Source organism: Mauremys reevesii, unplaced genomic scaffold, assembly GCF_016161935.1.
Source record: "Mauremys reevesii isolate NIE-2019 unplaced genomic scaffold, ASM1616193v1 Contig8, whole genome shotgun sequence".
Lineage (NCBI taxonomy): Eukaryota > Metazoa > Chordata > Testudines > Geoemydidae > Mauremys > Mauremys reevesii.
Window position 1 is genome coordinate 366,031 of NW_024100895.1, and position 138,692 is coordinate 504,722.

General features: G+C 59.4%; 4 protein-coding genes across 4 annotated transcripts; all 4 read left to right on the forward strand.

Annotated features, from left to right (window-relative positions):
* Window positions 1-843: 843 nt before the first annotated feature.
* Window positions 844-6,296, forward strand: LOC120394832 (HLA class II histocompatibility antigen, DM beta chain-like). The gene is made up of 6 exons (XM_039518992.1): window positions 844-1,391; window positions 2,396-2,677; window positions 3,000-3,284; window positions 3,849-3,965; window positions 5,241-5,276; window positions 5,369-6,296. Exons 1-6 carry the CDS (start codon window positions 1,340-1,342, stop codon window positions 5,377-5,379), a joined length of 783 nt encoding a protein of 260 aa, XP_039374926.1. The 5' UTR covers window positions 844-1,339; the 3' UTR covers window positions 5,380-6,296.
* A 10,749-nt stretch (window positions 6,297-17,045) lies between these two features.
* On the forward strand, window positions 17,046-24,687 carry LOC120394805 (major histocompatibility complex class I-related gene protein-like). The gene is made up of 8 exons (XM_039518953.1): window positions 17,046-17,112; window positions 18,910-19,170; window positions 19,906-20,181; window positions 20,350-20,622; window positions 21,442-21,696; window positions 23,708-23,824; window positions 24,230-24,262; window positions 24,635-24,687. The coding sequence occupies exons 1-8, from the start codon at window positions 17,046-17,048 to the stop codon at window positions 24,685-24,687; spliced, it is 1,335 nt and encodes a 444-aa protein (XP_039374887.1).
* A 6,775-nt stretch (window positions 24,688-31,462) lies between these two features.
* LOC120394806 (class I histocompatibility antigen, F10 alpha chain-like) lies at window positions 31,463-40,959 on the forward strand. The gene is made up of 6 exons (XM_039518954.1): window positions 31,463-31,595; window positions 34,926-35,186; window positions 36,255-36,530; window positions 37,527-37,802; window positions 38,268-38,384; window positions 40,919-40,959. Exons 1-6 carry the CDS (start codon window positions 31,463-31,465, stop codon window positions 40,957-40,959), a joined length of 1,104 nt encoding a protein of 367 aa, XP_039374888.1.
* Window positions 40,960-51,108: 10,149 nt separating this feature from the next.
* Window positions 51,109-106,068, forward strand: LOC120394807 (class I histocompatibility antigen, F10 alpha chain-like). Its single transcript, XM_039518955.1, has 8 exons — window positions 51,109-51,349; window positions 52,231-52,491; window positions 102,739-103,014; window positions 103,831-104,109; window positions 104,266-104,347; window positions 104,584-104,700; window positions 105,016-105,036; window positions 105,770-106,068. The coding sequence occupies exons 1-8, from the start codon at window positions 51,292-51,294 to the stop codon at window positions 105,867-105,869; spliced, it is 1,194 nt and encodes a 397-aa protein (XP_039374889.1). The 5' UTR covers window positions 51,109-51,291; the 3' UTR covers window positions 105,870-106,068.
* The last annotated feature ends 32,624 nt before the right edge of the window (window positions 106,069-138,692 follow it).

Sequence of the window (138,692 nt, forward strand, 5' to 3'; positions counted from 1 at the left end):
GCCCGGGCCTTATACGCAGAACACCAGGGGCTGTGGCACAGCTGGGCCCTGGAGTATTTATAGTGCGCGGGGGGGGGAGGGGGGGGCTCAGAAAGAGAAAGGCTGCGAACCCCTGAAATAGGGGAAGCTGGGCCCAGAATAGGGGAAGCAGCAGGACGGGGGATTCAGACACCCCCGGGCCAGCCCCGCCCACGGGGGAAGTGAAATCCCCAGGCTGGGAGACGTGGGGCCCATCCCCTGCTCTGGCCCGGGCAGCCGCCCCCAGCCGCCCCTCTGCCGGGATCCTCCCCAGCCCCGTCCTCCCCCAGCTGCCCCTCTCCAGGATCCCCTTCCCAGTCCCCCCTTAGAGCCCCCCCCCGCCGGGATTCCCTCCCCCCGGCTGTCCCCTCTGCTGGAATCTGCCCCTCCCCACCCCCGGCCCCTCCCACCAGCCGCCCCTCTGCCGGGATCCCCTCCCCAGCCCCTCCTCAGGGCCCCCCCTCTGCCGGGATCCGCACCCCCCATCACTCGTCCCTTTCCCCTGCAGCAAACCCCCCCGCTGCGCTCCGGGCCCCGTGGCTGCTCCGTGCCTCAGTTTCCCCACCTGTAACGGGGGCGGGGGGAGGGGTGTCACAGATCCCCTGATGCCGCGGGAGGTCCGGGGAGACAAACCCACCGCGGGCCGCCCCGAGGCTGGCCCGGCCCCCAGGCGCGGCGGGACATCTCCCGGTCGGGCTCCCGGCCCGGCCGCCTCCACCCAGCGACTGGTGATGCCGGCAGCGGAGCCGGCTGCCATTGGCCAGGGCCGGACCGGGGCGGGTCAGGACAGCGGGACCTGCCTGCGGGGTCCGGAGCCGGGATCCAGAGAGACCCCCGCAGAGCCCAGGGATCCAGGGAGAGATCTGCCCCCCCAGACCCAGGGATCCAGGGAGAGATCTGCCCCCCCAGACCCAGGGATCCAGGGAGAGATCTGCCCCCCCCAGACCCAGGGGTCCCAGGAGAGATCTGCCCCCCCCGCTCCAGGGGTCCCAGGAGAGATCTGCAACAGAGCCCCGGATCCCCACAAGCCCCGGATCCAGTGGGATCACCCCAAAGCAGCTGGGATCCAGCAGCAGAGAAGTCCGACTCCAGGATCCAGAGAGATCTGCTCCCGGCGCCCCTGGGATCCAGTGATCTCCCCCCGCAGAGCCGGGAGAAGGGCGTGTGGGATCCCGAGGGATCCCCCAGCCAGAGATCCCAGGGTGCGCCCGCAGCAGAGCCAGGGAGCTGGAAACTCGCTTCAAGGAGCAGAGACCCGAGAGCCCCGCGCCGAGCCGGGGACCCCAACAGACCTGCCCTGGCCTGGGACCGAGGGGCCGCCATGACGCTGGTGCTGTGGCTGCTGTCCATGGCTCTGGGCCACCACGGAGCAGGTGAGGGCACCCGTCGGTGCCACAGGCCTGGGGGGAGCTTGGGGTCCCTGCCCCCTAGAATCCTCTCCGGGGATCCCCGCTTCAGGGACCAGCCTAGCCAGCGTCCGACCACCTATTCCCCAGAGCTGTGCCCCGGGATCAGGACCCTTGCTGGAGATGTCAGGATAGGGCTTAAACCCCATGTCTAACCTTAGGGGACAGTGCCTGTGTGTGGATGGGGGTCTAACCCCAGTCTGTACCCCTGGGGACTGTCTGTCTGTCTGTGTGTGTGTGGGGGGGTCTAACCCCAGTCTGTACTCCTAGGGACTGTGTCTGTGTGTGTGGGGGGGGTCTAACCCCAGTCTGTACCCCTAGGGGCTGTGTCTATGTGGGGGGAGTATAACCCCAGTCTGTACCCCTGGGGACTGTCTGTCTGTGTGTGGATGGGGGTATAACCCCAGTCTGTACCCCTAGGGGCTGTGTCTGTGTGTGGATGGGGGTATAACCCCAGTCTGTACCCCTGGGGACTGTGTCTGTGTGTGTGTGGGGTTAACCCCAGTCTGTACCCCTGGGGACTGTCTGTCTGTGTGTGGATGGGGGTATAACCCCAGTCTGTACCCCTAGGGGCTGTGTCTGTGTGTGGATGGGGGTATAACCCCAGTCTGTACCCCAGGGGCTGTGTCTGTGTGTGGATGGGGGTATAACCCCAGTCTGTACCCCTGGGGGCAGTGTGTGTCTGTAGGGGGTGGTTAAGCCCTGTTGTTCCCAGTGCATACACCCCACAGTAGGGCACTACAGCCACACAGCAACCATCTGAATGGGGTTTAAACCCCCCATCCCCTGGTCTACACCCTGGGGACACGGCCTAGTGTGGAAACAGTCCCCCTCTGTCCCCATCACCTCCCTGATCCCCATGACCCCAATGTCCTGCCCTCCTTGCCCCGTCCCTCCCCCACCCCACCCCCATTGGGCCGCCCAGTCCAGCCCCTGCCCCGAACCCGCTCCTGAAGGCGCCGTCCCCGCAGGCGGGTTCCTGATGCACCTGGCCAGCGAGTGCCCCCTGGCAGCCAACGGCTCCGTGCTCCGGTTCGACTTCGCCTTCGTCTTCAACAAGAACCCGCTGGTGTGTTACAACGAGCAGGACCGGCTCTTCGAGGCCTGCGACATGGGCCTGCTCAGAGACATGGCCGTGCACTTGGCCGCCGCCATGAACACGGACCCCGGCTTGCACCAGCGCGTGGCAGGGGGGCGCCAGGCCTGCCAGAGCCAGAGCCAGCACCTCTGGAGCCGCACGGGGCAAAGGAGGAGTGAGTGGGGGGCGCAGGGCACCGAGCCGGGGTGGGGGAGGGGCTGTGGGGCACTGAGCGGGGTAGGGAGGCTGCGGGCCCCTGGCACCGAGGCGGGGTGGGGGCCAGTGCTGAGCCGGGTGGGGAGGGGCTGTGGGGCACTGAGTGGGGTGGGGGAGGGGCTGCGGGGCCCCCTGGCGCCGAGGCGGGTGGGGGAGGGGCTGGGGGCCCCTGGCACAGAGGTGGGGGATACTGGGCTGGGGGCCCGTGGGTCTGACCTCGGTGTGTGGTGGGGGCGGTGGGGGTACCAGGAGCTGGTCCATACAGTGACCCCCCCCAACAGCGCCCCCTAGTGTCCGCATCGTCTCCACGGCCCTGTCAAACCCCGCGGGATCCGTGCGCCTCACCTGCCACGTCTGGGGCTTCTACCCGGCGGAGGTGGGGGTCACCTGGCTGCGGAACGGGAGCCCCGTGGAGCCCAGCGAGGACGGCCTGAGCCCGGCGCTGGCCAACGGCGACTGGACCTACCAGACCCACGTCAGCCTGCTCACCACCCCCAAGCCCGGGGACACCTACACCTGCCACGTGCAGCACGTCAGCCTGGCAGAGCCCCACCAGGAGGAGTGGGGTGAGCCCGGGCAGGGCGGGGTACGGGCTTGGGGGGCAGGGGCGGGGGGGGAAGAGAGTGCTGGGTGGTTGGGGTTGATGGGGGGCAGCAGGAGAGGGGTTCAGGGCAGGGGAATGGGGTGCTGGGGGAAGTAGGAGTGGGGTGCAGGGCAGGGGAATGGGGTGCTGGGGGCAGTAGGAGTGGGGTGCAGGGCAGGGGAATGGGGTGCTGGGGGCAGGGCATGGAGAGGGGTGCAGGGCAGGGGAATGGGGTGCTGGGGGCAGTAGGAGTGGGGTGCAGGGCAGGGGAATGGGGTGCTGGGGGCAGTAGGAGTGGGGTGCAGGGCAGGGAATGGGGTGCTGGGGGCAGTAGGAGTGGGGTGCAGGGCAGGGGAATGGGGTGCTGGGGGCAGTAGGAGTGGGGTGCAGGGCAGCGGAATGGGGCAGGGAGCGGGGAAAGAGACACAGGGTGAAGGGGATCTGGGGGTTGGGGGATCTGGGAAGGACTCTGGCTGGGGGTGCAGGGGTGCTGTGGGGGGCTCCCCAGTCTACCCCCCATTAACCCCTCCCCCGCTGTCCCGCCCAGGGCCCGGCCTGTCGCCGGGGCTGACGGTCAAGGTCAGCGTGGCTGTCGTGGTGCTGATCCTCGGCCTCATCTTCCTGGGCACCGGCCTGGTGTTCTGGTGGAGGGCGCCCGCCCCGGGTAAGGAGTGGGGGGCTGGGGCATGTGTCCCCCTCGCCTGGGGTCCTGAGCCCCCAACCCAATTCCCAACGGGGGGGGGTGTCCCCGGGGTCCCTGCAAGAGATGGGAACAATGTGAGTGAGGGGCACTTCCCGGGGGCTGGGGATTGATTTTGTGTGTGTGTGTGTGTGTGTGTGTGTGTGTGTGTGTCCCGCTGCCCCTTGCTGGTGAGTGTGTGTGTCCCACTGCCCCCTGCTGGGTGTGTGTGTGTGTGTGTCCCGCTGCCCCTTGCTGGTGAGTGTGTGTGTCCCACTGCCCCCTGCTGGTGTGTGTGTGTGTGTCCCACTGCCCCCTGCTGGGTGTGTGTGTGTGTGTGTGTCCCGCTGCCCCCTGCTGGTGTGTGTGTGTGTCCCACTGCCCCCTGCTGGGTGTGTGTGTGTATGTGTGTGTGTGTCCCACTGCCCCCTGCTGGGGTGTGTGTGTGTGTGTGTCCCGCTGCCCCCTGCTGCTGAGTGTGTGTGTGTGTCCTGCTGCCCCCTGCTGGGGTGTGTGTGTGTCCCGTTGCCCCCTGCTGCTGAGTGTGTGTGTGTGTCCCGCTGCCCCCTGCTGGGTGTGTGTGTGTGTGTGTGTCCCGCTGCCCCTTGCTCTGTGTGTGTGTGTGTGTCCTGCTGCCCCCTGCTGGGTGTGTGTGTGGGTGTGTGTCCTGCTGCCGCCTGCTCTGTGTGTGTGTGTGTGTGTGTGTGTGGGTGTGTCCCACTGCCCCCTGCTGGTGTGTGTGTGTGTGTGTGTCCCACTGCCCCCTGCTGGTGAGTGTGTGTGTGTGTCCGTCCCGCTGCCCCCTGCTGGTGAGTCTGTGTGTGTGTGTTGTGTGTGTCCCACTGCCCCCTGCTGGGTGTGTGTGTGTGTGTTGTGTGTGTCCCACTGCCCCCTGCTGGGTGTGTGTGTGTGTCCCGCTGCCCCCTGCTGGTGTGTGTGTGTGTGTGTTGTGTGTGTCCCACTGCCCCCTGCTGTGTGTGTGTGTGTGTGTCCCACTGCCCCCTGCTGGGGGGGGTGTGTGTGTCCCACTGCCCCCTGCTGGTGTGTGTGTGTGTGTCCCACTGCCCCCTGCTGGGGGGTGTGTGTGTGTCCCGCTGCCCCCTGCTGCTGAGTGTGTGTGTGTGTGTCCTGCTGCCTCCTGCTGGGTGTGTGTGTGTGTGTGTGTGTGTGTGTGTGTGTCCGTCCCGCTGGCGGGGGCGGAGCATGTGCGGGAGGGGGCAGGATCACCTCAGACTAACTCTGTTTCCTTCCCCCTTCCAGGTTATTCTCCCCTCGCAGGGCACAACTACGCTGGAGGTAACTATGCGGCCCCCCCCGTCTCCGTCTGCCCCCCCCCCCCGCCTGTCCCGGTTCATTCACGCCTCTCTCGCGCTGTGTTTACCCTGCAGGCAGCACCTAACGCCCGTGGGCACCCAGACCCCTGGCTCCAGTCCCCCCGCCCCAGTGGAGGATCCCGGCTCGTCCTGTCTGTCGCCCCCTAGGTTAGCCACCCCTCCCCACGGAGTTGGGATCCGTGGGACCGAGATGGGACATGTCTCCGTGCCAGCCGGGCACCGCAGCGAGGACGGCTCAGACCAGATCCCCCATGGAGCCTGTACGGACCAGCACCTCCTGCACCCCTCCCCCCACTGTGGCTGTATATACTGGGGCCTATACATGGCTATAGAGCCCTCCCCTTCCCAACTCCAAGCGCCTGAGGCAAGTAGGATAAAATAACGAGATAATGACCTGATTGCTGGCCTCAAGCCCCAGATTAGAGCCAGCTACCCTATATAGACCAGCAGGCCAATACAGAGATATAATGACCTGAATACAGATCCCCTACACACCCCCATCCTCAACTTCTCCCCAACTCAGCGCCCCAGAGCCCATACAGACCACACTTGTATAGTGGGGCTATAGATGGAGATAGGGACCAGCCCCTGCCACACCTCCAGACAGAGCCCCTGAGCCCACAAGGACTGCCCCCCATGCACCCCGCTGTGTATAGCAGGGCCCATAAAGGGCTAGAGGAACCCCAGTAATAGACCCCATCCCCACAGACTTGGAGCCCTCTGCCCTGTACAGCTCAGCGGGGCAATACAGGAATATAATGACCTGATCAGACCCCTAGCCTCTCCCCAGCCCCACAGATCCCTCAGCACTGGGGGATGCACCCAATTCTCCACCCCCATGGTACAATTCCAGCCCCGGTACAATTCCACTTCCCCCACCAGGGGTCACCCTAGACCAGGGTTCCCTCCAGGGTCATCATAAGATTCCCCATCACTCACCCAGTCACCCCTCAAGCGTGGCAGCCAGCCCCCCGCCCCCCCCCCTCCCAGGCAGGCACGGCACCCTCACACCCCCGCCTGGCACTATTCACACTGGGGTGGGGCGGGGGCAGGGCTCTAGGGAGCGGGTTCCCGATTCGGGTGCTGACTGCGTGCGGTGTGTACGGAGAGGGTGGCTGTTGTAATCTCCCCCTCCCCCCATTAAAGATCCTCTCTGGTGCAGCAGGGAATGCTCTGTGGATGGTGCCCATGGACTCACCCATGGGGGGAAGGGAGGGGGCATGGGATTTGGACAGAGGGATAGGAATGTAGCACTGGTTCCTCCCCCCACCCAGATATCAAACCCAGGAGTCCTGGCTCTCAGCCCCCTCCCCTGCTCTAACCCACTAGCCCCCATTGCCCTCCCAGAACTGGGGTAGAAACCAATGTTCCCTCTAATTTTTGACAGGCAAATTTCTTCTGTGCAAATTTTTGTGCTTCTATGCACAGTGTTTTCCTGTGTGCGTGGGGTTTAGGATCTGTGTGCACATGCACACACACGCACAGCTTAGAGGGAAGAGTGGATAGAACCCAGGAGTCCTGGCTCCCAGCTCCCCGCGCTCTAACCACCAGCCCCCACTCCCCTCCCAGAGCTGGGAGAGAACCCAGGAGTCCTGGCTCCCAGCCCCCCACTCTAACCAGCCCCCCACTGCCCTTCCAGAGCTGGGAGAGAACCCAGGAGTCCTGGCTCCCAGCCCCCCACTCTAACCAGCCCCCACTCCCTTCCCAGAGCCGTTTCCCTCTCCAGGGTCTCGTACGGCTCGTGTGTTTGCAGCCCATCCTGGCCCTGGCCCGGCTCCTGGTGGCTGGGACACACAGAGGCTGCTGGGCCAGTCCAGGGGTGGGTCTGTTAGTGCCCAGGGTGGTGACTCTGCTGGTTCGATCCTGCTCCGGGCCGGTGACCCACCTGGTGCCGTGACCAGGGCTGTCGGCGTTTCCCCTCGGAGGGGGCCCTGCAGCGAGTTCACTGCGATAAGGCAGGACGCCACGGAGCGCTAATGCCCAGCAGCTTTATCTGACACAACCTGGGCGACCCCCCCCCCCACAGGAGGGGCTTTGTCCAGGGACACCTTCCCTCCGCGCAGGTGTGATTACAGGAGTGGGACTCCTGCACCCTGACTGCACCCCGTCCTGCCAACACAGGCATCCTCCAGAAACAACAATCCCCAGCGCTGCCCCCAGAGATTGCCGCACACGCCGCAAAAGAGGGCAGGCTCGGCACCCAGTCAAACAAGTGGGGAAACTGAGGCACAGGGAGGAGATGCGAGTGGCCCAACTTGACCCAGCTGGCCGAGCTGGGAATAGCATCCGGGTCTCCTGAGTGCCAGCCCAGTGCACCACCCGCTGCCACTGACACTGGGACTTACCCGGTGCCAGCCGGGGCAGGGCGCGGGCAGAGAGCCCATTGAGCGTCACACTAGGCATCCCCATGCTCCAGGGTGACTGACTGATGGGGGGGTGCCCCCTGGGGATGGGTCAGCCCATAACTGCCCTGGCCAGGGCTACTGGGGCACGGCCTGTCTGTTCTGTGTCCATCCAGTGCCTGACACGCTGGAGGCCTGAGCTGCTGGGGCTGCCGGGCACTACTGTAATACACCTAATATATAATGTACAGCACCTGGCACACTCGGGGCCTGGGCTGTGGCTCCCAGGCACTACCATAATACACCTAATATATAACGTACAGCACCTGACACACTTGGGGCCTGGGCTGTGGCTGGAGCTCCTCTGTGCTCCCATAATACCATTATTTAGTAACAGTGCCTCTGCCGCTCGTGCGGCCGGTGCTGGCTGCTGCGGCGCCCAGAGACTGGGCTAGATGGGCCCCTTGGGCCAAGGCCCTCCCTTGGGGCCTGTAGTCCCTGACTGTTTAGGCTCTCCCCGTCTCAGGTGACGCCGGTGGGAAGAGGGCAGCGCTCTGACCCTCCTCCACAAGGAGCTCCGGCCAGCAGAGGCGTCTGCCCCACAGGGTAGCCTCCGCCAGCAGAGCACAGGGGCCCTGTCCCCCACTGTCATAAACATACAGCCCAGGGTAGCATCAAATCCCTCCTTTGCCCGTAAGGGGTTAAGCAGCTCAGGTAACCTGGCTGGTACCTGAGCAAAGGGACCAACAAGGGGAGAAGATACTTGCAACTCTGGGGTGGGGTGGGGGGGGGGGCGGGGGGGGGGAGAGAGAGACCACGCAGGTAACCCAGCTCCTGCTGAAATGATACAGCTACAATTACAGCTACTGTAAGTAACAGCAAGGCAATGCGTTAGATTATCTTGTGCTTTAGCTTGTGAATTTTCCCTGTGCTAAGAGGTAGTTTTAACCCTGTTTTTGTAACTGTGAAGCTGAGTCCAGAGGGGGAATTCTCTGGGTTCTGAATCTTATTACCTTGTAAAGTTACCTTCCGTCCTGATTGTACAGAGGCGCTTCTTTTACGTTTTTCTTTATAATAAAGTTCTTCTTTTAAGACCCGGGTTGATCTTAGTGTCCTAAAAACCCAAGGGTCTGGTCTGCGCTCGTTTGGTTAACCTGTTTGGTTGGTATAGTATTCTCAAGCCTCCCAGGAAAGGGGGTGAAGGGCTTGGGGGGATATTTTGGGGAAATAGAAACTCCACGTGGTCCTTTTCCTGAATCTTTCTCTAACTCACTTGGTGGTGGTCCAAGGACAAGGTGGAATTTGTGCCTTGGGGAAGTTTTTAACCTAAGGTGGTAGAATATAAGCTTAGGGGTTTTTTCATGGGGGTCCCCACGCCTGTACCCCAGAGTTCAGAGTGGGGAGGGAACCCTGTCCCCCACACTGCCCTGGGACACACACAGCTCCAGGGGGGGGGGCAGAATCCTGTCACCCCCCTGTCTGTGCCTGGCCTGACGAGCGCAGGGCTCAGACCCACGCTGGGCGAGGGACAGGCCAGAGCAGGGCCCCTCTCTCTGCCTACGGACAAAGCCCCGTGTCCAGCGACAGGCTGCAGCATCGGTACCAGCAGCAGCTGCCTGCTCAGCGACAGATCCCCTGGGACCCGGCTCCTGACACCATCAGCAGAGTCGTGACATTCACAGCCCTGAGAGATACCGGGCGGATCCCACCTGCCCAGCGCCCGGCTGTCGCAGGGGCCTTGGTCCCTTCTGATCTCTGCCTGGCACATTTAGTCTCCTGAGGACTGAAAGGCTTCGGGCTACCCCACGCTACTGGGCTCGCAGCAGGGTAACTGGTGCAACGTGGTGGCCTGCGATTGCCAGGAGTCAGAGATGAGCTAAAGGTCCCTTCTGGCCTTAAAGGCGATGGATCGAAGAGACGCCTCCCTCCCGGCCCTCAGACAGCCGCGCTCCACGGGAACCATGCAGCTGTCGCCCAGCAGGGGGAGTCCTGGACCCTTCCCATGGGCTGGACACGGACTGTGGAACTCCCCGCCACATGAAATGAGAATGAGCACTAACCTCACTGCATTCACACCCCTCCACCTCGCTTGGCTTCTCCAGGGACAGCCCCTTCCTTTCACACTTGTACGGCTGTCCAGACCAAAAGAAGCTTCTTATGCTCCTGGGAGGTGCCCGGATACCACGGAGATGGACACAGAAGAATCTAGCAGGGCCGCCCAGAGGATTCAGGGGGCCTGGGGCAAAGCAAAACAAGGCGTGCCTGCGGATGCTCCACTGAAGCCGCGGCACCAGCGGACCCTCCGCAGGCACGTCTGCAGGAGGTCCACCGGAGCTGCCTGCCGCCCTCCCGCGGGACGCTGCTCCAAGCGCGCAGCGCTGGGGTCTGGAGCCAGCCCTGCCCCCAAATACCATGTGACACCAACAATTTCCAGTGCGGCTGCTGTTTTGTGGGAACTCTGGCTGTGACCCTCCCAAGCCCAGCTCAGCCCTCGGGACGGCCCCCAGCTAGTGCCCAGCCCCCGCTGCCCCTTGGGGGAAGCCGTACTGCAAACAGGGGGCGCGCTGGGAGCCCCCACCCGGGTCGAGCCACACTGAGGCGCAGCGTGTGAAATGGGCTTGTGCCGCAGGCCGGGGGCTGTGCTGATGCCAGAGGGTTTGCAGGCAGCCGGGCCCCCCCCGAGGGGACGTGCTGACCGTGAGCAGCACCCGCAGGCTGTGAGTTCGAGTCTCTCCCAGCAGCTCGGAGACCGTCAGCTGTGCCCGTCGCTCATGGCCTGCTGTGGCTTTGGGGCGTTTTGTTCTCAGCCGCTCAACGCTTGGGGTTTCCGAGCTGGTACCGCAGCGAGCGCTGGGGTCACAGCCAGACGTGGACTAGTCTGAGAGCTGCTACGGTGCATCAGAGCCGGGGCAGAGTTAAGGGGGCAGGTCTGGGGGTGTTTGGTCCTGGGCTGCCCCAGATAGAGACACTCTCAGGAGATGCTAATTGTAACGATCCCATTGCTCTAACGCGGGAGCACACAGGGAGACTGGGGTGAGGAATTGGGGCGCAGCAACGGGGTCCGGTGTAGAGTCTGTGGTGCAAATCCGGGGACATTTGGCCCAGGGGTTCCCAAGATGCAGCCCCCGCCCCCAAAATAGCTGCTTCCATCCCTTTCAATTCCTCATCACTTCTTCGGCACAGAGCTCGGGGGGATCGAAGGCTCCGACCTGCCTGAGCTGTCGCTCCGGTAGAGGTGAGGCTGGGCCGGTTCCCAGGGACCAGCAGCTCCCCCAGCCCCGCAGCCCAGGCTCACCTGCCGCTCCAGCATCCCCGTCCCCACCCGCGCCAGGCTCCGCGTGGGCTCCAGACACTCGTTCTGCGGGGAACACTGGGCGAAGTGGCCCTAGTGCAGGCTGGGGTCCCACCGCTGCTCCTGGGCCCAGGCCAGCTGCATGTCCCCACCCATGGGAGCTGCGCTGTGTGGAAGCGGATGAAGCCCCCCGCATCGTAGGCAAACTGGAACTTTGCCCCCACGGGGTGTCCCCGTCCAGAGCGCAGCCCATGAGAACCTGCATCATGTGGGGCTCTGGGGGGAAAGAGGAACAGAACTAAATCATCAGCCACAAGCGCTCAGATCACGAGGCAGCCGGGCCCCGCAAACCCACGGGAAGGGCTTATAGCAATCGCTCCGTCTGGGGTATGGTTATTACCACGTTTGGGGTTTGCATCTTCTGGGGACACAGTTTTTGGTCATGTCTCCTCTGCCCGCGAGACCCAGAAACTCATATTTGATGCTTCCATAGTCCCGGGACTCCAGGAGCTGGGACTTGGAGAGAGACACGAGCCATGGAGCTAAAGCCAGGCAGTGCTGAGACTCTGGAGGGGGGGGGTGCCAGGCCTTGGCAGACCCAGGCCCCGCGCCAGCAAAGCCCAGACGCGCGGCTCTAACTTTAATCAGCTTCACAGAGGTCAAGGCCGGAAGGGACGGGTCTGTCGGCTGGTCTGAGCTCCTGCAGAGCCCGGGGCAGGGAACCGCACCCACTCATTTCTGCATCCACCAGCACTGCTGGTTCGGCTGCGGTGTCTCTGGTGTGACGGGCTGTCCCCTCGCCACCCAGCCAACACAGCAGCATGTGAATCCTCGGCCTGAGCGGGACCCGTCCCCTGCCCCAGACACCCCCCGTGCGGCCCTAGGGAGCGACCCCCAGAGCAGGTTGTGGTCCCTGGGTTTGGGGAGGGAGACCCAGAGACCCTCCTTGCGGGGTCACCTGAGACCACCCTCACCCCCCCCGCCACACACAGGGCCGGCCCAAGCCCCCGGTCCCCTCTCACAGTCACCTTTGCTCCCTTCTCCCCATGCATGGGGCTGGTCCGATCCCCTGCTGCCCGCCTGTTCGTGGGGCTGGTCCTCCAACCCCTCCGCTGCCTGCCCACGATCCCCCTTCCTCCCTGGGACCCCCTCTGCGCATGAGCCCCCCGCCGCAAGCCCACACACAGGCCACCCAAGACCCTCCCATCACCCCTGCCTGCGGGGCGGGCTGGCCCGAGCCGCTCTCCCTCGCCCTCCCTCCAGCGCAGGGCTGGGTGCCACTCCTGCCCCCCATCCGTTCCTTCGTGCCCCGCTACGGGTCCCACCCCACTTTTTTTGTTTTGGCAGAAGTGGGCATCTGTCCCGTTCGCTCTGCTAACTGACGATCAGTCGGCAGGCGCAAGCGGGACAGACACCCACTTCTGTCAGAGACGTGTGACGGCCGGGACAGGGCTAAAAACGGGACTGTCCCAGCCAAACTGGGACATATGGTCATCGTGACCAGGTGTGACTCCCCCTTCCCCCCACCCGGGGGGTTCCCAGGTTCCGGAGCCCCAGACCGAGTCTCTGGGGGCCCTGCCCAATGGACGACAGCTCTGGCTAACCCCGAGCCCAGCCCCGACCGGCCTGGCGTCGGGTGGGCACACAGGGACCAGCCCCACGGCTGGGCACTAGGGAGGCGGCTGCCTGGGGTGGGGGTGTGACCTGAACCTCTTCCTGGGGCGTCACCAGGCCAGCACGCGGCACCTCCCTGGCCCCAGGGCCACCCCCAAACCGCATGTCAGGGTCCTTCTCCGAGCATCTCTGGCGCTAGGGCTTGTCACAGCCCCCCCTGCCCCATGCCCTCCAGGAACCAGCCACAGCATGACAGGTGGGGCCTCCTTCAGTCCCCGGAGCCAGCCAGGCCGCCCATCCCTCCTGCCCCAGCCCAGGCCAGCCCCCATCCCTCCTGCCCCTGCCCCAGCCCAACCCCCGTCCCTCCTGCCCCGCCCCCAGGCCAGCCCCCATCCTCCTGCCCCGCCCCCAGGCCCAGGGGCGGCTCCAGGCCCCAGCACGCCAAGCGCGTGCTTGGGGCAGCACGCCGCGGGGGGCGCTCTGCCGGTCGCCGGGAGGGCGGCAGGCGGCTTCGATGGAGCATTCGCAGGCGTGCCTGTGGGAGGTCCACCGGAGCCGCGGGACCGGCGACCGGCAGAGCCCGCCCTGCGGCGTGCCGCCGTGCTTGGGGCGGTGAAATGGCTAGAGCCGCCCCTGCCCAGGCCAGACCCCATCCCTCCTGCCCTGCCCCCATCCCAGACCCCATCCCTCCTGCCCTGCCCCCAGCCCAGACCCCATCCCTCCTGCCCTGCCCCCAGCCCAAACCCCATCCGTCCTGCCCCAGGCCAGCCCCGTCACTCGTGGCCTGGCCCCATCCCAGCCCCCATCCCTCCTGCCCTGCCCCCACCCCAGACCCCATCCGTCCTGCCCCAGGCCAGCCCCCGTCACTCCTGTCCTGCCCCCATCCCAGCCCCCATCCCTCCTGCCCTGCCCCAAGCCCAGACCCCATCCGTCCTGCCTGCTCAGGGATGGACCCAGGCCCCTGGCAGAGTCCAGGAAGAGCCCTGTGTCTGGGCAGCTTTTAACCACATCCCCCGGCAGGTTCCTCGCAGTGACACGGGTCACGCACCCCGATGGGACACGAGTTCGAGGCAGCAGCTCCCCAGGTCTGTCCTCCCCCTGCCGGTCCCCTGCCCGAGAGCTCCCAGTCCCTGGGCCCCCGCCAGCCAGTCTCCGCACCTCCTCACGACTGCTCCACCACATCCTGCACCCCAGGGCTGCCCCGAGCGGGGTCCCTGCAGCCCATCACCCCCAGCCCCCTTCGCCTGCCAGCCCTGCCCCTGCCGAGCGCCCCAGACCCACCCTCTGCCCTGGGTGCAGCCTGCCCCGGCTCCGCTGGATGCCCCCTTAGCTAGGGGCTGCTGGTGGGTCCCAGCCAGTCCCGACCCCCCAGCTCTCTGAGCTCCGTCTCCAAACCAGCTCCCCCAACCCCAGCACTGCACCTGCAGGTCCATCAACTCCAGCTGTGGCTCTCTGCGCCTCCCTCTTCTCAACTCCTGCCTGGCTCTTCAGAGACCCCAGTGCCCGCTGCCAAGCTCCAGGGCAGGGATCGGCAACCTCTGGCATGTGGCCCATCAGGGTGAGCCCCTTGGCAGGCTGGGCCGGTTTGTTTACCTGCCACATCCGCAGGTTCAGCCGATCGTGGCTCCCACTGGCCACGGTTCACTGCTCCAGGCCAATGGGGGCTGCAGGAAGTGGCACGGGCCGAGGGATGTACTGCCCGTCACTTCCCACAGCCCCCATTGGCCTGGAGCAGCGAACCACGGCCGGTGGGAGCCGCGATCGGCGGAACCTGCGGACGCGGCAGGTAAACGCCCCGGCCCGGCCCCGGCGAGCCGTGTGCCAAAGGTTGCTGATCCCTGCTCCAGTGGGAGGCAGCTAATTACTGTGAGTCACAGAGGAGCTGCCCCTGTTCCCTCTTCAACAGGCCAGTCACCCCTGGCAGCTCTTCAAAACCAGGTCGGCAGCCATGTGCCTACGTCACGCGGCTGGAGCTGGGGGGGGGTGACGTGAGCTCGGTTCTCCGGAGCAGGGGATTGTTCCTGACCGACTTTTCTCACACTCCCAAGTCAACCGTCAAACTGAGACAGAAACCGAGCCGGGGAAGTGGTGGTCTGGAAGGTGACAGCTTGCCCGGGTCATCAGTTCAGCTGTGTGAATAAAGGAGTTCCTGCTTCTCTGAAACTTTAAAAAAAAAGGTGTCTAGGGTTGAACCAAAACTGAAATTTTTTCAGTGAGTCAAAGACGAGGAAAAAAATTAATTCCAAGTGACACAAAGGTTTTATTCAGTCCCAAACTGAATATTTTGTTTAGACTCTGAGCTTTTAAAAAAGTCTTTCAAGTTTTTGGGACATTTCAAACCAAAAAGTAATTTGGAAACAACCCCATCCCCTCCCCCACCCCGCCAATGTTGCATTTCTGGAGGGAGCATTTGGCCAAATCGACACAAATTCACCAAATGTTTGTGTAGCCAACGCTGCATTTTTTGCTAAAAAAAATGCTGGATGACAAATTCTTGCCCCGCTCTGGGTAGAAGGTACCGGGGGGGGGGCACAGCGGGAAGTGGGGGGCAGCCCCAGCCTTTGCAAGCCAACGGCCACCTCAGAGTTTCATCGCGATGGGAAAGTCACTGGGTGCCAGGGTGGGTCTGTGGGTCGCAGCTGCCGCCCGCAGCACAGGGGCTGCTGGGGGCAGGCAGCTCAGAGGTGGCTCCGTGACCCCGGGCCCTGCTCGGAGCCCCCGGCCAGGTGCAGGGCAGAGGCCCTGTGGGCGCCCGTGTGGCTGGCGTGGGGGGAACCCTGGTGGTTTTCTCAGCCCCTCTGTTCCAACAGCAGCCTCTGCCCCACACGGGGAGTCCAGCCAATCAGAGACCAGGGCTCTGGCACCCGAGGGGGATGGAGGCCACGGATTGGATGGAGGCCTGATTGCGATCAAGAGACAAGCAGGTGTTGGACCCCTCAGCGAGGCAGGAAGCTGGGGGCGGCGGGGGGCAGGGCTGCTGCTGCTGCTGCTAGGAGCGTGAGCTTCAGTGTATGGGAATGTATCCCACGGGCCCATCTACCCTGGTATCCTGCCCCATCCCCAACCCATGGGCCCATCTATCCTGGTATCCTGCCCTGTTCCCACTGCCCTGGATTGAACCCACGGGCCCATCTACCCTGGTATCCTGCCCCATCTCCACTGCCCTGGATCGAACCCACGGGCCCATCTACCCCGGTATCCCGCCCCCTCCCACTGTCCCAGATCGAACCCACGGACCCATCTACCCCGGTATCCTGCCCCATCCCCGCTGCCCCGGATCGAACCCACGGGCCCATCTACCCTGGTATCCCGCCCCATCCCCACTGCCCTGGATCGAACCCATGGGCATCCCACCCCATCCCCGCTGCCCCGGATTGAACCCATGGGCCCATCTACCCCGGTGTCCCTCCCCACCCTCACTGCCCCGGATCGAACCCACGGGCCCATCTACCTGTGTGGGAAGGGGAATTGGGGGACCCTGCCTGGGGGGAATGGGGCACACAGAACCCCTGGTGTTGGGGGGAAATGGGACCCTCATATAGGGGGAATGGGGCACACACAACCCCTGATGGGGGGTAATGGGGGACTCAGAATCCCTGGTGGGGAATAATGGGGGGACCATGATCTGGGGGAATGGGGCACACAGAACCCCTGGTGGGGAGGAGAATGGGGGACACAGAACCCTTGGTGGAGGGGAAGGGGGGACGTGGGAGGGGAATGGGGGGGCCCTGCCCAGGCGAATGAGAACTGAGGGGAGTGGGGATGCCAGGAGCCCCTGGGGAGGTGGGGGGGGGAGGGAGGCCGTGCGCCCCCGAGTTGGCTGTTGGGGGGTGAATCATCCCCCCCCCCCGCCGGCGCCGGGTCGCCCCGCGCATCCCTGCAGCAGGCGGTTCCGCCGGCCACCCCCAGGTCCGCGGCTCCGCCCAGAGATCCCGCCCGGCGGCTCCATTGGCCGGGTCCGGCCCCACCTGTGACCGGGGCGGGGTGGACTCCCCGCTGGGCTCGTGTTCTGCCCTGCCGGCGTGGGAGACCCGGCCCGGAGCCATGGCGCTGCCCCTCGCCCTGGGGCTCTGCTGGGGGCGCTGGCGGCAGCAGTGGGGGTGAGTGGGGCTGGGGCAGGGGAAGCGGGGGTGAGTGGGGCTGGGGGCAGGGGAAGCGGGGGTGAGTGGGGCTGGAGGCAGCGGGGGCAGGAGTGAGGCGGGGGTGAATGGGGCTGGCGGGAGGGGCGCTGTGGGGAGCGGGAGATTGGGAGCAAAGCGGGGTTGGGAAAGCGGGGGCAGGAGTGAGGCGGGGTGGGGAGGACGCTGGAGCGAAGGGCGCTGGGGAACGAGCAGACCCAGGACGATCCGCTGGAAACCGGGAGAGAAACACCCAGCGGGGCCGGGCCGGGGCTCGGTGCGGGGATGCTGCGCTCGGAGGGAGCAGCGCGGCTGGCCAGGACGCTGGGGTCCCTCCCCGCAGGGCGCGGCCCGGGTGCTGGCCCATGGCGGGGGAACGGGCCCGGGGGGTCCGGGCTCTGCAGGGAGCAGCCGGGAGCCGCAGCGGGGCTGGCGAGTTGGGGGTGCGTGGGTGGGGTGGGAGCCGGGCCTGGGGGTGTCTAGCTGGGGTGGGGCAGGGCGGCTCTACAAATCACGCTGCCCCAAGCAGCGCGGAGCGCTGCGCCGCCCTTCCCCGGTCCCGCGGCGGGTCCCCTCTTCCCGCGGCTCCGGTTGAGCTCCTGCCGCAGGCATGCCGGCGGGAGCTCAACCGGAGCCAAATGCCGCCCCCCCGGGAAACGGCCGCCCCAAGCGCCTGCTTGGCGCGCTGGGGTCTAGAGCCGCCCCTGGGTGGGGGGGGAGCTGGACTGGCTGGGGTAGGGAGAAGCCGGGAGGCGCATGGCGGGGGTGGGGGGGAGCCGGGAGGCACGTGGCTGGGGTGGAGGGAGCCGGGGACAGGACTGGATGGGATCCCCCAGCCTCCCGCAGCCCCTAGCTAAGGGGGCGTCCAGCGGAGCCGGGGCAGGCTGCACCCAGGGCAGGGGGTAGGTCTGGGGCGCTCGGCAGGGGCGGGGCTGGCGGGCGAAGGGGGCTGGGGGTGACGGGCTGCAGGGGCCGCTCGGGGCAGCCCTGGGGTGCGGGTTGTGCTGGGGGCGCAGCCGTGAGACGCTGTGGAGCCGGGCAGGCAGGATGAGGCCCTGGCATGGGGGCCCAGGACCGGGAGCTCTCGGCCGGGGACTGGCAGAGGGAGGACGGACCTGGGGAGCGGGGGGCACTGTGACAAGCCCTAGCGCCAGAGGCGCTCGGAGAAGGACCCCGATGTGTGGTTTGGGGGTGGCCCTGAGGTGCCGTGTGCTGGCCTGGTGATGCCCCGGGAAGAGGTGGCCGAGCTGTGAACCGCAGGATAACGCCGCTCGTGTCACAGAGTTGGGACAAGGGTTAATCCTTCCATCTTCAGACAGGAACTCCTGCCCCGACCCCCAACACCTTTCGCACATAGAGAAAATCACCCGGTGCCCCCGCAATTGGAGCCTGTAGCACCCGGCATCCACAGAGGGGGCAGAGTTAAGGGCGTTGGCACCAGCCTGGCCCTGTAACCACCAAACTGTCCCTCATCCACTTCAGCCCCTGTTGGCTGCCTCGGCTGTGTTCTCTGGCCCACCGGAGGTGGGTTTGTGCCACTCTGCAGAGGGTGTCTTTGACCCCCCACGTGCTGTAGGGCACCTCTGGTCTCCCAACTCCCCCTCAGCCCAGGGGCTTTCTCTCTCCCGCGGGCTCGGCTCCTCTGACTCCAATGTTCCCCTGCCCTGGGGGTCCAGACTGAGTGGGCACATGGGGCACTGGCAGTGACAGCCCCTCCCTGGCAGCTCCCCAGGTTCTGCACAATCTCCGCTCCCATTTCAAACTACAATACAACTCCTGGCCCTTCCAGTGGCCATGAAAACCTCCCAGCTGTGACCCTGACAGGAGGGTTCTCACTGGCTACAGCCTGCCTGAGACAACAGCCCTGCGAGGGCTGAGCTGCCCCATTCATCTCAATGGACGTGTTAACTCTGAACCCTAATGATGGTGATGGTACACATTGACCTTGCTCAGTATGTCACCACTGAACATTTTAGCAGAAGCCTCTGGTTTCTCTGGCATTGTGGGTGAGGCTTGGGGACAGCCCTGCCCCACTGCTCTGACCCCCATGGCTGCTGCATCCCCTTTTCCACTGACTCTCTGCAAGGGTTATCGCTAGGGCTAGCAAAGGGGGGTTAAGAATAGGGGTGTGACTGGGGGTGAGGGCTCAGCCCGACCCACGGGGACAGACCCCCCTCCCCGGAGTACAGGGATAAGAGGGTGTTTATCTTGTCTTTCCCGCTGGCCCAGAGCCCCACAGCCTGGACATCCTGATCACCGGGCTGAACGAGCCGGGCGGGACTCACGGGTTCTTCATGCTGGCCAAGCTGGACGGGCTGGAGCTCGCCTCCTACAGCAGCGCCAGCCGCGAGGTGAAACCCCTCCGGGCGTGGGCAGCGCAGGCCGTTGGCGCGAGCTATTTAAGGAAGAAGACCCAGGAGTTCAGGCTGTACGAGGCCATCTCCCGAGTGGTGACCCATCGGTGGATGGTGCAGCACAACCAGACCGGCGGTGAGTGCTGGCCCCGCGCCGAGCTCCCAACCCCCACGGCGAGCTCCCAGCATCCGCAACCTCACCGCCGGCAGCCCCAGGGCGCGGGAACCTGCGTGAGATTTCCAGCCCTGATTGGCTGCCCTTCCCCACTGCCCCGCCCCCAGGGGAAGAGCAGCCAATCAGGGCAGCTGCAGGAGCGTGGCCGAGTTCTTGCTCCCTAGAGTCAGGTCTTGGTGGCCACAAGCTGGCTGGGAACCAGGCCCCGGGGGAGCGGGGGGGTCCGTGTGGTGACTTATCCCGCTCAGTAAGTACCTGCCTGGGTGGGGATTTCTGAGCGCAGACGGCGCTTTAATCCCAGAAGTTGCTGTGCGAGAGCCGAGGGCTGGCGGCTGCAGCGAGACAAACTCAAAGGGGCTAATTTTACCCGGGAGTAACTCCCACTGGGGTCAGCTCAGCCAGGGTCACGGGGGGTTCTCCGTGCAGGCCGGATGCCCCGTTCTGGAGTTAGATCAGGAGCGATGGGCTCTCTGCGGGAATGCCGGGGTGCGCCCAACGCCCTGTGTGAGCTGGGCCCAGTCACGCTGGAGCTGTGGGCCTCAGTTTCCCCATCTGTGCCCCAGGGACAGTGGCCCAGCCCTGTGGCAAAGGGTGATGGGATACGTGCATTAGGGCTGGAGAGGAGCTCGGGCACTGTAGTGATTGGGACGGGCAGACAATATCCTGCACCATTTTTCTGCCCTGTCTCTCCCCCAGGGATCCACACCCTGCAGCTGCACGTGAACTGTGTGCTGGACGGGGACACCCCCGTGCGAGGGCAGTTTCACTTTGCTTTCGACGGGCAGGATTTCCTCATCCTGGAGAGAAACCAATCCGCGTGGGTGCCGCTGGCGCCGGGAGCCTCCAACGAGACGCACTTCTGGGACGCTGGCCACACCTGGACCCTGTTTGCAAGGGAGTTCCTGCAGGAGGAGTGTGTGGACACCCTGAGGAGCCTGCTGCGGGGCGGGAGGGAGGCTCTGGGACGGCAGGGTGAGTCCGAGCAGCTGGTGGCAAGGTCCGGAGGGAGCCTTCGGCTGGTAGCGGGTCTCAGAGCTCCCCTCTCTCGTTCTGTGACCACTAGTCCTCAGGGCTTTGCCAACCGCCCCGCACTGGCTCAGGGCTGACTGCACCCCGCTGACGTGTTCCCCTCCCCTCCAGTCCCCCCAGGCATGTCGGTGACCTACAGAGACGCCCCCCACGGCTCCGCCACCCTCTCCTGCCACGCCAGGGGCTTTTACCCGCGTCCCATCCGCGTCTCCTGGGTGCGGGACGGGGCGGAGATCCTGCCGCCCACGAACGCCAGCGGGATCCTGCCCCACGCCGACGGCACCTACCAGATCCGGCAGTCCCTGGAGATCCCCCCGCGGTGGGGTCACAGCTACGCCTGCCGGGTGGCGCACAGCAGCCTGGGGGAGCCGGCACCCACCACGGGTAAGGGGGGCGAATGGTGGAACCCGGGGGAGGGGGCAGGGATGTCCCCTGTGGGGCAGTGCCCCCCAGGAGCGGGCGCTCGGCAGCGCTGTCTGTGTGTCCCGGTCTGCACCCAGCAGCGCCGTGCACCGTGTGAGTTGTGCCCTTCGAAAAGCAGCCCCGGGAGCCCCTAGCGTGGATGTCCTGAGACGGGGCTCCCACCGCCGCCCCCCCTTGGGGGATAGCCGAGGGCTAAGCCGTCCGGGAAGCCCCTCGCTCCCGCGGGGCGTCTCAGAGCCAGGCCAGGCCGAAGGTGCCTCTTCTCCTGGGGCGATCGGTCCCCTGGGGCAGTAACACGGTGAAGATCCCTGACCGACGCGCTGATGGAGTCGATGCTTGTACCACGTGTAACTCGCAGTAACGCTGCTGTCCGGGCAGTGCCCGGGGCGGTGTGAGCCGCTGTGAGGTTCCCTTTCTCTGCTTCCCCTCCACAGGGCTGGCAGCGCAGCTCATGGTGCTACAACTGTGGGGGGGTCACGGCCCGAGCGCCGGTTCTGGGGGCAGCCGGGCCGCGAGGGCCCCGGGGGAGTGGGGCAGCCCGGGACTGCAGGGCTGAATCTCGCTCGGGGTCTGGGAGCGGAGCTGCGTCCGTTCCCCCCTTTGCAGGCTGGTCGGCTCAACGAGGAGGCAGCCAGACATCAGTGTAAATACGTCCCTGTCCTGTAACCACGGAAACGGGGGGGCTGGAGGCTGCGCTTCCCCCTCGATCCAGACCCAACAGCGAGAACTTAACGGTCAGAGCAGAACAAACGTCGGGTGTCTCCTTTTCTCTCCCCACAGCCCTGCCCGAGGTCTCGGTTTCCCGCAGAGACGCCCCCGACGGCTCCGCCACCCTCTCCTGCCGCGCCAGGGGCTTTGACCCGCGGCCCGTCCACGTCTCCTGGGTGCGCGATGGGAAGGAGACCCCGGCGCCCCCCATCGGCGACACGTCCCAGCTCCAGAGATCCGTGGGGATCCCGCAGCAGGGCGGGGCCGGGCACAGCTACTCCTGCCGCGTGCAGCACCGCAGCCTGCAGGAGGCGCTGGCGACTCCGGGTAATGGGCTCTCTCGGGGCAGGGGGAGGGATGGGACCCCCCTCTGGCACCGTCCCTGAGCGGGTCTCCAGCGTGAGCCATTGCTGAGCACGTCCGGCTGCATCTCCTGCCCGGGGCGGGGACCGGATTGATGCCCACGGACGTGGCAGCAGGAGCCAGGTGACCCCACGGCCCCCACACTGTGCCCACCCCCATAGCCCCATTGTAGGCGTCTGACAGCTGGGCCTCTCGGGGTCTCGGACACCAGCCGGGTTTGCTCCCAGCTGAGGGAATAAGACACGTCCCCCCCACCTGAAAGGGGCCTGCCCCAGACCGCACCAGTCTGTGCCCCCGCGACCAGCCTGCAGCAAGCAGGGTCCAGCGCTCTCCGGCTCGGCGCCTCGGGCTGCGGGGGCTGGGATGGCTCGTTCCCAATGAACAGGAGCCTTTCACCCCAAGCTCTCCGAGCTCAGCCCCACTGGCAGGGCTTGGTGGGTACCTGTCCCACGTTACCCCCGGGGGGAGGATTTTGCCTCCGGCCTGGTCAACACTGGAGCTTGGCGTTACGTGGTTAGCCAGGCAGGAGGGAAGCTGCAGGAGGCTCTGCCGGGTGCTGGCTGGGTCCCGCTGCCCACGGCCGGCACAGCTGGGGCTCCAGGGCTCGGTGCTGTAGGATTTACGGGCCCAGCTCCCATTGGCTTCGATACCGTTACCAGTCCGGGCTCAGCCCCTTCACCCCACGGACACTTCGCTGCCTGGACCCACCGGCCAGGAGCTGCCAGGCGTGAGGAGGAGCCGGAGCCCCGCGGTGTCTGTCAGGGGCACGTACGACCCCCCTTCTCCGCCCATGCTGTGTTTGGGGCCCGATCCCCGTGTCCATTCCTGAGCTGGGGCAGGGCTCTGCAGCGCGGGGCCGGCTCTGTCCATCTCCATCGACCAGGGGCCGATTTTCTGCGTCGCTGTTTGATGAGGCATGTTTAAGGTTCCTGGTGGTTTGAGGGAATCTCTCTCGTATTCCACACGTGGCATAGAAAGGGTCTGTCTCAATCTCTCCTCTGTCCCCACGGCTGCTCCTCTCTGGGGTCGGACGAGAGCCGAGCGGGAAACTTCTCCCAGGCTGGGAAAAGCTCTGAGATTTCCAAACACGCTCCCATCCCGCCGCAGGGTGAAAAGCTGGAATCTCAAACTTCCACAAACTGAAAATCCGAAGGCTGTTTCTCTTCGCGTCAATGAAAACACTGACTTGAGACATGGGAAATGTTTGGTTTCAGTTCGACCTTTATTTCCTGTAAATTAACTGACTTTTCTCACTGAAAAGTCGCTTTGCGCTGAGAAGGGATTTCACGCCGAACACGCTGACACAGGACGTTCTGACCATTTCACAGCTTTTCCCAAAGGGGATATTGGTTAAAACTGACCCATTGCCCGGCCTCGTTTCACAGAGGTGACGCTGTAGGATGAAACGGTCTGAGCGGTTCCCATCGGCGCCCTTCAGCGGCAGGAAAAGGAACCCGTCCCATGGCCGAGGGGCTCTCCCGGTGTCCCTGTAACACACACGACAGGAGCAGCAGGGTCTGGGTCCAATCCAGCCCTCAGGAACTGTCCCGGGTTCCCAGCTGGGCTCTCCCCAGCCTGTCCCCAGTGACCCCGATGCTGGGCTGACCCCCAAGCTCCCTGGGGCAGCCCCACGGCCCAGCTCGCCCCGACGGGGCCTGTGAGTTCAGCCCCCGGCTCCCGTGGTCGCTGTGTGTGGGGGGCCGGCTGAAATCGGACTCTGCAGGGAGGTTCCCTGCTTTAGGGACAAGCTGGGGCTAACGGCCCATCCTGGCTCTCGCGGTGCCAGTCAGGGCCCTGCCAGCCCCGGGTGGGGATCCCAGGCCAAGCCGGCTGGACCCAGCATGACCCGGACCCTGGCCGGGGCAGGGGGTAACTCGGCCCCCATGGGCAGCGACACCGAACGGGGAGGGCCCTGAGTCAGACGCCCGGTAAATCCCCCATTCGCCCCAGTGACCCTCTCTCCTCATCCCCGCAGCGCCCGGGGAGATGGGGGGCCCAGCCCCCGGGATCCTGGCTGCCCTCGGCCTCGCTGCGCTGACTGGGGCCGGCGCCGCGCTGGCTGGAGTCGTGGTGTGGAGGAGAAAGCGCTCGGGTAAAGGGAGTGACTGGGGGGGGATCCCCGTCAGGTGGGGGTGGGGGCTGGGGGGGGGGTGGGGCACGGAGAGGGCGACAGTCTCCTCTGGGAGGGTGGGGCGGTGCTGGGGCGCGGGGCCGTGGGGTGGGGTGGGGTAGGTAGCCCCATGGCACGGGGCAATGGGATGGGGTGGGGCGGGTTCCTGCCTTGGCAGGGACGGGTGAGGAGCTGGGCTGGGGTAGGTGGGGTCAGGATCACTGGGGTGGGGGTGTCTTTAGCTGGCTGGGGGGTGCAGATGGGGTCACTAGGAAGGGGTTCAGGTAGGGCAGGGATTGCTGGAGGGATGGGGGCCCCCCAACCAGTTCAGTCCCCCCCCCCCCAGTGCCTGGTAGTGACATGCTCACGCTCTCTGCATCATTTCAGACTCTGGCAGAAGCAGCTTCGCCCCGACTGCCGGTGAGTGACCCTGGGGACACAGGGTCAGACCCTCCCACCTCAGGACTGCCCGCCCCAGTGCATTGTGGGTACCAGGGTGGTGGGGTTCGCTGGCTGGGCCCTGCCCCCGGGCTGCTGATCCAGGTCACCCACCCCAGGCAGCCGCCTCCATAGTGCCCACCGGGGGGGGGGGGGGGCGTCGCTCTGTGCCCCCCCGATGCCAGGCCTGGGGCTGGGCTCGGGGTTAGCCAGAGCTGCCGTCCATTGGGCAGGGCCCCCAGAGAGTCGGTCTGGGGCTCTGGGACCTGGGAAACCCCGAGGGTGGGGGGAGGAGAAGGGGGGGTCACACCGTGAAATCGGGAACACGGAATAAACCTTCCTCTGTCTCCCCAGGAGAGGATCCCGGCCTGGACCCTGCCAGCCAGCATCAGACCCCGCCTGTGTGATGGGCCGGGCGCCTGGTGACCCACCACCCACAGCCCCTGCCGGCCCGGACCCCACTGGCCAGTGTCAGACCTCGCCTGTGTGATGGGCCGGGCACCCAGTGACCCACCACCCACAGCCCCTGCCGGCCCGGACCCCACTGGCCAGCGTCAGACCCCGCCTGTGTGATGGGCCGGGCACCCGGTGACCCACCACCCACAGCCCCTGCCAGCCCGGCCCCCGCTTGTGTGATGGGCCGGGCGCCTGGTGACCCCCCCCCCACCCACAGCCCCTGCCGGCCCGGACCCGCTGGCCAGCCAGGACCCCGCTGGTGTGATGGGCCAGGTGCCCGGTGACCCCCCCACCCACAGTCCCTGCCAGCCAGGACCCGCTGGCCAGCGTCAGACCCTGCCGGTGTGACGGGCCGGGCGCCTGGTGACCCCCCCACCCACAGCCCCTGCCGGCCAGGACCCCACTGGCCCGTGTCGGACCCCGCCTGTGTGATGGGCCGGGCACCTGGTGACCCCCCACCCACAGCCCCTGCTGGTTCGGACCCGCTGGCCAGCGTCGGACAATGCCGCTGTGAGACGCTGGGTGCTGCTCAGCCGGGCTGGAGATGAGGCACCAGGTTTTACCAGTGAGGGGAATGAACCCTGGGAGCTATTTCCCAGGGGTCCTGGTGGATTCTCCACTCTGGCATGTTTAACTCACAGTTGGCTGGTTTTCTCCAGGATCTGCTCTGGGACTATGGGGGCAGGTCTCCGGCCCCTGCCCTGCAGGGGATCAGACCCGCTGATCACAGTGATCCCTTTGGCATTGGGATCTGTGACTCTCTGAACCCCCAGCCCCTGACTGCCAGGAGTCACCCGCAGCAGAGACCCCATGCGTGGCACCGTGTGCACGGCTCCTCCCCAGACACAGCAGCCGGGAGCCGCGGGGCAGCTGGAGCAAAGCCCAGGGACGGTGGCAGAGCCGGGCGGGGAACAGGCTGCGAGTGCACCGGGCGTCCTGGCCGGGGCAGGTCTGCAGGGAACTCAGGGAGCAGCAGAGACCCGGAGCCGGGGGCCCCAGGAGAGAGACTCCCCGAGCCGGGCCCAGAAACCCACAGACACCGATTGGCTGGACTGGAGTGGCCGCCCCCGGCACGCAGCTGACGGGCCCGGAGTCTCCACTGGGCCACCCCAGGGCCCCAAACCGGAGCCGCTATCGGTCCCCTGGAGCTGCAGCTGCCTCTGGGCTGGGGGGATCTGCCCTCCCCCCTTTGCCGCCGGCCCCAGTAAATACCCCTCCCCCGAGCCACGTCTCTGAGTGTTACTGGGACCCCCGGGGCTGGTTGTGGTGCTGCGGGCGCTGCTGGCACCCCAGGGCTCGGGGGGCTCGGGCACTGAGCAGCCTCGGTCATTACAGCAGGTCTCTGCTCTGCTGTCCCAGCCCACGGGGCTCTGGGAGTCACGGTAAAGCTGCAGTTAACGCCCGGAAGCAGTGTGGGAAATACGTAGTTACCCCTGCCCCAGTGCTGCCCCCCCCCCCCCGTGGGGAAGGAGGAGGCTGCAGGAGTTCTGACCAAGGGGCTTAGCTACCCACCAGGGCTCCCTGCCCCCTCCATCCCTGCTGCCCCAGAGCTAACCCCCTGCACCCCACTCCCCTCCCAGAGCTGACTCCCAGCCCCTCCTGCTCTAACCCACCAGCCCCCACTCCCCTCCCAGACTGGGAGAGAACCCAGGAGTCCTGGCTCCCAGCCCCCCTTCACTAACCCACCAGCCCCCACTCCCCTCCCCCAGAGCTGGGGGCAGGGGTGTCTGCTGGTCTGGATGGGTCTGTGGGTCTGATGCAGGCGGGATGGGGCTGATGAGGGCGGGGGAATACTGGGCTGGCTGGACCCCTTGGGATCTGCCTGCGATGGCCCCTGGCCCTGGCGGAGCTGGCTGCCTCGCAGGCACGCGGGCCCCATCCTGACCCCTCTCACCCCGGTTACAAATTGCTCTCAGCCCTCCGGCCCAGCAGCGATCTCCACTCCCGTGGTGCCCGGTCACAGGAGCTGGGCGGGTGAGGGCGCCGATCTCCTGGGTGTTTAACCCTGCACCTGCCATGGGCGAATTTCACCCCGGGCACGGGGTTGGGGTCTATGGCCTGGTTCAGAGCCCTGGGTACATGCTGGGTCCTGGTGGCCCTCCAGCTGCCCCCTGCCCTGAGCCCCCCAGCTGCCCCCATTACCTGCTGGCACATAGTGGGTGATGGGGGCAGCATCTCTGCTCTGCTGGCAGCTCACGTCAGTTCCCTGCGTTCTCCAATACCCCCCACCCCCGCCAAGGCTCAGCCACAGCGCAGGGGGCACAGGGCTGCAGGGGGCAGGAGGTGCCTGGGGTGAGTGACAGGGTGTGGGGGAGATGCAAGGGGCAGCCTGGCATGGGGGGGTCCCTGAGCCTGAATGACTCTCCTTCCACCCCAGCCCCCTGTGAGCCCCCATCCTTCCCTGGAATCTGAGGGACCCCCCCCCATGCTGAGCCAGAGCCCTGCACCCCAGGGAGACACGTCCTGTGTGCCATGGGGGGTGTTGGGGTTCCCCAGAGCAGAGCAGTGTGGGGCTGGGGTATTGCACTGGGGGAGCCCAGCCCTGAATCCCCCCATCCCTCCTCTCCCTGAGCCGATCCCTTCTGCCCCCCCAGCAGTGGCTGCACCCTGACTCCAGCAGCTCGGGTTCCAGCCAGGGCACCCGGCCTGGCCAGCAGTGGCCCCGGCTAGCAACCAGCCTGGGTGCAATCGGCTGGGGGGGGCAGGGAGTGACCCGGGGGTTGGGGGACCTCCTGGGACCTGCCAGGGTAGTGTGGGAAACTGCTCCCTGTGGGAATGTGCTGCGCAGGGTGTGCTGAGCATGCTCAGTAACCTCTGCTGAAGCCACTGCCCTTCTCCCTGCCCTCACTTGAGCAGTTTCTGGCATGACACCTGCCACTGATAACACCCTCATTACACCTGCGCTTCCCCCTGCCGTGGACAGTTAGTGGCCTTTTCCCGCCAGCTCCGAGAACCTGCCCACTGGGGCCTGGATGGCAGGGGCTGGGGCCGGGCGTCTTGCCAGGAAAAGACCCGGGATTTGCTGCACTACGAGAAAACCTCCAAGCAGGCGACAGGCCGGGGGCTGTGGCTGACCAATCACACGAGTGCTGAGTGTTGTGTTAGGTGGGACCCTGCTCTGTCTGTCTCCCCGGCCTCTGGACATCGCTCCCTAGGCCCCCCGGGATGTGTCTGGGGCAGGGCCTGGTCTGGTTTCTGCAAAAACCCCCAAAGAGCTGCTGGTGCATTGGCTCAGCTGTGCGGGGGCAGCTCACAACGAGGCGGGGTGGATTTGTGAGAGACCCTGCAGCTCAGCTGGCAGCTCCGGGCTGGAGGCAGCGCGCACACGTACTGTCCTGCCAGTCGAAGTTACAGTGACCAGGCCAGAGGCCGGACCAATCTAGTGCCCAGCTGGGCTGATTGTGGGTAGGGAGGAGCTGGGTCCCGTCGGTCGAGAGACGATGCTCCGGGGAAGTCTTGGCAGGACGAACCCAACGTTTCATGGCAAGGCCCCCTGGTTATACAATGATTTTCCAACGAGTTCTGCACCGTGGTGCTGTAAGTAACTCTCCTTTGACGAGTGCTTGTTTTCTTAAATGTTTTTTTTTAATTTTTTTATTTTGTTATTAAGTTTTTATCGGGAGTTACCCCAGGCTGGCTTTGATTATAGCTGTTTGTCCCCAGTGATAGGTGCCTGTTTTATTTTTAGAGTTGTGAATTTGCTTTTTTTTTTTGACATTTTAATAGCGGTGTGTTGTAATTTTTTGGTGCCTTTGCGTTTGTTTGGGGTTTGTTTAGAACGTGTGGTTTGGTGATGGCCTTTACGCTTATTTTTTAATACACATATTTTATTTACCCACAACATAGAATTAATTTACACAGAGCATTTTGAACAGGAACATCAAGTTGCAACGCAAGAGAAAAACAATCAGCCCAGACACAGATTCTGGCTGATGCGTTTCTACCAATGGCCCATTCAGCCCATTCCTCTCTGCTATTCAAAAAGGGTGGCTGGCAGGATATGGTTAAATCCTACACCAATACATTTAATACATGCTGCATTATGATTTTTTATTGTAAATTATACAAACATAAAATCCTAAGACTACATGTCCCCATTTTGATCCCTCAAGAACAATTCTCGAGTGGGTCATATTTTATACAACTGTTTCCTAGCAATATACTGAGAGGCCATTTGAGCTTGTGGTTGTAATTTAACAAACGTTCCTTTTGTCCAACACCACATACGACATATTCCTAGCAAGCAAACACAGGACTCTATTAACACAACTAGTAATGGGTGAAACCTAACAGGCAATCTGCTCTTAGAGGTCGGGGACCAGCCTGTAAAAAGGTCGTACCCGTGATAGGCTGTCGTGTTTTAAACCTAGCAATTTTTAGCACGTCTCCATTTGCACATCATGTTTGAATGAGGCTTTTTTATATTTTTTGGTGTTTGTTGTAAAAACGGAGTCACCTTGGGTTTTGACAATAAGTGATTAGTTAGATTGTGCCAATCCAGGCCAAGAGTAACAGAGAAATTAACCGGAGTAGCGGTTACAATGCTCTGTGCTTTTTAAAATTTTTGGTAAATAGTACGTGTGATTGCTAGTATATAACACATTGGCATTGCATCTACATTCACCCACTGGGGGGCGGCTGATACTGGCATTATCCCAGGATGCAACACGTACACATTGTCCGTTGTACAAAACACGCGTTGCATTTTTTAATTTGTATTCTTGCTCCATGGTTTTGGGTAGGGACAAGCACACCCATTTCTGAGGGCTCCACTCCGTACACCCTCGGGTGTCCAATAATTTCTCCTCTTTTCCAGCCCACTGGCCCATAACCTGGGGTAGCCAAAAAGATGGTCAATTTTGGGAGTGGGCTCAATTTTAATAGTTTTGTTTTTATACTGTGGGTGAGCAATTTTAACAATAATTTTACCTAATAACAAATTAGTCTTAATCATGCTGGGAACATATTGCATTCGTTTATGTTTGTAGGTATTGAACAAGGACCTTTTTTGTCATTTTAAATGATGCGTTAATACCTGAACATTCCCAGATATCACCCAAACCATTTCGTGTTCCGGTGATGCTAAACTAAGAATTTGCAGCTCAGTACAGCCTGTGGCTAAGGCCGTTTTATTTTTTAACTTTATTTGTGGTTTATACAGGTGGTGTTGAGCTGCCACCACATATTTTATGTTGCTTTTAGGTTTTTAGACTGATTTGTACCCAGTTTATAGTAGTATCTGCCTGCTTGTGAATGAGACTATTTTGCAGTTGTGACAAGGAACTTCACTTATTTTTATTTACCTTTAGGTTTATAGTATTTATCATTTTTGTTTTAAAACCATTTTTTAATATGGTGTTTACTACAGTTTGTTTTGCTCGGCCATTGGGGTGTTGATGTGTTTTTATTTAGGCGGTTATAATAGGAAGGGAGTTGGATGAACATTTAGGTTCCAATTTAGACACATTTTGCTGAGTTTAATTTATACCAATTTTTATTTGTGCTAATAGTGGATTTAACAAAACTTCTACTGGATCTTTTTAGCTTTACCTTTTTGTGGAGGGTCAGAATTTGAGCCTTTTGGTTTCAGGTAGTTTGTTTGCTGACCAGGTCTGTCCTTTATGTGCGGCTCCTTTGTGCTGCCATTTATGGGCAGTTTTGTTTTGTTTTTTATCAGGTAATTTGCATTGACACAGACGCTTTTGGATCCAAAGCCATCAGCAGCTCAGAGACTCTGTCTTAAAAGGGCCACAATCAACTTCCACCCGAGTTCTGATCCCTTTTCACTTTCAACTCCTGCTTTTAAAACACAGCGAGATCTGAAAAAGAAAACCCAGCCTAGTGCAGCTCCTTCTGGAGCCCTAATAGGATTTTAATTAAGTAGCTGTTGTGTTTGCATTTCTTTTACCCCCTCTCAAATATACACTGCACATGTCCTGGGAAAATGCACCTTCCTTCCATAGTTTAACTTTTATAACATTATTTTAGCCATATTAATTTTTACATAAGGTGTAACGGGTTATTTTGTGCCTACAGAGGTTTTATGTACCCGTATTAAAGTGACAGTTTGATTACACAGAGCGTCTTAAGGCTCAGTGCTTTTAACATTGGTTCTTTGTTCACCTCACTCCTTGTGTTGCTCCAGAGGGGCACTGTGTTTTTTAATGATTTTATTTTTTTAATTACAGCGCGGATGAGATAATGCTGGGTGCCCCCTCAGCGCCTGACCCCCCCCCCCGTCCCATCTCCAGTCAGGGCCGGGCCTGCCACTGCAGAGGGAGGAGATAAAACACAAACAAACCCCACAACACATTATTGTGTTGCAGGGGGGATCCCTTCCTGACCCCTGCCCGTGGCTGGCTGAGGCCCTGAAGCATGAGCGTTGGGAGCATGAGCTGTAACCGGGACACGAGCCCCAGAGCCTGGACCCACCACCCCCATCGCCCGCCAGCCAGTCCCGCGGCCCAGTCGCTCGGGCAACGGAGGGATGGTTCGTGCCCCCCCAGCTCCTATGGGGGCTGCTCCAGCCTCGCCCCTCGGAGGGTCCGAAACCTCCTTCTCCTTCCCAGCCGGGAGTCGCTCCTGGCCCCTTTGTGCCCCTGCCCCGTGGTACCCGCAGCCCTGCCCCAGAGCGGGCCCAGCCCCCCGGGCTCCGCCAGGCCCTGCAGCCCCCGCCCCCCTCAGCCCTTCGCACCCCCGGGCCCAGGCCAGTCTGCCCGGATACCGATGACGAGCAGCCTCGGGCTGCGTCCTGATTGGACGGGCCCGGGCAGCAGTGACTCTGCAGAACGTGAAAGTGAAAGTGCCGGGACAGCGCTGGTGACAGCGCTCGTGCGAGTTAGTGCGAGGGACACAGCAGGTGTGTGCCAGGCTGCCCGGCTCCCCTGTCCCCGCTGGGCCGAGCCTCCCGCGTGCGGGGTGACCCCACGTCCGGATATTCGGGGCTTTGTCTCATAGCGGCGCCTGTTGCCCCCCCCGCCCGGCCCCATGGCCTGGGGGCTGCTCCTGGCGCTCTGCGGGGCGCTCCTGGCTCCAGCCGCGGCGGGCGGTGAGTACGGGGGGGCTGGGGGACCCCAGCTGGGGGTGTCACCGGAACAGGCCGGGCAGCCCCCTCTGGCACGCGTGGGGGGTGCAAACTGGGGGGCACAAGAGGTTCTTGGGGGCGTGAGCAAAGTGGGATCCCGGGGTCCCGCAGGACCCGCTGCCGTGATAGCGGCGCAGGATAAACAGAGCGGGGATTGCGGGGCGGAGAGGGATTAGATCACTAGTCCTCCCGCCCCACCCCGGCCAGCAGCCGCCACTCTCCTGCTGCCCAGCTCTGAAGGCAGCGCCCCCGCCAGCAGCAGCACCCATAGACGGGTTAATGCCGATTACCAGTAACGCGGAGGTGGGTGGGGGGGTTGACACATTCCATGAATGATGGACGGGGGCAGGTGACTGGAGCAGTTTACACCCAGGGCTTGAACGGCTGTAACCAGGGCGGGAGGAAGGAGGGGCGACACATTCCATGAATGATGGGGGTGACTGGAGCAGTTTACACCCAGGGCTTGAAGGGCTGTAACCAGGGCGGGGCGAGGGGGGGCAGCCGCTGCCCAGAGCACAAAGCTGCAGGGGTGGAACTATGACAAAAACCCGGGTGGGGTCACAAAGATGCTTGCTGGCCCCGGCACTACCACGGCTGGTTACCAGCTGGGCACGGGGGGGGGCACCCCATGGGGCGGCCGTACAGGAGCACAGAGGGGGCGCGAGCTCCTTGGGTTGTTCTGCATTTGTGCAGCACCCGCGCAGCCGGGTCCTGGCCACGATGGAGGCTCTTAGGCGCAGCCCTTGTCCAGATAGTGAATGTCCCTTCTGGCCTTGAAATCTACGACCCTCCAGCCCCTCGGCTCCGTCTCCTCCATGGGCCTGAGCCGCGTCCCCCCATCCTGCTTTGGGGGTTCTGTCACAGAGTCCCCGGGCAATGCCCTGGAGCTGCTCCCCACCGAGCCAGGCAGGACTCTGGGGAGCCTCCTCTCCCTCGGAGCAGCCTGTCTGCAGGGCAAGAAGCTCCCACGGCTTCACCTCCTGGGTCTCTCCTGGGAGCATTCAGCATCCTCTGCCCTCCGTGCGCTTCCCCCAGCGAGTCTGCCCAGGCGGGGTCCTGGGGGGCCACAGGGTCCTGCCCCCCCCACTGCGCAGTCAGATGTGACTCTCAGCCAGCCAGGGACACAGAGGTTTATTCGATGACAGGAACAGGGTCTAAAACAGAGCTTGTAGGTACAGAGAACGGGACCCCTCGGCCGGGTCCATTCTGGGGGGCAGTGAGCCAGACCCCCACGTCTGCCCTCACTCCCCGTCCCCAGCCAGCCCCAGACTGAAACCTCCTCCAGCCCCTCCTCTCTGGGTTTTGTCTCTTTCCCGGGCCAGGAGGTCACCTGACCTCTTTATCTCCAACACCTTTAGCTATCTCCTTGTAGGAGGGAAGGCCTCGGCCATTAGTTACCAGGAGACAGAGTGTCGGCCATTTATGTGCACTGGCCCTTTGCTCTGCAACAATCTCACCCCCTGATCCCACCACCTAGAGACTTAAGAAATGCAAAGGGGAAACTGAGGCACACCTATGGTATTCAGAGGAAACATTAAGAACAGTCCCACTTCGTCACAGGCTCTGCCAGAAATCCCCAACACGCCAGCCCAAGAACCACCCCTCCCCACCCCTAGGGGTGAGGTCAAACCAGGGTGACTGACACAGGGAGAGGGGCCGGCCCGCACTACGGGAGCAGAGGGGGACCGGCCCAGTGACCCTCTCGGACAGTGGTGTCGTGGTAAATACAGCAGTGGGTCACCTAACCTCAGCCAAACTCCATGTCACCAATGAGAAGGGGGTGAGTTCTTCTAAATCTGGTACCCTGGCACCAGCACCGCTGTGCAGTAGCCCAGCTGGGGGGCTCAGGTAAGGTGGAAACAAAAGAAGCAACATAGTTTCGAGGAGCAAAGGAGAGTCCTGCCCTCTCCTGCAGCCTGTCTGCACCAGCCATCTCACCGCCGCAGGCCATGCTGCGTGGCAGACACCCTAGTCAGGGAAACTTGGGGGCCGCTTTCCCTGCAGGGTGGGGAGTTCTCAGGGGGCCAGTCAAGCAGTTTAGTTCCTAGGAGGGGTGTGTGAACCCCACCAGCCATGGCATGTAACTGTTGATTGGGGGGGGGGCACAATTTAAAGGCTATGCAGTGGGGTTCAGGGCCGGGCATATAAACCCTGGCAGAAATCTGGGGGACATGTGATCCTGTGCCTCCTCAAATGTGTCGCCTCTGCTCTCCCACATATACCCACACGCCCCAGGTCCTTTGTTTTCAGATTTTATTTTGTTTACATTTTCCTGGGAATTTATCAGCGCTAATTACAAAACTTGTAAAAAGTGGGTGAAAACCAGCACTAGATATTAACTGTCCCGTTTTCTGGGGCAGTCTCTGGGTTAATACTGGGGGACGGGAGGGCAGAAAAAAAGCAACAAAGAGGGAAAAGTCTGAGTATTGAAAGTGAAAGCAGTTTAATGTGGTTTATTTCAGCAACTGCAGTGTGTGTGTGTGTGTGTGTGTGTGTGTGACACTTCCTCTCCATTGCCTTACCTTAGCAAGCAGCCTCATGCTAACACTTTAGACTCATTTATTATTCACACAAACACATGGACCGGCTGTCACGGGTTGGATTTTCTTACCACAATCAGTATTTCCCTGTGCCTGAGTGAGCCAAAATTGGCGTGAAAAATCAGTCAACACCAAATAACGGCTTCTGTCAAACCTGGGAATTATTCAGTAAAAAGTCAGTTAAAACTGAAAACAAAGTGTCTTACACCCCCCACATGCATACACCCCCGGCACACACATGCAGACCACACACATGCAAACACAGGAGCTATCCTCTGACCAATGTCTGCTGCATTAGGCTTTTGGGCTTACACCCCTTCCCCCAAGCAAGCTGCCGGCTTTCAGAGGCGCAGGCTGAGAGATCATCCTTCCTGCTTCCCCATCAGCTCTGCGCGGTGTGAGTTACTGACAGATCCCAGCTCGTCCCTCGCCCAGGATGGGGCTGAGGGCAGGGGGACGTGGCTGGGGGTGGGAGGTCTCTGCTGGACCCCACTGGGTGACCATCTCATCCTCTGAGCAAGGGAGGAAGCTGCTGATAAACTCAACCTCGCTCCTGTTGCTTTAGGGCACCACAGCCTGTCCGTGCTAGTCACAGCCGTCATCAACGAAGACGGGACCCATCACTTCATCATGATCGCCCGGCTGGATGATGTTCAGTTCGCGAACTACAGCAGTGACACGCGAGAGGTCAGAGCCACCCACGAGTGGGTGGCACAGACCCTGGGCGCTGAGTTTCTCCAGGAAAAGACCCAGGAGTTCCGGAGGCTTGAAGAGACCTTCAAAGGAGATATCAGGAGTTGGATGCAGCTGCACAACCAGACGGGTGGTGAGTGCTGAGAGTTGTTGTTATTCATGGACACGCGAGAGCTGCTTGCTCAGAATCACTCCCCCTGGGGATCGGGGCCTCGCTGTGCCGGGTGCTACCCAAAACATTTCCCAGCTCTCAGTGCCCTGGTGTCACTGTCCGGCCAGGCCCCTCTCTGACCCTGTCACAGACAGTGCCCACGCATGGCCCCGTGCGGTCCGTGGGGGGGGCCCCTTTCAGTGCGACAGCCCTTCCCGGGGGGGCACTCTCTCTCGGGGTCAGGCCCCTCCACCTCCTGGAGCCGCACCTCTCCGAGCCTCAGCACGACTGTCTCTGCTGTGGGCCCCTCAGGGAGTCCCCTCGCTCTGGGCCCCCCAGGGCCTCCTAACCCCCGAAGGGGACAATCCCCCCCCCATGCCCTGTTCTCTAGCCCAGAGTGACTCTCCCCCAGCGTAACACAGGAGGTTTATTGAGGGTTGAACCCAGCACAGGAAACTCTCCAGGCCTCAGGCCTGACCTCCCTCAGCCCAGCACATCCCAGTCCCCCTGCAGCCAGGGGGGCTCTGCCTGCTCCCCCTCTCCAGCCCAGAGCCCCCCTGCTTCCCAGCTGGGCCTCCGATACCCCGGCCCCAACCCCGCCTCTGTCCATTGGCTTCTCTCCAGGGAAACAGGGTCGTAAACAGGAAGGCCTGGGTCTCCTCTCCTCTCAACCCCCCCTCTGGCCCTTCTGGCTGGTCAAGTCACCGGGGTCCTCTCCCCGCAGCCCATTGTCCCCACTGGCCAGAACCGGCTGTGACTCCTGAGCTGGGTCTCCGGGTCACCAGGTCACCGGTCGCTGGGGTCTCCATCCTACAGGCTCTCGGCCGGGGTCCCGAGTCCCTCTCCCGTCCTGTGTCCCAACAAACTCCCTCTCCCCTCCCCTCGTTACACCAGTAACACCCGGGGACACTGAGTCCCACCCCCCTGCATGCAACCCACTGGGAAACACAGAAAACAAGAAAATCCCCCACTTCGTCACAAATCCCACCCCCCCACAGACACATTTCTGAGCTCTCAGTGCATGGTCTGAACTTTCTCCCTCCCTCACAGGGATTCACACCGAGCAGCTTCACAAGGCCTGTGTTCTGAGCAACCACATCCGTGTGGCCCCAATTTATCAGTTCGCCTATGATGGGAGGGACTTTATCAGCTTTGATACCCAGACGGGGACGTGGGTCGCAGCCGTGCAGCTGGCCTTCGCCCAGAAGCAGCGCTGGGAGATGGGGAAGACCCGCACTCAGTATGTCCAGTGGCACCTGCAGCACGAGTGCCTGGACCTCCTGCAGCGCCTGTTACAGGCCGGGAGGGCGGTGGTGGAGCAGCAGGGTGAGTGAGCAGTGGGGAACTATCATGGGGAGTGGGTGATGGAACACCATGACTCCAGTGGGAGTGGGGCATGTCCAGAAGTGGCAGTGTGGCTTAGCAGACAGTACACTAGGCTGCAACTCAGGACAGTTGGGTTCAATTCCCAGCGTTGTCACTGGCCTGCTAGATGACCATGGGCCAGTCACCACCCTCCTGTGCCTCAGTTTTCCCATCTGTACAATGGGGACAATGACACCAACCTTCTTTGTAAAGCATTTTGAGATCGACCTATCATAAGAGCTATGGGTTGTTAGCATAGATGGGTTACTAGCTGGTTCTGGCTGCCTGGGTGTCTCCATTCTGTGGGTCATTTCCCACTGGCTTTCAGCTCCCTCCCTCAGGCTTCTCTTTTCAGGCTGAAACATTCCAGCTCTGGGCTGTGGGTTGATTAATTTTGGTATGTTTGTGAGTGTGAAAGAGGTGGGGCGGGAGAGGGGGGGATGCATGTTGTCTCTATACAAAGAAAAACTTGTTTTGAGGTTTTGTGCCCAGCACTGGCACCTCCGCAGTCGAGGGCAGAGACATGGACAAGGACAGGGACTCGGGGCCATGTTACAAAGGGATTTAAGAGCCAGAAGATGCAGATGGGGCCAGCCGGGATTTCTGAACGGAGGCTCTTGGCTCCCCATGAAATCACTGGGGTGAGGCACCGAGGGGCGTTTGGAAATCTGGCCCTTAGCCCCTAAATCTCACATGTGTGTTTGGGTGGCCCAGTGACAACCTGCTGGGACGTAGCCGTGTTATAGCGCGGGATCGCGCGCAGCAAAGGAGACCAGGCCTGTGCTGGTAACTACCCAGGTCAGCTACCACCAGTGTGCGCAGTTTGAGTGAGTCTGCACAGGGGATTTATACCAGATTAACTAGCTCCATTTACAAATCAGTGTAAATGGGTGCTGACCAGGTCTCACACATGGTTCCACTTCTGGCCTGTGGCTCACATGTTGTGTCTCTCTCCAGTGCCCCCCGTGCTCTCGGTTTCCCGCAGAGACAACCCTGACGGCTTTGCCACCCTCTCCTGCCGCGCCCGGGGTTTTTACCCACGTCCCATCCACGTCTCCTGGGTGCAGGATGGAGAAGTCATCCTGGCGGAGACGGACTCCAGCGGGATCCTGCCCAACGCCGACGGCACCTACTACACGCAGTCGTCCCTAGAGATCTCCCTGCAGCAGGACGGGCACCGCTACGCCTGCCGGGTGGAGCACAGCAGCCTGGGGGAGCCCACGCTCGTCTGGGGTAAGAGGGGTGAATGGCAGGACCCAGGGGTTGGGGGCACGGCCCCATGGGAATTACACAGATGGGGTGAGGCTGGGCCACAGGAAGGTCAATATCCCTGCCCATCGTTAGTGTGAACTCATCTAGCTCTGGGTATTCGTGTGACCCACAGAAATGGCTGATCCCTCAGAGAATCTGATTTTCTGGCCGTGGTGGCATCCAGTGACAGTGAGTTCCACAGGCTGATGTCGTTACGAGGGAAGGGCCTGGCTGCTGTGTGGCGTGTGTGTCTGCCAGTGCCCGGCAGAGCACCCGCCCTCTGGCCCCATCCCCGTCCCCCTCCCGGCTCAGCCTTTCCCCTCCCCTGGGGCCAGGTCTCTGCAGACGCCCTCGGGGAGACGTTCAAGGCAAAGGCCTGTGGCTGCCCCAGGAGGATGCCCCAGCGGCTGCTCCCCTCGGTGACCTGGGCCCTTCTCCACCCCACAGCCCCTGGGAAGAAGGGCCCCCTGCCCCCCTGGGTCCTGGCCGCCATCGTCCTGGCCGTGCTGGTTCTGGCTGGAGCCGTAGGGGCCGGCGTCATCCTGTGGAGGAGAAAATCAGCAGGTGAGAGCCGGTCCCCGCGGAGCCGGGATGTGGGGAGGTCTGGGGAGTGGGGCAGCCCAGCCAGCCCTCGGGGGAATGACTCCTCCCACTGCCCCCCAAGGAGAGGTGGGGCAGGGCCATGGGGCAGGACTGATCACTGTAACCCGGCCCTCCTGGGGGCAGAGTGGGCTCTGTCGTTGGCTGGGTGCCGTGTGCCTGCTGTGGGGGCACTGGGGTGGGGCTGGCCTGGGCAAGATGCATATGGGGTCACAGGGAGCTCTGAGTCTGCGTATGGGGGGTTGGGGTTTCCCTGTGTGACGAAGTGGGACAGTTCTTACAGTGCCCCGGTGCAGTTCTCAATATCTAGGTGGTGGATCAGGGTGTGTGATTGCTGCAGAGCAAAGGGCTGGTACACCCAAATACCTGACACTCTGTCGCCTAGCAACTGATGGCCTGGGCCTCTTCTGCAAAGGTGCACGTGTTGGAGGCAAAGGGGTCAGGTGACCGCCTGGCCCGGGAGGAGGGGCTGGGCAGACTGGGGCTGGAGAGGAAAAGAAGGGAAGCAGGAAGAAGGCTCTGATCCCCAATGGGGGCTGGGGGGGCTCCTGGGACCCCCAAGATGGACCTAGCAGGGGGTATCCTGTTATCTGTGCCTTCAAGACCTGTGTTGGACTGTGTTCCCGTCGCCTAAATAAACCTTCTGCTTTACTGGCTGGCTGAGAGTCCTGGTGAATCGCAGGGAGCCCGGGGGTGCAGGGCTCTGACTCCCCTACACTCCGTGACAACTGGTGGCAGCGGTGGGATCTACTGCACCCCGTGGACGGTGCTTCCTGCAGTAAGTGACTGGGGAGCAGTAAAACGAAGGGGCGATTCACCCCTGGGAGAGTGTGACCAGAGAGCAGGACTTTGCAGTAACAGGGTCCCCCGGTGGATCACAGCGAGCGGTCCCAGGGGCGGAGGAGTCTGCAGCTCGACCCTGGCAGAGAGGTGGTGACCTCAAGGACTGGCACACTAGGGGTCCCCCTGGAACCCGTGGGGAGCGGCGAGCACCCCGGCCTGCGAGCGGACAGCAGGAAGATGTATGCCAAGAAGCGCAAGTGTGAGCTGGTGGAGCTGTGCAAGCAGGGGGGGCTGCGCCATGGGAAACTCACCAAGGCCCAGCTGATTGCCCGGCTGGAGGAGAGAGGTCGCAGGAATGAACCGGTCCCTGTCTCTGAGGGAAGCAGCCGGGCAGATGCAGCGCAGGCACCAGTGTCTGTCCCAGCTGGGAGTGGTCAGCCGGCTGCTGAGGGCGTCCTGAGACCCCCCATTCCTATGCCAAGGGGGAGGGGGAGGAGGAGCCCAACGAGCACCGAGGGCTCCGTGACCCCCCCGGCCAGCAGGGGATCCTCCCGGCGAAGCTCCCCCCCCAGCAGGGAATCGTCCCGGCGACGCTCGGCCTCCGTGGAGCGCCAGCGGCTGGACTGGGAGAGAGAGATAAAACGGAGAGAGCTGGAGGATCGTAAGGAACAGAGGGAGCATGACCGGAAGGAGAAGGAGAGACAGAGGGAACATGAGGCGCGACAGAGGGAGCAGGAACGGGCGGAGAAAGAGCGACAGCGTCAACATGAGCTGGACCTGGCGAGGCTGGGGGGCAGCAGGCCCCGGGCGGCGGTGAGTGACGGGGGGCCCAGGACTGCGCGGAGCTTTGATAAGTCCATCCTGGCCCCGCGCAAGGAGGGGGAGGACATGGGTGACTTCCTAGACGCCTTTGAGACGGCCTGCAAGCTGCACCAGGTGGATCCTGCGGACAGGCTCTGGGTTCTCACCCCCTTACTGGACCCCAAAGCCGTGGCATTGTACGGCCAGCTGGGAGAGGAGGAGAAAGGGAACTACGAACTATTCAAGCAGGCCCTGCTGCGCGAGTTGGGGCTGACCCCTGAGATGTACCGGGAGAGGTTCCGGAGTCAGGATAAAACCCCTGAGGTCTCCTATCTGCAGCTGGCCGTCCGCATGGAGGGGTACGCCAGCAAGTGGGCAGATGGGGCCCAGACGCCGGGGGACCTGGTTAAACTGCTGGTACTGGAGCAGCTGTATGAGCGGTGCCCATCCGACCTGAGGCTGTGGTTAAGGGACCAAAAGCCGGAGAACCCACGACATGCAGGGCGGCTGGCCGATGACTTTGTGAAGAGCCGGTTGGGGGGTGGCAGGGAGGAGCCCCAAAGGAACAGGCCTGTCGCGACGCACAGAGAGAGTCATCCTGAGACCACCCAAAAGGGGAATCGGGAGAGCCCCCTCCCAAAGGGAACGGCCAACGCCAGGGACAACCGACCGGTTTGAGGGGACCAACGGGACATGCGCTGCTATCACTGTGGCCAGAGGGGCCACCTGCAGTCCCAGTGCCCCAAACTCCCGGACAAACTGTGTTCCTGTCGTCTAAATAAACCTTCTGCTTTACTGGCTGGCTGAGAGTCCTGGTGAATCGCAGGGAGCCCGGGGGTGCAGGGCCTGACTCCCCTACACTCCGTGACAGCCTGCTCCCCTGCACTGACCCTCATTCTCTGCTTGTGTTTCAGGCCCCATGAAACCTGGCTACGCTCCAGCAGCCAGTGAGTAAATCCTGAGTACGGGGCCCAGATGCCCCAGTGCATTATGCATGCGTGGCGGTGGGGGGGGTTCCCGTCAGGGGAGAAGGGAGCCCAGCAGTGACTGGAGATGGGCCCCGATCGCTGGTTACTCTGGGCCTGACAATTCCTCGGCCTGTGGGAATCTGCGAGGCCGTCCCCAGCCGTCGCCCTTCCCCGGTTCCCCGGGATTCTGTCACAGATGCGCTGCCTGCACCCAAACCCAGGGAACCCCAAAGGGCTGGAACAGCATCCACGGGTCACCCCGAGAGCAGAGCTCAGCCAGCATCCCAGCATGCCCTGGGTGCCCCTTAGCGTGACTCTGGGGATGGGAGTGCAGGCCAGTACCTGGGGCTCGGGGAGACAGTGCGTGGGGTTGTTACACTCTCTCCGGAGGCCTGTCCATTGTCCTACTGTCAGGAGTCAGGACCGGGGGCTTCTGTGCAGAGCGCAGTTTGGGATCCACAGGCAGCACGGCAGGGGGAACCCCAGAGCTGAATTTCCATCTCCCTAACTGGGATCCCTGCAAGTGGAAGTCACCTTTGAATGATTTTCTTGTCTCTCCACATAGCAAAGGTAGGAGAAGATTCTACCTCCAGCTCTTCATCAGAAACAGACACCGGGAGCATGGGACCCCGGAGCTAGGGGTGACCCTATCCAGCCACTGACTGCCTTCTGCTCTGGGGGAGATTCTGGCGTGGCTGTTACAGCAGTTTTCTCCTGTGGTGTTGGGTGTTAGGCTGTTGTATTGCAGGGTTTGCGTCTCTCCTGCAGCTTGTTCATTCCAAGTCACTGATCACTCGGACTTTCTCCAGCCAGGGCTTTACCTCAGCTGCCCTCCCAAGGGTCTGACACAATCCTGCCTCCCGTCTCTGCCAGTGCCGGTCACGGGGCAGTTCCCCTTTTCCAGTCGCAGGAGCCGGCAGAGTCAGACGATCAGGCAGAGGCTGGGGCAAGTGGGGGATTATGGGATCCCATTCCCCCCTGTGGGGCAGATGGGCCGGCCTGGCAAACTGAACCCCAGCTTGTGACTGGCAGGAGGACGCGTCTCTGTGCTCTGAGTTCAGCTTGGGGCTTTCGCCTGGATTATGTGGGTCAAACTCCCTCCCCCCGACCCCCAGCTGCTCAGAGCTGAGCCGCTGAGTCTCCCAATGTCAGAGCCGGCTCTGAGCCCATGTCTGCAGCAGGAGCGGCTGACGGACGTGGACCTGTCCCCCTCTGGCGCGGCTGAGGGAATGGCCGACTGGGGCTCTCCTCTGGTTTCTGCTCCAACTCTGCATTTCTTCAGTGATTTAAATATTGGTGCTGGCCCAGGCTGGCGTTGTGCTGGTGCTGCCAAATCACAGACCAAGGAGAGGGGCCCTGCCCACGGGGGTCACAATTGACTGTGGTTTCTATCTGCTCTAAGAACCGGAGTACTTGTGGCACCTTGATTTCAACAATTTCAATCAGCCTTAGCCTAGACCATGGGTCAGCAACCTTTCAGAAGTGCTGTGCCAAGTCTTCATTTAGTCACTCTAATTAAAGGTTTCGCATGCCAGTGATACATTTTAACGTTTTTAGAAGGTCTCTTTCTATAAGTCTATAATATATAACTAAACTATTGTTGTATGTAAAGTAAATAAGGTTTTAAAATGTTTAAGAAGCTTCATTTAAAATTAAATTAAAATGCAGAGCCCCCCGGACCGGTGGCCAGGACCCAGATGGCCAGGACCCAGGCAGTGTGAGTGCCACTGAAAATCAGCTTGCCATAGGTTGCCTACCCCGGGCCTAGACCAATCCACACAAGAGATCCATTTCCTGGACACTACAGTGCTAATAAGCGATGGTCACATAAACACCACCCTATACTGGAAATCTACTGACCGCTATACTTACCTACATGCCTCCAGCTTCTGTCCAGGACACACCACATGATCCATTGTCTACAGCCAAGCTCTGCGATACAATCGTATTTGCTCCAATCCCTCAGACAGAGACTAGCACCTACAAGATCTCTATCAAGCATTATTACAACTACAATACCCACCTGCTGAAGTGAAGAAACAGATTGACAGAGCCAGAAGTCACCTACTACAGGACAGGCCCAACAAAGAAAATAACAGAACACCACTAGCCATCACCTTCAGCCCCCAGCTAAAACCTCTCCAGCGCATCATCAAGGATCTACAACCTACCCTGAAAGATGATCCCTCACTCTCACAGATCTTGGGAGACAGGCCAGTCCTCACTTACAGACAGCCCCCCAACCTGAAGCAAATACTCACCAGCAACCGCACACCATACAACATAAACACTAACCCAGGAACCTATCCCTGCAACAAAGCCTGATGCCAACTCTGTCCACATATCTATTCAAATGACATCATCATAGGAGCTAATCACATCAGCCACACCATCAGGGGCTCGTTCACCTGCACATCTACCAACGTGATATATGCCATCATGTGCCAGCAATGCCCCTCTGCCATGTACATTGGCCAAAATGGACAGTCTCTATGCAAAAGAATAAATGGACACAAATCTGACATCAGAAATCATAACATTCAAAAACCAGTAGGCAAACACTTCAATCTCTCTGGCCATTCAGTAACAGACTTAAAGGTGGCAATTTTGCAACAGAAAAGCTTAAAAAACAGACTCCAACAAGAAACTGCTGAACTTGAATTAATATGCAAACCAGATGCCATCAATTTAGGCTTGAATAGAGACTGTGAATGGCTGAGCCATTACACAGATTGAATCTATTTCCCCGTGTTATGTATCCTCACAGCTTCTTGTCAAACTGTCTGAAATGGGCCATCCTGATTATCACTACAAAAGTTTTTTTTCTCCTGACAATTGCTCATCTTAATTAATTAGCCTCTTAGAGTGGGTAGGGCAACTCCCACCTTTTCATGTTCTCTGTATGTACATATATCTCCTCACTATGTGTTCCAGTCTACCCATGAAAGCTTATGCTCAAATAAATTTGTTAGTCTCTAAGGTGCCACAAGGACTCCTGTTCTTTTTTGCGGATACAGGCTAACACGGCTGCTACTCTGAAATCTATCTGCTCTGTCCTCTCTGGGCTTTGTCTGGTCAGTAAAAGAGCCGCGGTGCAGGAATGCTGTGCAAGTGTCTGTGTGTATCTGCCTCACAACCACCACGTGCCCACGCCTGGGGGGTTCTGGGAGGGGGGGTTAAATGACTGGCGGGTGTTGGGGGGGTCAGCACTAGTCCTGGGCGCTCACAGCCCTTCCCTTGGGGAGGGGATCCCTGGGTCACAGACGCACCAGCCCCAAGGGCTATTGCCCATCCCCTGGGGACGGGATCTCCCCAGATCAGACAGCTCATCTCAGCATCGGGGCTCCCAGCCCTTCCCCTGGGGAGGGGATCTCTGGCTCACCCCCCAAACCCTGGCCCTTCCCTGTGAGCTTCTCACAGCTTCTTGTCAAACTGTCTGAAATGGGCCATCCTGATTATCACTACAAAAGTTTTTTTTCTCCTGACAATTGCTCATCTTAATTAATTAGCCTCTTAGAGCTTCCTCACAAGAAGCTCACAGACCCCCCCACAACCTGGGGCTCCCTTTATTAATTTCATCCCATGGCTCCTGCAGAGCCCAAGAGGAAAGTTGAATTGTGATTAAGGCAATTGTGGCCCCGGAGCCCTGGATCCATTTCCAGCCCTGCCCCAGCCACCCCGTGTGACCTGGGGCCCGTCCCTGCCATGCTGGATCAGACCCATTGGCCTGTCTGACCCGGTGTCCCTGGCCTCCTTGTGTCAGACCAATACCCTGCTCCCCGGCACCAGCCACCTGAATTTACACCAGGGATAAATTGTGCCCATAGACAGCAGGGCGGGGATAAAGCTGTGTGCACCTGGGACCAGTTCTCAGCAGGACGAGGATACCTCTGGCCCTGTTTGGGAACTGCTGATTGTACAGTTGGGTCCCCTTTGCTGGGATCCAGGGTTACAGCCCCGTACCAGCGCTAGGGTGTGGTGTTTAGTGGGTTAAAGTGTGTGTGGGGGGGTGGGGCCTGTGGTATTTCTCCACAACCACCCACCACTTAACTTCAAAAAGGGGAATGACACAAACCCGAGGAAGCTAGTTAAATGGAAATGAAAAGGAACAGTCACAAGAGTGAAACGCCTGCAAGCTGCATGGAATCCTTTAAAAATCATCGTCATCGAAGGGTTAACTAAATGTGTACCCCAAATAAAAAAATATTAGCAGACCAAAAAAATACCAGCTTATCTAACCAGCAGAGTAAAACAGGCTGTTAGAGGTAAAAACTGGTCGTCAAATCCTACTGAGGAAATCAGAACGGAGCATAACTGCTGGCTAGTCAAGTGTGAAAGTGTAATGAGACAGGCCAAAAAAGAATTTGAAGAGCTACTAGCAAAAGGCACAAAACCTAACAGCAAATTGTTTTTTTAAGTACATGAGAGGGAGGAAGCGAGGCAACCATCACGGGATGATTGAGGTGCAGAAGGAGCACTCAAGGACAACAAGGCCATTGTGGAGAAGCTGAATGAATTCTCTGCATTGATTTCCACAGCCGAGGGTGTGAGGGAGATTCCCACACCTGAGCCATTCTGTTGAGGTGGCAGATCTGAGGAGCTATCCCAGATTGAGGTGTCAGTAGAGGAGGGTTTGGAACAAATTGATCAATTAAACAGTCATCAGCCACCAGAACCAGAGGGTGTTACCCTGAAAAACTGGTTTTGGGGTGCCCCCCACATAGCTCATTGATTGACTCCTCAATCTCCCCCCTTCAGTGTGGGGGTCTCTGGGGTGGCTGAGGAGATACATGGAGGACGCGGCTCCAGCCTTCCGGTCAATGACCGACACAAGCCGGATTCTTCCCAAGGCCAGAACCCTTTTCTTCACACCAGTAATAACGGCCCCAGCACAGTAACCGTCCAGACCCGGAGCCCTACAGCCCCTCACACCGCCCTGCCGGAGAGTTTGAAATGATGCCACGTGGCTGCTCCCTGCAGCCGGGGACCAGGCGCTCACAGGGAGGTGAGAGCAAGGGCCAACGACTCATTCAGCTTGGCACCGACAAATCCCTCTCGCAATCACACACGTAGCTACATCCATGTTACCCCCCAGACCCACCCAGACACTGCCCTGCGCTGTCCCTGTCGCTGTGTCTGACGCACTCAGCTGCCTGCCAGTGTCTGCTCCTCTTTTCCCTCCCTCCCTCCCCTGCTGCGTCCGTCTCGTCCCCTCCCCTCGCGTCTTCTTCGCCTCCATCCACTCCTCACCTCCTTCAGCCTCCCTCTGCCTTCTGCTCCCGCGCACCTGTCAATCACGCCGTGGGACCCTTACGTCCGTTATCTGTCAATCATTCTTTACTCCCTTTTCCCGCCAATTCTCCCCCGTGCCCGTTAGCCACATTCGATTTACCTCACAGCGTTACGTCCCTTTTCCCCCTTTTCCTGCCAACTCTCCCCCGTGCCCGTTAGCCACATTCGATTTACCTCACAGCGTTACGTCCCTTTTCCCCCTTTCTCCTCCAATTTGGTCTGGCGTGCTGGGTGCCCTGTACCCGCCATTTAATGGGGGAGAGACTCTGGCTTATTTAAGATGGACGCCAGGGACACAAGATGGAGTTTCTCTGCTATCAGTGGGACTCACCCAGGAGTTCGGCAGGAACTTAGCTATGAAATTGCAGAACTATTAAATACGGCTTGTGACCTGTCCCTTCTCAGCCTCTGGAGCAGATAACTGGTGGGTAGCGAACGTAATGCGGATTTTTTAAAAAGGCTCCAGAGGTGATCCTGGCAATGACAGGCCGGGGAGCCGAACTTCGGTACCAGGCAAATTGGATGAAACTGTCGTAAAGAGCAGAATGATCAGACATATCGATGAACACAGTATTTGGGGGACGAGTCAGCAGGGTTTTCTAAAGGGAAATCACCAGTCTAGTAGAATTCTTTGTGGGGGTCAATGAACATGTGGACAAGGGGGATCCAGTGGCTAGAGTGTACTTGGCCTTTCTGAAAGCCTTTGACAAGGTTCCTCCTCAAAGGAGCCGTTAGGAAAGGGACAGATAATCGGACAGAAGATATCCTAATGCCTCTATATAAATCCATGGTGCACCCACACCTTGAAGACTGAGTGCAGTTCCGGTCACCCCATCTTAAAAAATATATATTAGAACTGGAAAAGCTGCAGAGAAGGACAAGAGAAACGATGAGGCGTGTGGAACGGCTGCCTTATGGGGAGAGATTGAAAACACTGGGACTGTTCACCTTAGACAAGAGACGATCCCTGGGGGTGCGATGGGGTGTACAAACCCCACAGTGGGCAGCCAGGGGTTAAGGAGCTGCTCTGGGCCCAACCAGCCCTGCCCTGCCACACCTGCAGGAAATGCGCCCGCTGCAGGAGGTGTTCAAAGCCAGGGCAGCAGCTGGTTTGAGGGCAGCCCAGGGAAGAGAGCAGCCTGCGACCTGCAGCTCCAGCAGAGGAGAGCGGAGGGAAGGCCAGAATCTCTTCCCCTGACAGCTGAGGGAAGGGAGGGCCTGCCACAGACACAGCCTGAGAGGGAAGTGTCCCCCTCTCCCGCTCATATGGTGAGTTTTGTTCATTCCCCTGTACTGTGGACTGCCCCAGCGGGGGAAAGTCCTAGGATGGAGCTGGCCCAGGAGGTCGTCCTACGGGAGGAGATGGTGGCCTGGCCGCCTGCAAAAGGAAGGGAGCTGCCCCGCTGCACGCAGATACGGGAAGGTGCCTGTTGCTGGGCAGACACCCATCACATTGCCTAGACCCTGATGGCAGTATCCAAAAGGCCGTAGTTCTTTACACAGTGCACAGTCAACCTGTGGAACTCCTTGCTAGGGTACGTTGTGAAGGCCCAAAGTATAACTGGGTTCAGAAAAGAATTAGATAAGTTCCTGGAGGACAGGTCCATCAATGGCTATTAGCCTAGATGGTCAGGGACAGACCCCCATACCCTGGGTGTCTGCGAACCTCTGTTTGCCCGAAGCTGGGAGTGGGCGACGGGATGGGTCACTGGATGATTCCCTGTTCTGTTCATTCCCTCTGGGGCACCTGGCACTGGCCACTGTCGGCAGACAGGACACTGGGCTAGATGGACCCTTGGTCTGACACAACATGGCTGTTCTTATGTTCACAACGGCTCCTTTCCAGTCGGGCGACGAAATCGGTGACCAATGGGGGAATCTCCAGCCATGGGCAATGGAACCATCTCAGGAGCTGGGCTGGGACTATGGAACCCATCACCCCATGACACGAGGATCAGAGCCGTCCCTGGGCACAGTGAATTGGGGCGACTGCTCCAAGCCCCGCACTTTGGGGGCCCCCACACTTCAATAAAACTGTGAGGAGGTGGGGGGAAGTGAGGCGGGAAGTGGGTGAGCGTGAGGAGGTGAACACGGAGGCCAGTGGCAGGCGGGCCGGCAGGACGGCAATGAGGAGAGCAGCGGGCGGGGAGGGTGGTGAGGAGGTGAGTGGCAGCTGAGCGGGCGGGCGGGCGTGCAAGGCGCCTGGTGAGGACACTAGTGTGGAAGGAGGCTGATTTGTTCCGCCCGCCCCCCAGGGACGGCTCTGACGAGGAGGATCGCTAAACTCTCTCCATTCTGAGCTAAACACAAACCCCATCTCTGTGCTTCCTCCGCTAGCTCCCTCACTCTCAGCTCTGTGTATAAATAAATCCCAAACAAACCCAGCCTGGCCCAGCTCGCTGGAGGGGAGGGAGAAAGGAATCCGAGCTGCTGGTTTGATTTACGGGAGACACTGCCCTGCTGCAGTGATGGGTGCCGTTCTCAGAGCTGGGATGGGCAGAGATGGAGAGGTAGGTGCTCAGACGGGCTGTATGTATTGGAATATCTATCAATCGATCTAGCCAGTGGTGTGCGGGTAAAATAGACCGGGGTAAATTAACCCAAACTATGTTCCCCAAATGGGAACGGTTACCCTCAGCTACACTACTGTGTCCATCACCCATTTGTCTGTCTGCTGTGACTAGGGTGACCAGAGAGAAATTATGACAAATCAGGACAGGGGTTGGGGATAATAGGTGCCTATGAAAGAAAAAGCCCCAAATGTCAGGACTGTCCCTAGCGATGACCGTGTGTCAGACACCGAGCTGCGGAGGGTCTGGCCCAGTGGCTGGTGCAGTGACAGTCGGGCCGGGAACCAGAGCCAGCACTCAGAGCTGGAATCAGGCGTGGAGGGCGAGGCTGGAACAAGGCACGCGCAGGGCCGGGAGCCAGGCTGGAGCGAGGGCAGGGCTGGAGAGAACTGACACCTGCGGCTGTGGAGTCCGTCCTGCGCTCAGGCAGGGGACAGGTCCAAGCCACGCAGTGACGTGGGGCAGACGGCGCTGCTGGTTCTCCTGTGAGGCTCACTGACCAGCCCTGAGAGTCACCAGCTCAGCGCCTGGCTCAGGGACTGGCTGAGCCCAGCATGGGAACGGCTCATCCAGCATGGAGGGCTCATCACCCCACGTCCGGGGCAGCCCTGGACCGGTTGTATCATGAGCTTCAGGCCAGAAGGAACCAGCAGCTCAGCCGGTCCACCCTCCCGTATGTCACAAGCCACCAGCCCCCACTTGCCCCCGCTCACTAATCTGACACCCACAATGAGGCCGAAGGGCCACAGCCCCCAGGAGGCTGGACTATTACCTGCCACAGACTGAGAACGGGAGGGGGGGGGGGAGGCGAGGGGTGCCAGAGCCCAAGGCTCTGCAATGGCAGGGACAGGGTTAAGTGAGAGACCCTCCCCCTGTAGCAGGGTGGACCCCCCCCCGCAAGGGGTTAAAAACAGCCCTGGGAGGGGGCTGTGGCTGGAGAAAGCAGCTTTTAGGCTGGGCTGATTGGGGGAAGTGGCTGCAGCTGGGGACACGCCCCAAACAGACCCAGCTGGTCCCTATAAAGGCAGAGGCACCAGAAGCCCCGTCACTCCCCCTCTGCCTGCGGGCTAGAGAGCAGGTACCTGAGTGGAGCAGGGCTGGGGAAAGGCTGGGGAGCTCCAGCCTGGAAAGCCCCAGGCTGCGGCCTAGTGTAAGGCCAAGAGGTCCTGGGGGTTGCAGGGGGCAGCCCAGGGGCAGGCCAAGGGAGCAGGTCCAAGCCCCCCTGGCCAGTGCTGAGTGGCTGGCCAGACAATGACCGGCAGTAGCCTTATCCTGAGGCAAGGTGGGGATAGTGGGTGGGGGTTCCCCAGGGAGGGGAGACCCAGATTAACTGGGGTGCTGCCCCTGGCAGTCCCTCACCAAAGGGGCACTGGAGTCCAGGGAGGGACACGGGGGGCCAGAGGACAGGCTGATCACTGGCCTGCAGAGGGCGCTCTGGAGCTGAATTGAGCTAATTCTTGAGAGACCAGCAGGAGGCGCCGCAGGAGTGAGTCTGCTCGTCTACACGCACCCCCCTGCAGATAATCCTGGCCAGTGACCCGCCCCCAGGCTGCAGGGGAAGGTGAGACCCCCCAAGTCACTGCCAGTCTGACTGGGGGGGAGGAGGGAATTCCCCCTTGACCCCACCCACAGCGATCAGCTACACCCTGAGCATGGGTGCAAGGACCAGCTAGCCATGCCCGGGGCTGAGATAATGCTGGGAGTACCCTCCCCACCCAGCCCTGACACTGCAGAGAGGGGAGCTAAAACACACACAAACCCCACAACAAATTATTTTGTTGGGGGGGGGGGCGGGGAATCCCTTCCTGACCCCTGCCAGTGGCTGGCTGAGGCCCTGAAGCATGAGCGTTAGGAACATGAGCTGTAACTAGGACACGAGCCCCAGAGCCTAGACCCATCACCTGCCAGACAGTCCCGCAGTCGTCGCCAGCTCACTCTGGCAATGGAAGGATTGTTTGTGGGCCCCCCTCGTTCCTATGGGGGCTGCTCCAGCCTTGCCCCTCGGAGAGTCCAAAACCACCTTCTCCTTTCCGGCTGGGATTCACTCCTGACCCCTTTGCCCCCTTTGTGCCCCTGCCCCATGGTACCCACACCCGGTGCCCTGCCCCAGAGTCTTTGCACCCCCCTGGGCACGGGGCAGGACTCTGCAATCACGGGCTCTGCACCTTAACCTCACACAGCTACTTCTGCCTGGATACCGATGATGAACAGCCTCTGCCTGTGTCCTGATTCGATGGCCACAGGCAGCTGTGACACTTTGGAAAGTGATAGCGATAGTGTCGGTGTGGGGCGGTGGTGGGTCCCTCTGCTCTGTGCTGCCAGGGTCTGTGCCAGGCTCTACCAGCCCACCTGGGCTGAGTTCCCCGTCCGGATATTCGGGGCTTTATCTTATACAGGTGTCTATTACCCAACCCACCCCGGACTGTCCGGTCACCCTCCCCGTGCAACACAAGAGCCATGGCCTGGGGGCTGCTGCTGGCTCTCTGCGGGCTCCTGGCACCAGCTGCAGCTGGCGGTGAGTACCTGGTCAGGCTGGGGGGGGCGGGCAGGGTGAGCCCCGGCTATGGGTGTCAGACGGGGCAGCTCCCTGTAACAGCCCCACTCCAGCTGGGCACAGGTGTGTTTATTCTAAACATTTAAAACATGGGTGAAAAGCAGGTCCAACAGCAACAGAAAGGGAACCTCAAAGGAGTTTAATGCTGTGGTGTATTTCCTGGACTGCACAGTAACGGGGTGTGTGTGTGTGCGCGTGTGTGTGTAACTTCCTCTCCATCCCCCTCACGTTAACAGGCAGCCTTGCACTCACACTTAGCCTCACTTATTATTCACACAAACACATCGACTGGCTGTCACAGGTTGGATTTTCTTACCACAATCAGCTGAGTGAGCCAAAACTGGGGTGAAAATCAGTGAACACCAAATAACGGCTTCTATTGAAACCGGGAATTTTTCAGTAAAAACTGACAATGAAGGTGATGCACACCCACGACCCTCCCCTCTACACGTACAGACCACACACGTGCACACCCCACAGACAGGCACACACGCCACAAATGCCCCAGGTTCTGCTGTAAGCAGTTTGCCCATCCGCCTCTCCCGTCCTCAGGGCATTTTCCCCTGGGAGAGAGCCCTTTAGGGGGCAGTTAACCCCCACCACCAATGCCTGACCCCCCCAAACAGGCCACCGGCTTTCAGAGGCGCAGGCTGACAGCTCGTCCTACCTGATTCCTGTGCACTACAGACATACCAGCTTGTCCCTCGCCCAGGATGGGGCTGAGGGCAGGGGGACGGGGCTGGGGGTGGGAGGCCTCTGCTGGTCCCCACTGGGCAGCCCTGGTGTCCCCTGAGCAAGGGAGGAAGCTGCTTGTTAACTCAACCTCGCTCCTGTTGCTTTAGGGCACCACAGCCTGTCCGTGCTAGTCACAGCCATCATCAACGAAGATGGGACCCATCACTTCATCATGATCGCCCGGCTGGATGACGTTAAGATCGCGAACTACAGAAGTGACACGCGAGAGGTCAGACCCACTCAGGAGTGGGTGGCACGGACCCTGGGCGCTGAGTATTTCCAGGAAAAGACCCAGCAGTTCTGGAGGCACGAGGAGGGCTCGAAAGTTGAGACCAGGAGGTGGATGCAGCTGTACAACCAGACGGGCGGTGAGTGTCTGAGAATTGTTGTTGTTCATGGACACGCGAGAGCTGCCTGCTCAGAATCACTCCCACTGGGGATCGGGGCCTACGTGCTGCCCAAACCAGAGCTGGCTGGAAAATGGAGTTTTCTTCCCACGGAAAATGTGTTATTCCCGGAAGTGGTGTCATTCCCGATCAGAAGGGAAGTCAGAAATGGGAGGTTTCCTGGAAGGAAACTTTTCAGAAATTCCATCTCAGGAGAATCCCAGGCAGGGCGCCGAGCACCCTCAGGATCAATTTCCCCAACTGAAAATCAATGTTTTCTGGCCAAATTGAAATTTTCTCTCAAAAAATTATAATTGTGTGGAAATAGCCTGTCCCCAGGCTAACATAACATCAGGAACCATTAGGAAAGGGATAGAAAATAAGAGAATTTATCATATTGCCGCTATATAAATCCCTGGTGCGCCCACACCTTGAATACTGTGTGCAGGTCTGGTCACCCTGTGACGGGCTGGATCACAGAAACCCCCTTGGGAACTGCCACCTGATGTGCTGAGACGGCCTCTGAGCCCGTTTTCCCTGCCAGCCTGGGGGTTCAGTGCCCTGCCTGGTTTGAGCCAGACCCACCCGTCTGCTACAAACCCAGACCCAGGTCGGAACGTCCCCCACAAGCTGCAGCCTTAACGGTAAACAGCTTAAGAAGTGCTCCTGTCTCCAACACTCGGCTGCCGAGCTCCCAGTGGGGTCCAAACCCCAAATAAATCCGTTTTACCCTGTATAAAGCTTAAAACTCGCAAATTGTTCACCCTCTGTAACACTGATAGAGTTGTTTCCCCCCCTCCCCCGTATAAATACAGACTCTGGGTTAATTAATAAGTAAAAAGTGATTTTATTAAATACAGAAAGTTGGATTTAAGTGGTTCCAAGTACTAACAGACAGAACAAAGTAAATTACCAAATAAAATAAAATAAAACACGCAAGTCTAACCCTAATACGGTAGGAAACTAAATGCAGGTAACTCTCACCCTGAGAGGTGTTCCAGTGAGCTTCCTTTTACAGACTAGCCTTCTTCTAGTCTGGGTCCAGCAATCACTCACACCTCCGTGGTTACCGTCCTTTTGTTCCAGTTTCTTTCAGGAACCCTGGGGGGTGGAGAGGCTCTCTTGAGCCAGCTGAAGACCAAATGGAGGGGTCTCCCAGGGCCTTATATAGCCTCTCTCTTGTGGCTGGAAACACCTCTCCCCGTGTAGAACCACAGCTACAAGATGGAGTTTTGGAGTCACATGGGCAAGTCACATGTCCATGCATGACTCAGTTCTTTACAGGCCGACACCATTGTCTACATGCTAGTTTGAATGTTCCCAGGAAAGCTCAGATGTGAATTGGCATCTATCAAGGTCCATGGTTACCCAAGTGCTCCAAATTACTTCAGTAACCCCCTCACACTATGTTGACCAGATTTGCCTTAGATGCGTCCTACAGCAAACATTTGAAATATAAGCATAGAGACAACACTCATAACTTCAGATATAAAAATGATACAGGCATACAGATAGGATGAATACATTCAGTAGAACATAACCTTTGCATAGATATGTGACATGGCCTATGTAGCATAAAACAGATTCCATTTATCATATTTACATTCATAAGCATATTTCTATAAAGCATTATGGGGTGCAACGTCACACACCCCTTCTCCAAAAGGGCAGAGTGGAACTGGAAAAGGCTCAGAGAAAAGGGTAAAAAAGATGATCACGGGTATGGAACCGCTTCCGTATGAGAGAGACCAAAAAGATGGGGGGTGTTGAGCTCAGAAAAGAGACGGCTCAGGGGGATATGACAGAGTCTATACAATGGCGACTGGGGTGGAGAAAGTGAATAGAGACGTGGTCTTTACTCCTTCCCACAATAATAAACCAGGGGCTGCCTGATGGAATCAATAGGCAGCAGGTCTAATACAAACATGGGGAAGTACTTTTTCACACCACACACGGTCACCCTGCGGAACTCACTGCCAGGGGATGTTGTGAAGACCAAAAGTATAACTGGGTTCAACAAAGAACTGCATAAGCTCCTGGAGGATAGTTCCATTAATGGCTGTTAGCCAAAATGGTCAGGGATGCAATCCCGTGCCTGGGCCAACTCAAAATCTCCACCTGCCAGGAGCCGGGCGGGGAAGACGGGGTGGATCACTCCAGAATTGCCCTGTTCTGTGCACCCCCCCCCTCCCCCCTGGTGTTGGTCACTGTCAGACCTTGGTCTCGCCCCATATGGCACCTCTCATGTTCACCACTGGAGAGACTCCAGGAGCCCAGTAACTGTACAGCAGGATCCCAACCCCTCAATCCTTCCCATGGGTCTGCTCTGACCCCTCCTGCCCCTCAGCGTCCTCTGGGATTGTTCGCTAGCTCAGCATGAGGCCAGCTGCACGGTCAGAGGCGGTAAAGTGCCGGTGTCACCGTCCGGCCGAGTGTCCTCTGACCCCACCCGCCTACAGACCCATTTCCCAGCTCTCAGTGCAGGGTCTGAGCTCTCTCTCTCCCCCACACAGGGATTCACACTGATCAGGTTCACGTGGGCTGTGCCCTGAGCGACCAGGCCCCCGTGGACCCGAGGTTCCAGTTCGCCTACAACGGGAGGGACTTCATCAGCTTTGACAACCAGACGGGGACGTGGGTGGCGGCCGTGCAGCCGGCCTTCGCCCCGAAGCAGCACTGGGAGACGGCGGGCAAGGCTTGGACCAAGTTTGTCCAGCAGTACCTGCAGTCCGAGTGCCTGGGGACCCTGCGGAGCCTGGTGCTGCAGGGGCGGGCGGTGCTGGAGCAGCAGGGTGAGTGAGCCGCGGGGGCTTATTATGGGGAGTGGGGTACGGGGGTCAGCAACACCAATGTGACTTGGACATGATCAGGAGGGGCAGTGTGACCTAGTGGATAGTGCACCGGGCTGGGACACAGGACAACTGGCTTCTAATCCCAGCTCTGCCACTGGCCTGCTGGGTGACCTTGGGCTGGGGCCATTCCCACCTGCTTTTTAACATGGGCATAGTTTGTGGGGCAGGAGGCTGCGTTGCCCTCCGGCAAACTGCAAGCCTCAGGCAGGTACAAAGCACAGCCCCTGCTGGCAGCACCAGCCTGTTCACGCTGGGGGAGCCGAGGTCGGCCTTAGCCCCCCTCACCACGAGGCCCCGTTCCCCACCCCTGCTCCTCCTCTTCCCGCCAAGGCCCTGCCTCCTCGCCAGGCTGGAAGCTGAAACCAGGATGTGGTGGGAGCCGCCCAGGGAGCTCTCGGGTACCCCAGCCCCCGTCCAGGGCAGGCGGAGGTACCGCGGCTCCCCACAGCACCCCGGGCTCCCTGCCCAGCTCCAACTTCCGGCCTGGTCAGGAGGCCTGGCCTTTGGGGAAGGGGACGGGAGGGGCTGGGGCAAGGCCATGGAGGGGGCAGGGCTTTGTAGCCCCCCCACATCTACCGAGGTTCTGGCACTCCTGCCTTGGGCCAGTCACGCCTCATCTCTGTGCCTCAGTGTCCCGCATGTACAATGGGGTTAACGACACGGGTCTCCTTTGTCAAGCACTTTGAGATTGGCCGATGACAAGCGCTAGACAAGAGCTACGGGCTGTTATTAGAGCAGACGGGTTATTAGCCGGTTCTGGCTGCCTGGGCGTCTCCGTTCTGCGGGGCCTTTCCCATTGGCTTCCAGCTGCCTCAGACTTCCCTTTTCGGGCTGAAACGTCCCAGCTCTGGGCTGTGAGTTGATTTGTTTGGCATGTTTGAGCCAGAAAAGGCCCAGCCAATTGTGAGTGTCAAGGAGGCGGGGAGGGGAGGGGGATACATGTCTCTGTACAAAGAAAAACTTGTTTTGAGGTTCTTGTGCCCAGCGCTGGCACCTCCACAGCCGAGGGCAGAGACATGGACTGGGACTGGGACCATGTGACAAAGGGATTTAAGTGCCTGAGGATGCAGACAGGGGCCAGCTGGGATTTCTGAACGGAGGCACCTGGCTCCCCATGAAATCACTGGCGTGAGGCACCGAGGGGCATTTGGAAATCTGTCCCTTAGCCCCTAAATTGCACACGTGTGTTTGGGTGGCCCAGTGACAGCCTGCCTGGGCGTAGCCGTGTTACAGTGCGGGATCGCGCGCAGCGAAGGAGACCCGGGCCCAGGCCTGTTCTGGTAACTACCCAGTTCAGCTACCACCGATGTGAGCAGTTTGAGTGAGTCTGCAGAGGGCTGAGAGCCGGATGCCTGGGGCAGCCCCCACTGAAAATGCCCAGCTCAGGGCAGGCTGAAAAAAGACGAGCAGATTCTCCCGAAACTGGCCATTAACACTGAAGTTAGATTCACTAGCCAGTTACAAACTGTGCTTCCAGGGGCAGCGAGTTGTATGGGCCCGTGGTGCCCGGGCTCCAGCAACATTCAGGGCCCAAGGGCCCGGCTCCACCTACCTGCCGCTTCCCCGTGCCTCCCGAGTGTCCCCAGAGCATGTCCCTGCCTCTCCCCTGAAGCTGCACCTGCTTCCGCTCTGCTGGCTCCTGGCATCAGCTGCCACTGCGGGGTCCTAGTGCCCCCCACCCACGAATGGCAGGGCAGACTGCCCTTACCCTGCCCTTCTGCCTCGGACCCTTCCCTTTTCCGGCGAGACCCTCCAGCAGCACAGGGCCCCCTGCCCGCAGTCACGCTGGGCAAGGGGCAGCCCCACCCCCACCCCCAGTGAGGGGCAGCAGCAGGGGAGGAGGTGCACATGTGATGCCTCCCCCGGCACCCACCAGAGGGGAGGGGAGGGGGCTTCCTGGACCTGAGAGGGGCCCTAGGAGCACGTGCAGTGACAGTGGTGCGAGGTGAGTGTGCTGCTGGGGGAGAGAGGGGGGAAGAGGGGGGGTTCCTCCCCTAGAGCTCACCACTGCCTGTGGGGAGAGGGCTGGGGGGAGTCCTCCTCTTTGGCCCCAGCCTCGGGGCAGCCTGCCTGCACCCCAACCTCATCCCCAGCCCTGCCCCACCCCAGAGCCCACACCCACAGCCAGAGCCCTCACCCCCTGCACCCCAACCCTCTGCCCTAACCCTGAGCCTCTCCAACACCCAAACCCCTCAGCTCTGGCCCCAGCCAGAGCCCTCATCCCCCCGCACCCCAACCTTCTGCCTGAGCCCCTTCCTGCATCATGAAACCCCCAGCCGCACCCCACAGCCCTCACCCCAACCCTCTGCCCTAGCCCTGAGACCCCTCCCAAACTCCTCATCCCCAGCCCCACCCCACAGCCCTCACCTCTGCACCCCGTCCCTCCACACCCGCTCCCATCCCCAAAATCCCTCCCAGAGCCTGCACCCCAGACCTCCTCCCCGCACCCAAATTCCCTCCTAGGGCAGAGTTTGCGTGGGGGCAGGTTCTGGGCATCACCAAAATTTCTGCAAACCTGCCACCTCTGTGTGCTCCCCACACTGGTTATCAATAAGCTGAAAAAAGAAACCACAAGGCCCCCTTTATTGCATTCCAGTTCTCTGGCTCAGTGATGTTATTGACATGAACGGTGACCGTATAGATCATTGGTGCAACCACGGTTACGATTGGCTGGTTATGATGATGCTGTCTGTGTGAATATATCAGTTTTGTATTTCAAGTTATAAGTATTGGCTCTGTACTCTCTGTATTTCACACGTGGGCTCTGCTTCTGGGTGACACCCCAGACAAGTTGGTGTCAGCTCTGCCTGGCTGCTTGATGGCCCATTAAGGATCATCAGCTACAACTGACCCATTGAGAGAAGCAAGGCAGGCAGGGACCTGCCTATGGACAAAACTCAGGTTTTTCCAGGCCATGTGCTGGGTGGCTTGTGGTTGGAACAAAGGAAGCACAAGCCACATGGCAAAAGGACTAGAAGAGGCACCATCATCATCTCCATTTTGTCTTCAATCCTGCTTCTTACCTCTGGAGGAACCTTGCTACAAACTGAAGCTCTGAACAAAGGACTGAATGACCCATCCCAGCGGGGGATGTTCCAGAGACTTGATTTGAACCTGCAGTTTACTCCATCACTGCTACAAGCCTGAACCAGGAACTTTGCCATCACTGGATGGAATTGATTCCATTTAACCAATTCTAGCTCTCAGCTCTACCTTTTTCCTTTTATGAATAAACCTTTAGATTTTAGATTCTAAAGGATTGGCAATAGCGTGATTTGTGGGTAAGATCTGATGTGTATATTGACCTGGGTCTGGGGCTTGGTCCTTTGGGATCGAGAGAACCTTTTCCTTTTATTGGGGTGTTGGTTTTCATAACCATTCATCCCCAGGACGAGTGGGACTGCTGGTGATGCTGGGAGACTGGAGTGTCTAAGGGAATTGCTTGTGTGACTTGTGGTCAGCCAGTGGGGTGAGACCGAAGTCGTCTCTGTTGGGCTGGGCGTAAAGGAACTCCAGCTTTGGGCTGTAACTGCCCTGCTCTGAGCAATTTGTCCTGAACTGATGCTCTCAGTAGCGTCCCACCAGAGGCAGCTTCGTTACAGGCTCCCAATCAGCACCTACGTCCAGTAAAGCGAGAAGTTATTTAAAGACTCTGCTCACTATACAAAATGTTCTTCTGACCCCAAAGGGCCAGCCACATTACCAGGTCAGTATTAGGTTGGATCTTACCCAAAATCCCGCACTGCCAGCCAGTGCTTTAGTGTCAAAAACCAAAGGTTAATTAGAAAAGAAAAGAACAAGAAGAAAGTTGCTGAACAGCAAAGCAATCAGATACACACATAGGAGTCAGAGTCCATCTATCAGGTTCCTAGCAGTGTTGGTGAGTTTGCTGGCTTGAAAGTCCCTGTGGAACATCCACCGCTGGGATGGGTCATTCCGTGCTTTGTTCAGGGCTTCAGTGTGTAGAGAAGTGATGACTCCAGAGGTGAGAAGCAGGACTGAAGACAAAATGGAGATGATGCAGCTGCCTTTTTATATCCTGTACCATGTGGCTTGACCTTCCTGTGTCCCAGACACAAGCGCCCAGCACAGGCAGGGAAAGGCCCTGGAGTTGTGTCCATAGGCAGCCCCTACATGTCTCGCTGATTCATACGGTGCGGTCCCTGGATTTTTTCAATGGGTTCATTGTACAGCTGATGTCCCTTGGTGGGCCATCTAGCAGGCTTAGTGCTGATGCCAATCTGTCTGGGGGCGTCACCCAGAAACACAGCACAAGTTTTGATATACCAAGTTTTGAAACCATGCAAATCTATAACTCACAGTACAAAGGTGATACAAACATCTAAACAAGATGATCATCCTTCGCAAATCATACCATTGTCAATGACACCTTACATGGCATAGCATATCTGGCATGATTTATTGCAATTTTACAATACTGTTGTTATTAATAATATAAAGTGTCTCTCAATTCCGTACAGCATCACAAGGGGATTTACACCAGATTAACTAGCTCCATTTACAAATCAGTGTAAACGGGTGCAGACCAGGTCTCACACACATGTGAGTGCTCCACCCACTGTGGGGCCTTTATCTCTTGTCTGTTACTGGTGCCAGCCCCTGGCATGTGGCTCACACACTGTGGCTCCCCCCCAGCACCCCTCACAGTCTCAGTTTCCCGCAGAGACGACCCAGATGGCTCTGTCACCCTCTCCTGCCGCGCCCGGGGCTTTTACCCATGTCCCATCCACGTCTCCTGGGTGCGGGATGGAGAAGACATCCTGGCGGAGAAGTACTCCAGTGGGATTCTGCCCAACGACATTCACTCATACTACACGCAGTCATCCCTGGAGATCTCCCCGCAGCAGGACGGGAACCGCTACGCCTGTCAAGTGGAGCACAGCAGCCTGCCGGAGCCCGTGCTCGTCTGGGGTAAGGGTGGGGGTGAATAGCAGGACCCAGGGGTTGGGGGCATGGCCCCAGGAAGTTACAGAGATGGGGTGCGGCCCTGCCACAGGAAGGTCAATATCCCTGCCCATCGTCAGTGTGAACTTGTCTAGCTCTGGGTATTCATGTGACCCACAGAAATGGCCGATCCCTCAGAGAATCTCATTAAGTTTCTGGTTGTGGTGGCATCCAGTGGCAGTGAGTTCCACAGGCTGACGTCGTTACGAGGGAAGGGCCTGGTTGCTGTGTGGTGTGTGTGTCTGGCAGTGCCCGGCAGAGCACCCACCCTCTGGCTCCATCCCCGTCCCCCTCCCGGCTCAGCCTTTCCCCTCCCCTGGGGCCAGGTCTCTGCAGACGCCCTCGGGGAGACGTTCAAGGCAAAGGCCTGTGGCTGCCCCAGAAGGATGCCCCAGCGGCTGCTCCCCTCGGTGACCTGGGCCCTTCTCCACCCCACAGCCCCTGGGAAGAAGGGCCCCCTGCCCCCCGGGGTCCTGGCCGCCATCCTCCTGGCCGTGCTGGTTCTGGCTGGAGCCGTAGGGGCCGGCATCGTCCTGTGGAGGAGAAAATCAGCAGGTGAGAGCCGGTCCCCGCGGAGCCGGGATGTGGGGAGGTCTGGGGAGTGAGGCAGCCCAGCCAGCCCACGGGGGAATGGCTCCTCCCACTGCTCCCCAAGGAGAGGTGGGGCAGGGCTATGGGGCAGGGCTGATGACTGTAACCCGGCCCTGCTGGGGGCAGAGTGGGCTCTGTCATTGGCTGGGTGCCGTGTGCCTGCTGTGGGGGGCACTGGGGTGGGGCTGGCCTGGGTGAGGTGTAGTTGGGGTCACGGGGAGCCCTGTGTCAGAGGGGACAGAGGGTCGGGGTCACGGGGGGGAGGGGTATGACGGGTTGGATCACAGAAACCCCCTTGGGAGCTGCCACCAGATGTGCCAAGACTACTTCTGCCCCTGCCTTCCCTGCCAGCTCCAAGATACGGCACCCTGTCTTGCTGAGCCAGGCACGCCCGTCTGCTCCAACATGGACCCAGGGTCTGAATTACTTGCCCCAAAGCTGCAGGTTAACCTGAAAGCAGCTCACAGACGTGTTCCTGTCTTTAACACTCAGATGCCCAACTCCCAGTGGGGTCTAAACCCAAATCAATCCCTTTTACTCTGTATAAAGTTTACACAGAGTAAACTCATACATTGTCCGCCCTCTATAACACTGATAGAGAGAGGCACAGCGGTTTTCCCCAGGTATTAATCACTTACTCTGGGTTCAATAATAAACAAAAGTGATTTTAGTAAGAATAAAAATTCGGATTTAAGTGGCTCCTAGTAATAACAGACAGAACAAAGTAAGTCACCAAGTAAAATAAAATAAAATAAAATGCACAAATCTATGTCTAATCAAACTGAACACAGATAATCTCACCCTCAGAGATGCTTCAGTACGTTTTTTTCCTCAGACTGGACACCCTCCAGGCCTGGGCACAATTCTTTCCCCTGGTACAGCTCTAGTTCCAGCTCAGGTGGTAGCTTGGGGATTCCTCATGACGGCTTCTCTCTCCCCTTTGCTCTCTTCTATCCCTTTATATATCTTTGGCACCAGGCAGGAACCCTTTTGTCCCTCTGTGACGAACTAGGAAAGTTCTTAATGTTTTCTCTGAATACGGTGTTGGTGCCTCAGTGTCCCCTCTGCAGTTCTTAAGGATCTAGCAGAGGAAGGGGCCAGTGCACCTAAGTGCCTGATCCTCTGTCTCCTGGCAACTGATGGCCTGGGCCCCTCCCCTGCAAAGGTGCAACTGAAGGTGCTGGAGACAAAGAGATCAGGTGACCTCCTGGCCTGGGCTGAGCAGAGGAGGGGCTGGAGGGGGTTTCAGTCTGGAGCTGGCTGGGGACGAGGAGTGAAGTGCAGACGTGGGGGTCTGGCTCACTGCCCCCAGAATGGACCCGGCCGAGGGGTCCGGTTCGCGGTACCTACAAGCTCTGTTTTAGACCCTGTTCCTGGCATCGAATAAACCTCTGTGTTACTGGCTGGCTGGGAGTCACGTCTGACTGCTCAGTGGGGGGGCAGGACCCTGTGGCCCCCCCAGGACCCCGCCGGGGGGACTCGCTGGGGGAAGCGCACGGTGGGGCAGAGGATGCTGAATGCTCCCAGGAGAGACCCAGGAGGTGAAGCCGTGGGAGCTTCTTGCCCTGCAGACAGGCTGCTCCGAGGGGGAGGAGGCTCCCCAGAGTCCTGCCTGGCTTGGTGGGGAGCAGTTCCAGAGCAGCGCCCGGGGACGCCGTGACACCCTCTCTGGGTTCCCACCCCTCCTTCTCCATGGAAAAGCACCAGGTTAAAGATGGATTCCAGTTCAGGTGACATGATCACATGTCACTGCAAGATTTCATTACCCACTTGCCAGCACACACGGATACAGGGAGACGTACAGGTAAAACACACCCATCTGGAGACAATCGTCCTGGTTAATGGGAGTCATCAAGATTCCAAGCCACCATTACTGGCCCACACGTTGCATAGTTGCAATCGGCCTCAGAGTTATAGTTCAGATTCCTAGTTTCAGATCCAAGAGTGGCACATTCGTACAAACAGGATGAACACACGCAGTAGATTAAAAGCTTTGTAATGATCCCTCACAAGACACGTTTTGCATGAAGCATATTCCAGTTACATTATATTCATACTCATTAGCATATTTCCATAAACATATGGAGTGCAACTGTCACAAGGGGTTACCCTGCTCCCCTGCACTGACCCTCATTCTCTGCTTGTGTTTCAGGCCCCAGGAATCCCGGCTACGCTCCGGCAGCCAGTGAGTAAATCCAGGTGCAGGGCCCAGCGCCCCAGTGCATTATGGGTGTGGGGGGTCCCCATGAGGGGAGAAGGGATGCGGGCACTGATGGGGCTGGGCTGCGTGAGTCACAGGCGTCGCTCCAACGGCCCGTTGCAGGCCAGAGCAGCCGTCCGGGAGCTTCTGAGTGTGAGGGAAAAGCCAGAGCCCGGTGGTGTCTGTCAGGGGCAGGTATGACCGGGGTCACGCGCTGCGTTTGGGATTCGAACCCGTGTCCATTCCCAGCCTGGGGCAGGTCGCTCCATAGAGAGGTGTTAGTGTGGGGTGCATGGGGGGTGCAGTGTGGGGGAAGCCCAGAGCTGAATTCCCCTCCTGCTTCCCTAGCTGGGATCCCCACAGCTAACGCCGCCTCTGAACGATTTTCCTCTCCCTCTGCAGCAAAGAGCAGGGAAGATTCTGCCTCCAGCTCGTCATCAGGAACAGACCCCCGGAGCGTGGGACCCCCCGAGCTAGGGGCAGTGACCCTGCCCAGCTGCTGACCCCACTGGCTGGGCGATCTCTGTCCTCTGACTCCCCCCTGCCCCGGGGGAGATTCCTGCCCTGGTCGTTACAGCAGTTTCCTCCTGGCGGTGTTGGGCCTCAGACTCTCCTACTGCAGCGTTTGCTTCTCTGCTTCTGCAGCCGGGACATTGCCTCAAGTTCTGCCCAAAGGGCCGACTCGCTCCAGTGTCTCGTCTCTGCGGGGGCCGCGCTGCCTGCATCAGGGACGGGCCGGTCCCCTGGTCCAGCAGCAGGAACCGGCACAGAGACCAATGAGCAGGCAAAGACAGGGGCGGGGGAGCCCCACAGCAGGCAATTATGGGCTACCCCGTTCTGATTGGCCACGGGAGCCTGAGGTTTGGCCGTCACTTCTCAGGCCGGCCTGGCCTGCACTGGCTGCTGGTGCCATGTCGCCACACCTGTGCCTCATTCACCTCCCGCTGGCCACCGAGGGGTAATATCCAGCAACGTGGGGCGTCAGAGATCTGACACCTACAAGCGAGTCACCGCTAGCTGGCCTGCAAAGCCATCGACCTTCACACCAGCCCCCAGGCCAAGCAGCCAAACAGCCTCTGGCAGTGCCCCCCAGGCCCAGGGGTGCGTGGGGGCTTTGCCCCACACCTCTTTTTCTACTGGCACCTCTGATAGGAGCCTTGTCTTATAACAGGCTTAATTAAAAGTGATACAAGCTACAGAAGTGAGATCTTGGAAGAGTGTTGCCATTTTCATAATGTAATAAAAATACTGAAATGATAAATAATAATAAATAGTGCGTAATAAGCATGTCATAAAAACAAATTTTACATGTCCAAGATCACTGCTTTTATAATTTATGCTGAGTAAGGGGGAAAATCCATGGAAATATTGATTTTTAGGAGGGGGTTCACGAGACTAGACATTTTAGTGAAAGGGGTTCACGGGTTGTTAAAGTTTGTGACTCTGTGAGGTGGGGAAGAGATCGGCTGTTACCGAATCAGCCATAATTCGGGCAGGCGCCTTAATGGCACCGACAGCTCTGCTGCCAATGTTCACGTCCCCAGGGAGCGATCGGACCCTCCCTCTGTCAGCTCTTGGGCTGGAACCGAAATGTCCAGCTTGGCCTGGGGGATGTGCTGTGCCTGCGGTGCTGCTAGCGACCCAGATCCGCCGCCTCCCAGAGTGTTACGTAGCCCTTAGCGGGGGCTGTTAATGCTCGTGGGGTGGTGTCACGGAGTGTGGGGGACCCAGGGCCTTCACCCCCGTGCTCCCTACGATTCACCAGGACTCTCAGCCAGCCAGTAAAGCAGAAGGTTTATTTAGACGACAGGAACACAGTCCAACACAGGTCTTGCAGGCACAGATAACCAGATCCCCCCGGTTAGGTCCATCTTGGGGGGCCTCACAGCCCCCCCCCGGGGATCAGAGCTCGGTCTCCCTGCTCCCCTCTCTTCTCCAGCCCACTTTCGTCTCCCAGTCCTCTCCGGCCCCTCCTCTCTCCTCCGCCTCCTTCCTTTGTCTCCCCTGGCCAGAGGTGTCACCTCCCCTCCCCCAGGCCAAGCCCAGCTCACAGGTTGAATTCCTGCATCTTCACCTAAACCTCTGGCTCTCCCCTCCCCCACACAGACAGTCTGTGCTTCCTACTCCATCACACCTCTCCCCCCTCCGAGACTGAACTGAGCGGGGTCACTCCAGCCAGTGACCCGGGGAAGTTCGGACCCACCTACAACCTTATGCCGCCCGCGCCCTTTCCCCACCCCAATACCCCTGGGGTGCACCCTGGGCTGGGGCCTTCTCCCCACGTTCCAGTCTGGGGGGCTGGGATTCGGTCTCTCTCGGTTCAGAGCCCCCCCTCTGACCCTGGCCCCCCTCCGGACAGGCTCCCCAGGGCGGGGCGGGGGCCTTACAGCCATCTCCCCCCTGTCCCGGGCCTTCCTCCCCCTCTGGCAGGGGGCACAGGAGCGGCAGTGCTGCCGGACATGGGCAAAGACCCCAGGCCAGTAATAGTTCTGCAGCAGCCGCTGCTGGGTACGCCAGGCTCCCTGGTGCCCTGAGGGGGGAATGTCATGGGCCTGGCACAGCAGCTGGCGGCGATACTCCTGGGGTACCACCAGCTGCCTCCTGATCCCCCCTGACTCCATCTTCCCTGGGGGAGCCCATTCTCGGTACAGGAGCCCCTTCTCCCACAGGAACCTTTTCCGGCCACCTCGTCCCATGGTCTGTCCCCCCCCGAGGCTGGCCAGGTCCCTTATCCTCCCCCACGAGTGGTCTCCCCGCACCGCGGCCTGGTACTCAGCCGCTGGGGCAGGGGCGGGGATCTGTCCTCTCTCACCGGCTGGGTCCGGGGCCACAGCCTCTCTGAGCCGTGTCCCTGGGCGTTCCCTCCCTACCGGGTCAGGGTCCGGTGTCTCGGCCAAAGTACTTTCCCCGGGGTCAGGGTGCAGAGCCCTGCGTCGACCCTGACTACGGTTCACGGACAGGGTACCCTGGGTGTTCCTTGGCCAGTCCTCGAGGTCCCCCCCCATTAACACCTCCGTGGGCAAATGTGGGTGCACCCCCACGTCCTTGGGGCCCTCCTTGTCCCCCCACTTTAGGTGCACTCTCGCGACAGGCACCTTGAATGGGGTCCCGATCACACCCTTCAGGTTCAGGTAGGTGTTGGGCACCATCCGATCTGAGCCCACCACCTGCGGCCGGGCCAGCGTCACCTCTGCGCCCGTATCCCAGTACCCAGTGACCTCCTTCCCGTCTACCTCCAGGGGAACAAGGCACTCGCTCCGGAGGGGTAGTCCCGTGCCCACCCTGTAAACCCCAAACTCAGGGCTGGGAGCATCCAGCCCCTCGGAGGGGTCGACCCGGGGCCCCCCTCCCTCCTTTGCAGGGAGTGCGGCCCACCCCCTTTCGTGCGACCGCTGCCCCTCATCCGGCTGGGTCTCTACCAAGTTGACCCGGTGTGGGGTTGGTCTGCTCAGTTTGTCCCGGAGCTTGGGGCACTGGCCCCGTACGTGGCCCGGTTGGCCACATTGATAGCAGCCCATGTCTCGTGGGTCCCCTCGAGGGGGACGGCTGGACCTGACGCCAGATGCTTCCCTTTGGTGGGGGCCCTCCCTCAGCTCCTTCTGGGAGGTCCCATGGTGACTCTCTCTCTGCGTCGAGGCAGACCTGCTCCTTCGAGACGCCTCCCTGCCATCCCCTGCCCGACTGTCCACAAACTCGTCGGCCAGCCGGCCTGCATGCTGCAGATTCTCCGGCTTCTGGTCCATCAGCCACAGCCTCAGGTCAGACGGGCACTGCACATACAGGTGGTCCAGTACGACTAGGTCAAGCAGGTCCTCTCTGGTTTGGGCCCCAGCCGTCCACTTGCGGGCGTATCCCTGCGCCCGGTTGACCAGTTGCAGGTATGTGACCTCCCGGGTCTTACGTTGACTCCGGAACCTCTTCCGGTACATCTCCGGGGTCAGCCCAAACTCGCGGAGCAGGGCCTCTTTGAACAGGTTGTAGTCCCGCGCCTCCTCCCCCTTCATTCGGCTGTACACCTCCACGGTGGTGGAGTCCAGTAAGGGGGTGAGGCGCCGGATCCTGTCTGCAGGGTCAACCTGGTGCAGCTCACAGGCGTTCTCAAAGGCCGTCAGGAAGGTGTCTATGTCCTCCCCCTCCTTACGCGGGGCCAGGAAGTTCATATCGAAGCTCTTTGTAGGCTTGGGCCCCCCCTCACTCACCGCAGCCGGGGTCTTACTGTGGTTCAGCTGGGCCATGGCCAGCTCATGTGCACGCTGCTTCTCCCTGTCCTCAAATTCACGTTGCTTCTCCTTCTCTCTCGCCTCGAATTCACGCTGCTTCTGCCGGTCCACCATCTCCATCTCCCTCAGTTTGACCTCCCTCTCCAAGTCCAGCCGCCTGTGCTCCACGGAGGCCGAGCGTCGCCGGGATGATCCCCGGCTGGCCGGGGGGGTCACGGTGCCCTCCGTAGTTGGGCTCCTCCTCCCCCTCCCCCTAGGCCTAGGGGTGGGGGGTCTCGAGGAGCTCTCATCCGCCGACTGGCCACTCCCAGCGGGTACAGACACTGGTGCCTGCGCTGCATCTGCCCGGCTGCTTCCCTCAGAGACAGGGACCGGTTCATTCCTGCGATCTCTCTCCTCCAGCCGGGCAATCAGCTGGGTCTTGGTGAGCTTCCCATGGCGCAGCCCCCCCTGCTTGCACAGCTCCACCAGCTCCCACTTGTGCTTCTGGGAATACATCTTCCTGCTGGCCACTCGCAGGCCGGGGTGCTCGCCGCTCCCCACGGGTTCCAGGGGGACCCCTAGTGTGCCAGTCTTTGAGGTCACCCCCTCTCTGCCAGGGTCGAGCTGCAGACTCCTCCGCCCCGGGGATCGCTCGCTGTGATCCCCCGGGGGACCCTGTTACTGCAAAGTCCTGCTCTCTGGCCACACTCGCCCAGGGGTGAATCGCCCCTTCGTTTTCCTGCTCCCCAGTCACTTACTGCAGGAAGCGCCGTCCACGGGGTGCCGCCGATCCCACCGCTGCCACCAGTTGTCACGGAGTGTGGGGGACCCAGGGCCTTCACCCCCGTGCTCCCTACGATTCACCAGGACTCTCAGCCAGCCAGTAAAGCAGAAGGTTTATTTAGACGACAGGAACACAGTCCAACACAGGTCTTGCAGGCACAGATAACCAGATCCCCCCAGTTAGGTCCATCTTGGGGGGCCTCACAGCCCCCCCCCCGGGGATCAGAGCTCGGTCTCCCTGCTCCCCTCTCTTCTCCAGCCCACTTTCGTCTCCCAGTCCTCTCCGGCCCCTCCTCTCTCCTCCGCCTCCTTCCTTTGTCTGCCCTGGCCAGAGGTGTCACCTCCCCTCCCCCAGGCCAAGCCCAGCTCACAGGTTGAATTCCTGCATCTTCACCTAAACCTCTGGCTTTCCCCTCCCCCGCACAGACAGTCTGTGCTTCCTACTCTATCACAGGTGGTTTAGTGAAACTTCCTCTTGCATCCGAAGAAGTGGGGATTCACCCACGAAAGCTCATGCTGCAAAACGTCTGTTAGTCTATAAGGTGCCACAGGATTCTTTGTTGCTTTTCCTGAGCACAGTGAGTAACTGGACGATTTCATGTTCTTCCATTTGCACATATTTTGTCTGATGCTTTTGCTGGGTTATTGAGCTAATAAAACACAGACCCTGGAACGTGGGTGTCTCGGCTGTTTGTTCCCCAGACGTCAGGGCTCCGGAGGAGACTCAGCCCCCCCGAGGGCTGGTCCCTAGAACTGTCCCAGCGTCCCCCAGTGACGGGCACCAGACCTGGCAGCTGCCGCCTGTCGAGGGAAAGTTGACCTGTGCGATGATCATTTATTTCCCTCAGCAACGTGGATCCAGAGCGTTGGGGGCCCGGGGTGGTGGATACCAGCCGGTCAAGCCAAAGGCCGAGCAGCCCCCCTGAATCAGTCTATGCCCCTCACACCTCCATCCCCTCAGTTAGTCCCTGGCCTGTGCCCTGAGCTAGGGGATTTATATCTATTATCTTTGAATCCCTGAGTACAGCTAATTGTTCTGAGTGTGCCTGTGGCCTTCCAGTGGTTAGGGTGCTAGCCTGGGAGACCTGGCGCTGCCACACACTGCCTGGGTGACTGGTCTCTCTAGGCCTCAGTTTCCCCATCAGGATAATAGCCTTTCCCTGTTGCCAAGGGGGCATGAAGATAAAAGGATTGTGAGGTGCTCAGATGCTGCAGCATTAGATAGAAATGTTCTGACTTGTTCGGTATCCTTCTTAGCTCTTGCCTTTTATATCATGTGGCAGGGAGTTCCACAGGATAACTCATTATATCATTTTTAAAAATCCTACAATAGACTGTAGTAACAAAGTAGAATTGTTTCAGAACTCCGGGCACCACGTTTTATGGTGGCAGAGTTCTCTAGACAGGAAAGCCTGGTGTTCTTCTGCAAGGCCAGGTGCCAAGGTACCAGGCTAGATGCGCCCATTGGTCTGGTCTGGATGGGCCCATGGGGGGTCTGTCCAGTGTTGCTAACAAAGCCACCCCCAGCCTGGGCACAAGGGGCCTCCTCTGCCCGGCGTTACAGCACCCACTCACCTCATCACAGATGGTGATCAGGTCTCCAGCCAATCAGTGACCTCCGCTCTTCCAGCTGCCACAGCCGCTGCCCCTGATTGGAGGATTCCCCGTGACCTGGTGGGACCGACTGAGGCTGTCTGGCTGGGGCTGCAGCATGAGGAAATCAGGACTTTCTCCCACAGCGTGTCTGGCGCGGGGACTCTCCCTGCACCGGGGGGTCTATGGCCTTTGGCAGAGCACCGGGTCAGCGCCCATGGATGCTGTCTGCTCCCAGCATTGTCCTGCCACAGGGAGGCAGGTGGCTGCTGGTTGGTGACTGAGCCCTGTGCAGGGCACACGGGCACGCTGGCCGGTCAGGTGCCAGGATTAGCTGTGCACACAGCACACGTCACGCCCTGCAGGGAGCCGCCCCTGGCACACGGCTGCTACCTGCTCCGGTCAGGCCTCGGTCCTGGCACTCCCTGGGCGTGCAGTGAGCAAAGTGCACAGGCTGTTTGCAGGGGCTGCCGGCTGGCTCGCCCGCTCCTTCCCCAAGGCCACGGGGTGAGACCCCTCCCCAGGGCAGGAACCATGGGCCTGGCTGGCGCCCTGGGGGTCTGTTGGTGCCTCCTGGGGGCAGCGGCTGCTGGGGGTGAGTACGGGAGGGGCTGGGGAGGGGCTGAGGCCCGGGGACCCAGGGCCCAGCTGCACCGTGTCCCCTGGTGTCTGCAGCGGGCAGTGAGGCAGAAGGGCGGCCATGCAGAGCCCCAGGGGCCTTAGGGCTGGCTCTGGTTCACGCGCCCCGGGAGGGTCGAGGTGTCACCCAAAGCCAGGGGCCCTTTTGAGAAGTGTGGCCTGGGTACGAGCCCCCCTGCTGTGTGGGGCCCAGCCCCAGGGCCGTCCAGAGGATTCAGGGGGCCCGGGGCAAAGCAATTTCGGGGGCCCCTTCCATAAAAAAAAGTTGCAATACTATAGAATACTGTATTCTTGTGGGGGCCCACTTGCTCCCCCCCCCCTCTCCCGCCCGGGCAGCCCTGCCCAGCCCAGCCTGGGGCTGGGGGTTCAGAGGGGCTGGAGAATTCTCCCGCCAGCAATAACAGCTGCACTTCTCTGCCGAGATTCACCGGGCTGTTGGGAGTGGGCACAGCCCATGGGCAGGCGCTAGCAGCAGAGTTTTACAGTGAGGGGAATTAACCGCTGGAACATCTGCCCAGGGCCGTGGGGGATTCTCCATCCCTGGCAGTTTGTGAACCAGGACTGGCTGCTTGTCTGTAAGATCTGCTCCAGGGATTACGTAGGGGCAGTTCTCTGGCCTGGTGTCGTACAGGGCAGACTGGTGATCACAGGGCTCTGCTGCCGTGGGATCTAGGGAACGTCCTCGGGGAGATGTGGGCTCATCCCTGGCTCTGCCATCGGCTGCCTCGGGCAGTGGTGTGCAAACTGCTCCAGTCGTGCCCCCGCTTTCCATGCATGGACTGTGTCGCGCCCTCCCCCCATTACTGGTAATCGGCATTAACCCGTCTATCGGTGCTGCTGCTGGCGGCGGCGCTGCCTTCAGGGCTGGGCAGGCGGGGAGCGGCGGCTGGTTGGGGTGTTGATGGCGGTGGCGGCGACTAGTTATTTAACCCCAGCCATCCCACCCCACAATTCCCGCTTTGTTTTTATCCCACTTCCACTATCACGCACCAAGTCCTGGGGGACCCACAGGATACCAGGTTTTTTGCACCCCGCGGCCCCTAGATCCTCTTGTGCCCCTCCCCCCCAGGCGCTGGAGTCCGTCCCTCCTGACATCTACTCTGACTCGCAGTTAATGGCTCTTCGCCCGGCCCTGCCCGTGTGAATGGAAACTGCTGAGACCAGTTCTGCTGGGATACTGCCAGCAAGATCCCGCCCCACATTCTGATTGGCCGGCTGGGCTTGTGATTGGCAACACTTGGGAAAGGGAAAGGGAAAGGGAAAGTGATGGGGTCGCGTGGGGGTGCTGCAGATTCCCAGGGACTGGAGCTGGGGGGTTTGTTCATCTCCAGACTGGGGGAGACCCCTGACCCAGCACAAGAGCCATGTCCCTGGGTGTCGCCCTGGGGCTGTGCTGGGGGGTGCTGGGGGCAGCAGCAGCAGACGGTGAGTAGAGCCGGGGCGAAGGGGGTCAGGCAGTAGCTGCACTAGCAGCACCTGGGGGGGTTGGGGGGAGGCAGACAAGGGAAAATCAGCTGGAAACATGGGGCGGAGTGGGGGGGGATGACCTGCCAGTGAGAACTTTCTGCAGGGCCTGTTGCCAAGGGCTCAGCTCCTTAACCAGGGGCGGCTCTAGGTATTTTGCCGCCCCAAGCACGGCAGGCAGGCTGCCTTCGGCGGCTTGCCTGCAGGAGGTCCCCAGTCCCGCGGATTCAGCTGCAGCCTGTGGGAGGTCCGACGAAGCTGCGGGACCAGCAGACCCTCCACAGGCATGCTGCTAAAGGCAACCTGCCTGCTGCCCTTGCAGTGACCGGCAGAGCGCCCCCCGTGGCTTGCTGCCCCAGGTACGCGCTTGGCGTGCTGGGGCCTGGAGCCGCCCCTGTCCTTAACCCTCCAGCCTCTCGGCTCCGTTCTCCTCCACGGGCCTGAGCCCCCCACAACCGCCCATCCTTCTCTGGGGGCCTGCCAGAAATCCCCAACCCCCAGCCCAAGATCCCCCCCTGACCCATAGGGGTAAGCTGGAGCAGAGGGGGACCGGCCCAGCAACCCTCGCGGGCAGTGGTGTCGTGGGAAAAACAGCAGTGGGTCACCTAACCACAGCGAAACTCCATGTTCCTCGATGGGAAATGGGTGAGCTCCGGTTACCCCTGGTACCCCGGCTCTGGCAGGGCTCTGCAGTAACCCAGCTGGGGGGCAGGAAGAGGTAGCATGACCAGATGTCCTGCTTTTATAGAGACAGTCCTGATATTTGGGTTATTTTCTTTTAATATGGGATCCTATTATCCCCCCTACACACACGCACACACACCCTATCCTGATTTTTCACACTTGCTGTCTGGTCACCCTAGGAAGAGGGCACCAGGCTCAGCTAAGGTGGAAGCAAAGTCGGGGTTATACCTGGGGGAGGGGAGGGGAGGGCAGGAAAAAAGTAACAAAGAGGGAAAAGTCTGAGTAGTGAAAGTCAAAGGAGTTTAATGCTGTGGTTTATTTCATGAACTTCACAGTAATGGTGTACACGTGTGTGTAAAATCTTCACCATCCTCTTACGTTAACAGGCAGCCTTGCACTGACACTTAGACTAATTTATTATTAACACAAACACATCGACCTGCTGTCATGCTGTTACCACAATCAGTATTTCCCTGTACCTGAGTGAGCCAAAATTGAGGTAAAAATCTGTAAACACCATATAATGGCTTCTGTGAAATCCAGGAATTTTTCAATAAAAACTGACAGCGAAGGGCCCCCCGCATTCACACATGTATAGACACCACACGCACAAGCTCCCCCCTCCGCACACACACACTGCAGACAGGCCCACAGGCCACAAATGCCCCAGTTATCCTGTAGGCAGTTTGCCCATCCACCCCTCCCATCCTCAGGGCATTTCACCATGGGGGGCAGTTCTTTAGGGGGCAGTTAACCCCCCCATCAATGTCTGACACCCCCCCAAACAAGCCGCCGGCTTTCAGAGGTGCAGGCTGACAGCTCGTCCTACCTGATTCCCTCTCGGCTCTGCGCGGTCTGAGTCACTGACAGATCCCAGCTCGTCCCTCGCCCAGGATGGGGCTGAGGGCAGGGGGACGGGGCTGGGGCTGGGAGGTCTCTGCTGGTCCCCACTGGGTGATCCTGGTGTCCCCTGAGCAAGGGAGGAAGCTGCTTGTTAACTCCACCTCGCTCCTGTTGCTTTAGGGCGCCACAGCCTGGCCGTGCTAGTCACAGCCGTCATCAACGAACAGGGGACCCATCACCTCATCATGATCGCCCAGCTGGATGATGTTCAGATCGCGAACTACAGCAGTGACACGCGAGAGTTCATACCCACCCAGAAGTGGGTAGCACAGGCCGTGGGCGCTGAGTATCTCCAGAAAAAGACCCAGCAGTTCTGGAGGCACGAGGAGGTGTCTAAAGTTGACATCAGGAGTTGGATGCAGCTGCATAACCAGACGGACGGTGAGTGTCTGAGAATTGTTGTTATTAATGGACACGCGAGAGCTGCCTGCTCACACAATTTTGCAGAAACGGCCTTTCCCAAGGCTAACAGAATGTCAGGAACCATTAGGAAAGGCATAGAAAATAAGACAGAAAATATCATATTGCCTCTATATAAATCCATGGTGCACCCACATCTTGAATACTGCGTGTAGGTCTGGTCGCCCCATCTCCAAAAGGGCAGAGTAGACCTGGGAAAGGTTCAGAGAAGGGTAGCAAAGATAATCATGCCTTCCATATGAGGAGAGACTAGAAAGATGAGGGTTGTTGAGCTTAGAAAGGAGATGACTAAGGGGGGTATGATAGAGGCCTGTAAAATCATGACTGGTGTGCGGAAAGTGAATAGAGAAGAGTTCTTTACCCTTTCCCACAATAAAAAACCAGGGGTCACCAAATGAAATGAATAGGCAGCAGGTTTAAAACAAACAAAAGGAAGTTCTTCTTCACACAATGCCCAGTCAACCTGTGGAACTCCTTGCCAAGGAATGTTATGAAGCCAAAAGTATAACTGGGTTCAAAACAGAACTAAGTCAGTTCCTTGAAAATAGGTCCATCAATAGCTATTAGACAAGATAGTCAGGGATGCAACCCCGTGCTCTGGGTGTCCATAGCCTCTGCCTGCCAGAGGGGAAGACAGGGGTGGATCACTCAAAAATTACCCTGTTCTGTACACTCTCCCTGAATCCCTGGTATTGGCCACTGTCACAGAGTGTGGGGGGGTCAGGGCCCTGCACCCCGCATTCCTGCGATTCACCGCGACTCTCAGGCAGCCAGGGACACAGAAGGTTTATTAGCCGACAGGACGCAGCCCCCAGCAGAGCTTTCAGGTACAGACAACAGGACCCCTCAGCCGGGTCCATCTTGGGGGGTGGGGAGCCCAGACCCCGGTGCTGGGCCTCCCCCCATCTCCCCAGCCAGCTCCAAACTGACTTACCCTCCAGCCGTCTCCCCCACTCACCACCCCTCCCCCCACCCCTGCTCCTCCTCCAGCCTTTGTCCAGTTTTTTGGGCAATAGGTGTCACCTGGCCCCCGCCCCCTCCTGGGCTCAGGTTACTGCTGGCTGTCAAGTATCATTCCTCAGTGAAATCACACCCTTATATCCCACCACCATCTAGTATGAATGCAGACAGTAAACGTACCATGCAACATTAGAGGTTAATATTCTCCACTCCCTACTCCATCACACCTTAGTCTCGCCACATATAGCAACTCCTATGCTCACTTGTGGAGACACGACAGGAGGAGCTCACCAATTGTCCGGCAGGACCCCAACCCCTCCATCCTTCCTGTGAGTCTGCTCTGACCCCTCCTGCTTCTCAGCTTCCTCTGGGATTGTTCACTAGCTCAGTAAGAGGCCGCCACATGCGCAGACATGGTAAAGTCCCGGTGTCACCGATGACCTAGTGCCCCTCTGACCCCACCCAATTACAGGCACATTTCCCAGCTCTCAGTGCCCTGATGTCACCGTCCAGCCGAGCCCCCCTCTGACCCCATCTGCCTACAGACACATATTCTGGATCTCAGTCTGAGCTCTCTCTCTTCCCCACAGGGATTCACACTGAGCAGCTTTATGCTAGCTGTGCCGTGCGTGGCCGGACCCCCGTGGATTCGAGGTACCAGTATGCCTACGACGGGAGGGACTTCATGAGCTTTGATATCCAGATGGGGACGTGGGTCGCAGCCGTGCAGCCGGCCTTCCTCCAGAAGCAGCGCTGGGAAATGAACAACATCTGGACTCAGAGCGTCCAGTGGTGGCTGAAGGATGAATGTTTGGACGTCCTGCGGAGGCTGGTGCAGTGGGGGAGGGCAGTGTTGGAGCAGCAGGGTGAGTGAACAGCGGAGAGATACCCCGGGGTTGTGAGAACGGGGCAGTGGGACTGGGGCTTGTCCAGAAGGGGCAATGTTACTTAGTGGATAGCCCAATGTCCTGGGATTTAGTAGTTCTGGGTTCTATTCCCAGCTATGCCACTGGCCTGCTGGGTAACCTTTAGAAATTCACACCCTTCTCCCCTCCCCCCACCTCTGGGTTCTCTACCTCAGTTTCCCCATCTGTGAAATGGGAGTAATGACAAGCACTAGACGAGAGCTATGGGTTATTATTAGCACAGACGGGTTATTAGCCGGTTCTAGCAGCCTGGGCGTCTCGATTCTGCGGGGCCTTTCTCGTTGGCTTGCAGCTCTCTCAGACTTCCCTTTTCAGGCTGAAATGTCCCAGCTTTGGGCTGTGAGTTGATTAATTTTGGCAAGTTTGGTCCGGAAAAGGCCCAGCCCCCTGTGAGTGTGAAGGAGGCAGGGGCAGAGGATGCACACTGTCATTATACTAATAAAAAATTCTTGTGAGGTTCTTCTGCTCAGCGCTGGCACCTCCACAGCCGAGGGCAGAGACATGGACAGGGACTCGGGGCCATGTGACAAAAGGATTTAAGTGCCCAACGATGCAGACAGGGGCCAGCTGGGATTTCCGAACGGAGGTGCCTGGCTCCCCATGAGATCACCGGGGTGAGGCACCGAGGGGCGTTTGGAAATCTGGCCCTTAGCCCCTAAATTGCACAGGCGTGTTTGGGTGGCCCAGTGACAGCCTGCCTGGGCGTAGCCGTGTTACAGCGCGGCATCACACACAGCGAAGGAGACCCAGGCCCAGGCCTGTTCTGGCAACTACTCAGTTCAGCTACCACCAGTGTGTGCAGTTTGAGTGAGTCTGTTACTGGTACCAGCCCTTGGCCTGTGGCTCACACACTGTGTCTCTCCCCAGTGCCCCCCGTGGTCTCAGTTTCCCGCAGAGACGCCCCCGACAGCTCCGTCACCCTCTCCTGCCACACCAGGGGCTTTTACCCGCGTCCCATCCACGTCTCCTGGGTGCGGGATGGAGAAGACATCCTGGCGGAGACGGACTCCAGCGGCATCCTGTCCAACGCTGACAGCACCTACTACACGCAGTCGTCCCTGGAGATCTCCCCGCAGCAGGACGGGCACCGCTACGCCTGCCGGGTGGAGCACAGCAGCCTGGGGGAGCCCACGCTCGTCTGGGGTAAGGGGGGTGAATGGCAGGGCACAGCCCCATGGGAGTTACAGAGATGGGGTGAGGCTGGGCCACAGGAAGGTCAATATCCCTGCCCACTGTCAGTGTGAACTCGTCTAGCTCTGGATATTCGTGTGACCCACAAAAATGGCCAATGCTTCAGATTATCTCATTAAGTTCCTGGCTATGGTGATATCCTGTGGCAGTGAGTTCCACAGGCTGATGATATTATGAAGGAAGGGCCTGGTTGCTACATTTGCCGCATGTCTGGCAGTGCCCGGCAGAGCACCCGCCCTCTGGCCCCATCCCCGTCCCCCTCCCGGCTCAGCCTTTCCCCTCCCCTGGGGCCAGGTCTCTGCAGACGCCCTCGGGGAGACGTTCAAGGCAAAGGCCTGTGGCTGCCCCAGGAGGATGCCCCAGCGGCTGCTCCCCTCGGTGACCTGGGCCCTTCTCCACCCCACAGCCCCTGGGAAGAAGGGCCCCCTGCCCCCCGGGGTCCTGGCCACCATCGTCCTGGCCGTGCTGGTTCTGGCTGGAGCCGTAGGGGCCGGCGTCGTCCTGTGGAGGAGAAAATCAGCAGGTGAGAGCCGGTCCCCGCGGAGCCGGGATGTGGGGAGGTCTGGGGAATGGGGCAGCCCAGCCAGCCCGAGGGGGAATGGCTCCTCCCACTGCCCCCCAAGGAGAGGTGGGGCAGGGCCATGGGGCAGGGCTGATCACTGTAACCCGGCCCTGCTGGGGGCAGAGTGGGCTCTGTCGTTGGCTGGGTGCCGTGTGCCTGCTGTGGGGGGCACTGGGGTGGGGCTGGCCTGGGCGAGGTGCAGTCGAGGTCACGGGGAGCCCTGTGTCTGGGGGATGGGGGCGGGGAACGTCAGGGTCTCCACGGGGGGAGGGGTTTCCCTGCTCCCCTGCATTGACCCTCATTCTCTGCTTGTGTTTCAGGCCCCATGAAACCCGGCTACGCTCTGGCCACCAGTGAGTAAATCCTGGGTACAGGGCTCAGCGCCCCAGTGCATTATGGGTGGGGGGTCCCCATGAGGGGAGAAGGGATGTGGGCACTGATGGGGCTGGGCTGCATGAGTCACAGGCGTCGCTCCAACGGCCCATTGCAGGCCAGAGCAGCCGTCCGGGAGCTTCTGAGTGTGAGGGAAAAGCCAGAGCCCAGCGGTGTCTGTCAGGGGCGGGTATGACCGGGGTCACGCACTGCGTTTGGGATTCGAACCCGTGTCCATTCCCAGCCTGGGGCAGGTCGCTCCATAGAGAGGTGTTAGCGTGGGGTGCATGGGGGGTGCAGTGTGGGGGAAGCCCAGAGCTGAATTCCCCTCCCCCATCCCTAGCTGGGATCCCCACAGCTAACGCCGCCTCTGAACGATTTTCCTCTCTCTCCACAGCAAAGAGCGGGGAAGATTCTGCCTCCTGCTCGTCATCAGGAACAGACCCCCAGAGCGTGGGACCCCAGTGCTAGGGGCAGTGACCCTGCCCAGCTGCTGACCCCGCAGGCTGGGCGAGCTCTGTCCTCTGACGATTCCTGCCCTGGTCATTAGAGCAGTTTCGTCTCTCGGTGTTGGGCCTCAGACTCTCCTATTGCAGCGTTTGCGTCTCTCCTTCTGCAGCCGGGACTTTGCCTCAACTTATCCCCAAAGGGCCGACTCGCTCCAGTCTCCGTGTTAGGATATAGTATCAGCTTAGGACTAAACAAAGACTGTGAATGGCTTGCCAATTACAGAACTAGTTTCTCCTCCCTTGGTTTTCACACCTCAGCTGCTGGAACAGGGCCTCATCCTCCCTGATTGATCTAACCTCGTTATCTCTAGCTTGCTTCTTGCTTGCTTATATATACCTGCCCCTGGAAATTTCCACTGCTTGCATCCGAAGAAGTGGGTATTCACCCACGAAAGCTCATACTGCAAAACATCTGTTAGTCTATAAGGTGCCACAGGATTCTTTGCTGCTTCTATCAGAGGGGAGCCGTGTTAGTCTGGATCTGTAAACGCAGCAGAGTCCTGTGGCACCTTATAGACAAACAGACAATTTGGAGCATGAGCTTTCGTGGGTGAATACCCACTTCGTGCATCTGATGAAGTATTCATTGTATTCACCCACGAAAGCTCATGCTCCAATACATCTGTTAGTCTATAATGTGCCACAGGACTCTTTGCTACTGTTAGGATATAGGTTTCAGAGTAGCAGCCGTGTTTGTCTGCGTCTGCAAAAAGAACAGGAGTACTTGTGGCACCTTAGAGACTAACAAATTTATTTGCGCATAAGCTTTCGTGGGCTACAGCCCACTTCATCAGATGCAATGGTCCATTGCGTCCAATGAAGTGGGCTGTAGCCCACGAAAGCTTATGCTCAAATAAACTTGTTCGTCTCTAAGGTGCCACAAGTGCTCCTGTTCTTGTTAGGATATAGATATTCAGGCCTGTCTGCAAAGGCCTGTACTTTAAGAATTCAGGTGTATTCTTATCACGTAGCTAGTTGTAGAGGTATAAAAGAAAGAATTAGAATCACTGTCAGCCTGTATAGGGCCTTCTCTCAGTGTGACAGTGTAACGACCTGTTCTGAGGCTCAGACCTTTGGGCTAAGCAGCAGAGGCAGCCATAAGCTGGGAAGTGTCTGGTCACATCCTCACATCCCAAACTAGTCACCTTGAAATAAGGCGCCATTGGCTGTTAGGAATACAACCCTTCCCTGATATTCCTGTCACCTCCAGAGAAAGGGAAGAGCCTAGGAGATGTAAAAGGAAACTTCATTTGATGGCATCCTGTCTGGCAAGAACTCACTTATCAACAGCTGGGCTGTGAAGTCCTCATTTCAGTGTTGTTCTGTCACTGTAGTCCCCATTTCCCTATTGTTTGGCTGTATAATCTCTGTCTGGTTCTGTGATTGTTTCTGTCGCTGTATAACTAATTTTGTTGGGTGTAAACCCATTAAGGTGATGGGATATAATTGGTTAAATACCCATGTTGCAGTGTGTTAGGATTGGTTAGTTAAATTTCAGTAGAACGATTGGTTAAGGTCTAGCTAAGCAAAACTCAACTTTGACTGCAGACTATATAGAGAATCAGGAAGTAAGGGGGGAACAGGAATGGGGAATGGGGGTGGGAGAATTGGACTCATGTTTCACTAAGGGGGGGGAGTGGGAACATTGACGCAGGCGAGGCTCTGTGGCGTCAGAGCTGGGAAGGGGACGCTAAGGAAGGAAAATGAAATCAGTGCTTGCTGGCAGTTCACCCCAATAAACAGCAAATTGTTTGCACCTTCGGACTTCGCGTATTGTCGCTCTCTGTTCATGTGAGAAGGACCAGGGAAGTAAGCGAGTGAAGGAATAAGCCCCCTGTGACGTTATTGATATAAATTGGGACCATATAGAACATGGTTTGCAACCAAGGTCCTGTAGTGGCACCAAATCTTAGGTAAAGGGGGTCATCTAAGGTGTCTAAGACCAGGCTATGGGTTGCTGGTTAGGATTATGCTGTCTGTGTGCATGTATCATTTTGTAATTGAAGTTATAAGTATTGGCTCTATACTGTCTGTACTTCAAATTTATGCTCTGCTTCTGGGTGATGTCCCAGACAAGTTGCTGTTAGCTCTGCCTAGCCTGCTTGATGGCCTATTAAGGACCATCAGCTACACAATTAACCCATGGAGAGAAGGCAGACACACCTTGTAACTCAGCAAAGTATGCAGGGACTTGCCCATGTGACTCCAGACTCCATTTTGCTGTAATTTTCCACAGTAAGAACAAAGAGATTCTTACACCTGAAAGCCTCCATTGTCTCAGATACCTACAGACCTATGGACTGCATCTATTTTTGGATCCGAGGGCTTTCTGAGCCCAAAATTATGGGAATTAGGAGGTCTTTTATTTGCATAAAGGGGTCCTAATCAGACCCCATTGGGTGATGCCAGTGACCTCAGAAAGAGACTGCCCCGTTCTGATTGGCCACGGGAGCCTGAGGTTGCCTTCACTTGTTAGGCCAGCTGGCCTGCCCTGGCTGCTGGTCTCTGGCCATGCCATGCCACCAGACCTGACAAAGTGCCCTGTGCCTCATTCACCCCCCACTGGCCACCGAGGGGTAATATCCAGCAACGTGGGGTGTCCAAGATCTGACACCTACAAGCGAGTCACCGCTAGCTGGCCTGCAAAGCCATCGACCTTCACACACGTGAGCTGACAAGGCCCCCGTCTAATCACAGCCCAGCCGGCTGAATGGACCCCCGAGAGTCGCGCTGAAACACCCAGCAAAAGCGTCTGCCTCTCTGGGTGTTTTCTAGTTCTCATTAGCGAGCGTGGACGCCTCTGGCTTAGCGTTCTGGTGTGTGTGTGTGTGTGAGAGAGACCCACAGAATCTATATGAGCACAGCGCCTATAGAATAGCTGCTCAGATCCCGACACCAGCCCTAGGCCACGCAGCCTCGCTACTGGAAAGATCACATGCGCAGGTATTTCGGGGGTTAGCACCTGCACATTTAACCCTGCGAAGTCCTGCTGTTTTCACTACGTTCGTCGTCTGGCGTTCAGCGTAACCGGGCGTATTGGAATGTGACTCTGTGTGTGGGGGGGAAGAGATCGGCTGGTACCGAATCAGCCATAATCCAGGCAGGCACCTTAATGGCACCGACAGCTCTGCTGCCGATGTTCACGTCCCCAGGGAGCGATCGGACCCTCCCTCTGTCAGCTCTTGGGCTGGAACCAAAACGTCCAGCTTGGCCTTGGGGATGCGCTGTGCCTGCGGTGCTGCTAGCGACCCAGATCCGCCGCCTTCCCGTTGCTACGTAGCCCTTAGCGGGGGCTGTTAATGCACGTGGGATGGTTTAGTGAACCTGCCTGGGCACAGTAAGTAACTGGACGATTTCATGTTCTTCCATTTGTACATATCTTGTCTGAAGCTTTTGCTGGGCTATTGAGCTAATAAAACACAGACCCTGGAACGTGGGCGGCTCGGCTGTTTGTTCCCCAGACGTGAGGGCTCCGGAGGAGACTGAGTCCCCCCCGAGGGCTGGTCCCTAGAACTGCCCCCGCGTCCCCCAGTGACGGGCACCAGACCTGGCAGCTGCCGCCTGTCGAGGGAAAGTTGACCTGTGCGATGATCATTTATTTCCCTCAGCAACGTGGATCCAGAGCGTTGGGGGCCCGGGGTGGTGGATACCAGCCGGTCAAGCCAAAGGCCGACCAGCCCCCCCCGAATCAGTCTGTGCCCCTCACCCCTCCAGCCCCTCGGTTAGTCACTGGCCTGTGCCCTGAGCTAGGGGATTTATATCTGTTATATCTTTGAATCCCGGTGTACAGCTAGTTGTTCTGAGTGTGCCTGTGGCCTTCCAGTGGTTAGGGTGCTAGCCTGGGAGCCCTGGCGCTGCCACACGCTTCCTGGGTGACCCTAGCCTCTCTGGGCCTCAGTTTCCCCATCAGGATAATAGCCTTTCCCTGTTGCCAAGGGGGCATGAGGATAAAAGGATTGTGAGGTGCTCAGATGTTGCAGCATTAGATAGAAATGTTCTGACTTGTTCGGTATCCTTCTTAGCTCTTGCCTTTTATATCATGTGGCAGGGAGTTCCACAGGATAACCCATTATATCATTTTTAAAAATCCTACAATAGACTTTAATGGCAAAGTAGAATTGTTGCAGAACTCCGGGCACCACGTTTTATGGCGGCAGAGTTCTCTAGACAGGAAAGCCTGGTGTTCTTCTGCAAGGGCAGGTGCCAAGGTACCAGGCTAGATGCGCCCATTGGTCTGATCTGGATCCTGGGCTGGACGGGCCCGTGGGGGTCTGTCCAGTGTTGCTAACAAAGCCACCCCCAGCCTGGGCACAAGGGGCCTCCCCTGCCTGGCGTTCCAGCACCCACTCACCTCATCACAGATGGTGATCAGGTCTCCAGCCAATCAGTGATCTCCGCTCTTCTAATGGCCACAGCCGCTGCCCCTGATTGGAGGATTCCCCGTGACTCCGTGGGACCGACTGAGGCTGTCTGGCTGGGGCTGCAGCATGAGGAAATCAGGACTTTCTCCCACAGTGTGTCTGGCGCGGGGACTCTCCCTGCACCGGGGGGTCTATGGCCTTTGGCAGAGCGCCGGGTCAGCGCCCATGGATGCTGTCTGCTCCCAGTGTTGTCCTGCCGCAGGGAGGGAGGTGGCTGCTGGTTTGTGACTGAGCCCTGTACAGGGGGCACACGGGGACGCTGGCCGGTCAGGTGCCAGGATTAGCTGTGCACACAGCACACGTCACGCCCTGCAGGGAGCCGTACCTGGCACACGGCTGCTACCTGCTCCGGTCAGGCCTCGGTCCTGGCACTGCCTGGGTGTGCAGTGAGCAGAGTGCACAGGCTGTTTGCAGGGGCTGCCGGCTGGCTCGCCCGCTGCTTCCCCGTGGCCAGGGGGTGAGACCCCTCCCCGGGGCAGGAACCATGGGCCTGGCTGGCGCCCTGGGGGTCTGTTGGTGCCTCCTGGGGGCAGCGGCTGCTGGGGGTGAGTACGGGAGGGGCTGGGGAGGGGCTGAGGCCCGGGGACCCAGGGCCCAGCTGCACCGTGTCCCCTGGTGTCTGCAGGGGGCAGTGAGGTGGAAGGGCGGCCGTGCAGAGCCCCAGGGGCCTTAGGGCTGGCTCTGGTTCACGCGCCCCAGGAGGGTCAAGGTGTCACCCAAAGCCAGGGGCCCTTTTGAGAAGTGTGGGCTGGGTACGAGCCCCCCTGCTGTGTCAGGCCCAGCCCCAGGGCCGTCCAGAGGATTCAGGGGGCCCGGGGCAAAGCAATTTCGGGGGGCCCTTCCATAAAAAAAGGTTGCAATTCTATAGAACACTGTATTCTCATGGGGGCACCAGTGGGGCCTGGGGCAAATTGCCCCACTTGCCCCTCCCCCCCCCCGCAGCCCTGCCCAGCCCAGCCTGGGGCTGGGGGTTCAGAGGGGCTGGAGAATTTTCCCGCCAGCAATAGCAGCTGCACTTCTCTGCCGAGATTCACGGGGCTGCTGGGAGCGGGCACAGCCCATGGGTAGGCGCTAGCAGCAGAGTTTTACAGTGAGGGGAATTAACCGCTGGAACATCTGCCCCAGGGCCGTGGGGGATTCTCCATCGCTGGCAGTTTGTGAACCAGGACTGGCTGCTTGTCTGTAAGATCTGCTCCAGGAATTACGTAGGGGCAGTTCTCTGGCCTGGCGTCGTACGGGACAGACTGGTGATCACAGGGCTCTGCTGCCGTGGGATCTAGGGAACGTCCTCGGGGAGATGTGGGTTCATCCCTGGCTCTGCCGTCGGCTGCCTCAGGCAGTGGTGTGCAAACTGCTCCAGTCGTGCCTCCCCCCCCTCCACCATTCACGGAATGTGTCGCGCCCGCCCCCCCATTACTGGTAATCGGCATTAACCCGTCTATCGGCGCTGCTGCTGGCGGCGGTGCTGCCCTGAGAGCTGGGCAGCTGGGGAGCAGCGGCTGCTGGCTGGGGCATTCGTGTTGGTTGCTGCGCAGGAGAATTTTTAATTTCTTTTTCCGCCCCACAACACCTGCTCTATTTTTGTCCCACTTCCACTATTATGGCAGCAGGTCCTGGGGGACCCACAGGATCCAGTTTCTTTGTGGCCCCCAGTTTGTGCCCCAGTGACGCTGGGCAGAGATTCGTCAGCTGGGGTGTGTGGAATGTAGTCGGGGGCGGGGGGAGAAGCTGAGAATTTTTAGGGAAAACCAGCGCACTGCGCACATTGTACCCCCACCGCTGAATAACTAGCACCGCTGATTCCGCCAGGCAGAGCCGCTCCGCAGGTGGCGCTGTGCATTAGACTCGAGATGCCATGGTGCAGTTTGATGGGTTTCTGTTAAGCTAGCAGGGCCTTACGCAGTCGTTACTATCGGTACGTTAACCCGGTTGCTCCGAGGCGGGGTGCACGGTTAGTTGTAAGCATGGCCCACAACCGCAGGTTTGCTATTGCTCTTATTACACTGGCTCATTGGCTCATTTGTGCAACAACAGCAAAACCATCTCAAGTGAAGCACAAAGAGGCTGAAATGGATTCAAGTGAGGCACCGTCACTGCATATATCGATGTGTGTACTAGTGTGTGTGAAACTGCTACAGACACAAAGAAGTGGGGAGCGAGCATATAAGCTTGAGAACGACTCGCCTACGGGTGCCGAGGACGTCACTCACACCACGGTCTGCAGCTTAAAAATTGAGAGATTTTTAAAGAAAAATACATTTGTGGCTTTCTCTTTCTTTCTTTCTTTCTTTTTTGCCTGGTTTCTGGGTCTTTTGGTCGCTTTCACTTGAAGTTTTCAAACTTTTCTTCACAAACCCCAGGGCTAGGAACCTGCTTGTTAAAATCAAAGAGGAGAGTCTCCTTCTCACAGAACCCCAGGACTCCGGGAGCTGGGGCTTTCAGAACAGACCCCAAACAGTGCGAGACTGGAGGTTTGCTAAGAGATCTGCCCCAGTTCAACCAGCAGTGAATGCCGGGCAGGGCTCTGGCCTGGGCCAGGCAGGGTTCAGATTAGATGGGCCCATCTGGCCTCAGGAACTAGGACATTGTGAGAATTGACGGCTGGTCTCCCACGGGCAGGAGCTAGCAGAGCCTCCCTGGGGTGCTGCCGGGTGAACGGCTCTTCGCCTGCAGCTCTGGGGAGAAACCTCCCAGACCCGGTTCTGCTGGGATACTGCCAGCAAGATCCCGCCCCGCATTCTGATTGGCCGGCTGGGCTTGTGATTGGCAACACTTGGGAAAGTGAAAGTGATGGGGTGGGGTGGGGGGCCTGCAGATTCCCAGGGGCTGGAGCTGGGGGGTTTGTTCATCTCCAGGGTGGGGGAGACCCCTGACCCAGCACAGGAGCCATGGCCCTGGGTGTCGCCCTGGGGCTGTGCTGGGGGGTGCTGGGGGCAGCAGCAGCAGACGGTGAGTAGAGCCAGGGTGAAGGGGGTCAGGCAGTAGCTGCACTAGCAGCACCTGGGGGGGCTGGGGGGAGGCAGACAAGGGAAAATCAGCTGGAAACAGGATGTGGGGGGGAATGACCTGCCAGCGAGAACTTTCTGCAGGGCCTGTTGCCAAGGGCTCTGCTCCTTAACCCTCCAGCCTCTCGGCTCCGCCTCCGTTCTCCTCCATGGGCCTGAGCCTCCCACACTCCCCCCATCCTTCTCTGGGGGCCTGCCAGAAATCCCCAACCCCCAGCCCAAGATCCCCCCCTTGACCCATAGGGGTAAGTTGGAGCAGAGGGGGACTGGCCCAGCAACCCTCGCGGGCAGTGGTGTCGTGGGAAAAACAGCAGTGGGTCACCTAACCTCAGCGAAACTCCATGTTCCTCGATGGGAAATGGGTGAACTCCGGTTACCCCTGGTACCCCGGCTCTGGCAGTGCTGTGCGATAGCCCAGTGTGGGGGGGGAATGGAGGGGCACCGGCTCAGCTAAGGTGGAAACAAAAGTTGGGGTTACACCAACAAATTGACCTGCTGTCACGGGTTGGATTTTCTTACCATAATCAGCATTTCCTTGTAGCTGAGTGAGCCAAAACTGGGGTGAAAATCAGTAAAAACTCACTTCTGTAAAAAGTCAGTGTAAACTCACTTCTGAGAATTTTTTTGTAAAAATCAGTAAAAACTGACACCGAAGGGCCTTGCACACCCACACCCGCACTGCTCCAGCTGTACGGACATCACACGCACACGCCCCACACGCACACCGCAGACAGCCACACAGGTCACAAACACCCCAGGTTCCGCTGTAGGCAGTTGGCATATCCACCCCTCCCATCCTCAGGGCATTTCGCCATGGGGGGCAGTTCTTTATCGGGCAGTTACCCCCCCCCCCCCGTCAATGTCTGAAACCCCCCCCCCCCCAAACAAGCCACCGGCTTTCAGAGGCTCAGGCTGAGAGATCGTCCTACCTGATTCCCCCTCAGCTCTGTGCAGTCTGAGTCACTGACAGATCCCAGCTCGTCCCTCGCCCAGGATGGGGCTGAGGGCAGGGGGACGTGGCTGGGGCTGGGAGGTCTCTGCTTGACCCCAGTGGGTGACCCTGGTGTTCCCTGAGCAGGGGATGAAGCCGCTTGTTAACTCAACCTCACTCCTGTCTTGTTGCTTTAGGGCGCCACAGCCTGGCCGTGCTAGTCACAGCCGTCATCAACGAAGACAGGACCCATCACTTCATCATGGTCGCCCGGCTGGATGACGTTCAGATCGCGAACTACAGCAGTGACACGCGAGAGGTCAGACCCACCCAGGAGTGGGTGGCACGGACCCTGGGCGCTGAGTATCTCCAGGAAAAGACCCAGGAGTTCTGGACATATGATGAGGAGTCTAAAGGAGGTATCAGGAGTTGGATGCAGCTGCACAATCAGACCGACGGTGAGTGCTGAGAGTCGTTGTTATTAATGGACACGTGAGAGCTGCCTGCTCAGAATCACTCCCACTGGGGATCGGGGCCTCGCTGTGCCACGTGCTGCCCAAACCAGAGCTGGCCGGAAAATGGAGTTTTCTTCCCACAGAAAATGTGTTATTCCCGGAAGTGGTTTCATTCCCGATTGGAAGGGAAGTCGGAAATGGGAGGTTTCCATGGGAAGGAAACTTTTCAGAAATTCCATCTCAGGAGAATCCCAGGCAGGGAACCGGGCAGCCCCAGGATCTTCCCTTTCAATTTCCCCAACAGAAAATCAGTGTTTTCTGGCAAAACCAAAAATTTTTTTCACAAAAAATAACAATTCTGCAGAAACAGCCTGTCCCCAGGCTAACAGAACGTCAGGAACCATTAGGAAAGGGACAGAAAATAAGAGAGAAAATATAATAAAGCCTCTATATAAATCCATGGTGCACCCACACCTTGAATACTGCGTGCAGGTCTGGTCACCCCTTCTCCAAAAGGGCAGAATAGAACTGGGAAGGGTTAAAACCCTCTAACCCCAGCCACCTACAGACACGTTTCCCGGATCTCAGTGCCCTGGTGTCACCGTCTGGCCGAGCCCCCTCTGACCCCACCTTTCCCTGATTTCAATGCACGGTCTGAGCTCTCTCCCTCCTCCACAGGGATTCACACGGAGCAGGTTCACGTGGGCTGTGCACTGAGTGGCCAGACCCCCGTGGACCCGAGGTTCCAGTACGCCTACGATGGGGGGGACTTAATGCGATTTGATGCCCAGACGGGGACGTGGGTCGCGGCCGTGCAGCCGGCTGTCCCCGTGAAGCAGCGCTGGGAGACGGGCAAGACCTGGACTCAGTACGTCCAGTGGCTGTTGCAGTCCGAGTGCCTGGAGACCCTGCGGCGCCTGGTGCAGCAGGGGAGAGCGGTGCTGGAGCGGCAGGGTGAGTGAGCAGCAGGGATCTGTCATGGGTTGGAGTGACGGGGCACAGTGACTCCAATGGGACGTGGACATGTCCAGAGGGGCGGTGTGGCCTAGTGCAGCACTTCTCAACCTCTCTGATACCAGGGACCGGCTTGCTGCCTTCCTGGACCGCCAGGGACCGCGTGAGAGAGCAAACGGAACGATGGGTCCTGGGTATTTCTCATTCAGCAATAACTGAATGGATGCAGTGATGGCACATGCAAGTACAGAAAAAGCCCTTTACATTTTACATATTAATATTCTGTGTCAGGGAAATCCAGGCAACGAGGCTGCCAGGGACAAGGCGTGGGCCACGGACCGATGTGACGAAGTGGGACTGTTCTTAATGTTTCCTCTGAATACTGTGTGGGTGCCTCAGTTTCCCCTATGCATTTCTTAAGTCTCCAGTGTGTATAAATGGCCGACACTCTGTATCCTGGCAACAAATGGTCAGGGCCCTTCCCCCGCTGCAAGGAAATAGCTAAAGGTGAACAAAGAGATCAGGTGACCTCCTGGCCCGGGAAAGAGACAAAGCCCAGAGAGGAGGGGCTGGGGGGGTGTCAGTCTGGAGCTGGCTGGGGACGGGAAGTGAGGGCAGATGTGGGGGTCTGGCTCACTGCCCCCCAGAATGGACCAGGCCGAGGGGTCCCGTTCTCTGTACCTACAAGCTCTGTTTTAGACCCTGTTCCTGTCATCGAATAAACCTCTGTGTTACTGGCTGGCTGAGAGTCACGTCTGACTGCGCAGTGGGGGGGCAGGACCCTGTGGCCCCCCAGGACCCCGCCGGGGCGCACTCGCTGTGGGAAGCGCACGGAGGGGCAGAGGATGCTGAATGCTCCAAGGAGAGACCCAGGAGGTGAAGCCGTGGGAGCTTCTTGCCCTGAGGACAGTCTGCTCCGAGGGAGAGGAGGCTCCCCAGAGTCCTGCCTGGCTCAATGGGGAGCAGTTCCAGGGCATCGCCCGGGGACTCCGTGACAACCGGTCACTGAGAAACACTGGCCTATGGATAGTGCACTGGGCTGGGACTCGGGACACCTCAGTTCTAGTCCCAGCTCTGTCACTGGCCTGCAAGGTGACCTCGGGCCAGTCACTCCCACACTCCGTGCCTCAGTTTCCCCATCTGTGAAATGGGGATAATGACAATGACGTCCTTTGTAAAGCGCTTGAGAATGACCGAGGACAAGTGCTAGATGAGAGCTGTGGGTTGTTATTAGTGCAGATGGGTTGTTAGATGATTCTGGCTCCCTGGGCATCTCCGTTCTGCAGGGCCTGTCCCGTTAGCTTCCAGCTGCCTCAGACTTCCCTTTTCGGGCTGAAACATCCCAGCTCTGGGCTAAGGGTGACCAGATGTCCTGATTTTATAGGAACAGTCCCAATATCTGGGGCTTTTTCTTATATAGGATCCTATTACCCCCAATCCCCTGTCCTGACTTTTCACACTTCCCTATCTGGGTTGGGAGTTGGGTTTTTTTTTTGGCATGTTTGGTGTGGAAAAGGCCCAGCCCCTTGTGAGTATGAAAGAGGAGGGGGTGGGGGAGGGGGATGCATGTTGTCTCTATACAAAGAAAAATTTGTTTTGTGGTTTTTTTTGGCCAGCTCTGGCACCGCAGCTGCCGAGGGCAAAGACATAGGCAGGGACTCGGGGCCGCGTGACAAAGGGATTTAAGCGCCTGACGATGCAGACAGGGGCCAGCTGGGATTTCCGAACGGAGGCACCTGGCTCCCCATGAAATCATTGGGGTGAGGCACCAAAGGGCGTTTGGAAATCTGGCCCTGAGCCCCTAAATTGCACACGTGTGTTTGGGTGGCCCAGTGACAGCCTGCCGGGACGTAGCCGTGTTATAGCGCGGGATCACGCGCAGCGAAGGAGAGCCGGGCCCAGGCCTGTGCTGGTAACTACCCAGTTCAGCTACCACCAATGTGAGCAGAGGATTTACACCGTATTAATTAGCTCCATTTACAAATCAGTGTAAACAGGTGCAGATCAGGTCTCACACACACACTTGAGTAATCCACACAATGTGGAGCCTTTGTCTTCTGTCTGTTACATGGTCCCAGCCCCTGGCATGTGGCTCACATGCCTGGTGTCTTCCTTCCAGTGCCTCCCGAGATCTCGGTTTCCTACAGAGACACCCCCGACAGCTCCATCATCCTCTCCTGCCGCGCCAGGGGCTTTTACCCACATCCCATCCACGTCTCCTGGGTGCGGGACAGAGAAGACATCCTGGCAGAGATGGACTCCAGCGGGATCCTGCCCAACGCCGACAGCACCTACTACACGCAGTCGTCCCTGGAGATCTCCCTGCAGCAGGACGGGCACCGCTACGCCTGCCGGGTGGAGCACAGCAGCCTAGGGGAGCCCACGCTCGTCTGGGGTAAGGGGGGGTGAATGGCAGGGCACAGCCCCATGGGAATTACAGAGATGGGGTGAGGCTGGGCCACAGGGAGGTCAATATCCCTGCCCATCGTCAGTGTGAACTCGTCTAGCTCTGGGTATTCGTGTGACCCACAGAAATGGCCGATCCCTCAGTGAATCTCATTAAGTTTCTGGCCGTGGTGGCATCCAGTGACAGTGAGTTCCACAGGCTGACGTCGTTACGAGGGAAGGGCCTGGTTGCTGTGTGGTGTGTGTGGCTGGCAGTGCCCGGCAGAGCACCCGCCCTCTGGCCCCATCCCCGTCCCCCTCCCGGCTCAGCCTTTCCCCTCCCCTGGGGCCAGGTCTCTGCAGATGCCCTCGGGGAGACGTTCAAGGCAAAGGCCTGTGGCTGCCCCAGGAGGATGCCCCAGCGGCTGCTCCCCTCAGTGACCTGGGCCCTTCTCCACCCCACAGCCCCTGGGAAGAAGGGCCCCCTGCCCCCCGGGGTCCTGGCCGCCATCGTCCTGGCCGTGCTGGTTCTGGCTGGAGCCGTAGGGGCGTCGTCGTCCTGTGGAGGGGAAAATCAGCAGGTGAGAGCCGGTCCCCGCGGAGCCGGGATGTGGGGAGGTCTGGGGAGTGGGCAGCCCAGCCAGCCCACAGGGGAATGGCTCCTCCCACTGCCCCCCAAGGAGAGGTGGGGCAGGGCCATGGGGCAGGGCTGATCACCGTAACCCGGCCCTGCTGGGGGCAGAGTGGGCCCTGTTGTTGCTGTGGGGAGCACTGGGGTGGGGCTGGCCTGGGCTAGGTGTAGCTGGGGTCACGGGGAGCCCTGAGTCTGGGTATGGGGGGTTGGGGTTGCCCTGCTCCCCTGCACTGACCCTCATTCTCTGCTTGTGTTTCAGGCCCCTACGCTCTGGCAGCCAGTGAGTAAATCCTGGGTATGGGGCCCAGATGCCCCAGTGCATTATGGGTGCGTGGGGGGGTCCCCGTCAGGGTAGAAGGGAGCCCAGCAGTGACTGGAGATGGGCCCCAATCGCTGGTTACTCTGGGTCTCACAGTTCCTCAGCGTGTGGGAATCTGCGAGGCCGTCCCCAGCCGTCACCCTTCCCCGGCTCCCCGGGATTCTGTGACAGACGCGCTGCCTGCACCCAAACCCAGGGAACCCCAAAGGGCCGGAACAGCATCCACGGGTCACCCCGAGAGCAGAGCTCAGCCAGCATCCCAGCATGCACTGGGGCCCCTTAGCCTGGCTCTGGGGCCGGGATGTAGGCCGGTACCTGGAGCTGCGTAGGGGTGTTACGCTCTCTCCATTGTCCCACTCTCAGGACTGGGGGTTTCTGTGCAGAGCGCAGTTTGGGGTCCATAGGTGACACTGTCGGGGGAGCCCAGAGCTGAATTCCCATCCCCCTACCCTAGCTGGGACCCCCACAGCTAAAGCCACCTCTGAATGATTTTCTTCTCTCTCCACAGCATAGATCAGAGAAGATTCTGCCTCCCGCTCTTCATGGGGGCAGACACCCGGAGCGTGGGACGGGACCCCGGCATCGGGGGAGCCCTGCCCAGCCATTGACCTTGCTGTCTCCGTGATCTCTGTCCACTGACTCCCTTCTGCTCTGGGGGAGATGCTGGCATGGCTGTTAGAGCAGTTTTCTCCTGTGGTGTTGGGTGTTAGGCTGTTGTATTTTGTTGAGGGGGGGATCCCTTCCTGACCCCTGCCAGTGGCTGGCTGAGGCCCTGAAGCATGAGCGTTAGGAACATGAGCTGTAACTGGGACACGAGCCCCAGAGCCTGGACCCACCATCCCCATCGCCCGCCAGCCAGTCCCGCGGTCCAGTCGCCAGCTTGATCTGGTAATGGAGGGATGGTTCGTGCCCCCCCAGCTCGTATGGGGGCTGCTCCAGCCTCGCCCCTCGGAGCGTCCAAAACCTCCTTCTCCTTCCCAGCCGGGAGTCGCTCCTGGCCCCTTTGTGCCCCTGCCCCACGGTACCACCCGCACCCGGTGCCCTGCCCCAGAGCGGGCCCAGCCCCCCGGGCTCCGCCAGGCCCTGCAGCCCCCGCCCCCCTCAGCCCTTCGCACCCCCGGGCCCAGGCCAGGCTGGGGGAGCCCCACGGGCCGCAGCCACGGGATGTTTGTGTGCAGTAACCTGCACAGCCCGGTCTGCCCGGATACCGATGACGAGCAGCCTCGGGCTGCGTCCTGATTGGACGGGCACAGTCAGCTGCGACACTGCGGAGCGTGAAAGTGAAAGTGCCGGGACCGCGCTAGTGACAGCGCTCGTGCGAGTTCGTGCGCGGGACACAGCGGCGGGGGGGGGGGGTGACCCCACGTCCGGATATTCGGGGCTTTGTCTCATTGAGGCGCCTATGGCCCCCCCCCCCCGCCCGGCCCCATGGCCTGGGGGCTGCTCCTGGCGCTCTGCGGGGCGCTCCTGGCCCCCGCCGCGGCGGGCGGTGAGTACGGGGGGGGGGCTGGGGGACCCCAGCTGGGGGTGTCACCGGAACAGGCCGGGCAGCCCCCTCGGACACGCGTGGGGGGGGCAAACTGGGGGGCACAAGAGGTTCTTGGGGGCGTGAGCAAAGTGGGGTCCCGGGGTCCCGCAGGACCCGCTGCCGTGATAGCGGCGCCGGATAAACACAGCGGGCGGGGGGGGATTGCGGGGCGGAGAGGGATTAGATCACTAGTCCTCCCCCCTCCGGCCAGCAGCCGCCCAGCTCTGAAGCCAGCGCCCCCGCCAGCAGCGCCGATAGCCGGGTTAATGCTGATAACCAGTAATGTGAGGGGCGGGGGGGCGACACATTCCATGAATGATGGGGTGACTGGAGCAGTTTACACCCAGGGCTTGAAGGGCTGTAACCAGGGCGGGGCGAGGGGGGGCAGCCGCCGCCCAGGGCGCAAAGCTGCAGGGGTGGAACTATGACAAAAACCCGGGTGGGGTCACAAAGATGCTTGCTGGCCCCGGGCACTACAACAGCTGGTTACCAGCTGGGCGCGGGGCTGGCAGGAGCAGGGGCGGCTCTAGGCACCAGCAAAGCAAGCACCTGCTTGGGGCAGCCCATTTGCAGGGGTGGAGCCTGGGCGCTGAGAGCCAATAGGGGGCTCTGGGAGCTGTAGTTCCTTGGTTAGCTCCCTGCCTACAGAGCCAGCCCTGGAGCAGGGAAAGAACTACATTTCCCAGCATTCGTTTGGCCACTACCAACTGGAAAGGAAGGAGAGAGACCTCATGCGGCAGCATGCTGTGAGTGCTGTGAATGGTAGGGAGACCATATTTTAACATTCAAAGGGAGGAAGGGAAGCCCCACCCTGCCATCATCCACTCCCTCCGACTGCCCCCCACAGAAACCCCAACTCATCCAACCCCCGCCCGCTCCCTGTCCCCTGATCACTCCCTCCTGGAACCCCTGCCCCTAACTGCCCCCCCCGGATCCCAGCCCCTATCTAAGCGCCGCTGATCCTTGTCCCCTGATTGCCCCCTCCCGGGACCCCTGCCCCTAATTGCCCCCAGGACCCCACCCCTATCTAAGCCTCCCTTCTCCTTGTCCCCAACTGCCCCCTCCTGAGACCCCCAACTTCCCCAGGACCCCACCCCTACCTGTCCCCTGACAAACCCCTGGGACTCCCATGCCTATCCAACCGCTGCCTGTCCCCTGACTGCCCCTGAACCCCTGACCCATCTAACCCCCTGCTCCCTGTCCCTGACTGACCCCGAACCTCCGCCCCATCCAGCCCCCTGCTCCCTGCCCTGACTGACCCCCCGGACCTCCGCCCCATCCAGCCCCCGCTCCCTGTCCCTTGACTGCCTCCCGGAACCTCCTACCCCTTCTCCAACTCCCCAGCCCCCGTACCGTGCCACTCGGACCAGCGTGTCTGGCTCCGCGCAGCTCCAGCCACACTGCTGCATACATGCTGCCGTGCTCCCCTGCGGAGCCCACAGCCCCGTACCTGCCTTCCAGATTTGAACACCTCAAATTTCAGGAGTGCTCAGGCTCAGTTTGGGCGGCTGTTACTTCATTTCTCTCAAATCAAATATACTGATCCACTGTAACTTACTGTAGAAAAAGTAGGATAAAATTGAGCAAGAAATGCTTCCCAGTGATTATTAGGACTGGAATTGCTATTTTCAACAGCCACTGCCGTTTGTTTGTTTGTTTGTTTGTTTGTTTAAAAGGAAGACAGTGATATTGCATTGGCATATTTCCCATAGAAAGAAGGAGTGGAACAAAGGAATAATAAAGGCACCTCAACTTTTCCTCATTTATGGAGGACAGTCATATAATATGCATCCAGATATCCCCCAATCACACCAGCTGAAAACTGTTCCACTTTACTGCAGCTCTGTAACCATATGGGACCCAATCCTGTTTGTGCTTTGTGCACATCCAAAATTCCTGCTGAATGACCCGCCCTGGGAGCGAGTTACCAGTGACCCAGGGCTGCGGCGGAAGGAGGCTACCTTTGGGGGGGTGGGAGAGCCCAGGGCTGGGGCGGCAGGAGGTGTGGGGGGGCACTGATGGGGGGGGAAGCCCAGCGCTGGGGCGGCAGGGTGTGTGTGTGTGGGGGGAAGAGCCCAGGGCTGGGGCAGCAGGGGGATACAGGGGCGGGGGGAGCCCAGGGCTGCGATGGGGGGCAGCCAAAATTTTTTTTGCTTGGGGTGGCAAAAAACCTAGAGCCGTCCCTGGGTGGGGGGCACCCCATGGGGCGGCCATATAGCAGCACAGTGGGGCATGAGCTCCTTGGGTTGTTCTGCGTTTGTACAGCAGCCAGGTCCTGGCCACGATGGAGGCTCCTAGGCGCTGCCCTAGTCCAGATAGTGAATGTCCCTTCTGGCCTTGAAATCTACAACCGTCCAGCCCCTCAGCCCTGTCTCCTCCATGGGCCTGAGCCGCGTCCCCCCATCCTGCTTTGGGGGCTCTGCCAGAAATCCCCACACACCAGCCCAAGAACCGCCCCCCACCCCTAGGGGTGATGTCAAACCCGGGTGACTGACACAGGGAGAGGAGCCGGCCGGCGCTACCGGAGCAGAGGGGGACCGGCCCAGCGACCCTTGCAGGCAGTGGTGTCGTGGTAAATACAGCAGTGGGTCACCTAACCGCAGCCAAACTCCATGTTCCCAGTGAGACGTGGGTGAGCTCCGGTTATCCCTGGTGCCCTGGCTCTGGCACCGCTGTGCAGCAGCCCAGCTGGGGGCAGGGGGCACCGGGCTCAGGTAAGGTGCAAACAAAAGAAGGCAACGTATATTTCTAGGAGCAAATGTATGTCTTCCTGCCTGCTCCCCCAGCCTGTGCACAGCATCCATCTCGCCACCCAGGCCATGCTGCGTGGCAGACAGCCTAGTCAGGGAAACTCTGGGGGCTGCTTTCCCTGCAGCGTGGGAGGCTTGTTGTCCCCTGCCTCTGGCACAGAAAGGTGGGGAGGTGCCTGATTGGCCCCCTGAGAGCCCCACATCCCAGCAGGACTGGCCTGCACACACGCATGTGCACACACACACTCACACTCAGCCCGTTTTCAGATTTTATTTTGTTTAAATTTTCCTGGGAATCCATCGGTGTTAATTACAAACATTTTTGTAAATGGGTGAAAACCAGTGCCAGATATTAACTGCCCAGTGTTTTGAGTCAATGTCAGGGTTAATACCGGGGGACAGGAGGACAGGAAAAAAAGCAACAAAGAGGGAAAATTCTGAGTTTTGAAAGTGAAAGCAGTTTAATGTTGTGGTTTATTTCGGAACTGCATTTAACGGGGTGTGTGTGTGCGCGCGCACGTGCAACTTCCTCTCCATTGCCTTACGTTAACAGGCAGCCTTGCATTGACACTTAGACTCATTTATTATTCACACAAACACACCGACCTGCAGTCATGGGTTGGATTTTCTTACCACAATCAGTATTTCCATGTCAGCCAAAATTGGGGTGATAAATGAGCAAACACCAAATAACGGCTTCTGTAAAACCCGGGAATTATTCAGTAAAAAGTCAGTTAAAACTGAAAACAAAGTGCATGTGGAGTGTGTAAGGTATATACCCCCGGCACACATGTAGACACACACAGACCACACACACACACACACACACACACACACGTACCTACATGCAGACATCACACGCACACACCCCACATGCTCACCAAACACCCCAGATTCTACTGTAGGCACTTTGCACATGAACCCATCCCAGCCTGAGGGCGTTTGATGGGGGGCAATTGTGTGGGGGGCAGCTACCCCCCCACCAATGGCTGCCTCTTCCACCAAACAAGCTGCTGGCTTTCAGAGGTGCCGGCTGAGAGATCGTCTGTCCCGATTCCCCCTCGGCTCCGCGCAGTGAGAGTTACTGATGGATCCCAGCTCGTCCCTCACCCAGGATGGGGCTGAGGGCAGGGGGACAGGGCTGGGGGTGGGAGGCCTCTGCTGGTCCCCAGTGGGTGATCCTGGTGTCCCCTGAGCAAGGGAGGAAGCTGCTTGTTAACTCAACCTCGCTCCTGTTGCTTTAGGGCACCACAGCCTGTCCGTGCTAGTCACAGGAGTCACCCACGAAGACGGGACCCATCAGTACTTCATGATCTCCAAGCTGGATGATGTTCAGATCGCGTACTACAGAAGCGACACGCGAGAGGTCAGACCCACCCAGGAGTGGGCAGAACAAGCCGTGGGCGCTGAGTATCTCCAGGAAAAGACCCGGGAATTCTGGGGGCACGAGAGGGGCTCTAAACAAGGTATCAGGAGTTGGATGCAGCTGCACAACCAGACGGGCGGTGAGTATCTGAGCCCTGGTCTACATTACGAGCTTAGGTCGAATTTAGCAGCGTTAGATTGATTTAACCCTGCACCCGTCCACACGACGAAGCCATTTTTGTCAACTTAAAGGACTCTTAACATTGATTTCTGTATTCCTCCCCGACAAGGGGATTAGCGCTGAAATCGACCCTTCTGGGTCGAATTTGGCGTAGTGTGGACACAATTTGACGGTATTGGCCTCCGGGAGCTATCCCAGAGTGCTCCATTTTGACCACTCTGGACAACGCTCTCAACTCCGATGCACTGCCAGGTTGTGCTCCCAGTGCCTGATGGGTCAAAAACATTGTCATGGGAGGTTCTGGGTACATGTCCTCAGCCCCTCCTCCTTCCGCAAAACCAACAGCAAACAAATCATTTCTCACCCTTTTTCCTGGGTTACCCGTGCAGACGACATACCATGGTAAGCATGGAGCCCACTCAGCTCACTGTCACCGTACGTCTCCTGAGTGCTGCTGGCAGACGCGGTACTGCAGTGCTACACAGCAGCATCCCCTTGCCTTGCCTTGCCTTGCCTTGCCGGCGGCAGAGGGTGCAGTATGACTGGTAGCCGTCGCCGTCGTCCCATGGGTGCTCCTGGCCAACCTCAGTTAGGTTAGTCAGCGGTGCCTGTGCAGACATGGGAATGGCTCCAGGTCATTCTCTTCTTTAAGTTTTGTCTCATGGAGATTCAGTCCTGCCTGGAATATCATGGCAGCTGGAGGCTTCTGCCTCAGGCTGCTCTCCCAGCCGGCAGCACTGTGCGTTCACTCCTACCCCAGCCTACCCCCTGCTCCCATGGCTCATGAAGCCTGGACAGTAGTAAGGAGCAGTTCAACTATAGTCTGAGCAAGTGCAGAATGGTGGTTCACTCTACTTCCCTGTAAGCCAACCGCCCTCCCTTCCCCGCTTTGATCTCTGCTTGCAGAGGCAATAAAGTCAGTGTTGTTTCAAATTCATGGATTCTTTATTAATTTGTCACACAAATGGGGGAATAACTGCCACGGTAGCCCAGGAGGGGTGTGGGAGGAGGGAAGCAATGGGTGGGGTTGTTGTAGGGGCACCCCCTAGAATGGCATGCAGCTCATCATTACTGCAGGATGTCTCGGGCTCTGACCTGGAGTGGCCGTTTGCCTCTCTGGTTCTTTAATAGGCTTGCCTGATATTCCAGGCAGGACTGACTCTCCATTAGACAAAACTTAAAGAAGGGAATGACCTGGAGTCATTCCCATTTTTGTCCAGGAGCCCCCGACCGACCTCACCGAGGCCGGCCAGGAGGAACCAGGAAACTGCAGCAGACGGTGCAATATATGGCTGCTAACTGTCTTTGCCAACTTGCAAAGGAAAGGAGCGGTACTGCAGTGCTACACAGCACTAGCGTCTGCCAGTAGACGTATGGTGACAGTGAGCTGAGTGGGCTCCATGCTTGCCGTGGTATGTCTTCTGCACGGGTAACCCAGGAAAAAAGGTGAGAAACAATTGTTTGCCGTTGCTTTCACGGAGGGAGAGAGGTGGGGGGCCTGACGACATGTACCCAGAACCACCCATGACAATGTTTTTGCCCCACCAGGCATTGGGAGCTCAACCCAGAATTCCAATGGGTGGCAGAGACTGCGGGAACTGTGGGATAGCTACCCACACTGCACCGCTCCGAAAGTCGACACTAACCTCGGTACTGTGGACACACGCTGCCGAATTAATGCGACTTAATGCGCTTAGTGGGGACACACACAATCAACTGTATGAAATCAATTTCTAAAAAATCAACTTCTATAAAACTGACCTAATTTTGTAGTGTAGATACCCTGAGAGTTCTTGTTATTAATGGACATGCAGGAGCTGCCCGCTCAGAATCACTCCCACTGGGGATCGGGGCCTCGCTGTGCCAGGTGCTGCCCAAACCAGAGCTGGCTGGAAAATGGAGTTTACTTCTCACAGAAAATTTCACATTCCCAGAAGTGGTTTCAGTCCCGATCGGAAGGGAAGTCGGAAATGGGAGGTTTCCATGGGAAGGAAACTTTTCAGAAATTCCATCTCAGGAGAATCCCAGGCAGGGAGCTGGGCAGCCCTGGGATCTTCCCTTTCAATTTCCCCAACAGAAAATCCGTGTTTTCTGGCAAAACTGAAATTTTCTCATGAAAAATAACAATTTTGTGGAAACAGCCTTTCCCAAGTCAGGAACCATTAGGAAAGGGGCAGATGAACAGAAAATATCATAATGCCACTATATACATCCATGGTGCACCCACACCTTGAAGACTGTGTGCTGGTCTGGTTGCCCCATCTCAAAAGGGGTAGAATTTGAACTGGAAAAGGTTCAGAGAAAAGGATAACAAAGATGTTCACAGGTATGGAACGGCTGCCATATGGGGAGAGACTAGAAAGATTAGGGGTGTTGATCTGAGAAAAGAGATGACTAAGGGGGTGTAGAGGGGTCGGACTCACCCCTGCGGCGCCTCCTGCTGGTGACTCTGGGAAGTAGCTCTGTTCCAGCACTGGAGCGCCCTCTGCAGGCTGGTGATCCACCTGTCCTCAGGCCCCCGTGTCCCTCCCTGGACCCGGTGCCCTCTTACATGGGGTGCTGCCCCCTGGCAGTAACCCCTTTCTCTCTGGGTCTCCCCTCCTCAGGGAACCCCCACCCTCTATCCCCACCTTGCCTCAGTATATGGCTACTGCCAGTCATTGTCTAGCCCCACACTCTGGGGCAGGCTGCAGTATCAGCCTACTCATCACAGGCAAAGGGGTTTGGACCTGCTGCTTTGCCTACCCCTGGGCTGCCCTCTGCAACCCCCAGTACCAGTTGGCCCTCTGCTAGGCGGCAGCCTGGGGCTTTCTAGGCTGGAGCTCCCCAGCTCCTCAGCCTTCCCCAGCCCTGCTTCACCCTAGGTACCTTGTCTAGCTCCCTGCAGCCAGGCCCTTCTTCCTCTTCAGGCAGAGAGAGACTGTCTGGGCCTCTGGCCTCCCTGGCCTTTTATAGGGGCCAGTTGTGGCTCAGTTTGGGGCGTGGCCTCCCCTGCAGCCACTCCCTCAATCAACCCAGCTTTTAGAGCCACAGCTCTCAAGCCCTGCCAGGCCACTTTTAAACCCCTCAGGGCAGGAACAGGGTCCACCCTGCTACACACCCCCCACCTCAAGAACCCCTCCACCGGGGGTGGGGTGGGGGTGCTCTACCGGCCCAGCTTTCTCCTCAACTGGGCCCTCAGGACATCCCTTTCCTGCCGCAGGCTCTCCAGCGTTTGGAGCAGCCTGCCTCCTTCCTCCATTGTCTGGGTCCCCATCATAGACCTCCCTAGTCCTACATGGGTTCCCACATCGGTTTGGGTTCCCACCTCGGCCCTCCCGGCCCTTGTGTGGGTTCCCTGTTTAAGGTGGGGCCTCTCTACCCCAGCCCCTTTCTCTCTGGGGGCCTCAGTCTGGACTACCCCTTCCTGGTGGCTAGTCCCAGACCGAGCCTTAGTTTCTGGCACTCCCCCTCTCTGCCTCAGGGGGCAATGCCTCTTTAGGTGGCCCTTGGTGTGGCAGTGGAAGCACCCTCGGCTCCTTCCCCCTGCCACGGCCCTAGTCCTGGTTGTGTGGGCCCTAGCCCTTTCTTCTGGGCCGGCCCGGGCCTTGGGAGCTCTATGAGGGCACTCCCTCTTTAGGTGTCCCTGCTCCCCATAAGCCCAACAAGTTTGGAGCCCCCCTGTTAACTTCACAGGGGGCACTCGAGTCTTGTCTGGGTGAGGCCTCTCTGCCCCAAGCCAGTAGGGGCACACCCTTCTCCGGTGTCCCCGCCGCCCACAGGCGAAACAGTCTTTAGGCCCTGGCACTGGCCTCCAGCCCAAGGTGCCTGACCCCTGTGGAGGTCCATGTGCCCGCCCCCGCAGCAGCTGAAGCAGCCGTGCTTGCTGCTTGGCGAGCCGGGCCACACAGGCGCTCCAGTAGTAGTCCATCTTTGTTTTCTCCACCGTTTCAAAGTCCAGGCAATAGTCCACAGTCCTTGCCCTGGCCCCTTGTATCAGGGGCGGACCGCTATGCCCGCATTCTCCACCACATGTAGAGGGGTCGGACTCACCCCTGCGGCGCCTCCTGCTGGTGACTCCGGGAATTAGCTCTGTCCAGCGCCGGAGCGCCCTCTGCAGGCTGGTGATCCGCCTGTCCTCAGGCCCCCGTGTCCCTCCCTGGACCCGGTGCTCTTTTACATGGGGTGCTGCCCCCTGGCAGTAACCCCTTTCTCTCTGGGTCTCCCCTCCTCAGGGAACCCCCACCCTCTATCCCCACCTCCCCTCAGTATTGGCTACTGACAGTCATTGTCTAGCCCCCGTTCACTGGGGCAGGCTGCAGTATCAGCCACTCATCACAGGCAAAGGGGTTTGGACCTGCTGCCTTGGCCTACCCCTGGGCTGCCCTCTGCAACCCCCAGTACCTGTTGGCCCTTCACTAGGCCGCAGTCTGGGGCTTTCTAGGCTGGAGCTCCCCAGCTCCTCTGCCTTTCCCCAGCCCTGCTTCACCCTAGGTACCTTGTCTAGCTCCCTGCAGCCAGGCCCTTCTTCCTCTTCAGGCAGAGAGAGACTGTCTGGGTCTCTGGCCTCCCTGGCCTTTTATAGGGGCCAGTTGTGGCTCAGTTTGGGGCGTGGCCTCACCTGCAGCCACTCCCTCAATCAACCCAGCTTTTAGAGCCACAGCTCTCAAGCCCTGCCAGGCCACTTTTAAACCCCTCTGGGCAGGAGCAGGGTCCACCCTGCTACAGGGGGATATGACAGAGGCTATAAAATGATGACTGGTGCGGAGAAAGTGAATAGAGAAGTGAGCTTTACCTTTTCCCACAGTAAAAAAACGGGTCACCTGATGAAATGAATAGGCAGCAGGTCTGTTCTCTTGTTTGTAAATACTTTTTCACACAACGCAGTCACCCTGTGGAACTCGTTGCCAGGGGATGTTGTAAAGGACCAAGACTATAACTGGGTTCAAAAAAGAACTAGATAAGTTCCTGGAGGACAGGTCCATCAGTTCCTATTAGCCAGGATGGTCCAGGACACAACCCCATGCTCTGGGTATCCCTAAACTTCCACCCGCCAGAAGCCGGGAGGGGAAGACAGGGGGTGGATCACTCCAGAATTGCCCTGTTCTGTGCACTCCCCCTGAATCCCTGGTGTTGGTCACTGTCAGACCTTGGTCTCACCCCGTATGGCAACTTTCATGTTCACCACTGGAGAGACTCCAGGAGCCCAGTAACTGTCTGGCAGGATCCCAACCCCTCAGTCCTTCCCGTGGGTCTGCTCTGACCCCTCCTGCCCCTCAGCGTCCTCTGGGATTGTTCCTAGCTCAGCATGAGGCCAGGCGCACGGTCAGAGACGGTAAAGTGCCGGTGTCACCAACTGGCCGAGCAACCTTTGGGCCCACCACCCTACAGACACATTTCCCAGCTCTCAGCGCCCTGGTGTCACCGTCCGGCCGAGCCCCCTCTGACTGCCCCAGACCCATTTCCCAGCTCTCAGTGCAGGGTCTGAGCTTTCTCCCCCCTGCAGGGATTCACACCGAGCAGGTTCACGTGGGCTGTGCCCTGAGCCACCAGGCCCCCATGGACCCGAGGTACCAGTTCGCCTACGATGGGAGGGACTTCATCAGCTTTGACAACCAGACTGGGACGTGGGTCGCGGCCGTGCAGCCGGCCTTCCTCCAGAAGCAGCGCTGGGAGGCAGAAAAGTTGTGGACTCAGTACGTCCAGCATGTCCTGCAGTCCGAGTGCCTGGGGACCCTGCGGAGCCTGGTGCAGCGGGGAAGTGCGGTGCTGGAGCAGCAGGGTGAGTGAGCAGCGGGGATCTGTCATGGGGTGTGGGCGATGAGGTGCAGTGACACCAGTGGGACATGGGCATGTCCAGAAGGGGTGGTGTGGCCTACTTGATAATGCACCGGACTGGGACTCAGGATACCTGGGTTTTAATCCCAGCTCTGCCACTGGCCTGTTGGGTGACATGGGTCCAATCATGCCCTCCCTCTGTGCCTCAGTTTCCCCATTTGCACAATGAGGACAATGACCTCCTTTGTAAAGTGCTTTGAGATCAACCGATGACAAGCACTAGACGAGAGCTACAGGCTGCTTTTAGCACAGACGGGTTATTAGCCAGTTCTGGCTGCCTGGGCGTCTCCGTTCTGCAGGGCCTTTCCCATTGGCTTCCAGCTGCCTCAGACTTCCCTTTTCAGGCTGAAACGTCCCAGCTCTGAACTGTGAGTTGATTAATTTTGCCAAGTTTGGTCTGGAAAAGGCCCAGCCCTTTGTGAGTGTGAAGGAGGCGAGCTGGGGGCAGGGGAGGAAGATGATTTTGCTGCATGGGTCACTTGCAAGTTTAAACTAGAGTGAATGGAGAAATTTTCTGTCACTTGACCTCTTTAACCCATGGTGTGAGGGTGTCAGTGACTCAGCCAGAGGTTCGGGGTCTGTTACAGGAGTGGGTGGGTGAGGGGCTGTGACCTGCTATGTGCAGGGGAGATCAGATTAGATGATCACAATGGTCCCTTCTGAGCTTAAAGTCTATGAGATGCTGCAGGACCTTTATGTGGTGTCTGTTACATGATGCCAGCCCCTGGCATGAGACTCACGCGCTGTGTCTCCCCCCCAGTGTCCCCCAAGGTCTCCATTTCCCGCACAGACTCTCCCGACGGTTCTGTCATCCTCTCCTGCCGCGCCAGGGGCTTTTACCCGCGTCCCATCCACGTCTCCTGGGTGCGGGACGGAGAAGACATCCTGGCGGAGAAGTACTCCAGCGGGATCCTGCCCAACGACATTCACTCATACTACACGCAGTCGTCCCTGGAGATCTCCCCGCAGCAGGAGGACGGGCACCGCTACGCCTGTCGGGTGGAGCACAGCAGCCTGCCGGAGCCCGTGCTTGTCTGGGGTAAGGGGTGGGGGGGTGAATGGCAGGACCCAGGGGTTGGGGGCACGGCCCCATGGGAGTTACAGAGATGGGGTGCGGCCCTGCCACAGGAAGGTCAATATCCCTGCCCATTGTCAGTGTGACCCGTCTAGCTCTGGGTATTCGTGTCACCCACAGAAATGGCCGATCCCTCAGTGAATCTCATTAAGTTTCTGGCCGTGGTGCCATCCAGTGTCAGTGAGTTCCACAGGCTGACGACGTTATGAGGGAAGGGCCTGGCTGCTGTGTGGCGTGTGTGGCTGGCAGTGCCCGGCAGAGCACCCGCCCTCTGGCCCCATCCCCGTCCCCCTCCCGGCTCAGCCTTTCCCCTCCCCTGGGGCCAGGTCTCTGCAGATGCCCTCGGGGAGGCGTTCAAGGCAAAGGCCTGTGGCTGCCCCAGGAGGATGCCCCAGCGGCTGCTCCCCTCGGTGACCTGGGCCCTTCTCCATCCCACAGCCCCTGGGAAGAAGGACCCCCTGCACCCCGGGGTCCTGGCCGCCATCGTCCTGGCCGTGCTGGTTCTGGCTGGAGCCGTAGGGGCCGGCGTCGTCCTGTGGAGGAGAAAATCAGCAGGTGAGAGCCGGTCCCCGCGGAGCCGGGATGTGGGGAGGTCTGGGGAGTGGGGCGGCCCAGCCAGCCCATGGGGGAATGGCTCCTAGCTCTGCCCCCCAAGGAGAGGTGGGGCAGGGCCATGGGGCAGGGCTGATGACTGTAACCCGGCCCTGCTGGGGGCAGAGTGGGCTCTGTCATTGCTGGGGGGGGGGCCCGGGGGTGGGGCTGGCCTGGGCTAGGTGTAGCTGGGGTCACGGGGAGCCCTGAGTCTGGGTATGGGGGGTTGGGGTTGCCCTGCTCCCCTGCACTGACCCTCATTCTCTGCTTGTGTTTCAGGCCCCTACGCTCTGGCAGCCAGTGAGTAAATCCTGGGTATGGGGCCCAGATGCCCCAGTGCATTATGGGTGTGGGGGGGTCCCCATGAGGGGAGGGATAGCTCAGTGGTTTGAGCATTAGCCTGCTAAACCCAGGGTTGTGAGTTCAATCCTTGAGGGGCCATTTAGGGATCTGGGGCAAAATCAGTATTTGGTCCTGCTAGTGAAGGCAGGGGGCTGGACTCAATGACCCTTTGGGGTCCCTTCCAGTTCTAGGAGACAGGTATATCTCAATTTATTATTAGGAGGGAGCCCAGCAGTGACTGGAGATAGACCCCGATCACTGGTTACTCTGGATCTGACAATTCCTCGGCCTGTGGGAATCTGTGAGGCCGTCCCCAGCCGTCACCCTTCCCCGGCTCCCCGGGATTCTGTGACAGACGCGCTGCCTGCACCCAAACCCAGGGAACCCCAAAGGGCCAGAACAGCAGCCACAGGTCACCCCGAGAGCAGATCTCAGCCAGCATCCCAGCATGCACTGGGGCCCCTTAGCCTGGCTCTGGGGCCGGGATGTAGGCCGGTACCTGGAGCTGCGTAGGGGTGTTACGCTCTCTCCGTTGTCCCACTGTCAGGACTGGGGGTTTCTGTGCAGAGCGCAGTTTGGGGTCCATAGGTGACACTGCGGGGGGAGCCCAGGCTGAATTCCCATCCCCCTACCCTAGCTGGGACCCCCACAGCTAAAGCCGCCTCAGAACGATTTTCTTCTCTCTCCACAGCATAGATCAGAGAAGATTCTGCCTCCCGCTCTTCATGGGGGCAGACACCCGGAGCGTGGGACGGGACCCCGGCGTCGGGGGAGCCCTGCCCAGCCGTTGACCCTGCTGTCTCCGTGATCTCTGTCCACTGACTCCCTTCTGCTCTGGGGGAGATTCTGGCGTGGCTGTTAGAGCAGTTTTCTCCTGTGGTGTTGGGTCTTAGGCTGTTGTATTGCAGGGTTTGCATCTCTCCTGCAGCTTGTTCATTCCAAGTCACCGGTCACTGGGCCCTTCTCCGGCCAGGGCCAGGGGCGGCTCCAGGCCCCAGCATGCCAAGCGCATGCTTGAGGTGGCAAGCCACTGGGGGCGCTCTGCCGGTCGCCGTGAGGGCAGGAGGCAGGCTGCCTTTGGCGGCACGCCTGCGGAGGGTCCGCTGGTCCCGCGGCTTCGGTGGACCTCCCGCAGGCGTGAATGCCTAGAGCTGCCCCTGGCCAGGGCTTCACCTCAGCTGCCCTCCCAAGGGTCTGACACAATCCTGCCTCCCGTCTCTGCCAGTGCCAGTCACGGGGCAGCTCCCCTTTTCCAGTCGCAGGAGCCGGCAGAGTCAGACGAGCAGGCCGAGGCTGGGGCAAGTGGGGGATTATGGGATCCCACTCCCCCCTGTGGGGCAGATGGGCCGGCCTGGCAAACTGAACCCCAGCTTGTGACTGGCAGGAGGACGCGTCTCTGTGCTCTGAGTTCAGCTCGGGGCTTTCGTCCGGATTATGTGGGTCAAACTCCCTCACTCACCCACCCCAAGCTGCTCAGAGCTGAGCCGCTGAGGGTACGTCTACACTACAAGACTATTTCGAATCAACTTAATTCAAATTTGTGGAATCGACCTTATGAAGTCGAAGTTGTGTATCCACACTAAATACACTAGTTCGACTGTGTGAGTCCACAGTAACGGGGCCAGTGTCGACTTTGGAAGCAGTGCACTGTGGGAAGCTATCCCACAGTTCCCGCACTCCCCGCTGCCCATTGGAATTCTGGGATTTCCCCCCAATGCATGCTGGGGGGGAAAATGTGTCGAGGGTGGCTTTGGGTAACTGTCATCATTGAACCGTCAATCACGCCCTCCCTCCTTCCCTCCCTCCCTGAAAGCGCCTGCGGGCAATCTGTTCATGCACTTTTCTGCTCAGTGACAGCGCGGGCGCCACAGCACTTTGAGCAGGGATCCCGCTGCAGTTATGGCCGTTGTCAACTCCTCGCACCTTATCGTCCACCTCTTCCACAGTCAGCTGCTGAGAAATAGGGCTACTTTTCAATGGTGCTGCGAGCACTGGTGGACCATGGGGGACGTTTTACCAACATCAACGTCGGGTGGCCAGGCAAAGTTCATGACGCGCGTGTTTTCAGGAACTCTGGTCTGTTTAGACACCTGCAGGAAGGTAGTTTCTTCCCGGACCACAAAATAAGTCTTGGGGATGTGCAGATGCCTATAGTGATCGTCGGGGACCCAGCCTACCCGCTAATGCCCTGGCTCGTGAAGCTCTGTGCAGGCGCCTTGCACAGCGACAAGGAACTCTTCAAGTACCAGCGAGCAGCGTGACCTGTGACTGTTCAGTTTCTTTACAGAGAAGCTGAACCTGCCCCTGTTTCTTTACCAAGTGACTGTTGACTAGCATCTGCAGTTACATACCCCGCCCACCCCGCTTCCCCCACTTCCAACACACGTTTAAAAATAAAAGACATGTTCCAGTGTAACTTTACAAAGGTTTCTTTATTGATGACTTTGCGTTACAGGGTTGAAACTGGGACATGGACTGTGCTGGGTAGGGTGTGCGGTGATGTAAAGACCGCCTGTAAACTCGAGGAATGACAGGCTCCTGCTCCCAGAGCGGTCTGCAGTACCGGACTGGATGTTTCAACAGAGCCTGCCATCCCTCCTTTTTGGGACTCTGTGTGCGGGGGCTATGTGGCCTTTTGGTGGGGGAGGACGGATACAGATTCCTCTGCTGCGTGGCTCTGTGGTCCAGGACAGGGACCGTTGCATGAGATCTGTCACCCCTTCCCCGCTCCAAAGTCACGTACCCCCCCACCCACACAGAACCTGCAAACCACCTCCCATACCGACCAGGGTGCGTACTGACTGCAGTGTGTGTGTGACCTGCTGCTGATCCTGCCCCCGTGTCTGTACCCTGTTAAAGGTGATTGTCCTGTCAAATTACCAACCCCCTTCCCCCCCTTCAAACACAGTCTCCTCTAAAAGAACATGACGGAAACAGTAATTAACAGAAAAGTATTTTTTATTATCAACTAGACAGGGGATGAAACTGGGATGGGGGCTTGGGTGAGGCGGGAAGGAAAGGACTTCTCAAAATTTAGGGAATGAGAGCTTTTGGGTACTTGAGCACTCTGCTGGGGTGCAGTGACAGTTTACACGGCCTCTGGCGCCCCTCCTTCTTGTTAGTTTGGGTGAGGGGGGTATGGGACTTTGTGGCAGGGGAGGGCGGTTGCAGATACACGGCAGGGGGGCTCTGTCCTCCTGCCTGAGGTCCTGCAGAACATGCACAAGGCGCAGGAGCATGTCCGTTTGCTCCCTCATTAGTCCAAGCAGCGTTTGAGTCGCCTGCTTGTCTTCCTCACGCCACCTCTCCTCCCGTTCGCTGTGTGAGCGCTGGTACAGAGAGAGGGTCTCCCTCCACTGGCTCTGCTGGGCCGCCTCATCTCGGGAGCACCCCATAAGTTCAGCGAACATCTCGTCCCCCGTCTTTTTCTTTCGCCGCCTAATCTTTGCCAGCCTCTGTGAGGGGGATGCTGTGGCAGGTCTGGAGACAGTCGAAGCTGTGTGATGGGAAAAAGGGAGTGAATTCCTTGCAAAGATAAATTTTTGCGAACACTGAACACAGTCTAGTCTGTCTCTGTGAATTCTGGGTTGAGATCCCAGTGCCTGATGGGGCAAAAACCATTTTCGCGGGTGGTTCTGGGTAAACGTCGTCAGTCATCCCTTCCTCCGGGAAAGCTACAGCAGACAATCATTTCAAGCCCGTTTTCCCTGGATTGCCCTGGCAGACGCCACAGCGTGGCAACCATGGAGCCTGTTTCGCCTTTTGTGACTGTCACCGTATGTGTACTAGATGCCGCTGACAGAGGCGGTCCAGCAGCGCTACACAGCAGCATGCTCTTGCTTTTGCATGACAGCAGAGATGGTTACCAGCCATACTGTACCATCTACCAATCCATAAATTGGTAATAAGATGGGCATGGTTACCAGTCCTTTTGCTCTGCACCATTTGCTGCTGTCATAAGTGCCCCTGACTGCTCTTAGCCAGGGGCGCAAAAGCCAAAATTGGGAATGACTCCCTGAGTCAATTCCTCCTTTTTGGTATCTAAAAATAGAATCAGTCCTGCCTAGAATATGGGCAAGTGTACTAGAGAACCACTGTATCAGAGAACCAGAGAGCACAGCTGCTCTGTGTCAGATCCTGCATAAATTATGAGCTGTATGCTATTCACAGGGGGTGCTCCTGCAACAACCCCACCTGTTCATTCCATTCTTCCCCAGCCTTCCTGGGCTACCATAGCATTGTCCCCCCACTTGTGTGATGAAGTAATAAAGAATGCAGGAATAAGACACAGTGACTTGTTAGTGAGAAATGAGTGGAAGGCAGCCTCCAGTTGCTATGATAGTCCAGATAGGACATTAAGGAGTGTGGAGGAGAGGAGCCCAGCATCCCTCTGCTAGTCCAGGGGCAATTGAATCTTTTCTTTACACATGAAGGGTGGGGGCTGATGAAGCTCAGCCCCCTGTTGCTATGATGACGATGGTTACCAGCCATACTGCACCATCTACCATGAAAAATTAGGTTCACCTGACACTGGGGGACCTGACAGATGGTAGTCGGCATGGTTACCAGTCCTTTTGCACTGCCCCATATGCCAATAGGCTGATGATGAGGACAGATACCAGCCATATTGTACCATCAGCCATCCATAGCGTGGGGAGAGCAAGGATATTGGTGTTGAGTGCTGCACCATCGCGTCTATCTGCAGCATTCAGTAAAGATAGGGTGACATGTAAAAGAGTCAAGAGAGGATTGTTTTCCCTTTCACTTCTGGGGGTGGGTGGGGGGCTGTGTAAATTGCCGAGCTATGCCCTGACCCACTGCGGACACTGTTTTTGACCCTAGAAGCATTTGGAGCTCAGCCAAGAATGCAAATGCTTTTCGGAGACAGCAGGAACTGTGGGATACCTTGCGTCCTCAGTCCCCTCTCCCTCCATGAGTGTCCATTTGATTCTTTGGCTTTCCGTTATGCTTGTCACGCAGCAGCGTGCTGAGTCTCTGCTACGCTGTCTGTCCAGAGATTTTTTAAAAATACTTTGGACCAGGCGTAACATTATAGTAATTCCCCTAATTAGATGCAGGAGTCTCTGAGCGAGATCACCCTGAGGACGGTCACTGAAGGAGATAGAGAGCGCATGCTGCGTGAAAGCCAGCACAAACCAGGGCCCTATGCAGCCGTGCTCGGGGAGGCAATGCTCCCTGAGTACCTCATGAAAGCCTGGCGCGGAAAAGTGTGCTACCACGGAGCACCCAATAAGGCAGCTCTCCCCAGGAACCTCCTGCGGAGGCTTTTCGATTACCTCCAGGAGAGCTTCGTGGAGATCTCCCAGGAGGATTTCTGTTCTATCCCCATATATAGAGAGACCTCCTTTTCACATACTTCAGATTCCTGTTATATTAAGAATAAAAGTTTACATGGTTAAAGCACTTACCGACTGCCCCTTCCCCTGATTCAGGGTCCGGGTTAACGGCCGGGGACGGTTGGTAGGGGATCTCCGTGACGGTGATGAAGAGATCCTGGCTGTCGGGGAAACCAGCGTTGTAAGCGCTCTCGCCTGCCTCGTCCTCCACAAACCCTTCCTCATCTTCCCCATCCGCGAACATCGCCGAGGAACTGGCCGTCGACACTGTCCCATCGTCAGAGTCCATGGTCACTGGTGGGGCAGTGGTGGCAGGCTCCGTAGCATCCGTTTGCCGCTTTGATTTTTTGGTAGCCTTGTCTGGGGTCCTTGATTTTCACGCGGTGCTGCATTGCATCCCAGCTGTATCCTCTGTCTGGATCATGGCTTTGGAGACCTTCTCGTAGGTCTTTCCATTCCGTTTTATGGAGCGCAGCTCCAGCACTGAACTCCTCGCCCCACACACCGATCAGATCCAAGAGTTCCCGGTCAGTCTATGCTGGGTCCCTCTTTGTATTCAGAGATTACATGAACTCCTCTGCTGGAGAGCTCTGCATCGCTGCCGGTGCTGCTGAGCTCGCCCCGATGTCCAACCACGAAATGAGATTCTAACTGTCCAGACAGGAAAAGGAATTCAAATTTTCCCGGGACTTTTCCTGTGTGGCTGGTCAGAGCATCCAAGCTCGGACTGCTGTCCAGAGCCTCAACAGAGTGGTGCAGTGTGGGATAGCTCCCGGAGCTAGTAAGTTCGATTTGCATCCACACCTAGCCTAATTCGACATAGCCATGTCGAATTTAGCGCTACTCCCCTCGTCGGGGTGGAGTACCAAATTCGAACTAAAGAGCCCTCTAGGTCGAATTAAATGGCTTCCTGGTGTGGACGGGTACACGGTTAATTCGAATTAACGCTGCTAAATTCGAATTAAAGTCCTAGTGTAGACCAGGCCCGAGTCTCCCAATGTCAGAGCCGGCTCTGAGCCCGTGTCTGCAGCAGGAGCGGCTGACGGACGCGGACCTGTCCCCCTCCGGCACGGCTGAGGGAATGTCCGACTGCGTCTCTCCTCTGGTTTCTGCTCCAACTCTGTATTTCTTCAGTGATTTAAATATTGGTGCTGGTCCAGGCTGGCGTTGTGCTGGTGCTGCCAAATCACAGACCGAGGAGAGGGGCCCTGCCCATGGGGGTCACAATCGACTGTGGTTTCTATCTGCTTTGTCCTCCCTGGGCTTTGGCTGGTCAGTAAAAGAGCCGCGGTGCAGGAATGCTGTGCAAGTGTCTGTGTGTATCTGCCTCACAACCACCACGTGCCCACGCCTGGGGGGGATTCTAGGGGGTGGGTTAAATGACTGGTGAGTGTTGGGGGGTCAGCCCTGGTTCTGGGGGCTCCTGGCCCTTCCCTTGGGTAGGGGAATCCCAGCTCACAGACCCCCAACCTGAGGCTCCCTTTGTTAATTTCATCCCATGGCTCCTGCAGAGCCCAAGAGGAAAGTTGAATTGTCATTATGGCAATTGTGACCCCGGAGCCCTGGATCCATTTCCAGCCCTGCCCCAGCTGCCCCGTTTGACCTGGGTCCCGTCCCCGCCACAGTGGAGCAGACCCATTGGCCTGTCTAACCCGGTGTCCCTGGCCTCCCTGTGTCAGACCCATACACCCGTCTGGCCTGGTATCCCCTGCTGCTCCACACCAGCCACCTGAATTTACACCAGGGATAAATTGTGCCCATAGACAGCGGGGGGGGGGGGGGAATAAAGCTGTGTGCACCTGGGACCAGTTCTCAGCAGGACGAGGATACCTCTGGCCCTGTTTGGGAACTGCCCTTTGGGGACATCAGGATTCCAGGGTTCTAGCCCCACTCCGGGGGATGTGGGGCTTAGTGGGTTAAAGCAGGGGGCTGTGGTGTTTCTCCAACCCCCCCTCAACAACTTCAAAAAGGAGAATGACACAAACACGAGGAAGCTAGTTAAGCGGAAATGAAAAGGAACAGTCACAAGAGTGAAACGCCTGCAAACTGCATGGAATCCTTTAAAAATCATCGTCATCGAAGGATTAACTAAATGTGTACCCCAATACGCCGGGAGTTCCCCAATTTAGCGGCTACCTGCAGATGGACCTGATTTAAATGTTCTTGCAGATTTTGCAGGTAGGTGTCCATTTTGATTCCCTCCAATTGAGTGCCACTCGTGTGCCAGATCAAGTGTTCCGGCAATCTCATATTTCTGCCCATCATAACCTCAAAGAGTGTTTTATCAGTGGATGCAGCAGGAGTTGCCCTTAATGCCATGAGAGTCAGAGGCATGAGGGAATCCCAATTGCATCCATCAGCATCAACCAGTTTCCTCAACATCACCCGGAGGCCCCTGGCTCTGCCCCGGCCGGCGCCGGTCACTGGTGCGGACGGGAGCCCAGCCCAGAGGCCCCTGCAACCACTGCCCAGTCCAGACCACCTTGTCTGGCTTGCCGTGAGGGGAGCCGCCAGGGAGCTAAAGTGGGGCACAAACCTCCGGTAGTACCCGGCCATCCCAATGAAAGCCTGGACCTGATTCTTAGTCTGGGGAGCGGCCAGTCCTGGATCGCCTCCACCTCGGCCGGCTCCGGCTTCAGGTGGCCACCCCCCACCTTGTGGCCCAGGTATGAAACTTCCACCATCCCCACCTTGCACTTTTCTGCTTTTATGTCAGTCCTGCATCCTGGAGGCGACCCAGCCCCCTCTTCACCTGGGACACATGTTCCTCCCAGGTCTGGCTAAAGACACCGATATCGTCAATATACGCCAGAGCAAAGTCCTCCAGCCCCCTGAGCAACTGATCCACCGGGTGCTGACAGGTGACCGGCACCTCCTTGAGGCCGAAAGGAGAACCAGGAACCCAAAGAGCTCTATAGGGATGATGAAGGCAGATTCCAACCTGGCATCCGGGTCCAAAGGCACCAGCCAGTAGCTCTTGGTGAGACCCACAGAAGGCAGGTAACAGCCCCCCCCCCCCCAACTTGTCTAGGATCTCATCGGTTCTAGGCATGGGGTTGGCATTGGACATGGTGATGACTTTAAGCTTCCAATAGTCCACACAGAACCGGATCGACCCGTCCTTCTTGGGGACCAGCACCACCAGTGAGGCCCATGGGCTGTAAAATGGCTGGATCACCCCTAAAGCCAGCATGTCCCCGACCTCTCTCTCCAGGTCCTGGGCTGGGTTCCCAGTGACCCTGAACGGGGAACACCTGACAGGAGGGTGGGCTCCTGTCCCCACCTGGTGCACAACCAGGTTAGTGAGCCCAGGCTGGCTGGAGAACAGCTGCTGGCAGTGATGAGCTGCCAAAATCTTAACAGCCTGTTCCCTACCGGGTCTTCGACAGCAGGTCCTTCATTCGCTCCAGGTCTTCAGCAGCACTTCGGCGGCGGGTCCTTCAGTGCCACTGAAGACTCAGAGCGAGTGAAGGACCCGCCGCCAAAGTGCCGCCGAAGACTTGGAGCGTTGCCCAGTGAGTAAACTCCACGTGGTTTTTTACGTGGTTTTTATTAAGTCATCCCTGCCGGGGCCCTGTCAAAACTGTTCAAATTGGGCCCCACACTTCCTAAAGCTGGTCCCGCACATCGGGGTTGCAAAATTGTATCAGGGGCCAGGTTTCCCCTGGTTTGCTCCGCAGCCCCCCGAGCCTTGTCACCCTCAATTCCTCTCCCCCCCGAGCCTCGTCACCCCCGGATTCTTCCCTTCCCCCAATTCCTCCCCTCCGAGTCTCCTCTTACCTTGGGCTCCCGCAGAATGATTGAATCAGCTCCAGCAGGAGAGCTGCAGTTTGATTCAATCAGCCTGCGGGAGCCCAAGGTAAGAGGGGACTTGGAGGGGAGGAATCGGGGGAAGCAGGGGCAGCTCTAGCCATTTCGCCGCCCCAAGCACGGCGGCACGCCGCGGGGGGTGCTCCGCCGGTCGGATGCTCCACCGAAGCCGTGGGACCAGCGGACCCTCTGCAGGCACACCTGCGGGAGGTCCACCGGAGCCACCTGCCGCCCTCCTGGCGACAGGCAGAGCTCCCCCCACGGCATGCTGCCCCAAGGACATGCTTGGCGTGCTGGGGCCTGGAGCCACCCCTGGGGGGAAGGGAGGAATCTGGGGGTGATGAGGCTCGGGGGGGGAGAGGAATTGGGGGTGACGAGGCTTGGGGGGCTGTGAGGCAAACCGGGGGAAGGTAGCGCTCGGGCAAAGGACGCTCTAGTTGCACAGAGGGAGGTGTTTTGTCCCCCAGCAGCAGCCGCGGCCGCTGGCTGTATGGTAACCCTAACAAACGGTTCTAAACCGGCTTCTAAATTTAGCAACCGGTTCCTGCGAACCGGTGCGAACAGTCTCCAGCTCACCACTGGCCGCTGGTGACACCGCAGCACTGCTCTGATCTCTACCTGCTGGGCTGGGGTTAGCTGGTCAGAGAGGGGAGCTGATTCCAGCAAGGGGCCGGCTCCTGTCTCAGGGAAGAGACCCACCAGGGGATCGTCCCCCTTCTCCCACTGGACACACACAGCCAGGACCAGCCTCTCCCTGTCACAGTTCGGCTCCACAATGTTCACCTGGTCCCCTCGGTGGCTGTGAGCCCGGCTGGGCAGCTCCAGCACATTGTTCTCCTCATTCAGCTGCTTGATGTCCTGACAGGGCCTGTCCCAGATGCCCTCAGCATTGAGCTGAGCCCCCTCTCCTGGTCCCCGGTGCCTTAGGAGCTGCCAGGCGGCCGTATCAGCCTTTCTGCTTCTCTTGGGCCCTGGCTGGGTTCTCCCTGGCCAAGCCCATGAGCTCTCCCCATAGTTCATACTCCACCACCGATTTCCCATTGATCTTCCCATCCCACTCGTCCCTCATCCAGTCCAGGGGTCCCCTCACTCTCCTCCCAGACCACACCTCAGAATGGGGGACCCCTGTGAATTCCTGGAGCAGTAGAAGTTCTGCACCAGCCTTTGCCAGGTGCGCTGGGACCCTGACGTCTGGAGAGAGGGAGATCACAGGCCAGATACAACCACTGGCCGTGGTACATCTGGGGACCACCAGCCACTCCCTGATCCCCCAAGATTCATTTTTCCCTCAGGGAGCCCTTTCCTGGTGTTGGATCCTTCTCTCACAGGGATCTTTCCCTGCAGTCCTCCCCCAGGGTATCGCAGCACCATGGCTGGCAAGGGCCCTCAGCTTCTCCAAGGAGGGATCCTTCTGCTGCTCAGTCTGGAATCCAGCTGCTGGCTTTGGGGCCCCAGCCCTCGGTTTCCCCACCTCGGGACAAAGCCTTGGTTGGAGGTTCCCCACTCCCTGTTGGGCAGATCCCTAGTGCTGGGCTGAGCGGCCCTCCCTAGCTCCAGCCATGGGCAGGGTCCAGGGCACCGGCTGGCCAGTTCTCCAAACCATCCCCCACCAGCACCTCCACAAGTAGCTGATCATGCACCCCCAACCTCCTGGGGTCCCCCTTGGGGCCCCCATTTGAGATGTATCCTCACACCACCTCGGCCGTGCCAGTGTCACCTCCGCACCCATGTCCCACTGCCCCGGACCCTTCGATGGGGAGGATGTGGTGATTGCCCCCCGGGCTCTGCCCTGCGCCCCCTGCAGATTGAGTTGTCTCCTGGACCGCCTGTCTGGAGGACTGAGCTTTGGGCTGTCTTGGTTAAGGGAACCCATTCTGGCCATGGCCACCCTCTGGCCAAACGGCTCTGTCTCCAGCTGCGCCCTTCCAGCTGCTTCCCCCTCCCTGGGCCGCTCGCACCTCTGGACAAGGCAACCTGGTTACCAGCCGTCCCACCCTGCCGGTTCTGCCCACGCTCAGTCGGGGTCTCAGCTCCCACTGTGCTCAGCGCTGCCCTGGCTGTCCCCGTGGGGGCAGGCACCGAGCCCACTGCTTTAGTGACAGCGTCAGAGCTAGCGTGTGCAGGGTGGGGAGCATCCCCCTCTCACTCAGCTCCAGGGGCAGGCAGGTAACCGGAGCGTCACAGCTCTTCCCTTGGCGGGGAAAGTACCCCCCTCCCTGCCGGACGGCCATTCACATGCTCCTGCCCCCTCCACCGTCCAATCTCTGGGTCCAGCTCTTGGGCTGTTACTGGCTCAGGGTCTGGATCTTAGAGAGACACAGTCACTTCGCAAGCGTACAGCAAAGCTGATGTGCTGAAGAGCCCCAGCTACCAGCCCTGCAGCCCGATCCCTCCTGTGTCTGCACAGGGAGCAGTCCCCCAAGTTACGGTGGGGTTGCCCCACACCGACACCCTGTGGATGCCTCCCCACTGACCACCACCTTTTGCTCCCACTGGGTTTGGAGTGGAAGCCCGTCTGTCACTCCTCCCCTGGCCACTCTGCCCCAGGCGCTGGTGGGGTGAATGCTCCCTCCGGTTCCCGAAGGGACAGACATGCAGCTCACTCTCTGAGCCTGTTACAGGCTGTCTTCCTTTGCCACGCTAGCCCTTCGAGGGTTCTCCGGGGCCAAGATTCCCTTTATCTTTGGGCATCGCACCCACTTACGCTCTGTCTGCCTGCAGCAATCACATCTCCCGTCTCTGAAGTCCCCCCTTCGGCTTCTCCTCCACCTGCGGGTTTACCTGGCCCCACTCCTGGGATGCCTCTGTGGGTTCCAGCTTCTTCGCTCTCTGCTCCAATTGCAATCCACTGCGGGAGGGAAACCAAGTGGTCACAAACACACAGGCCAGTGCTCTCTCGGCTCCGTCCCGTCCCTGGGCATAACCCCCTTCAGTGCAGCAGCCCTCCGGGAGGGTTGCATTTGCTCTCTGGGGCTAGGCCTTTAGCCCTGCCACTGCCCGGGACCGCACCTCTGAGCTCTCAGCAGGCCTCTCTCTCCATGAGCTTCCCTGCTGCCTGGTAAACCAGGCCTAGTGGATCCCCTGTTGCTACACCGACTGCCCCCCGCCAGCTACTCCCAGGTTCTTCGGGTGTCACGGAGTGTGGGAGAGTCCGGGCCCTGCACCCCCGGCTTCCTGTGATTCACCGTGACTCTCAGCCAGCCAATAAAGCACAAGGTTTATTAGCCGACAGGAACACAGTCCCAGACAGGTTTTGCAGGCACAGACAACAGGATCCTCCCCAATTAGGTCCATCTTGGGGTCCCAGGAGCCCCACAGCCCCCTTGGGGGGTCAGAGCCCTGTCTGGGCTTCCCTCCATTCCCCAGCCAGCTCCTGAAACTCCCCTCCCTCCCCAGCCTTTGTCCAGCTTCCTGGGCAGAGGTGTCACCTGGCCTCTCCCCCCTTCCTGGGGTCTCAGGTTACCTGCCCAGGTCTCCTCCCTCTGGCCAGTCTCCCATCCCCCAATGCTGATCGTCCTCCCAGGCCAACACCCCCTCAGCACTCACAGCCCCCAGTAAGAACAGTCCCAGTTCATCACACAGGCCTAGTGGATCCCCTGTTGCTACACTGACTGCCCCCCGCCAGCTACTCCCAGGTTCTTCGGGATTCCCAGAAGTCCCATGGGGATCTCGAACTGGCTCCCCTCACTGGTCATTGTCTACTAGCCAGGCAAGCAGCAGCCCCTGGGTGAGCTTCCCCCCTCCCTGCACTGACGTGCCAGGTCGCTCCTACGGAGCCGGTTCTAGGTGAGTTCCTCGCTGGTTCCGCTCAATCCCCTCGTTCTATCGCTGGCAGCCACTCACCGCCAAGCGCCTGCGCCCGCAGCCAAACCTCTACAGGGGGCATCCGCCAACCATCCTCTGCAGCCACGTTGTCACGGACTCACAGCCCTGTGCTCTCGGCTCCATACGGCCCCCGGGAGGAAACCCCTTCAGTGTGATGGCTCTTCTCCACCCCCCGAGATGGCCCCCGATCTCTAGCCTGCAGTGACTCTCAGCCAGCGTCAAACATGAGGTTTATTGACCATCTGGACCCAGCCCAGGCAGTTCTCAGGCCCCTCAGGCCTGGCCAGTCTCAGCCCCGGCCAGCTGGGTCTGTCCCCGTCCCCATGGGCTCAGGCTGCTCCTTGTCTCCAGCCCAGTCACCCCCTCCTTCCAGCCGAGCCCCCTATATCCCCGCCCCCCACAGCCCCTCCTTCGTCCTTTGTCTTCGGTCCCAGACAAAAAAAATCACCTGGGCCCTCGCTCTTCCATCTTTTGTTCACCCACTGGCTGGAGCCGGCTGGTCAGGCCACTCTCTCCTCAGCCCATTGTCCTCCCACTGGCCAGAACCGGCTGGATCCCAAGTTGGGCTGAGGGTCACCAGTGGCTGGGTCCCCAGTCTCCAGGTTGGTGTCTGGGGTCCCGGCTGCTAGGCGAGGTCACACCTGGCCACAAACCCTCTCCCACCCTCTTATTACACACGCAGCACACAGGGAAACTGAGACACACACAGTATTCATGCAAAACACTAAGAAAATCCCCCCTTCGTCACACTACGTGTCTATAAAGGTAGGTATGACGCTATATGGAATCTGGGGTACACTTGAGTATATTATGAATATTGATATTATAAAATTGCAATGAGTTGTGCCAGATACGCCATGTAAGATATCTACAAAAATGTTATAATTTGCCAGAAAGGATAATCTCATATATGTGTTTGTATCACCTTTGTATTATGAGTTACAGATATGTATGTATGTTTGTATTTTAAACTTGGGCTCTGCTTCTGGGTGACACCCCCAGAGAATGTGGCATCAGCTCTGCCTAGCCTGCTTGATGGCCCATTAAGGACCATCAGCTACAACTGACCCATTGAGAGAAGGCAGATACGCCTTGTGACTCAGCAAGGCAGGGACAGGCCTATGGGCAGAACTCTGAGGCTTCCAGGCCATGTGCTGGGCAGTTTGTGTTGGAGACAAAGGAAGCAGAGGCCACATGACAAGAGACTATAAAAGACAGCTGCATCTTCTCCATTTTGTCTTCAATCCTGCTTCTTGACTCTGGAGGGACTTTGCTGCAAACTGAAGCTCTGAACAAAGCACGGAATGACCCATCCCAGCGGTGGATGTTCCAGAGGGACTTTCAAGCCAGCAAACTCACCAATACTGCTAGGAACTTGATATAGATTAATAGATTCTAGGGCTGGAAGGGACCTCGAGAGGTCATCGAGTCCAGTCCCCTGCCCTCGTGGCAGGACCAAATACTGTCTAGACCATCCCGGATAGACATTTATCTAACCTACTCTTAAATATCGCCAGAGATGGAGATTCCACAACCTCCCCAGGCAATTTATTCCAGTGTTTAATCACCCTGACAGTTAGGAACTTTTTCCTAATGTCCAACCTAAACCTCCCTTGCTGCAGTTTAAGCCCATTGCTTCTTGTTCTATCCTTAGAGGCGAAGGTGAACAAGTTTTCTCCCTCCTCCTGATGACACCCTTTTAGATACCTGAAAACTGCTATCATGTCTTCTCTTTTCCAAACTAAACAAACCCAGTTCTTTCAGCCTTCCTTCGCAGGTCATGTTCTCTAGACCTTTCATCATTCTTGTTGCTCTTCTCTGGACCCTCTCCAATTTCTCCACAGCTTTCCTGAAATGCGGTGCCCAGAACTGGACACAATACTCCAGCTGAGGCCTGACCAGTGCAGAGTAGAGCGGGAGAATGACTTCTCGTGTCTTGCTCACAACACACCTGTTGATGCATCCCATATATAGACTCCTAAGTCTCTGTATGTATCTGCTTTTTCATTTAAGAGTTCTTTTCTTTTCTAGTGTGGGATTTTGGGTAAGATCCAATCCCATACTGCCCTGGTGATGTGGCTGACCCTTTGGGCTCAGAAGAACACTTTGTATATGTGAGCATACATAACTTCTCACTGTACTGGACCTAGGTGCTGATTGGGAGCCAGAGAACTGGAATGCAGTAAAGGGGGCTGTGTGATTTCTTATTTTGCTTCTTGATAACCAGTGTGGAGGGCAGGGTCGGTGCAAGGATATTTTGCGCCCTAGGCGTAACTTCCACCTTGCACCCCCTCTCTGATGTCCAGCCCCCACCTTCCTATGGCCAAGTTCCCACCAGGGGCCCAGCTGTTCACAAAGTGCAGGGGGCACAGGGGGGTTGCAAAAAGGGGGGTCGTATGGGGGCTCTTCCAGGGAGTGAAGGTGGCAGAGAGGGGGGTGCATGGGATTGTTGCAGGGGGTGGAGGTGACCAAGAGGTGGAGGGGGCGGGGGTGCAGTGGCAGGGATGAGATTGCACAGAGGCAAAAGGGGCTCGTTGCAGGGGGTGCAGTGGCAGGGAGGGAGTGGCACAAGGGAGAAGTGGGCAGCGGGGTTGTTGCAAGGGGCTGGCAGGCGGGGAGGTGTCTGTGCCCGGGGTTGTTGCAGAGGGATGACGGTGGCACTGAGGAGTTTGCACAGGGGAGGAATGGGCAGGAGGGAGATGGGGGGGGGTGTCCCGAGGTTGATGCAGGGGTGAAGGTGACTGTGGCTGTCGGGGGTGGGGGGGTTGCTGGGTGGAGGTTGCCCAGAGGCAGAAGCGGCAGGACAGGGTGGGGTGTTGGGGCGGGGGCTGCACAGGGAGAAGGTAGCTGGTCGGTGGGTGTTGGAGGGGGTGGTGCTGGCTGGGGGAGGGGTGCCCGGGTTGCTCCCACATACACCATTCCCCAGGCCAGGGACTGCACCCTGCCCACCCCCAGGCGCTCCGTGGCCCGTGCGGCTCCCCGCGGCCCGGCTAGGTGCCTTGCAGGCGGAGTAGACACCCAGCTTCTCCTCCCAAAGAGCAGAGCCGGGCTGAGCCGGGCTCCCCGCCGCCCCCGGGGCTCTCAGCGGTGGCACAGGTAGCCGGCCCCCACAGCGTGGGTAAGGGCAAATGGTGCCCAGTTCGCCTGGTGGTTGCATCGGCCCTGGTGGAGGGGGAGGGGATCGGAAGCAGTTTGTGACTGGTTGGGGAGTGTAACTTCAGTGTTACCCACCAGTCTTGGGAGTGTCTGAGCTCCCTTTCGCAGCCCGCCCTGCCCTTGGCATGTCCAGCGCGGGCTGCCCCGAGCACCACGGCTCACACTGGCTTAGCCGGCAGGATCCCCAGAACCAGATCCTTTGGGTTTTGGATCAGAACCCCCCACTAGTTGTCACGGAGTGTGGGGGAGTCAGGCCCTGCACCCCCGTGCTCCCTACGATTCACCAGGACTCTCAGCCAGCCAGTAAAGCAGAAGGTTTATTTAGACGACAGGAACACAGTCCAACACAGGTCTTGCAGGCCCAGATAACCAGATCCCCCCGGTTCGGTCCATCTTGGGGGCCTCCCAGCCCCCTCGGGGATCAGAGCCCGGTCTCCCTCCCGCCCCTCTGTTCCCCAGCCAGCTCCAGTCTGCCCAGCCCCCCTCCGGCGCCTCCTCTCTGCTCGGCCTCTTTCCCGGGCTAGGAGGTCACCTGACCCCTTTGTCTCCAACAACTTTAGATGCACCTTTGCAGGGAGGGGCCGGGCCATCCGTTGCTAGGAGACAGAGTGTCAGGCATTTGGCTGCATGGACTTTTGCTGCTAGATACTTAGGATCTGTACCCAGCCCCCAGTAAGACCAGTCCCACTTCGTCACACCTCTCCCCCCTTCGAGACCGAACTGAGCGGGGTCACTCCAGCCAGTGACCTGGGGAAGTTCGAACCCACCTACATTCCCATGGCTGCCCCAGGGTCCCCCCCGCTCCGGGGGGAGAGTCACCCCAGGTCATTCCAGTTTCCTGCCCCCCTGTAGGTCGGGGGGACTCGTGGGCACTGGCAGGTTGCAGGGGGGAAGCCTTATGCCGCCCCCGCCCTTTCCCCACCCCAGTACCCCTGGGGTTCAAGCTGGGCTGGGGGCTTCTCCCCATGTTCCAGTCTGGGGGGCTGTGATTCGGGCTCTCTCGGTTCAGAGCCCCCCTTCTGACCCTGGCCCCCCTCTGGACAGGCTCCTCGGGGCGGGGCAAGGGCCTTACAGCCATCTCCCCCCTGTCCCGGGCCTTCCTCCCCCTCTGGCAGGGGGCACAGGAGCGGCAGTGCTGCCGGACATGGGCAAAGACCCCAGGCCAGTAATAGTTTTGTAGCAGCCTCTGCTGGGTACGCCAGGCTCCCTGGTGCCCTGAGGGGGGAATGTCATGGGCCCGGCACAGCAGCTGGCGGCGATACTCCTGGGGTACCACCAGCTGCCTCCTGATCCCCCCCGACTCCATCTTCCCTGGGGGAGCCCATTCTCGGTACAGGAGCCCCTTCTCCCACAGGAACCTTTTCCGGCCACCTCGTCCCATGGTCTGTCCCCCCCCGAGGCTGGCCAGGTCCCCTATCCTCCGCAAGGAGGGGTCTTCCCGCACCGCGGCCTGGTACTCAGCCGCTGGGGCAGGGGCGGGGATCTGCTCTCTCTCCCCGGCTGGGTCTGGGGCCACAGCCTCTCTGAGCCCTGTCTCTGGGCGTTCCCTCCCTACCGGGTCAGGGTCCGGTGCCCCGGGAAGAGTACCTTCCCCGGTTTAGGGTGCAGAGCCCTGCGCCGACTCTGACTACGGTTCACGGCCAGGGCACCCCGTGTATTCCTGGGCCAGTCCTCGAGGTCCCCCCCCCCATTAACACCTCCGTGGGCAAATGCGGGTGCACCCCCACGTCCTTGGGGCCCTCCTTGTCCCCCCACTTTAGGTGCACCCTCGCCACAGGCACCCTGAATGGGGTCCCGATCACACCCCTCAGGGTAAGGTAGGTGTTGGGCACCATCCGATCTGAGCCCACCACCTCCGGCCGGGCCAGCGTCACCTCTGCGCCCGTGTCCCAGTACCCAGTGACCTCCCTCCCGTCTACCTCCAGGGGAACAAGGCACTCGCTCCGGAGGGGTAGTCCCGTGCCCACCCTGTAAACCCCAAACTCAGGGCTGGGAGCATCCAGCCCCTCGGAGGGGTCAACCCGGGGCCCCCCTCCCTCCTTCGCAGGGGTTACGCGGCTAGCCCCCCTTCCCTGCGAACACTGCCCCTTATCCTGCTGGGTCTCTACCAAGTTGACCCGGTGTGGGGTTGGTCTGCTCAGTTTGTCCCGGAGCTTGGGGCACTGGGCCCGTATGTGGCCTGGTTGGCCACATTGATAGCAGCCCATGTCTCGTGGGTCCCCTCGAGTGGGACGGCTGGACCTGATGCCAGATGTTTCCCTTTGGTGGGGGTCCTCCCTCGGCCCCTTCTGGGAGGTCCCCTGGTGAGTCTCCCTCTGCGTCGAGGCCGACCTGCTACTTCGGGACGCCTCCCTATTATCCCTTGCCCGACTGTCCATGTATTGGTCGGCCAGCTGGCCTGCATGCTGCGGGTTCTCCGGCTTTTGGTCCATCAACCACAGCTTCAGGTCCGATGGGCACTGCTCATACAGGTGCTCCAGTACGAATAGGTCAAGCAGGTCCTCTCTGGTTTGGGCCCCAGCCGTCCACTTGCGGGCATATCCCTGCGCCCGGTTGACCAGTTGTAGGTATGTGACCTCCCGGGTCTTACGTTGACTCCGGAACCTCTTCCGGTACATCTCCGGGGTCAGCCCAAACTCGCGGAGCAGGGCCTCTTTGAACAGGTTGTAGTCCCCCGCCTCCGCCCCTCTCATTCGGCTGTACACCTCCACGGCGGTGGGGTCCAGTAAGGGGGTGAGGCACCGGATCCTGTCTGCGGGGTCCACCTCGTGCAGCTCGCAGGCATTCTCAAAGGCCGTCAGGAAGGTATCTATGTCCTCCCGCTCCTTACGCCGGGCCAGGAAGTTCTTATCAAAGCTCTTTGTAGGCTTGGGCCCCCCGTCACTCACCGCAGCCGGGGCCTCCCTGCTTTTCAGCTGGGCCATGGCCAGATCATGTTCGCGTTGTTTCTCCTTCTCTCTCGCCTCGTATTCACGTTGCTTCTCCCTCTCCTCGAATTCACACTGCTTCTGCCGGTCCTCCATCTCCATCTCCATCAGTTTGATCTCTCTCTCCAAGTCCAGCCGCCTGAGTTCCACGGAGGCCGAGCTGGCCGGGGGGGTCACGGTGCCCTCCGTAGCTGGGCTCCTCCTCCCCCTCCCCCTAGGCCTAGGGGTGGGGGGGTCTCGAGGAGCCCTCAGCGGCCAGCTGACCACTCCCAGCGGGGACAGACACTGGTGCCTGCGCTGCATCGGCCTGGCTGCTTCCCTCAGAGACAGGGACCGGTTCATTCCTGCGATCTCTCTCCTCCAGCCGGGCAATCAGCTGGGCCTTGGTGAGCCTCCCACTGCGCAGCCCCCTCCGCTTGCACAGCTCCACCAGCTCGCACTTGCGCTTCTGGGAATACATCTTCCTGCTGGTTGCTCGCAGGCCGGGGTGCTCGCCGCTCCCCACGGGTTCCAGGGGGACCCCTAGTGTGCCAGTCCTTCAGGTCACCACCTCTCTGCCAGGGTCGAGCTGCAGACTCCTCTGCCCCGGGGATCGCTCGCTGTGATCCCCCGGGGGACCCTGTTACTGCAAAAACCTTCTCTCTGGCCACACTGCCCCAGGGTTGAATCGCCCCTTCGTTTTACTGCTCCCCAGTCACTTACTGCAGGAAGCGCCGTCCGCGGGGTGCAGTCGATCCCACCGATGCCACCAGTTGTCACGGAGTGTGGGGGAGTCCGGCCCTGCACCCCTCTTCCTGGTCTCACAGTGACTCTCAGCCAGCGAGTAAAACAGAAGGTTTATTTTATTATTATTATAATTGGAGATATACCAATCTCCTAGAACTGGAAGGGACCTTGAAAGGTCATCTAGTCCAGCCCCTGCCTTCACTAGCAGGACCAATTTTTGCCCCAGATCCCTAAGTGGCCTCCTCAAGGATTGAACTTACAACCCTGGGTTTAGCAGGCCAATGCTCAAACCACTGAGCTATCCCTCCCCCCCACAAACAACAGGAACACAGGATACAGCCCAGCTTGGGTTCAGAGCCAGGACCCCTCAATCTGGCCTTTCTGGGGGGTTCAGGGTGCTTGGATCCCAGCCTAGGATCCCCTGAAACCCACCTCCCAGCTCCCAACCGAAGACTGATTCCACTTCCCCCCTCCCTTTGTCTAGCTACAGCCAGAGGTGAGACCTCCCCTCCCCCAGGCCAGGCTCATGTTACAGCTGCATACCTGTCTCTGCCTACCAAGCACAGAGACAGTCCCTGCTCTCACCTATCAACCACACAGACAGTCCCTATTCCATCACAGCTACCTGGTAAGAAACTGTGAGTCATGCATGGACACGTGACTTGCCCAGGTGACTCCAGAACTCCATCTTGGAGCTGGACTTTGCATAGGAGAGAGGAGGGGGTCTCCATCCACAAGAGAAAGTCTATTTAACCCCCTGAGAGACCCCTCCATTTAGTCTTCAGCTGGCTCAAGAAAGCCTCTTCACCCCCAAGAATGCCTGAAAGAAACTGGAACAAAGGCCAGTAATGACAGGGGTGTGAGTGATTGCTGGACCCAGACTAGAAGGAGGCTAGTCTGTAAAAGGAAGCTTACTGGGTGAGGTTTTATCTGTATTCAGTTTGATTAGACATAGACTTGTGTGTTCTATTTTATTTTGCTTGGTAATTCACTTTGTTCTGCCTGTTACTACTTGAAACCACTTAAATCCGATTTTCTGTATTTAGTAAAATCACTTTTTACTTATTAATTAACTCAGAGTCTGTGTTAATACCTGGGGGGCGGGGACAGCTGTGCATATCTCACTATCAGTGTTATAGAGGGCGAACAATTTATGAGTTTACCCTGTATAAGCTTTATAGAGGGTAAAATGGATTTATTTGGGGTTTGGACCCCACTGGGAGTTGGGCATCTGAGTGCTAAAGATAAGAACACTTCTTAAGCTGCTTTCAGTTTAAGCCTACGGGTGTTAGGGGCCGTGGTTCTGACCTGGGTCTGGGTTTGCAGCCGGCTAGCGGGTCTGGCTCAAACCAGGCAGGGCACTGAGGTCCTAAGATGACCGGGCAGGAAAGCAGGGGCAGAAGTAGTCTTGGCACATCAGGTGGCAGCTCCCAGGGGGGTTTCTGTGATCCAACCTGTCACACCCCGCTCCAGCAATCCCCGCCCCACCTGAACCCCCCTCCTCAGTGACCCCTTCTCCACCCCCCCAGCCCGCACAGGACCCGCCAGCAAGCCCGGCCCCACCTGAACCCCCTCCTCAGTGACCCTTCTCCACCCCAGCCAGCAAAGGACCCCCCAGCAATCCCTGCCCCACCTGAACCCCCACTGCCTAGTGATCCCCATCTCCACCCCCCAGCCAGCAAAGGACCCCCCAGCAATCCCTGCCCCACCTGAACCCCCCTCCTCAGTGACCCCTTCTCCACCCCCCCAGCCAGCAAAGGACCCCCCCAGCAATCCCTGACCCACCTGAACCCCCACTGCCTAGTGACCCCCATCTCCACCTCCCTCAGCCAGCCAAGGACAGCCCACCCCATGGTGATCCTGACCCCATCGACCCCAGCCCCCCTCAACGCCCCTCTTGCCAAGGCAGGAACCTGCCCCACCCCACAGCCCCTTGCCATGGAGCTACCCACCCCACGGTCCCCAGTCCGGGCACCGCCCCACCCACCCAGAGGAGATTGTTGTCCTCTCTGTGCCCCTCCCCAGGCTCTGCCCCCAGCCCAGCCTGAGGGGGATCCCCCCCTGTCCCCCCCTCACGGTCGCTCTCTTTACCCAGGCGCTTTCTCCTCCACACCACGACACCAGCCACCATGGCACTGGCCACAGTCAGCACAGCGAGGCAGAGGACGGCCAGGATCCCGGGGGCCAGGCCCCCCATCTCCCCGGGCGCTGCAGGGGTGAGGAGAGAGGGTCACTGGGGTGAATGGGGGATTTACCGGGCATCTGACTCAGGGACCTCCCCGCTCTGTGTCGCTGCCCATGGGGGCCGAGTTACCCTCCGCCCTGGTGCGGTCTGAGGCAGGCCCCTGTTGGGGGTCGGGAGAGACATGTCTCATTCCCCCAGGAGCGGCAGTGCTGCCGGACATGGGCAAAGACCCCAGGCCAGTAATAGTTTTGTAGCAGCCTCTGCTGGGTACGCCAGGCTCCCTGGTGCCCTGAGGGGGGAATGTCATGGGCCCGGCACAGCAGCTGGTGGCGATACTCCTGGGGTACCACCAGCTGCCTCCTGATCCCCCCCGACTCCATCTTCCCTGGGGGAGCCCATTCTCGGTACAGGAGCCCCTTCTCCCACAGGAACCTTTTCCGGCCACCTCGTCCCATGGTCTGTCCCCCCCCGAGGCTGGCCAGGTCCCCTATCCTCCGCAAGGAGGGGTCTTCCCGCACCGCGGCCTGGTACTCAGCCGCTGGGGCAGGGGCGGGGATCTGCTCTCTCTCCCCGGCTGGGTCTGGGGCCACAGCCTCTCTGAGCCCTGTCTCTGGGCGTTCCCTCCCTACCGGGTCAGGGTCCGGTGCCCCGGGAAGAGTACCTTCCCCGGTTTAGGGTGCAGAGCCCTGCGCCGACTCTGACTACGGTTCACGGCCAGGGCACCCCGTGTATTCCTGGGCCAGTCCTCGAGGTCCCCCCCCCCCTTAACACCTCCGTGGGCAAATGCGGGTGCACCCCCACGTCCTTGGGGCCCTCCTTGTCCCCCCACTTTAGGTGCACCCTCGCCACAGGCACCCTGAATGGGGTCCCGATCACACCCCTCAGGGTAAGGTAGGTGTTGGGCACCATCCGATCTGAGCCCACCACCTCCGGCCGGGCCAGCGTCACCTCTGCGCCCGTGTCCCAGTACCCAGTGACCTCCCTCCCGTCTACCTCCAGGGGAACAAGGCACTCGCTCCGGAGGGGTAGTCCCGTGCCCACCCTGTAAACCCCAAACTCAGGGCTGGGAGCATCCAGCCCCTCGGAGGGGTCAACCCGGGGCCCCCCTCCCTCCTTCGCAGGGGTTACGCGGCTAGCCCCCCTTCCCTGCGAACACTGCCCCTTATCCTGCTGGGTCTCTACCAAGTTGACCCGGTGTGGGGTTGGTCTGCTCAGTTTGTCCCGGAGCTTGGGGCACTGGGCCCGTATGTGGCCTGGTTGGCCACATTGATAGCAGCCCATGTCTCGTGGGTCCCCTCGAGTGGGACGGCTGGACCTGATGCCAGATGTTTCCCTTTGGTGGGGGTCCTCCCTCGGCCCCTTCTGGGAGGTCCCCTGGTGAGTCTCCCTCTGCGTCGAGGCCGACCTGCTACTTCGGGACGCCTCCCTATTATCCCTTGCCCGACTGTCCATGTATTGGTCGGCCAGCTGGCCTGCATGCTGCGGGTTCTCCGGCTTTTGGTCCATCAACCACAGCTTCAGGTCCGATGGGCACTGCTCATACAGGTGCTCCAGTACGAATAGGTCAAGCAGGTCCTCTCTGGTTTGGGCCCCAGCCGTCCACTTGCGGGCATATCCCTGCGCCCGGTTGACCAGTTGTAGGTATGTGACCTCCCGGGTCTTACGTTGACTCCGGAACCTCTTCCGGTACATCTCCGGGGTCAGCCCAAACTCGCGGAGCAGGGCCTCTTTGAACAGGTTGTAGTCCCCCGCCTCCGCCCCTCTCATTCGGCTGTACACCTCCACGGCGGTGGGGTCCAGTAAGGGGGTGAGGCACCGGATCCTGTCTGCGGGGTCCACCTCGTGCAGCTCGCAGGCATTCTCAAAGGCCGTCAGGAAGGTATCTATGTCCTCCCGCTCCTTACGCCGGGCCAGGAAGTTCTTATCAAAGCTCTTTGTAGGCTTGGGCCCCCCGTCACTCACCGCAGCCGGGGCCTCCCTGCTTTTCAGCTGGGCCATGGCCAGATCATGTTCGCGTTGTTTCTCCTTCTCTCTCGCCTCGTATTCACGTTGCTTCTCCCTCTCCTCGAATTCACACTGCTTCTGCCGGTCCTCCATCTCCATCTCCATCAGTTTGATCTCTCTCTCCAAGTCCAGCCGCCTGAGTTCCACGGAGGCCGAGCGTCGCCGGGCCGATCCCCTGCTGGCCGGGGGGGTCACGGTGCCCTCCGTAGCTGGGCTCCTCCTCCCCCTCCCCCTAGGCCTAGGGGTGGGGGGGTCTCGAGGAGCCCTCAGCGGCCAGCTGACCACTCCCAGCGGGGACAGACACTGGTGCCTGCGCTGCATCGGCCTGGCTGCTTCCCTCAGAGACAGGGACCGGTTCATTCCTGCGATCTCTCTCCTCCAGCCGGGCAATCAGCTGGGCCTTGGTGAGCCTCCCACTGCGCAGCCCCCTCCGCTTGCACAGCTCCACCAGCTCGCACTTGCGCTTCTGGGAATACATCTTCCTGCTGGTTGCTCGCAGGCCGGGGTGCTCGCCGCTCCCCACGGGTTCCAGGGGGACCCCTAGTGTGCCAGTCCTTCAGGTCACCACCTCTCTGCCAGGGTCGAGCTGCAGACTCCTCTGCCCCGGGGATCGCTCGCTGTGATCCCCCGGGGGACCCTGTTACTGCAAAAACCTTCTCTCTGGCCACACTGCCCCAGGGTTGAATCGCCTTCGTTTTACTGCTCCCCAGTCACTTACTGCAGGAAGCGCCGTCCGCGGGGTGCAGTCGATCCCACCGATGCCACCAGTTGTCACGGAGTGTGGGGGAGTCCGGCCCTGCACCCCTCTTCCTGGTCTCACAGTGACTCTCAGCCAGCGAGTAAAACAGAAGGTTTATTTTATTATTATTATAATTGGAGATATACCAATCTCCTAGAACTGGAAGGGACCTTGAAAGGTCATCTAGTCCAGCCCCTGCCTTCACTAGCAGGACCAATTTTTGCCCCAGATCCCTAAGTGGCCTCCTCAAGGATTGAACTTACAACCCTGGGTTTAGCAGGCCAATGCTCAAACCACTGAGCTATCCCTCCCCCCCACAAACAACAGGAACACAGGATACAGCCCAGCTTGGGTTCAGAGCCAGGACCCCTCAATCTGGCCTTTCTGGGGGGTTCAGGGTGCTTGGATCCCAGCCTAGGATCCCCTGAAACCCACCTCCCAGCTCCCAACCGAAGACTGATTCCACTTCCCCCCTCCCTTTGTCTAGCTACAGCCAGAGGTGAGACCTCCCCTCCCCCAGGCCAGGCTCATGTTACAGCTGCATACCTGTCTCTGCCTACCAAGCACAGAGACAGTCCCTGCTCTCACCTATCAACCACACAGACAGTCCCTATTCCATCACAGCTACCTGGTAAGAAACTGTGAGTCATGCATGGACACGTGACTTGCCCAGGTGACTCCAGAACTCCATCTTGGAGCTGGACTTTGCATAGGAGAGAGGAGGGGGTCTCCATCCACAAGAGAAAGTCTATTTAACCCCCTGAGAGACCCCTCCATTTAGTCTTCAGCTGGCTCAAGAAAGCCTCTTCACCCCCAAGAATGCCTGAAAGAAACTGGAACAAAGGCCAGTAATGACAGGGGTGTGAGTGATTGCTGGACCCAGACTAGAAGGAGGCTAGTCTGTAAAAGGAAGCTTACTGGGTGAGGTTTTATCTGTATTCAGTTTGATTAGACATAGACTTGTGTGTTCTATTTTATTTTGCTTGGTAATTCACTTTGTTCTGCCTGTTACTACTTGAAACCACTTAAATCCGATTTTCTGTATTTAGTAAAATCACTTTTTACTTATTAATTAACTCAGAGTCTGTGTTAATACCTGGGGGGCGGGGACAGCTGTGCATATCTCACTATCAGTGTTATAGAGGGCGAACAATTTATGAGTTTACCCTGTATAAGCTTTATAGAGGGTAAAATGGATTTATTTGGGGTTTGGACCCCACTGGGAGTTGGGCATCTGAGTGCTAAAGATAAGAACACTTCTTAAGCTGCTTTCAGTTTAAGCCTCACGGGTGTTAGGGGCCGTGGTTCTGACCTGGGTCTGGGTTTGCAGCCGGCTAGCGGGTCTGGCTCAAACCAGGCAGGGCACTGAGGTCCTAAGATGACCGGGCAGGAAAGCAGGGGCAGAAGTAGTCTTGGCACATCAGGTGGCAGCTCCCAGGGGTTTCTGTGATCCAACCTGTCACACCCGCTCCAGCAATCCCGCCCCACCTGAACCCCTCCTCAGTGACCCCTTCTCCACCCCCAGCCAGCAAAGGACCCCCAGCAATCCCTGCCCCACCTGAACCCCCTCCTCAGTGACCCCTTCTCCACCCCCAGCCAGCAAAGGACCCCCAGCAATCCCTGCCCCACCTGAACCCCACTGCCTAGTGATCCCCATCTCCACCCCAGCCAGCAAAGGACCCCAGCAATCCCTGCCCCACCTGAACCCCCTCCTCAGTGACCCCTTCTCCACCCCCAGCCAGCAAAGGACCCCCAGCAATCCCTGACCCACCTGAACCCCCACTGCCTAGTGACCCCCATCTCCACCTCCCTCAGCCAGCCAAGGACAGCCCACCCCATGGTGATCCTGACCCCATCTACCCCAGCCCAGCTCATCGCCCATCTTGCCAAGGCAGGAACCTGCCCCACCCCACAGCCCCTTGCCATGGAGCTACCCACCCCACAGTCCCATGTCCTGGCACCGCCCCACCCTCCCAGAGGAGATTGTTGTCCTCTCTGTGCCCCTCCCCAGGCTCTGCCCCCAGCCCAGCCTGAGGGGGATCCCCCCCTGTCCCCCCCTCACGGTCGCTCTCTTTACCCAGGCGCTTTCTCCTCCACACCACGACACCAGCCACCATGGCACTGGCCACAGTCAGCACAGCGAGGCAGAGGACGGCCAGGATCCCGGGGGCCAGGCCCCCCATCTCCCCGGGCGCTGCAGGGGTGAGGAGAGAGGGTCACTGGGGTGAATGGGGGATTTACCGGGCATCTGACTCAGGGACCTCCCCGCTCTGTGTCGCTGCCCATGGGGGCCGAGTTACCCTACGCCCTGGTGCGGTCTGAGGCAGGCCCCTGTTGGGGGTCGGGAGAGACATGTCTCATTCCCCCAGCTGGGAGCAAACCCGGCCGGTGTCCGAGACCCCGAGAGGCCCAGCTGTCAGACGCCTCCAATGGGGTTATGGGGGTGGGCACAGTGTGGGGGCCGTGGGCGACGAGGTCACCTGCCTCCTGCTGCCACGTCCGTGGGCATCAATCCGGTCCCCGCCCCGGGCAGGGGATGAAGCCGGACGTGCTCAGCAATGGCTCACGCTGGAGACCCGCTCAGGGACGGTGCCAGCGGGGGTCCCATCCCTCCCCCTGCCCCGAGAGAGCCATTACCCGGAGTCGCCAGCGCCTCCTGCAGGCTGCGGTGCTGCACGCGGCAGGAGTAGCTGTGCCCGTCCCCGGCCTGCTGCGGGATCCCCACGGATGACTGGAGCTGGGACGCGTCACCGATGGGGGGCGCCAGGGTCTCCTTCCCGTCCCGCACCCAGGAGACGCGGACGGGCCGCGGGTCAAAGCCCCTGGCGCGGCAGGAGAGGGTGGCGGAGCCGTCGGGGGCATCTCTGCGGGAAACCGAGACCTCGGGCAGGGCTGCGGGGGAGAGAAAAGGAGACACCCAACGTTTGTTCTGCTCTGAACGTTAAGTTCTCCCTGTTGGGTCTGGATCGAGGGGGAAGCGCAGCCTCCAACCCCCCGTTTCAGTGGTTACAGGACAGGGACGTATTTACGCTGATGTCTGGCAGCCTCCTCGTTGAGCCGACCAGCCTGCAAAGGGGGGAACGGACGCAGCTCCGCTCCCAGACCCCGAGCGAGATTCAGCCCTGCAGCCCCGGGCTGCCCCACTCCCCCGGGGCCCTCGCGACCCCGCTGCCCCCAGAACCGGCGCTTGGGCCGTGACCGCCCCACGGTTGTAGCACCATGAGCTGCACTGTGAGCCCTGTGGAGCGGAAGCAGAGAAAGGGAACCTCACAGCTGCTCACACTGCCCCAGGCGCTGCCCGGACAGGAGCGTTACTGCGAGTTACACGTGGTACAAGTATCGACTCCATCAGCGCGTCGGTCAGGGATCTTCACCGTGTTACTGCCCCAGGGGACCGATCGCCCCAGGAGAAGAGGCACCTTCGGCCTGGCCTGGCTCTGAGACGCCCCGCGGGAGCGACAGGCTTCCCGGCCGGCTTAGCCCTCGGCTATCCCCCAAAGGGGGGCGGCGGTGGGAGCCCTCTCAGGACATCCACGCTAGGGGCTCCCGGGGCTGCTTTTCGAAGGGCACAACTCACACGGTGCACGGCGCTGCCGGGTGCAGACCAGGACACACAGACAGCACTGACGAGCGCCTGCTCCTGGGGGCACTGGCTCACTGGGGACATCCCTTCCCTCTGGGTTCCACCATTCGCCCCCCTTACCCGTGGTGGGTGCCGGCTCCCCCAGGCTGCTGTGCGCCACCCGGCAGGTGTAGCTGTGGCCCCACCGCGGGGGGATCTCCAGGGACTGCCGGATCTGGTAGGTGCCGTCGGCGTGGGGCAGGATCCCGCTGGCGTTCGTGGGCGGCAGGATCTCCGCCCCGTCCCGCACCCAGGAGACGCGGATGGGACGCGGGTAAAAGCCCCTGGCGTGGCAGGAGAGGGTGGCGGAGCCGTGGGGGGCGTCTCTGTAGGTCACCGAGATCCCTGGGGGGACTGGAGGGGAGGGGAACACGTCAGCGGGGTGCAGTCAGCCCTGAGCCAGTGCGGGGCGGTTGGCAAAGCCCTGAGGACTAGCGGTCACAGAACGAGAGAGGGGAGCTCTGAGACCCGCTACCAGCCGAAGGCTCCCTCCGGACACGAGAGAGGGGTGCTCTGTGGTTCCCTCCGGACCTTGCCACCGGCTGCTCGGACTCACCCTGCCGTCCCAGAGCCTCCCTCCCGCCCCGCAGCAGGCTCCTCAGGGTGTCCACGCACTCCTCCTGCAGGAACTCCCTGGCAAACAGGGTCCAGGTGTGACCAGCATCCCAGAAGTGCGCCTCGTTGGAGGCTCCCGGCACCAGCGGCACCCACTCGGATTGGTTTCTCTCCAGGATGAGGAAATCCTGCCCGTCGAAAGCAAAGTGAAACTGCCCTCGCACGGGGGTGTCCCCGTCCAGCACACAGTTCACGTGCAGCTGCAGGGTGTGGATCCCTGGGGGAGAGACAGGGAGAAAAAATGGTGCAGGATATTGTCTAATTGCTGGTACATCTACAGATCCTGCCCCTCCCCATCTCCAATGCAAGTATCCCCATTACCCCATGCAACATGGCTGGGCCATTGTCTCTGGGTCACAGATAGGGAAACTGAGGCCCAGAGCTCCAGAATGACTGGGCCCAGCTCACACGGGGCGTCAGGCACACCCTGGCATTCCCGCAGAGAGCCCATCGCTCCTGATCTAACTCCAGAATCGGGCGTCCAGCCTCCATGGAGAATCCCCTGTGACCCGATCCCAGCGGGAGTTACTCCCGGTTAAAATTAGCCCCTTTGAATGTATCTCTCTGCAGTCATCAGCCCTTGGCTCTCGCTCGGCGACGTCTGGGATGAAAGTGCCGTCTGCGCTCAGAAATCGCCGCCCACAGAGGTACTTACTGAGCGGGATAAGTCACCGCACAGACCCCGCCTGGGGCCTGGTTCCCAGCCAGCCTCTGGCCACCGAGACCTGAGTCTGGGGAGCAAGAAGTCGGCCACGGTCCTGCAGCTGCCCTGATTGGCTGCTCTTCCCCTGGGGGCGGGGCAGTGGGGAAGGGCAGCCAATCAGGGCTGGAAATCTCACGCAGGTTCCCGCGCCCTGAGGCTGCCGGCGGTGAGGTTGCAGGCACTGGAGCTCGGCGCGGGGGCAGCACTCACCGCCGGTCTGGTTGTGCTGCGCCATCCAGCGGTGGGTCACCACTGGGGAGATGGCCTCGTACAGCCTGAACTCCTGGGTCTTCTTCCTTAAATAGCTCGCGCCAACGGCCTGCGCTGTCCACTCCTGGAGGGGTTTCACCTCGCGGCTGGCGCTGCTGTAGGAGGCGAGCTCCAGCCCGTCCAGCTTGGCCAGCATGAAGAACCCGTGAGTCCCGCCCGGCTCGTTCAGCCCCGTGATCAGGATGTCCAGGCTGTGGGGCTCTGGGCCAGCGGGAAAGACAAGATAAACACCCTCTTATCCCTGTACTCCGGGGAGGAGGATCTGTCCACGTGGGTTGGGCTGAGCCCTCATCCCCAATCACACCCCTATTCTTAACCCCCCTCTGCTACCCCTAGCGATAGCCCTTGCAGAGAGTCAGTGGAAAAGGGGATGCAGCAGCCATGGGGGTCAGAGCAGGGGGGCAGGGCTGTCCCCAAGCCTCACCCACAATGCCAGAGAAACCAGAGGCTTCTGCTAAAATGTTCAGCAGTGACATACTGAGCAAGGTCAACGTGTACTATCACCATCATTAGGGTCCAGAGTTAACACACCCATTGAGATTAATGGGGCAGCTCAGCCCTTGCAGGGTTGTCGTCTTAGGCTGGCTGTAGCCAGTGAGAACCCTCCTGTCAGGGTCACAGCTGGGAGGTTTTCATGGCCACTGGAAGGGCCAGGAGTTGTATTGTAGTTTGAAATGGGAGCGGAGATTGTGCAGAACCTGGGGAGCTGCCAGGAAGGGCTGTCACTGCCAGTGCCCCATGTGCCCACTCAGTCCAGACCCCCCAGGGCAGGGGAACATTGGAGGCAGAGGAGCAGAGACCCCGGGAGAGAGAAAGCCCCTGGGCTGAGGGGGAGTTGGGCGACCACAGGTGCCCTACGGCACATGGAGGTCGAATTCGCCCTCTTCAGAATGGCACAAAGCTGCCTTCGGTGGGCCAAAGAACACAGCCGGGGCAGCCAACAGGGGCTGACGAGGATGAGGGACAGTTTGGTGGTTAGGGGGCTAGGCTGAGACCCCGATGGGTGCCAATGCCCTTAACTCTGCCCTCTCTGCAGATGCCAGGTGCTATAGGCACTAACTACAGGGGCACCGGCTATTTTTTTCTTTCTTTTTTTTAATGAAAAAACAGAGGCTGCGGCTATAGGTGGGCAGCGTGTGGGGTACAGACCCTGCCCGCCCTGCTAGCACGGGTACACCAGCAGTGCAGGGGGGAGGCCCAGCATAGGCGAGTAAGGACAAGCCAGACCTTTAGGGTACATGCCCGACACAGCTCTCTACAGGCCTGAGTGCGACCTCCCACGTCTACACTGCTGTGTTTAGCAGAACTGTGTCTCGCTGCCTCCCCCATGCCAGAGCCTTCATGGCTGCGAGTTGCTACGCCCTGTGGTGTGGACACATCCTGCCTTTCCTGTCGGTGCGTTGGCACACAGAACCGACTCGCCGATACCGGTGCAGACCAGGCCTAAGAGATCCCTGGGGGGGCACAAGGCCTTGGGCGGGGAGAACAGGAGCAGAAGGTTCTGTGTTCTGTGTTCTGTGACTTGCATCCGACGAAGTGGGGATTCACCCACGAAAGCTCATGCTGCAAAACGTCTGTTAGTCTATAAGGTGCCACAGGATTCTTTGCTGGGTTAAGAAGCAGGATTAACTATTGTGTTGATGTCATGGAGAATGCAGCATTATCCTGTGGTTCACAGCTCAGCCACCTCTTCCCGGGGCGTTGCGAGGCCAGCACACGGCACCTCCCTGACCCCAGGGCCACCGCCAAACCACATGTCAGGGTCCTTCTCCGAGCATCTCTGGCGCTAGGGCTTGTCACAGCCCCCCCTGCCCCATGCCCTCCAGGAGCCAGCCACAGCGTGACAGGTGGGGCCTCCTTCAGTCCCCGGAGCCAGCCAGGCCGCCCATCCCTCCTGCCCCAGTCCAGCCCCCGTCCCTCCTGCCCCGCCCCAGGCCCGCCCCCACCCCTCCTGCCCCAGGCCAGCCCCCATCCCTCCTGCCCTGCCCCCAACCCAGACCCCATCCCTCCTGCCCCAGGCCAGCCCCCATCCCTCCTGCCCTGCCCCAAGGCCAGACCTCATCCCTCCTGCCTGCTCAGGAATGGACCCAGGTCCCCGGCATGTTCCTCGCAGTGACACGGGTCACGCACCCCAACGGGACATGAGTTCGAGGCAGCAGCTCCCCAGGTCCGTCCTCCCCCTGCCGGTCCCCTGCCCGAGAGCTCCCAGTCCCTGGGCCCTCACCAGCCAGTCTCTGCACCTCCTCATGACTGCTCCATCACATCCTGCACCCCAGGGCTGCCCCGAGCGGGGTCTCTGCAGCCCATCACCCCCAGCCCCCTTCGCCTGCCAGCCCTGCCCCTACCGAGCGCCCCAGACCCACCCTCTGCCCTGGGTGCAGCCTGCCCCGGCTCTGCTGGACGCCCCCTTAGCTAGGGGCTGCTGGTGGGTCCCAGCCAGTCCCGACCCCCCAGCTCTCGCTGGCTCCGTCTCTAAACCAGCTCCCCCAACCCCAGCACTGCACCTGCAGGTCCATCAACTCCAGCTGTGGCTCTCTGCGCCTCCCTCTTCTCAACTCCTGCCTGGCTCTTCAGAGACCCCAGTGCCTGCTGCCAAGCTCCAGTGGGAGGCAGCTAATTACTGAGAGTCACAGAGGAGCTGCCCCTGTTCCCTCTTCAACAGGCCAGTCACCTCTGGCAACTCTTCAAAAACAGGTCACCAGCCATGTCACGTGTTTGGAGCTGGGTGTGCTTGACATGAACTCTGTTCTCTGGAGCAGCGGGATTGCTCTTGATGGAGTTTTCTCACACTCCCAAGTCAACTGTCAAACTGAGACAGAAACCGAGCCGGGAAGTGGTGGTCTGGAAGGTGACAGCTTGCCCGGGTCATCAGTTCAGCTGTGTGAATACAGGAGTTCCTGGTTCTCTGGCACTTTCAAAAAAAATGTGTCTAGGGTTGAACCAAAACTGACATTTTTCAGTGAGTCAAAGACGAGGAAAAAAATTAATTCCAAGTGACACAAAGGTTTTATTCAGTCCCAAATGAACATTTTGTTTGGATTCTGAGCTTTTTAAAATGTTTTTCATGTTTTTTGGGACATTTCCAAACAAAAAGTACTTTTGAAACATCCCCCCCCACCAGCAAAAAAATGTTGCATGTATGGAGGGAGCATTTGGCCAAATCGACGCAAATTCACCAAATGTTTGTGTAGCAAAGCTGCATTTTTGCTGAAAAAATGTTGGATGACAAATTCTTGCCCCGCTCTGGGTAGAAGGCACCAAGAGGCGGAGGGACACAGTGGGAAGTCGGGGGCAGCCCCAGCCTTTGCAACTCAACGGCCACCTCAAAGTTTCATCCCAATGGGAAAGTCACTTGGTGCAGGTCAGAACACCTGCAAACCCCACCCCCACCCGCTCGTGTCTGAGCCAAATGCTGCAAACATTCAGGGTTGTAAAATTCTCCCCTTAGGTCCCAGGTCCAAGGTTTGTCGGGGAGCCACGGTGCTGGCTTTGTTATTTACCCAGCCCCACGTTCCCCCAGGCAGTCTCTGGGCTGGTGGCCAGCCTGGCCTGGGTCTGCAGAACCGCTGAGCACCCCCTGGGCCGGAGCACGGGAAAGGGAAGGAAGGCGACACCTCAATCAATCCCTGGCTTTGCCTGGCTCCCAGCAGATGGGGGGGATAAGGAGGTGGATCG

What these genes read in the sequence shown, in the direction of transcription:
- LOC120394832 (XM_039518992.1), top strand. Translation starts at nt 1,340, where the DNA reads ATGACGCTGGTGCTGTGGCTGCTGTCCATGGCTCTGGGCCACCACGGA. An exon ending in GCCCCACCAGGAGGAGTGGG is followed by an intron (nt 3,285 to 3,848) that starts GTGAGCCCGGGC and finishes TGTCCCGCCCAG; the next exon opens with GGCCCGGCCTGTCGCCGGGG. An exon ending in GTGGAGGGCGCCCGCCCCGG is followed by an intron (nt 3,966 to 5,240) that starts GTAAGGAGTGGG and finishes TCCCCCTTCCAG; the next exon opens with GTTATTCTCCCCTCGCAGGG.
- LOC120394805 (XM_039518953.1), top strand. Translation starts at nt 17,046, where the DNA reads ATGGCGGGGGAACGGGCCCGGGGGGTCCGGGCTCTGCAGGGAGCAGCC. An exon ending in CGGGAGCCGCAGCGGGGCTG is followed by an intron (nt 17,113 to 18,909) that starts GCGAGTTGGGGG and finishes CCGCTGGCCCAG; the next exon opens with AGCCCCACAGCCTGGACATC. An exon ending in GGAGGCGCTGGCGACTCCGG is followed by an intron (nt 21,697 to 23,707) that starts GTAATGGGCTCT and finishes TCATCCCCGCAG; the next exon opens with CGCCCGGGGAGATGGGGGGC.
- LOC120394806 (XM_039518954.1), top strand. Translation starts at nt 31,463, where the DNA reads ATGACGAGCAGCCTCGGGCTGCGTCCTGATTGGACGGGCCCGGGCAGC. An exon ending in GCTGCACAACCAGACGGGTG is followed by an intron (nt 35,187 to 36,254) that starts GTGAGTGCTGAG and finishes CCTCCCTCACAG; the next exon opens with GGATTCACACCGAGCAGCTT. An exon ending in GTGGAGGAGAAAATCAGCAG is followed by an intron (nt 38,385 to 40,918) that starts GTGAGAGCCGGT and finishes CTTGTGTTTCAG; the next exon opens with GCCCCATGAAACCTGGCTAC.
- LOC120394807 (XM_039518955.1), top strand. Translation starts at nt 51,292, where the DNA reads ATGGCCTGGGGGCTGCTGCTGGCTCTCTGCGGGCTCCTGGCACCAGCT. An exon ending in GGAGCCCGTGCTTGTCTGGG is followed by an intron (nt 104,110 to 104,265) that starts GTAAGGGGTGGG and finishes TGTCACCCACAG; the next exon opens with AAATGGCCGATCCCTCAGTG. An exon ending in GTGGAGGAGAAAATCAGCAG is followed by an intron (nt 104,701 to 105,015) that starts GTGAGAGCCGGT and finishes CTTGTGTTTCAG; the next exon opens with GCCCCTACGCTCTGGCAGCC.